Source organism: Quercus lobata, chromosome 8 (genome assembly GCF_001633185.2).
Source record: "Quercus lobata isolate SW786 chromosome 8, ValleyOak3.0 Primary Assembly, whole genome shotgun sequence".
In the NCBI taxonomy this organism is placed as follows: domain Eukaryota; kingdom Viridiplantae; phylum Streptophyta; class Magnoliopsida; order Fagales; family Fagaceae; genus Quercus; species Quercus lobata.
Window position 1 is genome coordinate 50,979,100 of NC_044911.1, and position 113,548 is coordinate 51,092,647.

Here is a 113,548-nt window from a genome sequence, read left to right on the forward strand (position 1 = left end):
GAGTATATCTGTTCCACTGGAATTGCCACAACTCCTATAAGCTGTGACCCCACAACATCACTGTCTTTAACCACAAAATGCACTTCAGCAGCTTGATGCGCTACAGGAACATAAAAATGTTGCTTCCAATCAGGGTTTTCGCTATTGCTAATCACAAAAGTCCTCCCAATTACAGCATTTGATACTGAGATTGAAACATAAGGATCACTAGTGATTTTATGATTTATATGGCCTTCAATTTTGTTGCTCACGTTCCCTGGCAATCTTGTAAACACATCCCCCAAAGTTTTATGGAACATGTCCATATTCGGAAGGTTACGTGCACGATAGACCCAAATATCCAAATTCCCATGTAAGAGCAACACCTTCAATGATCCTTTATTCTGTAGTGGCACAATCTGCAAGGACTGACTATGCTGAGACCCATTGAATGAGCTTGTGTGGCCATAAACAGAATGATTAGACAAATCAGACTGAGCTGAATAAGATGCCCCATAACTGCTCGAAAACGAGTTAGAATGGCTATAAAGTTCCCCCGGTTTATCATACCTTGCAATAGGAGGGGCACTTGTCAATGGTGACACTGTAGGCGCTTGGTGTGATGCAGGGGCAGTAGAGTGATTATCAGACAAGTGCATATTACTAATAAGATCATCCAGAGGTGGATATGCAGAAGGGCGAGAAGGGGTGGAATCATTGGCACTATAAACATCTGAAGATGATCCAGTTCCTATGGAACTGGAACTGTCCTGCTGGTGATAATTTGAGAAGCTATTGGCACGAAAAGGGACTTGAGGCTGGCTTTCGGGAGGTGGGTATGGACCGGATTGTTGATATGGGTAATGAGAGGGACCATATTGGAAACTACTATGGTGTTCAAGGGATGGTTGAGGAGCACTATGGGGAGCTGAAGCAACAGGATATGGATAGGGATAGATAGGTGGAGGATGGTGATAGTCCAAAGGGCCTGAATAGGAGGTTGGAGATGGTGATGGTGGTGGAGGTTGGTGATAGTCTAAAGGGCCTGAATAGGAGGTTGAAGATGGCGATGGTGGTGGAGGTTGGTGATAGTCTAAAGGGCCTGAATGGGAGGTTGAAGATGGTGATGGTGGTGGTGGTGGGTATGCATAAGGGTAAGGCTGTGAGGAATTGTGTTGGTAAGGATAAGCAGGAGTATGGTATGGATCAGGATTTGGTGGTGGTGGTGGTGGGTATGCAGAAGTAGGAGGAGGAGGAGGAGGGTATGCATAGGGATTGTGGTGTGGATATGAAGATGATGAACCATAATTATCCATCAACAAAAACTAAATTTTGTTTCTTTACAATGCCAATTGATGAATAATCGTTCTTGTTCTTGAATCTTAGTAACACAATATACTACAGAAGATATCAACTGGGTCAGAATCAAATTGAAATATTGTTGACAACAAACCGATCAAAGAGACAAAAGGAAAGGTAGAAAGAGACAATGGTATCCGCTTTTTGAGGATTATGATTGCAAAACGAGTTTATATTATTAAAAGATAAAAAAAAAACGTAGAATCAAAAATGGGATTTGACGAAAAATTCAACAACCAAAAAAGAAAAAGAAAATCCCCAAAAGCTCAAAAAAGAAGAGAAAGTCAAAAAATATAGATATGTTAAAGAAAGTGATAACTTAAGGAGGTTCGATTATCGAGGAAGAAGAAGAAGAAGAAAGAAGGAAGGACAGAGTTTCAGAGAGATGGGAAAGAAAACTGAAACTGAAACTGAAAAAACACTCTTTCCTCGTATTGGCAACGTGTGCAACGGCAACACGGAGAACCCGGTATATTTGGGTTTTTTTACCTGTCTTTTTTTTTTTTTAATTTTCTCTCTCTTCAATTCACAACTAAAAATTACCAGTTTAGCCGGTTGCGGTTTTAGTTTTCAATCCTACGTAGTACCATTTTTGTGAGGGAAGCTACCTAATAGTTTTCACATTTTCATTGGTACAGATAGATTTTGTTTTTGTTGTTTTTTTTTTTTTTTTAAAATATAAGATTAGGTATTAAAAAAATGATGATTTTGTTCGATGGATTTGATTGTGTATCAAACTTCCGACATAGAATTTAGAAATATTATGTCTATAATATTTTCATAATAAATTTTAAGTAACAAATTATTATTGGTTGTTACAGGTAAAAAAAAAGGTACTAATTTAAATAGTAAATTTAAATTCAAATCAATAATAATAGTTTTCTACAAATAATTTGTTATAAAAATTTTGTAGATTCTAATAGTTCTCTATGATTGATTGGTAGAAATATTTCTTAATGGCTGGTAAACGTTGCTTTCACAGCAAAAAGGTCAAATTCAATAAAAAAGAAAAGATCAACAGGTCATGAATGTTCGGGAATCTAGTATTAGCGTAAGGTTGCCCACTTGTCGTATGCATCAGAATTTGTGACAGTTTGATCGGTTAATCTCATTTGAGTATATTTGTTTATGTACAAATATTTTTTTTAATCTTGTATCTTTTTTGTAAATTAATGTTTGTCAATTTTTAATAAATAAAAAATTAAACCAGAAGGCTAATCCAAGATAAATGTTATCTTGATTCTTGCCTTCAATGCAAATTTATTGCTTTAAATCAATGCTTGGAAAATGTTGTTTATTTATTAAAAGCGAAAAGGTTTAAGGGATTGAAGTATTTATTTATCAAATTCCATGCTTGAATTCTTCTAAAAAAATAAAATTTTTTTTTCAATTCTTGAAAAATTGGCTCACACTCCATTGACCCTAGAAAATGTATTACCCAATTTCTTGACTTCCTTTTTTTGATATCTTCTCCCATAGTGTAGAAAACTTAGAAACATTGAAACTTAGAAATAGTCAACCCTTGAAAAGTATTCATCAGGAACTGATTCAGCTCCTTACTGGGACATTGAATCATTTTTCAATTAAACGCGTATTCCTATTGCACTAAATACATAACATGAACTTGGAATTTCAATACATAAATAAAAACTTTTCGTGAATTTCACAGAAGCACTCCTCCTTTCTTCTTCAAAATACTTCAAGGTCCCAACTTAAAAACCTGCACTAACTTCAAATTATTGCCAAGTTACTGCTATTGGACTTCTAACAGTATAAAATTCAGACATCCAAACTAAAGACCCGAAAGAGAAATTACTCGAAGATTTTGTTCTTCGCAATGCATTGAACCTCACATTGTAACTCAATTTCTCACCCAAATTTTCAAACTTCAAACACTTAGGCTCAACGGTCACTGATACTCCGTTAGGTTCATCCACTTGCACCACATAAGTACTCATTGGGGTCCCAACATTTGTCACTGTCCTCTTGTATGTCACACTAGTGTTCGAGGCATTTTGATCCAACAGCACAGCAAAAGAAGGGTAGTTTAAGTCACCAGGCTGAAGAAATGCATTGTTAGGACAAGTGAAATTCCCCCTTGATAGTAAAGCTATCTGAGTAGAGTTATAATTTAGGCTGCACAAATAATTTAGGTAGTCCTCAGATGTGATATCATAGATCAGACCTGGATCAGATGCACATTTTGGGTTAACATGGCCTGAGCCAAATGCGAAAGGTGTGGCAGCCTTAGAGCTATTAGAAGCAATATCTGCTATTGGAGCCCTTTTGCTGTTTAGTACATAAGCAGTGGTCATTAAAGCAGATTTGATAGCTGCAGGTGACCAATCTTTGTGTGTAGATTTAAGAAGTGCAGCTAAGCCACTAACATGAGGACAAGACATTGAGGTACCTGAAATTATATTGAACAGTATACTTCTTGTATCATTCTTGAGTAAGGATGGGATAGTCTTGGGTGGCCAAGCAGCCAATATGTTCACACCTGGTGCAGTTATATCCGGCTTGATCACATCCCGTCCAACCAAACTTGGTCCTCTAGATGAAAATGCTGCCATTACTGGTGCAATATTGCCATAAACTGTCCCTCTGAACGTAATTGAAGCTGTTGGATTTTTGTTCAAGCGCACATAGTTCTTGATGGCTTTTCCTGCAGAAGCTCCTAAAGAAGTGGCTGGCAAAGTGTGAGAGTCAGCAAGCAGCTCCTCGCCATAAATTTCAGCATTAAGCAATAGCATTCCAGCCCCTCCTGCATTTTTTACTTGCTCTTCCTTTTCCACCCGGCTGTTTATTCCTTGCTCACAAGCAACAATCTTTCCCTTCACAAGCTTTGGCACTAGGGAATCATTTATACAAAACTGTGCTAATTGCCCACCTGCAGTGCTTGCATATACAAGTGGTAGTTGCTTTGTCCGCTTGCCAGAATATAAAGATGACCCTTCAAAAGTTTTCCCATTCCCAAGCTTCACTGTTGTTGGAAAGCTTCTGTCAATATAGCTTGCAGCGACGGTCATGATCCACGGTGCAGCATTGCTAACGGACGAACTAAAAGGTCCTGAATTGCCTGCAGAACAAGAAACAAAAACCCCATTCTGGACTGCCCCAAATGTGGCTATTGCAATATTATCACTATAATATGGCTTGGAGAAACCTCCTAAAGAGAGTGACAGCACATCGACTCCATCAGCTACTGCACGATCTATGGCTGCCAATAGATCTGAATTAGTACAGCCTCTTCGCCAGCATGCTTTATATGCTGCAATTCTTGAAGTATAGCTCATACCACTAGCCAAACCCTTTGCCATGCCTAAAAAGTTTGCATTGTGCACAAGATTTCCAGCAGCAGTTGAGGCAGTGTGTGTCCCATGCCCATTGAAATCTCTAGGGGATCTGTAATCCATTGTCTCATTGATTCTTCCAACAATGGTCTCGTACCCTTTGTAAAAGGCCCTTGCACCTATTAGTTTCTTGTTGCAATTTGCAACTGAGAACTTTGTGCCTTCCTCACAAGTGCCTTTCCAACGAGAGGGCACTTGGGAAATGCTTGAGTCCTTGAAACTAACATGTTCTGGCCAGATTCCTGTATCCACAATGCCTATTATCACATCAGAAGCCAATGTGGGAGCATTCCAAAGTCCTTCGCCAAGATGTAGGCCAAGAAACTGAGGGGTATGAGTGATATGAAGACTTAGCATTTCATCAGGAGTGGCGGAGAGAAAGCCATTGAGTCTTTTCAAGGATTGGACCTGTTTTGTGGAAAGTTGGGCAGCAAAACCAGAAATGGAGGTTTTATAGATATAAAGAAGCTCAAGGGGTGACATATCTTCTTCCTCTTGAGATAAAATTTCATGCATCGAGTCCATCATCAATTCGTACCATGGTTTGGCATTGCCTAGAGTATGATCTGATGCAGTGATTTTGGTCTTGTCCATGTGAATTATGTATGTCTGTTTGTCCATTGAGGCAATTGAAGTTGTAGCCATGAATGCCAGAAAGAGCAAGGGTGTCCAAAGCACCATGATGACTGTGAAAGATCAAAAGAACATGGATTTGTAAGAGCATGTTTATTGGTAAGTTAATTATTTACTGTGTGCAAGAACTAATTCAGGAAAAAAAATAAAATAAAACATAGGACAAAATGCGATTCATGTAGTTGAATATATATATTCCAGGTAGATGAGTATTAGTTGAAAGCTTATTTATTGAAAATTTGACAAAGATACAATTAAGCTTGGAACATACTATATGCTTTAAAAAGCTGTAAATAAGTAAATAAATAAAGATACTAAAAGAAAAAAAAGTTAATCTAAACTCATATAGACTTGAATTAATATAATATATAAATGTTACACAAGGTCCAAAAGGAGATTGACCAGTGGAGGCTCTAAGGGAAATGATTCTCTCCATTTCATGATTTTGATTAAATATAAAATTCAAATGATATACATCATCTAAAATTTTAAATAACATAACACCATTTATATGGTTAAATATATTTATATATATATATATATGTTATTTTAAAAACCATAATCATGAAATAATGAGATGATCTTATTCTGGCCAACAAGTGACATTAACTACCTTCTCAAAAAAAGTGACATTAACTACATGCATAGGGGAAATCACACTAGTGACACTCATGTCCTAAAGAAAAAAAGTATTACAAATTTTATCATAAAAGGCTTACAAGTTGACAAAAGAACATCATAACAAATACACTTTTAACCTTTTGTTTTGTTTTGTATTTATTGGTTGATATATTAGTTTGTAAGATTAATGTAGTAAACTTTATAGAACCTCTAGCATCATTGGAGACAACAAGTAGGTGTGTGTTTGTCAGTGGGTTGGATTTGAGGGTTTTTTTTTTTTTTTTTTTTCAACCAAATATCCAATCTTTTCGAGTTGAGAAATTCTCAACCTAGCCTAACCCACCACATATGTTGAAATTAACCTAACTTGACTCACATGGGTCAAGTTGCTGAGTTAGTGCGTTATGCTTCTATGTTTCATGCCTTATAAAAAATTGAGTTTTTAAAAACTATATTAGTATTTTTTTTATAAACTATTAAAATTCACGTAATATGCCTAAATTATATTCCAAATTTTCAAATTCATCATAATGAATTCTCAAAATATTAAAATAAATCAAACTAAGAAAAAAAACTAAATAAAGATAATGAAATAAACTTATATATATATATATATATATATATATATATCTGTGTGTGTGTATATCCAACACAATTTGAGACTCAAAATAATATTTCAACCCATCAACCCACGAAAAACTAACTTGAGATGTCAAGTTAATTAGGTTGGATTAATTTTGTGGGGTTTGTGAGTAGGATGCGCATGTCTAACTTAAAGAAACAACCCCCCGGCAAAACATAAAGAAACAATAATAGACATCTGTCCACAAGACACCCATTAACACCCTTTTATGCAACTCGACCCCATTTTCCTTAAGAGTGGTGTTTATTACACACACTCTTGCACAGAAGCAAAACTTGTGCTAAAATCGTGAATTTTGTGTGTGTGTACGGATTGTGTATAGAAGTGTACGTGTGTAACAACAGTTACACATTGAGAGTAGAAACCAAAATCATAAAGAGAGCAAAGGTACACTACCTTCCTTGCTGAACCCCAAGACCAAGAGAATGAGAATGAGAATGAGAATAAAAATGTATAGGATGAGGAATGGAAAGAGGATCTTTTTATAGGTGAGTAAAGGTGATTTCACTTAAACAACTTGAGCTCATTATCATATAGGAATAGAAAGTATATCTTTCCCATTCAGGGAAAAAATATCTCTATCACCACCTTTTTTTACATTCATAAGTGCACACTTTCAATTGAAAGAGACAGAGAGGACAGGTAAGAAGCGTAATCAGCAATCCAATTTAGCAAGATTCATTGCCTAGGAAGGTAGCCACTAGCCATGACTATGGTGTAAACTAGTTGAATTAGGCCATAATTAGGAAGTTGATACAATGTTAAATATTTACATAGTTCTGTCAAAATATGGGGAATTCAACATAGATTTGTGTAAACATCACTTTTCAACATTGGACTAATTACTTGGAGCTCGTCTAGTTGTGCATTCAGAAAAGAGATTTAGAATTCTTTCTGTAAAAAAAAAAAAGACACTGTCTGGTTAGAGTTTTTTAAGTCTGACAAAACTCTTCTGTAGTCTTTTATGAAGCAAGAGTCGAAATTTGGAGTTTTAAGGTGGGGACTTTAGAACTAATGTTAAAGTTGTATTCAGTATTCACAATTTATTAAACTCTCAAAAACTCTAAACAAATTTTCAGTTAAAACTCTTTATCCCATAAACTCTACTACTAGAAACTCCATGTCTACAACTACAAGTGACAACAATATTATTGCAATACCACCAGAAACACTCATACTTTTTAACTTTGCTATTGTTTGATACAAAGATAACGTACTAAAATGAAGGGAAGGGGCTAGAAATAGAGTCCAAGCCTACTCCACCCACAAGACCACACCAGCTAGCTCTATTTTGGGGAGCCATATGATTCTAGGCATACATGGGTTGGCAGATTTTTTTTTGGAGAAACATGGGTTGGCAGATAATTATTAATAATGGCCTTTTTCTACTTTTTAGCCACTATCCATAGACATTCTTTTTCGTGTTTCATGCGCATCCGTAAGCTTTCATTCCAAGGGAAACTTTGCACGTTATGTTGGTGGATAAGCAAACACAAGCACAAACTCGAATCCTCATTTGTGGACAATTTTTCTGTGTGTTTCTGAGTGAGCTGTGCTGTGATCCAATGTTCATGTCATCACTTTTAGTGTCCATTTCAAGTCTGCCAGACTGCCACTTCTAGAGCCAGTTTAGTGGAACTCGATTTTCACGTAAAATATTTTATTTTAAAATACCATGTCATTCATGTGAGCGCTTATCTACTTGAAACTTGAGTTTACTAAACTTGATTTTCACTTGGAGTTGCAAACTTGAGTTCTAAAAATGGCTACATAACTAAATAATTTTGGTAATAGACTTTTCAGTAATTTTCTTTTATAGCAAAAACTGAATATTTGGCAAAAAATACCCATATATATTGGTGCTAATAAATGCTACATTTACCGCATAGCAATTGCAGACAGTGACACCATCTGAAGATTGTGGAACAATGTGTTTGTCATCTTAGGAATACATCAAATCCGAGTTTTAGATCCCATTTTCAATGCTTTGCATAAATTGCGAAATATGCCTAACTATTACATTAATGTTTGGCACACAGTGTAAACTACGCCATTAGACATTAGGGATTAGCCATTAGCTTGGCCAACCCGTTCTTTTCTTTTCTCTGTCTCTTACTCTGGTGGTCCAACTCTTTTATAAAATATTGTAGGCAGAAACCACATTTTAGTCCCTACATTTTCAGGCTATTTCTATTTTAGTCTCTATATTTTATTTTTATCACTTTTAATCCTTATCTTGAAAAACGCTTCCCGTTTTAGTCTCTGCCGTTACATCAAAAATAGAGAAAGTTAACGTGACAAACAGTAAGAATAAATAATACTAAATTAATGTTCCCGTTGCCTAAATTAATAATAAAAGATATTTTTTGACATTAAAAAATGTCATGTAACATCTAAATTAAAAACAGAATTAAAAACTAAAAATCATATAAATTAAGATTTAAGTGTGTCTTGAATAAGAACAAAAACACAAATCTAGATTTAAGAACACAAACTAAAAAAAAAAAAAACAAAACAAAACCACAGATTGACCACAGATCGCCAACAAACCCCAAAAAAAAACCCGGATCCGGAGAAGCCACCGAATTTTCAACCCGAAGAACACTCTCCGGCGACGGTGATTGACCCACAACAGCACCACTGAAATCCTCAAATGTAGTCACGCTCTCAGTCTCCTCCACCACTGAACCACAATCCTCAACTCCATTACCATCCTTCTTCACCTCCAATCCTCCACCATCATCGACCACTGTAATCTCACACTGATTCTGACTCTCCGATTTCACTCTAGCAAGCCCAATATCCCCAATCTTGGCTTTGAAAAAATGATCCAACAAAATATTACTAGGCTTAATATCCCCATGAATCACAGGGGTATCCAAACTGTGCAAATACTCAAGCCCCTTCGCTATATCAAGAAAGACATCGTATCGCCTCCTCCACTCCAAAAGCTCGACCCTTTTAGTTTTCAAAAGCGCGTTCTGAAGATTCCCATTCGGCATCAACTCATAAACAAGCAGCATACGGTGCCGTTTGCGGTGGGAAGAAAAACCCAGTACGGAAACTAGATAAGGAGACTGGAGCTTGGAAGCAAAGAAGAGCTTGTTGTGAAGTTTCATGCGGGAGACTTGAACCTCGGTCCTTACCCTCACATTCTACAAATACTTATATTTGTGAAGTGACCATAACATTAAAGATGTGCAGTGGTATAAATTAATTTTTTTTAATTTAGATACTAACATAACATTTTTTAATGTCAAAAAATATTTTTTATTATTAATTTAGGCCACATGGACATTAATTTAATATTATTTATTTTTGCCGTTTGCCACGTCAGGTTTCTCCATTTCTGATGCAATGGCAGGGACCAAGACAAGAAACACTTTTCAAGATAGGAATTAAAAGCAATAAAAATAAAATATAAGGACTATTGTAAGCGCTTTTCAGTCTCCATTGATTATTTTTCTTCCCTTCTGCTCTTTTGTAATTCTTTCTCTGAAGCTGTCAATGAGTATTGCGTAATGTGATGGGGTGTTTGGATTCTTGTCCATGAAGCAACTAGCAAGGTGGTCCTGCTCTCAGCCAAATCATAGTGCAAACGGGCACTTAGTAGTACATTATTATTGTACTTTCAAAGTATTATATAATTTTTGAATAGCCTAACCTGGCAACCCCATTTAAAACCCAAATGAGTGTTTGGATGTAGAGATCAATGTATTTGTTGAGATCATAGATAGTGGAGAGGTGGAGGTAGAGTTCGAACCATTGGAGTACCACAAAGGATATTATAACCACTGGACTATTACTTTAATCCGCCAATGTATTTCTATTACTTTATTCATACAACCAAAATCCCAAATCCATATATTCATAGGCAGAAGGGAAAAAATAATAATTCTAAAAGTTTTCATCTATGTGCCCAGGGGCAATGCCGATTAATTAGACCAACCAGAGAATCCCAAATTAATACCCAAATTAGTTTCAGGAATAATGTTAAAAACATTGTAAATCAAAAATAGTACCAATGCTATTGGACATTAGAGGTTCTAAGCCATCACAATGCCACCAAATGGAAAGCAGATTCTTTGTAGCTCAAATGACATCTTTAGGGGTTTTCATCAGAAATGTTTATAGTTCAAAACCCTCCTCCCCGTTGTAACTATTGAATTAAAAAAAAAAAAAAAAATTCAATGTTTGCTTGTTTCATCTCCAATAATTATTTCATTCATCTGATGAAATCCCATTACTTTCTTTCCTTGCCTTTTCTACCCAAAAAAAGGCAGAGTCATCAAATTTGTTCATAAAGAACCTTCCAAAAATGAGATAATCAATCTCCATGAACTGCCTGAGAAACAAAATTTACATGTCATATACACTCAAATAAAATTAACATGACCTTACTCGCAAAAAATTCATGATGGACTGAGGGCTAATTTGCAGCCCTAGGATCTTCTTCGTCCTCAGGTACAATCTTCTGAGTATGAAAGATTTGTTTTAAGCCAGATAAGCAGTAAACAAAACCCAGGACAATTAAAGCAACAAAGCAAGTAAGGTAAAACATGAACAACAATGTGGCTATTAAAGGGTGTTTCTCGTTTGAACTTTTCATGTCCTTCTTAGAAATCATAACCATACCAAGGAGTGCAAATACAAAGAAAAAATATATACAACAACTGAAAGCTGTCGTTAGGTAATTCTTCAGCTTCTGCGGCATCTTGCTATGCAATTAAACCAAGCTTATTATATGTACATACCAGGTTGTTGGCCCTTGAAATTGTTTAAACACCTAAAAAGTTTTGGATCTTGACGAAATTTACATCTCCATCTCCAACTTTAATTTGTGTTTTTGGGATTCAATTTGGTAGGGAGGAGGAAAAGAAAATGAGACTTTGGGGTTTGATTTCAATAAATAGGATTGAATTGTCAGAAATGATGTTACAATTGTTCATTGTGATGCTGTCAAAGACTCAAAGTAAGCCTAAAACAGAGGCAGTAACTACCAAAGTTGTTATTGCTTAAAGCAGCAGTCCGCATTCACATTGTCCACAATTGCTAGTTTGTTACAAATTGGAAAAAGTGGACCTTGACTTGGATGCTTTATTAAATTGATCAATTTAATAAAGATCAACTCTGGAGTTGTATTTGTAGGTGCATATCACTTGCAGATTATATATTTGACCATTTCTTATTATGAAGCTATCTCGGGGCCACATTATAAGGTAACTGACAGAGTAGTTTTGTAAGAGAGTTCCAAAATGAGGCAACGTATGCATGTCTTATCACATACCGGCTTGTACATGTATGGGAGTGGCAATGTGCATTTGTGCATTGTCAAGATAGGGATATTCCAGCTACATGGATAGACATAAATCCACATATTTAACGATTGCGTTAAAACCACTCAAACCTACCACAATCTATTTATTAAGCAGGTTGACACAATATGATCCACGTAATATGTTTAATAAGTATGTGTTTTTTTAGTTCGATAGTAGAGGGAGGGGAGATTTAAACTTTTGATGTCTCGGTTCAAAATACTAGAAGGTGCCAAACAGTTAAGCTTGTAGGCTCTTGGCTAAACATGTCTTATTAGGTTATCACATGCATAACCAGATCTTATTATATTGGGTTGACAAGAACACGATTGGAGGTGTTCATGGGTCGGAGTCAGATCAGATTTTGGGTAAGCCCACCAGGGCCACCACTCAACTTGACAACATTGGATGTTGAAGTTCTATGCCTGCCACCAACTGCCAATTCTGTTGAAATTGAATGCCATATGCCTTGTAATTCCTCTGGTTAGGTCAGACAAAGTCATTTCTCTTACGGTATGTGTCATCGTTGTCGTAGAGCTCAAGAGATTTGATTGAGATCTCACCAGTTCCGATGGAGATCTTGGTAGACCTGTTAAGATCTCCAATGGATTTGGCAGAGATCTCAACACATCTATGAAGAATAACAACAAAAGTTGAAGAAGGTGCCTTACAGTAAGGGGAGGAGGAGGAGAATGTCGGAGTTGTGGGTTAGATCAATCTAATTGGGTCTCAGACAAAGAAACTTGCCAATATTGGGTTTTCTTGACAAAGACCTTCCATCAACTGCCACACACTTGAAATTGAGCAAGTTTTGGATAGGTTGGTTTCAGGTTGAATGTATTTCTCGAGCTTGGATTTGAGTTTGGGTTGGGCAACCCTAGACACGATCAATACAACTCAATTAAAGTACTAATAGTATATAATCTAAACGTTCTTATTTCATTTCAATGAAGTTCAATCCAAATTTAGAAATACACAATGAAATGAGAGTTTTTTGTTCTTCCATATTTTGGGTAAAAGAGTTAGGAACTTTAAGGTTTCTTAGAAGAACTTGCCTATAACCATTGAAATTTATTTAATTACTCATTTATATATTTACAAATTGAATATTTTTTAATTAAAAATGACTTTATTTTATATGGATTATATTGGTTTGTGTCAAAATGTGTAAACTCATCTTGACGTGAGTAATCATTTTGGGTTGATTGCAACACAAAAATTACTCATTTAGTAATATTGTCAAAATGAGTCAAATGACTCTAATATATATTTATGCTAATCCTACAAAAAATCATATTACACATGTAGATTGTGTCAAACGCTTTGCCATTGAAATTTGACATTGCCGCTCTTAAAATTTTTACTAATCCCACAAATTTTACATCGCTATATATATATATTTATGCTAATTCTGCAAATTTTAACATCTGTATATTTATGCTAATTCCACTCTTAAAATCATATTACATCTGTATATTTATGCCAATCCCGAAAATTTTAACATTGCCACCCTTAAAATTTAATTTTGAAGTATTAGTGTATTACTATAAAATTTACTTTAGAATTGTGCCATTGAAATTTGAAGATATATCTTTTCTTTTTATTGACAATACTAGCTTGTAATCCTATGTATATGCATGAATACACTTAAAGATATACAATAAAATACATAATATAATTCCTATATATATATAATTTAAATACTATTGATAGTTATTTTTATATTTTTTTAACTCGTTAAAAAAATTTGTAAGGATATTATTATGTATAAAATGTAAATTGTCAATGTTTTTAAAAAAAAAAAAAATTATTGTGAAGCACTTTTTATTTTATTTTATTTTTCGATTCATTTATTCTAGACTCTTTAGTTTTTATACTTAATAACTCACTTGGAAGAATATATATGATGTGGTCCCACATCTATATATATAATATATAATAATAGGTAAAACTGAGAGAAAATCCAATTAGATTTCAAATTGGAATTCAGTTAGAATCTAATTTTATGCTATGTGTCCCATCTAATCTAAGTTTTAAATTTTTGTGCCAAGTGATTTAATTTAATGTAAAAATTGGATTTCAATTAGAGTTTAATTTTGCGACATGTGTCCTATCTAATTTAAATTTTTTAATTTTTGTACCAAATGAGTTAATTTAGTGTAAAAAATGAGGAGTCCAATATAAGTAAACCATATAAAACATAAATTTTGAATGATTTCATATTTATGAGCTTTTTTCTTTGTAGAACTAAAAACAATTCAAGTTTATAAGTCATACTATAGAGAAAGAGTTTCGGAGAAGGGGTTAGCCTTGACATGACTGAAGGGAAGGTGGCTGCTATCACATTTAATGTATCCCACCAAACCTCCTGACTGCATTTATATGGAGAAGACCCTTGAACAGTGCTGCCTTGGCTGCCGCAACTCATAAGAGGTTTGGGAAGGTATCTGATAGGATAAGCACTCAAGTAGTGGTTTGGACGATCAACAAATGGAGGGCCAAAATAATCTAAATGGAACTATATAATGTAAGAGACCCTTCAGGGAAAAGGGATCGGAAAATCGTTAGAGAAAACATTGTGGTAACAAGAACTGAAATTGCATCCCAGTTTAAAAGAAATATACATAAGGACCACTCTTCTCGAATTTTGCCGAGGAAGGTTTTCCTTGCACAGAGCTTGTTTTTCTTTACTTTCTTACTATCTTTGATTCACTATACGTGTTGTTTGATCCATTGAATCCTAGCTTTTAAGCCCACTCTACAAATTTATTATATTGGGCTCTTTGTTCCTTAATTCATTCATCTTTTGGGTTTAGGAATCAAAAGTGCCCTTACAATATATATATATATATATATATATAGAAAATCCAATTAGATTTTAAATTGAAATTCAATTAGAGTCTAATTTTACACCACGTGTCCCATTTAATCAAAACTTTAAAATTTTTGAACCAAGTTAGTTAGTTCAGTGTAAAAATTAGATTTCAATTAAAGTTTAATTTTATGGCACATGTTCCATCTAATCGAAATTTTTTAATTTTTGTGCCAAATGAGTTAATTTAGAGTAGAAAACAACGAGTCCACTATAAACAAATCATAAAAAACATAATCATATAGCTAACACTATATATAAAATTAGAGGAAGAGAGAGTTTGAATGATTTTATATTTATGAACCTTTTTTTTATAACTAAAAACAATTCATTTGGCACAAAATTTTTATATATATATATATATATATTAATAGGTAAAGTTTAGAGAAAATCCAATTAGATTATACAATTGAAGTCCAATTTTGTGCCATGTATCCTACATTATTTATTTTTAGAGAGTTTTATTTCTTAATTTTGGAATCAAATGTGAGACCGTATCATAAATATTCATTCAAGTGAGTTATTGTGTACAAAAACCAAAGAGTCTAGAATTAATAAACATAAAAATATTTAAAAAATGGACAATTTACATTTTCTACCTAATAACATTCTTACAAGACTTTTTAAACAGTTAAAAAAAAAGACTATCAATAATATTTAAATTATATATGTAAAATTATTATACTATGTATCTTAATGTATATCTTTTAAATATATTTGTGGGCGCTCGAGGATTGAGGATGAAGTTAAAGAGTTGGAGTGTTGGTGTTGGGATGCCACGGGCCATGGGCCCGAGGAGGAAGGGATGAATCATAGGACTCTGAGATGTTTTAGGGGGAGAAAAAAAGGGAAAAAAAGAGAGTGAAAAACGAGAAGAGCATCGAGAGAAAAAGAGAGTGAACAGTAACATATCCAATGTAAATGTGGCCTCCTCAGGCCAAGTTGTATTGAAAAAGTGGTTCATCCATTTAAGAGGATCTGCCTTCTTTTCCTTATTTTTGTCCTCAGGCAGAGTCGCTCTTTTGTTGTTTATTTCCCTCTTTTATAAATTCATTGTTTTGGGCCACGGTTGGACAGATCCAGCCACTATTCTAAGTGGGCTTGGGCAGCTAGTTTCTCTGGTCCTTACAATATTCATGCATATACATGGGGCTACAAGCTAGTTTGATTTTAAAATTAAGAAATAAAACTCTTTAAGAATAAATAATTTAGGACATATGGCGCAAAATTGGAACTCTAATTTAGAATTCTAATTTGAGTTTCTCTCAACTTCACTTATTATTATATATATAGATATATAGATTATGTCGTTCATATTTTCCAACTATTACCTTACTTGAGAGTTTAGTAAGAAGGAATGGAAAGATTAGCATTTTTTGATTTGCCATTGTGAGAGGAACACTCATTCTTTTAATGAAATTGGAGTGGAATGCCAATGTTGTCCATATTTTAAAAGAGATAAATAGAAGGTGAATGATACTAATACAATTACATATTTCTTCAAATTCCATTCATTTTTTTATGAACTCTCAGAAACATTAGATCGATTTTTTTTTTTATAAAACACTAGACTTATATCATGAGGAATCATCCAAACTATGCCCTATAAATTTTACAAAACTTGGATTTTCTTTTTTGATGAATGAGAAATTTTTTATCAAAAACAAACGAAACAAAACATTACAAAGCACAACAACTTAGGGTGAGTTTGGTTTAGCTTTTTATAAAAGTGCATAATGAAAAAGTTGAGTTTTCAAAAAGTACATAATGAAAAAGTACATTTTTAAAAAGCTGAGTGTTTGGTAAAAACTGTTAAAAAGTACTTTTTGAAAAAACTGAGTATTTGACTAGCACTTATAAAAGTGACAGTTTGAGGGATAAATTACCAAAAAGAACAATGTATATATAAGGAAGTTTATTTCATACTTTTTTTTTTTTTTTGGATGTGAGTTTGGTTCATACTTAAAAATCAACTACTTCATCATACTTAAATCAATTTTTCTCTTTCTAAAAAAATTATTTTTTTTCTCACCAATATTAGCTAATAATAACCTACCACTTAAAATTTATTGTGAAAATATTGTGATAAAAATTGATATTGATTTTAATTTTAACGTGCTATTAAAATTATGTTTTTCTCTTTCTAAAAAAATTATTTTTTTCTCACCAATATTAGCTAATAATAACCTACCACTTAAGATTTATTGTGAAAATATTGTGATAAAAATTGATACTGATTTTAATTTTAACATACTATTAAAATTATTTTTTTCTCTTTCTAAAAAAATTATTTTTTTCTCACCAATATTAGCTAATAATAACCGACCCCTTAAAATTTATTGTGAAAAAATTGTGATAATTTTTCATTATTCTTTTTTCCTTTTTTTCCCCTCTTTTTTTATCCTCCACACGGCATTTCTTTCTTCTTCTTTTTTTTCCTTTTTTTTTTTCCCACTAAATTTCTCCTCCACACATGTACACGTTCTCTTTTCTTTTTTATCCTTCTTTCCTCCTTTTTTTTATCTGCCATTCCTCCAAACTCCAGAACATTCAGAGCTCTCCTTCTTTGTCTCTTTTTTTTTTTTTTTTTCCCTTTTCTCTTAGCACTTCGTCTGTTGGTTCTTGGCGGAATCGATAGCATCCCACTCAGGTTCTGGCGACGTAGAATCCATCGGAGTGCGCGACGAAGATGAGGCGGTGGAGTTCGGAGATGGCGAGTGGCTGAGAGGGAAGGGCTTGGAGATCGAAAATGGGGTCGGAGTCGGAGTTAGAGTCGAAGGGTTTGATTGGGAGGGGTTCGTCGATTTGATTGAACCTAGAGCTCGGTGTTGTCGACGCATTTGGCTTCGATTTTGTCCTGTAATTCTATCATTTTGCTATATTTTGATGTTTTTTTATTTTGCATTTTGAGGAATCCTAATTTGCAAGGGATTGATTTTTTTTTTTTCCTTAGCTGATTTGGGAATTTGTTATAGATTTTTTTGTGTTTGGATTTGGAAATTTGTTGGGAGAGCAGAGAGATGATTTGGGAATTTGTTATAGATTTTTTTGTGTTTGGATTTGGAAATTTGTTGGGAATTTGTTATAGATTTTTTTGTGTTTGGATTTGGAAATTTGTTGGGAGAGCAGAGAGATGATTTGGGAATTTGTTATAGATTTTTTTGTGTTTGGATTTGGAAATTTGTTGGGAGAGCAGAGAGATGAGATGAGAACTGATGATTTATCAAGGCTAATTTGGTAATTTTCGAAAGAGCCCAACGGATCGAAATCAAAACGCGCATGAGCTTTTTGATTATGGACCTCCAGAGCTCCATAACTCAAACGTGCGTTCTCTTCACAAATATAAAACGCAACTTTTTCCAAAAAGTTGTGTTTTATACTTACCAAACACTATTTTTGGGCTGGCTTTTTTGAAAACGCGCGTTTTGGACTTCAAACGCTGAAACAAACGGGTACTTAAGCTTGTTGAAATAGACCTCTCAACATTAACAATTTATACCTCCCAACATTCCCAGGCCTTTGGTCTGGTTTCTCAAAAAAATAAAACATTAGCAATTTATAATCGAGCATTAATTCTCTTACACTTGTTGTTTGTGCACATTATTTATTTCATGTTTTAAATTTGGATATTAATAATAAAAAAATGGACATCACCTGTGATATTATGGACAATTAATGAGCGTGAGATAACAATTACAAATTACAATACCAACTAACAAAAAACAGAAAGTACTACCTTTACCTTTGAAAAACATAAACCTCCAAAGGCTACAAAAAGAATGTTTTGAATATAGTTTTTAACATTTTTACATCAAGCAAGACTGTGTCTAACATCAATAATTAATGATGTTACATAATATATACAATATATGAAGCTTTTATCGAAAATTTTGATTTTCGTTCCTATTGTGATATTTATGTATGAGTAGTGTGGTTAGTTAAAGAGTGAAGTCTCACGTTGAGTACTAATGAGAATGGTGAATGATTAATATAAAATAGTTATACTCAAACTCATAAGCTTAAATCTTTTGGGTCAAGTGGTGTCTTAGATGTTATATTAACTACTCAATTGAAGTTTATCAATATCAATTATTATAGTCATGAGATTTATACTTTTATCTCCATATAGTTGCACTAATGTATAAAATTGATCAACAAATAATTAAGAAAATAAAACAAAATAACTTAATTAATTCAGAGAAATTAATCATCAAGTGAAGTTTAGAACATAGTTCAAATTGCTATGCATATATTACATGTAGAGACTGGTAAGGAGCACATTAGACCATCTTCACCTTTTATCATTCGGACTCTTAACTCTTTCATTCTTTCCTGTAATTTACAGTATTTAGTATGAGTATCAACCTTGTGGACTATAAATGACAATAGGGCTCTTCACAGTGTGACGGGAGCTTTTCCATACAAGAGAACCTGAGACCATTATGCTTGACATTTTTGGATTTGCCCTCACAACAACCTTGAAGCTACGCTTCTGCAAGACGCGAGTGAAGGAGAGAGTCATGGGCTTAACAGTGATTTCAACTCCTTTGGGGGCTATAATGGTGGCATTGTATATGGATATGGCTTGACCAACATTGGTAACTCTTCTTCGGAAAACACCTGTTGTTGGCTCTTGCTTGTTTTTCAAGCTAAGTTGCATTGTGGGATAGTTGAGGGCATCATAGCCAAGTCCAGGAATGATTTTGGAACAGTTTATGTGTTGCGGAGCAACTAAGGTTGGCAAAGTGGATCCACTGTAGCCCTCTCTGCATAAGAATTGGATGTAACTCATTTCATCCATGTCATAGATTAAGCCAGGGTTCACAGCTCTAGTTGGGTTCATTTGACCAGCACCAAATGCAAATTCTCCATCCTCATTCACCCTCCGGCTTATAGGTTTTGCTTGACCAAGATTGCAAGGAAGTGTCAGCCATGAAGAAGTTAAGCATTAAGGAAAGTAATTACAAAAGAATTCTTCGGATTAATAGATGTCAATCGTCCCAGGAATGATGTTATGGGTATACAAATTTTACAACATAAGTATTTGTTTCGATTTTCAAACACAATACACAAAAATAATTAAAATTTTTATTTATTATGTTGTTGATATGAGTTTGTAAGGTTTTTTTTTTTTTTTTTTTGGTAATAAAATTCAGTGGCACAAAATTCATGGAGCATGCTTAAAAATAAACTGTTTTGTACTTTTGTTGGGAAAACAATAATTCATAATCTTTTCATAATTGTTGATATGATAAATTGTGATTGAGACATCACTTTCATACATTTGTAAACATGAAAAATTGTTATTGGAGCAACATTATTAATTTACAATGAGCTCATCATTAATGTTACTTTTATGAGTACAAATCACAACATGTTAGTTCAATAATTATGAAAAAGATTGAAACTTTTTACGTCATTATAATTTTCTTCAAAGATGAGTAGATGGTTGGGGAGGGGTAGAAAGGGTTCGAATCACAGATATGTGACACGATAAAAGATGTTATTACCATTAAGTTATCACTTGAATGCTACTGTATTCTTTGACTAAAACACACAAAAATAGTAAACATTATCCCAAAATACCTTGGTCTATTCTTTTTAGTTATTACCTGTGGTCAAGATGGCAGATTTGATTGCAGCTGGGCTCCAATCTGGGTGGAATGACTTAACATAGGCAGCCACTCCAGCAATGTGTGGACATGCCATGGAAGTCCCAGACATAATTGTAAAGTCTGAAAATTGGGTGTCACCTTTCAATCCGGTGAGAGACCTCATAGGTGTAAAAGCTGCCAAGATGTTTACACCGGGTGCTGCAATATCAGGCTGTACCACAGCACATAGGAAACAGAAACATTTATGTCAAAGCCAAGCAGAAAGGAATTGATAGAGGGTCTTTGATTTATACTTTTTGGATGAAACAATAAATTCTATACCTTGAGAATGTGCAATGATCCTGGATTTGGACCACGAGATGAAAATGCAGCCACAAATGGAGCAGGTGCTCTTTTTGTTGCATGGGTCCTGTATATCACTGCTGATGGTGTTCTACATTGAACAAGAAATTAAGTCAATTCCTTAATTTATCTATGTCAATTAAATATATCATGAATAATTACTTTGTGGACTTCAAGTAGTCATCAATGACTTCGCCTATGGTACCATCCACCATGGTTCCGGGTGCCATGAAAATTTCGGCAGCATCATAAATTCGATCACTTTCAATTATAGTGCCAACGCCACCAATTCCTTTAACAACAGAATCAGAACCCCTTCTTCCTAATTTGCAGTAAACAAGCTTTCCCTTAACCACGGCAGGGTCTAACGAGTCTTCCGTACAGAACCTGTTACATTACCAAAAGGTTCTAAGTATATAATTCTTTTTGTGAAATTTTCCACTTATATACTTTCGATTGATGAACAAATGAAAAGTACTTACAATGCACTCTCCTTGCTTTCAGAGTTAAGGGCCGCATCAGCCCCTCTAATAAGTGGGTATAATTCCTTTTTTGGATTGAATGTGCTGACCCCAAGCCCCTGCATAGAGTTGGATAATAAATTAGTACAAAAATAAATGTTGAATTCTTTGAAAATATAAGCGCTAATAGCTTTGTAGCTCAATTGGTTGGAATCCGCTAATGTTCCAACCAAAAACATTTTCAAACTTTGTTGAAGATCTATAGCTTACCCCAAATTTTTGAGGCTAAAATTTTTAAATATATTGTTTATCTGTAGTTTGTCTATGCAATAATATGTAAAATAAATAAAAATAGTTCTTATTTTTAACAGCTTTATGAGAAAAATAGTAATTACTTACTGTGATGTTCCTTCCATTTCCCAAATGAACTTCGCTCCTAAAATCCCTATCAATGCCACTAGCTGCCACGGTTAGGATCCAAGGTGCACTATTCGACACAGAAGCTGGATTTGGTCCATCATTTCCAGCCGATGCCACAGTGATAATACCTTTCTTCATGGCATGAAATGCACCGATTGATATAGAGTCAGTCGTGTAATTTACATTCCCTCCACCAATAGAAATTGATATAACATCCACACCATCATACGCAGCAGCATCAAAAGCAGCAAGTATATCCATATCCGAGCACCCAAAGCTGACCCAACAGACCTTGTACATGGCTACCCTAGCCGAAGGCACTGCACCACGTGCTGTACCATTGGCCAGCCCATAGAGGCTTGCATTTGGAACAACGTTTCCGGCTAAGGTTGACGATGTGTGGGTCCCATGGCCATCGACATCCACCGGAGAGAAGATGTCAGCCGGATCTGGGACACGATCGAGCTTGAAGTATTTGGCTCCTATGAGCTTGCTTCAAGTACCCAAAAGAAAGGTGGTCAGAGAGAAAGAACACCTAGGTTAGGCCATGCAATTAATGCAACTCCCACATCATAAAAATTACTATAAATGTCTAAGCATTAGAAAAACAGAATAATTAATATGTAACATATGTTTTGGTTTACGAAAGACATCAATTTAACTCATTGGGGGGAAAGAAAGTTGGACATTGGAAATATTTTTGAGTTTGGTATTCACTGCAGGGTCTAAATAAAGATAGCTTCTCTTTGAGCTTTAATTTATAGGAATTACACCTTTTAATTTATTATCTTTGTAGTTTTTAGAAATCAGAACCACGTGAATTGGTGTAGAGAATGGAAGAGGAGAAGTCAATGTTTGAACCACTAACTTGAGACATCACAAAAAATATCATTACTATTAGATTAACCACCACATAATTAAACTTGAGGATATCTTAAGTTAAAGTCCTTTTTGGGGACAAAATTACCAAAATATATAAACATTAAACACTAATGTCTATATCTCAAACAACGACTTATTACACTTTACTTTTTGATGTTTGGGATTATAACTCTACCTTTGTGTCTTTATTTATTTATTGGAGTTTCACTAAAACTTGACACCATTTACGGCACATTCATATTAAAGGTGATTTATAAATATTGAAGAAGGCCTAATTTGGTATTATTTTCAATAATCATTTTCCATCTTGAACATACAGGGAAAAAATGGTTCATGGTTTGGCATGCACTTCCAAAATTGTCATTGATTTTATTATTATTATTATTATTATTATTATTGAAAATGATATGCTTTTAGGAAATGTGATATCGTTTTCTATGTTTCAAAACATACATGGACATTAACAATTGAGAATGACCCAAATGGTAAGATTTAATGCTTCCTCAGGTTTTATTGTTTGTTTAGCACAAAAAAAGAAAGTGTCTCTGTTGAGCCAAATTCATTTTTAAAAATTCTAGATGCTGGTCTAAGAGAAAGAGCGATAAGATCATTTCTGAAACGATTTTCAAAAAAAGCTAATTGTTAACTGCTACCAAAATATGGATGCTAATTGCAACGCATTTTCATAAAAGGATAATTTTGATACTAAAAGTAATTTTAAGAGTTGATGCAGTAGTGACAGAAAAAAAAAATGCACCTTCACTTGAGACACATAAATCTAAATTGATGCATAAAACTTGTCTCAAAGGATGTTTTCACAAATTATTCTCAATTAATTTCTCGAAACACTCATTGCCATAAAAAGATAAAATCTTGTTTTTCTTGCATTTCAAGAAATGCGGCCCTATTTAATCATTGAAATTTTCTTGAAAAGGACTTCTCAAATTTCTAAGAATGAGTTTTGGAATTGGATTCTATTAACATTAGCAAAAATAAAAAATAAAATAAAATAAAATAAACCCCACATGAAAGAGACAGATGTCATTAGGTCATAAGATCATTTAGCATTCTACAAATACTCTAGAAAGTATCTTCTACAAAATGTGGGACACATATGTTCTATTCCTAAGGCTCTTTTTCTTTTTAAATTTTTTTATGAAGGAACTATTTTTTAGGAAAAAAGAAGAAGAAGAGGGTTAGCTTCATATTGCTAGGTGCATAAAAAAAGATTCAGGGAAAAAAATTGCATCAAAAGAATAAGGACAGAATTTTACTTGTTGCATCCGGAAAACTTAGCAAACTGGCCACAAGATCCTTTCCATTTTTTGGGTGGAGGACCAAGCCCATCATCCTTAAAGCTTTTAGATTGTGGAGTAATCCCTGTAGACGAGTTGCATCAGTTTTATATTTTATTTTTTAGTACAAAGTTTAACTTCAAACCGGTTTTGTGCAATCTTCTTTAACTTACCATGTAACAATTTATAAAACTATTCATGTGTATTATTTAAACAAGTCATATAACTTATTTTTTAAAACTGTGATTTTTCTTAAGCACTATCAACATATGTGTGTTAATATTATTTAAACAAGTTACATAACTAATTAAAAAATTCGTGTGATTAAATCTACACATAGATAATCTTTTCAATCGTCACATAGTAGGTTAGAGAGGAAGATAGTTACAAACCAGTTTTGAGCTAATTTTTTTTTCCTATTTCTAAATTTTAATTACAAAACTAAATCCATTAAGTTGAATTAAAAACAAATTCCAATAACCTGTATCAAGTAGACCGACAATTATGTCTCTTTCTGTTTCTAATTTTCTTTTTGCAGTTTGAGTTAACCCGGAAAAATCCCATGATCTTGTAGTATGTAGCTTGTGATACTGATTCGGGATCACAGAAAACACCTGGTCCATATCTATATATATAATTCACAACAAAAACTCAATTACTATAAATCAATATATCATATGAATAATTGAATCCAAATAAGTGGGGAACACATATAACAATAGCTTCACGTACTTGCCAACTTTTGGGCTTCATCTTCATATAATTTTGCGGCAAATGCATTGAAGCTGTTACAATAGCTATAGACCATGGAGTCCTTAGCATCAATTTGGCTGTTCCATACATATAAGTTATAAAAAAAAAAAAAAAAAAAAAAAAAAAAAAAAAAAAAAAAACCTTTTGGTTGTTCAACTGCATAAATATGCCTAATAGTAAATGTGTTTATATTATTTTTGAGTAAACAGTAATATTTATTAGAATATACATGAAAATAGTAATACTAGTGTTTTAAACCGAGTTTATGTTCCTAAATCGGATTTAGGAACATAAAAAATTTAATAACCTTTTTCATAGTAACTAACGTGACTTTTTATAATTGGTATATAATAAAAGTAAGTTAGTAGTAGAATAATGTGAACATGATATTGTTGCAATTACAAGTTGTTACCATAAGAAATTGCGAAAAATGATATTTACAGACAAAATCGACCTACCTTCCTTTCACAGAAGAGAGGAGATGGACGTGTGTTTTAGTTGCATTGTCTTTGTCCACTGGACGATCTCCCAAGTAAACAATGTAAAATTTCTGCACAACTTACATGATCATTGCCATGAGAGAGAGAGAGAGAGAGAGAGAGAGAGAGAGTTATTAGATAATATGGATCCAGACAAAGAATACACACCTTTTGCTCATCTCCAATTACACCAACAAGACCTATCAAGAATAAGAGAAGAGGAAGAGTGTGGAAACCTTTTTGTCTCAACATGTTTACAAATTTAGCTTTGTATCTAGCTAGATCTCCTGCGCTAGCTGTGTATTAATAGTAGTGCATCCTCTATAGTCTTAGAAGAAACAAAAAAAAGAAAAAAAAAAAAGCAGTTTGTGGATAAGAGTACGAGACTTGAACTTGACTTTTTCAGCTCCTATTGCTCAGCGTTTTGGTTAGGAAACCTTAAAAGAAAGATAACAGGAATTTCTGGTTCTCTTGTGCTGTTGTCAATGTCATAATATGGCCTAGGCTAGCTTGCTTCTTTTGGAGAAACTTTGCTGAACATTGCACTTCTGTTTCAGTCTGTTTCATAAATTTGTTACAAGAATGATCCATGGAAGGATTTATGGTTGGTCTATCATATGTGGGCCATGACATATTTAAGCCTATACCTATTCTGAAATTATTCATATTAATTAACCAACAGTATATAACAAATTGATATGAGCAGGTTGAGGTTGTCCATAAATATATTGTAACATTCCCCAAGTTTTTGCCTTGCCAAAATTTATTTCTTAAATATACTCAAAATAGAAATGATCTTCAACTTCTCTTGAGTGGAACCACCAATTTATGATCTGTAAGATGATTGGCATTGGTATAGCGGTATTTTGAAACAATTAACATCATGTTTCTTTGATTCAGGCTTAATGTGAAATTATAAAATTTTACAGATCTGAAACTTTTAAATAACCTCAAAATATCAGTGTCAAATTCAAAGGAGGATTTGTTTATGAACAAAGAAGAAACCACAACATAAAGGAACCCATTTTTCTTGAATTCCAATTCAAGCAAGTCAACCTATCAGTATCCAATAGTAAAAATAAGGTAGCTTAAACGCTTCTTGGAGGAGAATACTTGAGTTTTATTTTAAATTATACCCAGCTAATAAGAAGAAAAGAAGTAAGTGACTGATATCGATATATAGATTGTGTCAGCATTTATAAGCATTCTCTTCAAAATCTAATTAATTACCTTCCTCACACCTAATATAAACCAAAGAGAAGATGAAGGGGAAAAAAATCAGAGTTTAATCTATTTACTTGTTTTCATTCATCACGATGTTAAATGTGAGAGGGACATCAAGATAAAGTACACAATAATAATATGCTATGTTTTGTAGGATAGAGTCCTCTCATTTTCAAAAGTAAATAGAAAGAGTAACAGTTCAACTACATACACCAAAAATTTCACATAAGATTTTCACAAATTCTCTCACATAAAGTTATATCATTCACCTCATTTTCATCCACCACAACTCAAAGAAAAATTGGAATACGTAAAAATTCTCTAAATTTCTCATTTTCTATAGACTTATTAAGATCTAAATATCTATAGGAAATATAGACATGAACATGACACAGTACAACATAGGACAGAGTGACACAACAATGCTTAACAAATTAGGACACAACGTGGTAAGAATACCACAATTAATTAATTAGTTATAAGCAGTATATATATTTTATTTATTTATAGGCATACTTTGTGTTCATTTTATTTTTTTCAAAATATATAACTATAAGAATTTTATTTTTAAATGGAATTTTGAATTAAATAATTTTTTATTAGTAAGTTATACACACCAATAAATTTTGAACACATGATCATACTCTTTGATCTAGAACTTATTAGGAGAGGAGGCGTTAGTTAAGTTAGAAGTTTTCTTTTTTTAACCCTTTCCTTCTAACTCATTCAGGACATGCATGTAAAACTATCCCTAATGTGTCTGATACATAGGCATGTTAAAGGATTTAAAGTATGCATGCTTCTTACCTAAACACCTTTCCAATAAATCAAGATAATAATCTAAAATTGGCAGTTTAAGGCAAGATTTAGTAGAAAAATTTTCAAAATTTAAATCCATACAACTTTGAAAGCCTAAAATGGACACTATTACAAAATATGCTAACTTAGTTGCTGAATTTGGAAGCAAGGCCAATTTTCTGTAATTTGATCCAAACTACTATAAAAAGGCCCAAAGTTTCAAAAACAAATGTTGTTACAATTCACAACAGAAGACTTTCAAAAACCCAATCGACCTGTAAAAGTATTGAAGTGTAAAGCCCTGTTTAAACCCTAAAGAAATGTCCCTAAAATTCATTCATCCCGCCAAAAACCACCACCACTCTCAGTCTCCCTCATGCTCCTCATCCCCCTTCTCTCTCCCCAAAGCCCTAACCTTATCCCTAAGAAAAAGTAGAAACTCCAGTACTACCCACCTTTATCCCTTAATTGGACCAAGCTGAAGCCAATATGCTCTCAATTGCCATTCGATTTCCATTATAGTTACTCGAAGAACAATCTATATTTGAGGTCAATTGGACTCCAGGAGCCCAAGTACTTGCCTTTCATGCTAGGTTGTCGGACCGCTAATAGATCAATGTGTTTACCCTGGTCAAGGACTCAACTGAGGTTCGAACCCTCCTTCATCCATTGTAATTAAATGTTTAGTAGTTTGAAAGTTGAAACTCATCCCCAATATGAAATCTCATCATTCTTTCCTTGCCTTTTCTTAAAAAAAAATCTGTAAGAATTTGCTCACAGGCTTAAGTTTTTGACTTAAGTGATGTCCCTATAATATTAACCTTTTAATTTATAATGTCTCCCTAATGTGTTTCACTCCCCCAACACAATGCTATTAAGTGGGTAGCAGATTCATACATATTATGCATATCCCAATTCACAACTATCGTTAAATAAACCTTTCTTATTTGAGGTTCAAATCCCTCCATTGTAATTATTTAATTATAAAAAATAAATAAAAATGTTCAATGTTTATTGGTTTGAAACTCATCCCCAATATGAAATCCCAACATTTTATTTCCTTGCCTTTTCTTTCTTTTCTTTTTTCTTTAAAAAAAAAGGGCGTATATCATGATTTATCATGCAAATCATGATCTTACTAACAAAAATTCATGATGATGGCCTAATTTGTAGCTGTGGGTTCTTCTTCATCCTCAGGTTTGATCTCGAGTATGCAAGATTTTTCTTAAGCCAGACATCCAGTATACAAAAGCCGGGATAATTATAGCGACAAAGCAAACAATGTAAAATGCTTTCATTCTTACATTAGCAAGCAATTTTCAACTATCTTCTAAGCTTCGGTGAAGCTTAGGACATGGTTAAAAATTGCTATCTTACATAAGCTCACATGTACACGAGACTAGTAAAGAGCACACTAGACCACCTTCACCTTTTATATGTTATATATTCAGAGTCTTTAACTCTTTCTTGTTGTTTATATGAAAATAAATTTTAATAGTTGCTTATATCATGTGGAAAATATTTGACAAAAGGATAACATCTGTAAATTGTAGTTATTTACTACAAATAACTACCCCTCCTTGGTTTACTGGAAATAACTACTATCTATTGCCACAAATAGAAGATTTGGTTTTAGAAGAAAGCTTTCCAACCCCTATCAAGAGAGATCAATCTACGCTTTTAGGGATGTCCATATATACGAGCATGGATGTAGGCAAATCAATTCACACTTGTAGGGATGTCCATACTCTCCAGTAATTTAGGAGCAAGCTCTTGTAATCTAATTATTAGGCTTGTTAATTTAAGTTTGTACCTGTGTTCTTAAATTATTAAGTAAGTTGTAATAATTTATATTTCTTGCTTGATCATTTGTGCACTTGATTTTTCTCATTTTTATCATTAATTTGTGCATTTCTTAAAAAAATCATATTAAGTTAGGCTGTACTGAACCCATATTTTCTTTATCAATGTCAAATAATTGTTCTTGAGTGATTTCCAATCAAGAACAACACAAAATATGGTTTGTACTAAACACTTGTAATTCAAAGTATTTAGTATGAGAATCAACTTTGTGGACTATAAATGACAATAGGGCTCCTTACAATGTGACGGGAGCTCTTCCATACAAGTGAACCTGCAGAGACCATTGACACAGTTGGTTGTGCCTTCACAACCACCTTGAAGCTACGCTTCTGCAGGACTCTAGTGAAGGAGAGTTTCATGGGCTTAACAGTGATTTCAACTCCTTTGGGAGCTATAATGGTAGCATTGTAGATGGATATGGCTTGACCAACATTGGTAACTCTTCTTCGGAAAACACCTATTGTTGGCTCTTGCTTGTTTTTCAAGCTAAGTTGCAATGTGGGATAGTTGAGAGCATCAGAGCCAAGTCCAGGAACGATTTTGGAACAATTTATGGGTTGTGGACCAACAAGGACTCGTAATTTGGATCCACTGTAGCCCTCTCTGCATAAGAATTGGATGTAACTCATTTCATCCATGTCATAGACTAAGCCAGGGGTCACAGCTCTAGTTGGGTTCACTTGACCAGCACCAAAGGCAAATTCTCCATCTTCGTTCACCCTCCGGCTCATAGGTTTTGCTTGGTCAAGATTGCAAGTGTCAGCCATAAAGATGTTAAGCATTAAGGAAAGTAATTAGTGAGTAATTAATGAAGAATTCTTCAAATTAATAGAAGTCAATTTTCCTGCTAGTGATATTAGGGGTATACAAATTTAACAAGTTAAGCATTGTATCGATTTTTAAATGCAATACAAAAAAGTAATTAATAAATTTATGAATTATGTTGTTGATGTGACATGACCAATCACATTATTAAGTCAATTCGTAATTTTTTTTTTTAATTTTTAAATTGATAGTACAAAATCCATAGATTATGCTTAAAACAAAAAAGATTGCAAATGATACAACAGAACAATTTATAATTTTTTTCGTAATTGTTGTTATGACAAATTGTGATTGGGTCAACATCACTTTTACACAATGTTAACATGGTAAACTATGATTAGAGCAATATTGTTTTTCACATAAGCTCACTATTGATTTTACTTTTAGTAATACCAATTATAACATATCATCTCAATAATTATGAAAAAGATTGTGAAAATTTTTGTCATATTTTCTTTTTTGGAAATTGGTATATACCTGGGAGTAGGAGGTGAGGTTGGAGCCATAGACATGAAGCATGATAACAAATGTCATTACCTTGGTCTATTCTTTTGAATTATTACCTGTGGTTAAGATGGCAGATTTGATTGCAGCTGGACTCCAAGCTGGGTGGAATGACTTTACATAGGCAGCCACTCCAGCAATGTGAGGACATGCCATGGAAGTCCCAGACAAGATTGAAAATTCTGAAAATTGGGTGTCACCTTTCAATCCAGTGAGCGACCTCAGAGGTGTAAAAGCTGCCAAGATGTTAACACCAGGTGCTGCGATATCGGGCTGTACCATGGCACATAGGAAACAAAAACATTTATGTCCAAGCCAAGCAGAAAGGATAAAGGGTCTTTGATTTATACTTTTGGATGAAACAACAAAATCTATACCTTGAGAATGTGCAATGATCCAGGATTTGGACCACGAGATGAAAATAAAGGCACAAATGGTGCTGGTGCTTTTTTTGTTGCACGGGTCCTGTATATCACTGCTGATGGTGTTCTACATTGAACAAGAAATTAAGTCAATTACTTAATTACGACTCTGTCAAATAACCAAACATATCAGGAATTTCATCAGGGATTATGTTCTAAGTGTAACACAACTTTTCCCTATTGACTATCATTTTCATTTTTTTTTCTTTTGTCAAGAATTTTGAATTTGTCATCAGCAACATACGGTAAAGACATTATTATATAAATAAAATAAAAAATAAAAAAACCAAGAATTATTACTTTGTGGACTTTGTGTACTGATTGATGAATTCGCCTATGGTACCATTCACAATGGTTCCAGGTGCCATGAAAATTTTGGCAACATCAAAATCAATAAATTGATCACTTTCAATTATAGCGCCAACCCCACCAATTCCTTTAACAACAGAATCAGAACCAGCCTCAGCTAATTTGCAGTAAACAAGCCTTCCCTTAACCTTGATAGGGTCTAACGAGCCTTCCATACAGTACCTGTTACATTACAAAAAGGTTCTAAGTATAGAACTCTTTTTGTGAAATTTTCCGCTTATACACTTCTGCTCGATGAGCAAATGAAAAGAACTTACACTGCATCTTCCTTGGTTGAAGCGTTACGGGCCGCATCAGCCCCACTGATAAGCGGGTATAATTCCTTTCCTGGATTGAATGTGCTGATCCCATGCCCCTGCATGAAGTTGGATGATAAAATAGTACGGATATGGAACTAGGATTCTAACTTAGAGGAGAGGAAGCATAAACTAACAAAGTTAATGAAAATCATGGTATTTTTTATTTGTCCAAGGGTTTTTCCTTGTTATTGTTGGGGCAAAACAATTGAACCAGAATTTTTTGTGTTTTTCTTTGGAGTTTCATGGATCAATTTGTAAATTTTTTAGAAGAGGCAAGAATATACATTATGGGGGAAATTTTTTAATTCTCTAGGTATATATACTAGCCTTTTTTTAAAAAAAAAAAAAAAGGGAGGGGTGCCATATACGCCCCCAAACCCTTATCTAGGTCTATTCTTATTTCTAACGGAGTTTTTTAAAGTTCAAATCTTCCATCGTCCCTTGTAATTATTGAATTATAAAAATTTTAAAAAAAAGAAAGAAGAAGAAGCAAAACTTACTATTTCAAGAATAAATACAGTTATTTAGAATTAAATGAGATAAATAAATATGAGAGAGAGAGAATGTTGCCATACAAGTTTAGTTGATTAAAAAAAAAATTAAAAGGGCCTACCTTTGTATAGTTTTATTTTATATATGCTAATTTAATTAATATTATTAGATAAAGACTTATTTTTGAAGATATGAATTACATTTAATTTTGTTCAACAATGGTACTTTTTATTTTTTAGGTTAAGGGAAAATATGATAGAAGAAGACCAAAAATAACATTAATAGAAACAATAAAAAAATAACATGTCAATTAAATAAGTGACATAAAGTATGACTTCAAATATAATAAAATGGAGGAAAAAATATATGTGACCGACTCTAGCTAATATTTTGAGGATCTATAGTCGACCTCAAATTTTTGAGACTAAAGATTTGTTGTTATAATGGTAGGTTTTATTAGGACAAAATTTCTCTCCAAGTTAATTTGGAAAGAAATCATGCAAGCTTCCTTTATATTTTTTTATTGGATGTGAATTTTGACATATCTATCGTTAAATTGCATTTTATATTATTATATCCATCATGCTATATCATCAATCAAATGTTTAAATTTAAATTTTTGTAGTCTTAAATTATACATAAAAAATAAGTTTCTAGATCGAATAGTAATTAACATCCTATTTAAAAAAAAATTAACATGCATGTTAAAAATATAAAAAAGATATAATCTAATAACTAGACTTTCAAAATATATAGCTATGTCAATTTTTTAGTGAGAATTTTAAAGGGTTTCTCTTTAAACTATTTTGGAGAGAAATTTTGTCTTATTTTAAATATATTACTTACCGATGGTTTGTATATGCAATACATGGATTAAAGTAAAATAAATAAACAAAATATTATTATTAACAGCTTTATGAAAAAATAGTAATTACTTACTGTGATGTTCCTTCCATTTCCCAAATGAACTTTGCTCCTAAAATCCCTATCAATGCCACTAGCTGCCACGGTTAGGATCCAAGGTGCATGATTCGACACAGATAATAGAGATGGTCCATTATTTCCAGCAGATGCCACAGTGATAATACCCTTCTTCATGGCATGAAATGCACCAATTGATACAGAGCCAGTCGTGTAATTTGCAGACCCTCCAGCGATAGAAATTGATATAACATCCACACCATCGTACACAGCAGCATCAAAAGCAGCAAGTATGTCCATATCCGAGCACCCAAAGCTGACCCAACAGACCTTGTACACGGCTACTCTTGCCGAAGGCACTGCACCACGTGCTGTACCATTGGCCAGCCCATAGAGGCTTGCATTTGGAACAACGTTTCCGGCTAAGGTTGATGATGTGTGGGTCCCATGGCCTTCGACATCCACCGGAGATAAGATGTCAGCCGGATCAGGGTGGCCATCAAGCTTGAAGTATTTGGCTCCTATGAGCTTGCTTCAAGTAACCAAAAGAAAGGTTGCCAGAGAGAAAGAACACAGGTCATGAAAATTACTATAAGTTTGTGGTAAAATATTTTTGAGTTTGGTATTTACAAAATTTTGACTTAAAGATAGCTTCCTTGAGCTTTTTTTTTTTTTTTGAAAACATAGCTTCCTTGAGCTTTAATTTATAGGAATTACAAATTTTTACTTTTTGTAGTTCTAAAAATCACAACAACATTCAATAAAATGTGAATTGGTACTGGGAGAGAGGAATACGACATACAAATCACATATATGAGATATAATAAAATATATCATTAGCACTGGACTAACTATCACTTGAACTTAAAGATATCTTAAGTTGAAGTTCTTCTTTGGGAGAAAGTTACTAAAGAATAAACACTAATGTCTATGTCCCAGACTTCAACTTATTACACTTTATTTTTTGATGTCTTGGAATTATAATTTTACCCTTATGTCTCTATTTTTTTATTTGAGTTTCACTAAAACTTGACACAATTTATGGCACATTCATAATTTTTTTTTTTTTTTTTTTTTTTTTTTTTTGAGAATCAACATTCACATTCATAATAAAGGTGATTTGTTTCTATAAAAATAAATAAATAAATAAAGGTGATTTATCAATATTGAAGAAATGGTTTGTCATACGGGAAAAAATGGTTCATGGTTTCTCATGTACTTCCAAAATTGCCATTGATTTATTATTATTATTGAAAATGAAATGCTTTCAGGAAATGTGATATCGTTTTCCATGTTTCAAAAAATAGATGGGCATTGACAATCAAGAATGACCAGAATTGCAGGGTTTAATGCTTCCTCAGGTTTCCTTGTTTGTTTAGCACAAAAGAAAGTGTCTCTGTTGATCCAAATTTAGTTTAGAAATTCTAGATGTTCACCTAAGAGAGAGAGAGAGAGAGAGATAAGATCATTTATGAAGGAGCTATGTTTTAGGAAAAAAATGAAGAGAGTGAGCTTCATATTGCTAGGTGCATAAAAAAATATACTGAAAAAAAAAAACAAAAAAAAAACAAAAAAGTGCATCAAAAGAGGATCTGGCTTACCTCCAGTATTTTTTAAATTGGAATCTCATTTTATTTTAATGAGAAATTGCCACATCATTCATTAACTAAATAAAATGTGGAGATTAAAATCCACTACCACTTGCCATTGTATATTTAAAATAAAAGAACATGTTCAGTTAAAAAAGTACTGAAGATAAGCCAAACCTATTAAAAGAATAAGGACAGGATTTTACTTGTTGCATCCGGAGAAATTAGCAAAGTGGCCACAAGATCCTTTCCATTTTTTGGGTGGAGGACCAAACCCATCATCCTTAAAGCTTTTAGATTGTGGAGTAATTCCTGTTAGCGGTAGACCAATTGCATCAATCTTATATTTTATTTTTTAGGATAAAGTTTAGCTTCTAACCAGTTTAGAGTTATCTTCTCTAATTCATTATGCAATAATTTATAAAATTATTCATGTATATTATTTAAATAAGTCACATAACTCATTAAAAAAATCGCGTAATTTTAAACTACACAGATGATTTTTTCGATCGCCACATAGTAGATGTGAGGAAAATTGTTACAAACCGGTTTTGAGCTAAATTTTTTCCTTTTTTTTTTTAATTTTAAATACAAAACTAATACCATAAAGTTTAATGAAAAAGAAAATCCAAGAACCTGTATCAAGTAGACCGACAACTATGTCTCTTTCTGTTTTTAATTTTCTTTTTGCAATTTGAGGTAATCCGACAAAGTCCCATGATCTTGTAGTATGCAGCTTGTGATACTGATTCGGGATAACAGATAAAACCTGGTCCATACCTGTATAATTCACAACAAAAACTCAGTTACTATAAATCAATATATCATATAAATAACTGAATCCAAATAATTGGGGAACATATAACAATAGCTTCACGTACTTGCCAACTTTTGGGCTTCATCTTCAGATAATTTTGCGGCAAATGCATTGAAGCTGTAATGATAGCTATGGACCATGGACTCCTTAACATCATTTTCGCTGTTCCATGCATACATGTTATCAAGTCAAGAAACCTTTTGGTTGTTCAAACTGCATATATATGCCTAAAAAGTACATGTGTATATGTTCATTAATTTTAAGTCCAAGAACATAAAAAAGTTTCTTAACTTTTTTCATAATAACTATCGTTTTTGTAATTGGTTTATAGTAAAAGTGGGATCAGGTGGAATAATGTGAACGTAACATTGTTGCAATTTCAAGTTATCACCTTAAGAAATTATGAAAAATGTTATAGAAAAAGTTATTTATTTGAGTCAACCTACCTTCCTTTCACAGAAGAAAGGAGATGATTGTGTGTTTGAGTTGCATGGTCTTTGTCCACTGGATGATCTCCCAAGTAAATGATGTAAAATTTCTGTACAACTTAACATGATCATTGAAATGAGAGAGAGAGAGAGAGAGAGAGAGTTATTAGATAATATGGATCCAGACAAAGAATTCACACCTTTTGCTCATCTCCAATTACACCAACAAGACCTATCAAGAATAAGAGAAAACAAAGAGTGCTAGCGTGGAAACCTTTTTCTCTGAACATGTTTACAATATTAGCTTTGTATAATCTCATTCAAGGTGCTGTGTATTAAGAAAAAAGATCAAAGATCATACCCTTCTATGATACAACTTTGCCACAATAACTTTGACGTGGCATGTTGTGAGTAATTGAGAAGAAATTATGAATCCCTATGAAAGTAAACAAGCAACCAGTCACAATATCTATCACATAGAATAGTTATGAAAAATGGCACTATAAAGAGGTGGTTTTAGAATAGTTGGTGTATTAATAGTATTGCATTTCCTCTGTAGTGTTTTGACAAAGGAACTTGAATTTGAATTTTTCAGCTCCGATTGCACAGGGTTTTGGTTAGGAAACCTTAAAAGGAAGATAAAAGGTTCTCCTGTGCTGTAGCAGTCAATGTCATAAATATTTGGCAATTGATATGAGAAGGTTGAGGTGGCCCATGCATAAACCACTCAGTTGGGATTTTAGACATCATAAATATATTGTACCATATATTCCCCAATTTGTTGCATTGCCAAATTTTACTTTTAAATAAAGACTCTAATTGAAATGATATTCATAATTCAGCTTCTTTTGAGTGGAACCTACCAATTTGCGATCTGTGAGATGATTGGCATTGGTAATTTGGTATGGCGGAGTTTTAAACAATTTACCTCATGTTCTTTGATTTAATTATAAAATTTTACAGATCTGAACTTTTAAACAACCTCAAAATATTCTTGCTTGAGAAGAAAGAAGAAACCACAGCACAAGGAACATATTTTTCTTGAATTCCAATTCAAGCTAGTCAACCTATCAGTATCCAATAGTAAAAATAAGGTAGCTTAAAAGCTTCTTAAGGAGAATAGTTGAGTTTTATTTTAATACTAGCCGATGTCTATAAATTTATTTTATACTAGTATTTTATAAGAAACTATATTTTTTTTCTATATGAAATTATCTTTATGACAATGTTTAAGTAGGATAGATTCCTCTCATGTAAATTGAAAGAGTCTAAACAGTTCAGCTATGTACACCAAAAATTTCACATAAGATTTCAAAAATTCTATCACATAAAGTTATATCATTAATCTCATTTGAATCCACCACAACACCAAAAAAAAAAAAAATGGAATATGTGAAATTTTTCTTTATCTATGGACTTCATAAAATTTAAATATTTAAGAAATATGGACAGACACATATGACACAACACAACATAACATAGATGTACACAACAATGCTTAAAAAATTAAGGCATAACGTGATAACACTACGACAATTAAAAAATTGGCAGTTTAAATCAAGGTTTTGTAGATAATTTTATTTTTAAATTACACACACCAATCAGTTTTGAACACGTTAAAGGTTTTTAAAGTATTTTTGCTTCTTTCTTTACCCAAACACCTTTCAATAAATCAAGATAATAATCTAAAGTTGACAGTTTTAAGCCTAGTTAGTTTTTACGCGTAAGATACGCGTATTGATTACGTATGTCCGTAATCTATAAAAAGACTCACGTCTCCAGTCATATTGGCAATGATACGGAACTATACGCGTTAATTTGAGGATGAAAGTATAATAAATGTTTGTAACGGAACAGGTACATATCGACTTGTTTAGTACGGCTTGATTGAAGATACAGCTTGTTAAAAAGTAACTTTCCTAATGAAAACGGTTGGCTTTAGGCATCAAAAGTCAAACACGTATATAATGGCTTTGCTTGAAAGTTCTGTTGTGTTAAAAAAAAAAAAAAAAACACTTTTAGAAATGTATTCCAATCAAACTTTTAATATATTTCTTATTTGATTTTAAAAAAATGTTTAATCTATCTATTTTATTAAAGTTGTAAACCCAAAAATAAAAATAGAAGCTTACAAAATAACCATTGTTAGTTCTTAAAAAATGTTAAAATTATTACAAATACATATAAGACTGCCCTGAAATCCAAATACAGGGGAAACAAGAAAACTGAATACAGAGTGAGCAAGAAACTGAAAACAGACCATAACAGGTATGCAGAGAAATACAGACTAACAAGTATGCAGCGAAATACAGATCGTGACCATACATAACAGCAGCAACAAAACAAATAAATACTCAATTAAAGCCTTTAGCTATGTGATTGAGCAGCCACCAGCCTTTGATACTCCTGTAGAAAACCAATTGCGCCATCAAGAATAGACTTGGGATGAGTTTGTATATGTTCAAAATAATATTTGTTTTGAGCATTCCAAATTGCCCAAGTAGTCATTGCCCATTGCTCAACTCCTGCTGTGAAACTCTATCAATCAAACAGCGAAATAACATGAAAATGTCTTGAACATGATTTGAACATTTCTGAATTTTTCCTCTGCAAAGTGCCCATACATTCCTTGCAAACGGACACTCCCAAAGTAAATGAGCAGCAGACTCCAATTGCTGGCAGCAGAACTCACACCATGGATCAATATTAATCTTTCGGCAATGCAAGTTATCTTATCTCTAGTAGGCAAAATGTTTGAGCATGCTTTCCATACAAACATCCGAACTTTTGAAGGTACATTCAGACTCCACAACTGTCTCCAAACACCTCTGTCAGCCACCATCCCTGAATGTTCAACCTGATCCAACTCTCTCATCCTTTGTGCAACCTGGTATGCAGATTTAACAGAGAATTTTTGAGACCTGTTTTCCTTCCAAACCAGCCTATCTCGTGAATACAACCGTGTCAGTGGTAACTGCAAAATTTCCATACGTGTCTTATGAGCAAACAGGTCAAATATTTTCTCTCTATCCCATTGTCTTGTGGTACTATCAATCAGATCCTTCACCAATAAATTAGGCCGAGTATCTCCCAGAAAAACTGGTTTATGTGTCAACCATTTATGATTTGAAACTTCAATGTTGCTTCCATCCCCTACCTGCCATTTTGAACCTTCTTGATGACATCTCTAGCTGCCAAAAGACTTCTCCAATTGTATGAAGGATTGCTGCCAGTCTCCGCATCCATAAACGAGCAATTTGGAAAATATCTTGACTTGTACACCCGATAGAACAAAGAATGAACATTATGAATCAATCTCCAAGCTTGTTTAGCTAACATAGCTAAATTAAAAGCTTGAATATCTCTAAACCCCATACCACCCCTCTCTTTTCTAGCACAAAGTTTTTTCCAATTGATCAATGGATTTTCTTTTCATCTTTTGACTGACCCCACCAATATTTAGCTACTATTGAATTAATAGCATCACATAAGGCCCTTGGGATTTTAAAAATACTCATAGAGTAAGTGGGAATAGCTTGAGCAACAGTTTTAATTAGGATCTCTCTCCCTGCCTTAGAAATATATTTTTCCTTCCATCCCAACACTCTATTAGTAATTTTTCCCCGCAGCTCCTTAAATGTATTGACCTTAGATTTTCTTCCAACCATTGGCAAACCAAGATACTTCTCACAATCCTCCATAATTCTTGTACCCAATAAATAAATCATTGATCTTTGGTCATTTTTTAATTGAAATACTAGTATGACAGATCAAAGAGATGACCATTTTACCAAAATAATTAGAACCGTAAATTACTTCTCGAAATTTTTTATTGAAAGGCAGCCGTTCAGATGCCTCATTTTCTAACATCAAGTCAGACTTCCTCTAGTTTTGCCCTCGCATCTTGCCATGTTTCTCTTGGAGTAACCTGCGTTAGATGTCAAAATGAAATGCACTTCTAGGATGAATGGATTACAAAGGCTTCGAATCTGAACCATTTTACTAAACAACAGAAACATTTTCTTTCCCCTATATTTCCTTTTCTTATTCGCTGCTTTTGACTTAGTATCTGTGTCTTTTTTGTAGGAAGAGATGGTTTAACCCACAACATGCTGAATGATATCCATAATAATTGGAAACATGCCGAAGCAGTGCGGATAAAATGTTTAGGTGTTCCCACTGTGGACATGAAAATTGTGTGCACTCGGCTCGAGGTATTGTGATTTCTTCTAATGTAGCAGCTCTTCCTTTTCTTTAGCATGAGGTATCTTGCCTAAAAAGGTAATAACATTGAAGTTTAGCTTTTTATGAATCTGTTGCACTATAGTTTGCAGTACCTCATGTAGGTGGAGTAACGTTTACATCAGGATATCTCCTTGCATTTCTTTTCATTACAAAAGGAATTTTTTATCTCTAAATGGCCCTGAATTTTCATCCTGCCTTGGTAGAAGTGTTATATTCAAGTTTGATGTGTTACTTTCAGGATAAAACATTTGGAAAAATCATCCACAGACATGGTGGCCTACTTGTATTATATAGAGGCAGGTACTATCATCCCAAGAAAAGGCCTGTGATTCCATTGAGGCTGTGGAGACCCCACGAGCCTGTATATCTCAGGCTGATCAAGTCTTCAAGACTACAATTGATGGCCTAAGCATTGAGGAGACAAAGGAAATGAGAAAGAGAGGACTAGCTGTTCCCCCTTTAACAAAACTTGGTATATGCTACTTAAGACATTTTTTTAGTTTTGTAATTTACAACAATAGGTGTATGTTTGTTCTCCACTAACTCAGAAGCTCCAACTGCAGCCAAGAATGGTTATTATGGTAGTCTGGTGCCCATGGTCAGAGATGCTTTCCTCTCCTGTGAACTGGTTCGGATAGACTGCAAGGCTCTTGAGAAGAGTGATTACAAGAAAATAGGCTGCAAACTCAGGGTAAAATACTTGAATTCAATTTTGTCTACATGAGGTTTCCTATATTTACTAATATGACAGATACATTTATTTGATCTTTTTTTATAGGTAAATAAAAGTTTATTAGATGCACAGGAATAGTAAACACAAACTGTATGTGCAGCATTCCTTCATAGAATTGCAATCAAATGATTAAATAATCAACAAAATCCTAAAAATGAAGTAGATTGCAGATTGCCTAAGCCAGTGGCTAACTGATACAATGATCTTAGGAAACAGATTTCAACTCAATAACAGCTGTCTCCACACTGTTGAATATCTGAATATTCATCTCTTTTTATTAGTAACTTCTTATTCGTTTGTCACCCACCAAAAAGCTTCCCTATTTGTTAATTGCAAGAAAAGAAGTTTTTTTTTTTTTTTCCAGAAACATTGAACTTCTTACTGAAGATAAGCTCGTATTGTCTGTTAAATCTACATTCTCTATGAAACAACTAGTGACCAAATGACCAATATCTTTTTCTCTTTTTTTCTTTTTTTAAATTGTGTTGAAATGTATGCTTAATTTTCTCAATATCCTTTTTGTATATGGAGCTTGCTGTTGGACATCCACCTAGTTGGTTGTCATTAAGAAAAACTTGGGCACTTTTGATTTCCTATGGTTTCTATTCTTGCAGCAATTATTTTCGCAATGTCTTGTGATGGTTATACAGCAGCTGAAAAATATGGGCAAGATGGGACTCTCCTTTTGTGTGTTTCATAAATTAGTTGGTGTTTTAAATTTTAGTCTCTTGAGTTATTTAGTTGTCAGATATTTTCCAATGTTGATGCAGGACATGGTGCCTTGTATCCTGGTTACATTTGAGAAGGAGCAGATTGTGGTTTGGAGAGAAAAGGACTACAAGCCTGTAGAAGATGGATGCTTCCTTCCAGACCGTGAATCTTTTGATGATATGGATGGTAGTTCATCAGATGGTAGTTTGGTTTGTGGTGAAGAGGGTTGTGACAGTGTGGATGGCAACAGGGGCCAACAGGACTTCCACTCTGGTGATGATGAGGAGTAGTTCCTCTAGCACCAATTGGATGTTGTTCGTTACTGTTATGTTTGTATTCTCTATTCTTCGAAGGTCAAGTACAAGCAAAAGCGATAGGTACTTGTAGGATCATACTAAAAAGGGTATTGTCATGCACCCATTATTTGCCTATAGATCTTATAATGGAGGTCAAAAAGTCTAGGGACATATACTTAGTCACACACTTTGTTACAATTTATACATGTGTCAAGTGATGATTGGATTACTTTTCACCAAGTACTAGTAGTGGTCCCATGTGTAAGTGATGTAATTCAATAACAAGTTGACAAATTTGCAAATTGTGGCGAAGTGTGTGACCCTAGAAGAATTGGATGGAAGTTGTGTCTTATGTAATGGTTGAAGCAATCAACATGTGGGGTCCACTGGCTTGTAGTCTCCACCAACTGTGAATGATGCATAGATAATTCTCCCTTGTAAGCCTCTTCATGCCCACTTTTTGGTGCTCTTCCCTCTTCAATCCAATCCTAGTGTAGGAAAAGAACCAAAGAAAGATTGAGAATGAGGAGACTGTGTATTGAATCAGATAATCATGTCAGGCTATTTATTGTATAGATACCTTAGATGGGATTCACACAATTTTGACAGCAGAAAACCTAGTGCTATACATGCACTATCACTAAGCGTGGATGCAAATCTAATTATCTTTTTTATTCTCCCCCACACCGCCCCCCACCCCCCCTTCGGATCTTTTCCAACTTTATTTTATTTTATTCCCTGTGCATATGGCCTAAGCCATTTGTTGAAGATGTTGCATCTATATGTCAAACAAGCAATCCATGGATTACAGTGAAACCTGATAAACTGCGTACTAGCACTCTGCTTTGCAGCTGTTGATGTGCAATGCTAGTGAACTATGATAATTATGTTCCATACCTTGAGTCATAAATTTTTACAAAGATTTCATAATTGTTGAGATGACAAGTTGTTAATGGTAGATAAGAAAGTGATGTCTATGATGAGCTTGGATAAAAATTAGTAAAAGCAAATCAACCTAACAGATGTAATATTGTGTTGGTAGCATTTCTCAATTCTATTCAATTTGTAGCTGTGCAGTGTGTAGACATCATATTGTGTTGAGCTTGGATAAAAATTAGTAAAAGCAAACCAACCTAACAGATGTAATATTATGTTGGTAGCATTTCTCATTTTTGTTCAATGATGCTACCTCAGTTGCTGAATTTGGAAGCCAAGCCAATTTTCTGTAATTCGGTCCAAACTACTATAAAAGGCCCAAATTTTCAAAAACAAATGTTGTCACAATTCACAACCAAAGACATTCAAAAACCCAAACAAGCTATAAAAGTATTGATGTGTAAAACCTTGTTTAAACCCTAAAGAAATGTCCCTAAAATTCGTCCCTCCAGCCAAAAACCACCTCCACTCTTTGTCTACCTCCCGCTCCTCACACACCTTCTCTCTCCCCAAAGCCCTAACTTTATCCCTAAGAAAAAGCAAAAACTCCAGTACCACTCGCCTTTATCCCTTGATCGGATCGGGTTGAAGCCAATACGCTTCCAATTTCCATTTGATTTCCATTACAGTTACTCAAAGAACAACCTAAATTTGAGGTCAATTGGGCTCCAAGAGCCCAAGTACTCACCTTTCAAGCTAGGTTACCTGGACCACCAATGGACTAGCATGTGTGCCCTGGTCATGGACTCGACTAAGTTTCAAACCCTCCTTGCTCCATTGTAATTAAATGTTTAGTAGTTTGAAACTCACCCCAAATATGAAATCTCATCATTTTCATTCGTTGCCTTTTCTTTTAAAAAAAATGTGTAAGAATTTGCTCACAGGCTTAAGTGGTGTCCCAATATATTATATTAACATTTTAATTAAAGTCTCCCTAACACGTTTCACTCCCTCAACACAAAGCTATTCAAGGTGAGTTTGGTTCAACTTTTTGATATTGTGCTTTTTGAAAAGACAGTTTTAAAAAGTCCAGTATGAAACTGGATTTTTTAAAAAGTTGAGTGTTTGATAAAAACTATTAAAAATTGTTTTTTTTGAAAAAGTTAAGTGTTTAGCTAGCAATTTGAGTTATAAATTACCAAAAAAGATAATGTATATATAAGGGAGTAATCAACTACTTTTTTTATTTTTATATAAAATAGAAATTATACTCTAGTTTAGTTTAAGTGTATATGTATGTGAAGTTTTCTTCTAGAGACTTGAACCTCGGCACTTACCTCCCATACTCCAAGATTGTGTGATGGAATCAACTACTTAATAATAATAATAATAATAAATATATTATTGGTATTATTTTAATAATGTTTGTGTTTAGTTTTTTTCATGTCATAATTATTTGTTATTACTATTAATGACTTCTTATCAATATTAATTAAATCCAAAAAAATTTCATCATCATGGTGCACGAAATGATAATGTAAAAAGATAATAAAATATGTGTTACGGAAAGGATAACAAATGTTGTTATTTGTTGATTTATCAAAGGGTACAATTGAGTTTTTAAGAAAACATGTGGGCAATTTGGGAATTGATCCTACCATTTCAACGGTAATATTTAATAAAAGGCTATGGCTTTTTGCAATTGCTGGTGCTGGCTGTCTACACAATAATGCGCATATCCTTTGTATTTGAAATCGTAACTTTCTTTCAAAGCTCTTCTGCATAATGTTACCAAACACTCATTTTGAAATTCTAGCTTCAAAAAGCGCGCTTTGGCTCCTTAAATTGGAACCAAACATACAATCAATGGCTAGTAGATTCATACATATTATGCATATCCCAATCCACAACTATCGTTAAATTAACCTTTCTTATAACTCAACTGGTTGAAATCCCTCCATTGTAATTATTTAATTATAAAAAAATAAATAAAAATGTTCAATGTTTACTTGTTTGAAACTCATCCCCAATATGAAATCCCGTCATTTTATTTCCTTGCCTTTTCTTTCTTTTCTTTTCTTTTTTTTTTCTTTTTTAAAAAAGGCGTATATCATGATATATCATGCAAATCATGATCATACTAACAAAAGTTCATGATGAAGGCCAAATTTGCAGCCATGGGTTCTTCTTTTTCCTCAGTTTGATCTCGAGTATGAAGATTTGTCTTAAGCCAGACATGCAGTATACAAAAGCCAGGATAATTATAGCGACAAAGCAAGCAACGTAAAATGCTTTCATTCTTACATAAGCAAGCAATTTTTAACTGTCTTCTAAGCTTCAGTGAAGCTTAGGACATAGTTAAAAATTGCTAATCTTACATAAGCACACATGTACACGAGACTAGTAAAGAGCACACTAGACCACCTTCACCTTTTATGTGTTATATATTCAGAGTCTTTAACTCTTTCATTTTTTCTTCTTGTTTATATGAAAATAAATTTTAATAGTTACTTATGTCATGTGGAAAATACTGGCAGAAGGATAACATTTGTAAATTGTAGTTATTTACTACAAATAACCACCCCTCCTTGGTTTACTGGAAATAACTACTATCTATTACCACAAATTGAAGATTTGGTTTTAGAAGAAAGCTCTCCAACATCATCCAACAATGCAAACCTCTATCAAGAGAGATCAGTGTATGCTTGTAGCTAGGGATGTCCATACGAGCATGGATGTAGGCAAATCAATTCACCCTTGTAGAGATGTCCATACTCTCCTGTAATTTAGGAGCAGGCTCTTGTAATCTAATTATTAAATAGGCTTGTTAGTTTAAGTTTGTACTTGTGTTCTTAGGTAATCAAGTGACATTGTACTTGTAAGTTGAAATAATTTATATTTATTGCTTGATCATGTGTGCACTTGATTCTACTCATTTTTATAGTTAACTTGTGCATTTCTCAAAAAAATCATATTAAGTTAGGCCATACCGAACCCATATTCTCTTTATCAAAGTCGAATAAATGTTCTTGAGTGATTTACTCAAAATCTGGTTTGTACTCAAACACTTGTAATTCAAACTATTTAGTATATGAGCATCAATCTTGTGGACTATAAATGACAATAGGGCTCCTTACAGTGTGACGGGAGCTCTTCCATACAAGTGAACCTGCAGAGACCATTGATGTAGTTGGTTGTGCCTTCACAACAACCTTGAAGCTACGCTTCTGCAAGACGCTAGTGAAGGAGAGAGTCATGGGCTCAACAGTGATTTCAACTCCTTTGGGAGCTATAATGGTAGCATTGTAGATGGATATGGCTTGACCAACATTGGTAACGCTTCTTTGGAAAACACCTATTGTTGGCCCTCGCTTGTTTTTCAAGCTAAGTTGCATTGTGGGATAGTTGAGAGCATCAGAACCAAGTCCGTGAACGATTTTGAAACAGTTTATGGGTTTTGGACCAACGAGGACTGTTAAATTGGATCCATTGTAGCCCTCTCTGCATAAGAATTGGAGGTAACTCATTTCATCCATGTCATAGACTAAGCCAGGGTCCACAGCTCCAGTTGGGTTCACTTGACCAGCACCAAAGGCAAATTCTCCATCTTTGTTCACCCTCCGGCTCATAGGTTTTGCTTGGTCAAGATTGCAAGTGTCAGCCATGAAGATGTTAAGCATTAAGGAAAGTAATTAATGAGCAATTATTGAAGAATTCTTAAGATTGATAGAAGCCAATTTTTTTAAGAGTGATGTTACGGGTATACAAATTTTACAACATAAGCAGTTGTATTGATTTTTAAATGCAATTCAAAAAAGTAATTAAAAAATTTACGTATTATGTTGTTGATGTGACATGACCAATCACATTATTAGGTCGATTTGTAAGGGTTTTTTCTTTTTTTTAATCGATGGTACAAAATCCATGGATTATGCTTAAAATAAAACAGATTTACTAAGGACACAACACAATAGTTTATAATTTTTTCATAATTGTTGCCATGATAAATTGCGATTGAGTCAACATCACTTTCACACAATGTTAACATAACAAACTATGGTTGGAGCAACATTATTTTCACATAAACTCACCATTGATTTTACTTTTAGTAATACCAATCACAACATATCATCTCAATAATTATGAAAAAGATTGTGAAAATTTCTGTCCTATTTTATTTTTTGGAAATAGGTAGATACCCGGGAGTAGGAGGTGAGGTTGGACCGGGGAGTGGGATTGTGAAAATTTCTGTCCTATTCTTTTGAATTATTACCTGTGGTCAAGATGGCGGATTTGATTGCGGCTGGACTCCAAGCTGGGTGGAATGACTTTACATAGGCAGCCACTCCAGCAATGTGAGGACATGCCATGGAAGTCCCAGACATGAGAGTAAAATCTGAAAATTGGGTGTCACCTTTCAATCCAGTGAGCGACGTCAGAGGTGTAAAAGATGCTAAGATGTTAACACCGGGTGCTGCAATATCAGGCTGTACCATGGCACATAGGAAACAGAAACATTTATGTCAAAGCCAAGAAGAAAGGATAAGGGGTCTCTGATTTATACTTTCGGATGAAACAATAAAACCCATACCTTGAGAATGTGCAATGATCCTGGATTTGGACCACGAGATGAAAATAAAGGCACAAATGGAGCAGGTGCTCTTTTTGTTTCATGGGTCCTGTATATCACTGCTGATGGTGTTCTACATTGAACAAGAAATTAAGTCAATTACTTAATTTTCCCTATGAATATCATTTTCATTTTTTTTTCTTTCGTCCAGGATTTTGAATTCTTCATCAGCAACATATGGTAAAGGCATTATATAAAATAAATAAAAAAAACCAACCAAGAATTATTACTTTGTGGACTCTGTATACTTATTGACGAATTCGCCGATGGTATCATTCACAATGGTTCCGGATGCCATGAAAATTTTGGAAACTTCAAAATCAAGAAATTGATCACTTTCAATTATAGCGCCAACCCCACCAATTCCTTTAACAACAGATTCAGAACCAGCCGAAGCCTCATCTAATTTGCAGTAAACAAGCCTTCCCTTAACCTTGGCAGGGTCTAACGAGCCTTCCGTACAGTACCTGTTGCATTACCAAAAGGTTTTAAGTATATAATTCTTTTTGTGAAATTTTCCACTTATTATACACTTCTGCTCTTTGAGCAAATGAAAAGTACTTACGCTGCATCTTCCCTGGTTGAATTGCTTCCGGCCGCATCAGCCCCACTGATAAGTGGGTATAATACCTTTCCTGGATTGAATGTGCTGACCCCATACCCCTGCATGGAGTTGGATGATAAAAAAGTACAGATATGGAACTAGGATTCTAACTTAGGAGGCCAAAGCATAAACTAAAAAATTTAATGAAAATCATGGTATTTCATGTCCCCTAACTCTTATCTGGGTTTGTCCCTATTTTTAACGAAGATGTCTAAAGTTCAAATCTTCTATCCTCCATAATAACTATTGAATTAAAAAAATAAAAACAAATCTCGCTATTTCAAGAATAAATACAGTTATTTAGAATTAAGTAAGATATATAATAAATATAAGAGAGAGAGAGAGAGAGATAATCTTAATAATCTAATTAAGATTATTAGAGAAGGACTTATTTTTAAGATATGAATTATATTTAATTTTGTTCAACAATGGAACTTTTATTTTTCAAGTTAAGGGAACAAAAACAAAATAGGAGAAGACCACAAATAACATTAATATAAGTAATAAAAAATGACATGTCAATTAAAAAAGTGACATACTGTATAACTTCAAATATAATAAAATGGATGAAAATAATATATATAGCCGACCCTATCTAATATTTTAAGGATCTATAACTAACCCTAAAATTTTGAAACTAAGGTTTTGTTGTTGTAATGGTAGGTTTATTAGGACAAAGTTCATCTTCAAGTTAATTTGGAAAGAAATCTTGCAAACTCTCTTTTATATATTTTTATTGGATGTGAACTTTGAGAAATTTATTGTTAGATTGCATTTTCTTATTTATCTTCCATACTTACAAAATTTCAATTGTAATATCATCAATTAAATGTTTAAATTTTAAATTTTTGTAGTTTTAAATTATGCATAAAAAATATATATATGTTTACAGATCAAATAGTAATTGACATCTCTTTGAATAAAATTTGACATTCATGTTAAAATATAAAAAACATATAATCTAATAGCTAAATTTTCAAAATATGTAATTATGTTAATTTTTTAATGAGAGTTTGAAAGTTTCTCCAAAAACTAATTTGGAGCGAAACTTTCTCATATTCTAAATACATTACTTACCAATAGTTTGTCTATGCATTAATTTAAGATAATGTGTAAATTAAAGAAACAAAATATTATTATTAACAGCTTTATGAAAAAATAGTAATTACTTACTGTGATGTTCCTTCCATTTCCCAAATGAACATCGCCCCTAAAATCCCTATCAATGCCACTAGCCGCCACGGTTAGGATCCAAGGTGCATGATTCGACACAGATGATTCAGATGGTCCATTATTTCCAGCAGATGCCACAGTGATAATACCCTTCTTCATGGCATGAAATGCACCGATTGATACAGAGCCAGTCGTGTAATTTGCAGACCCTCCAGCTATAGAAATTGATATAACATCCACACCATCGTACACAGCAGCATCAAAAGCAGCAAGTATATCCATATCCGAGCACCCAAAGCTGACCCAACAGACCTTGTACACGGCTATCCTAGCCGAAGGCACTGCACCACGTGCTGTACCATTGGCCAGCCCATAGAGGCTTGCATTTGGAACAACGTTTCCGGCTAAGGTTGATGATGTGTGGGTCCCATGGCCTTTGACATCCACCGGAGATAAGATGTCAGCCGGATCAGGGTGGCCATCAAGCTTGAAGTATTTGGCTCCTATGAGCTTGCTTCAAGTACCCAAAAGAAAGGTTGCCAGAGAGAGAACACAGGTCATGAAAATTACTATAAGTTTGTGGTAAAATATTTTTGAGTTTGGTATTTACAAAATTTTGAGTTAAAGATAGCTTCCTTGAGCTTTAATTTATAGGAATTACAAAATTTTACTTATTGTAGTTCTAAAAATCACAACAACATTTAATAAAATGTGAATTGGTATAAATACTGGGAGAGGGGAAGACAACATACGAATCACTTATATGAGATATAACAAAATATATCATTAGCACTAGATTAACTATTACTTGAACTTAAAGATATCTTAAGTTGAAGTTCTTCTTTGGGAGAAAGTTACCAAAGAATAAACACTAATGTCTATGTCCCAGACTACAACTTATTAAACTTTATTTTTTGATGTATTAGAATTATAATTTTACCCTTATGTCTCTATTTTTTTATTTGAGTTTCACTAAAACTTGATACAATTTATGGCACATTCATAATAAATTTTTTTTGTATCGGGGAGTCCATCAAGCTTGAAGTATTTGGCTCCTATGAGCTTGCTTCAAGGTTGCCAGAGAAAGAACACAGGTCATGAAAATTACTGTAAGTTTGTGGTAAACGACTAAGAATTAGAAAAACAGAGTAACTAATATGTAACATATATTTTTGAGTTTGATATTTACTGGGGTCTAGTTAAAAATAGCTTCCTTGAACTTTAATTTATAGGAATTACAAAATTTTACTTATTGTAGTTTTTAGAAATCACAACAACATTCAATAAGAGGTGAATTGTTATAGATAGTGGGAGAAGAAATTAAGAGACAATATTTTGATATGAGACATAACAAAATATATTACTAGACTAATTATCGCTTCAACTTAAAGATATCTTAAGTTGGAGTCCTTTTTTGGGGACAAAGTTACCAAAAAATGAACACTAATGTCTATATCCGATCCCAAACTACAACTTATTACACTTTATTTTTTGATGTATTAAGATTATAATTCTACCCTATGTCTCTATTTTTATTTATTTATTTGAGATTCACTAAAACTTGACACAATTTACCACACATTCATAATAAAGGTGATTTATCAATATTGAAGAAGACTTAATTTGGTTTTTTTTTTTCACTAATCATTTTTCATCTTGAACATACGAGGAAAAAATGGTTCATGGTTTGGCATGCACTTGCAAAAATTTCTATTGATTTATTATTATTATTATTATTGAAAATGAAATGCTTTCAGGAAATGTGATATCGTTTTCCATGTTTTAAAAAATAGATGGACATTAACAATTGAGAATGACCCGAATGGCAAGATTTAATGCTTCATCAGATTTCCATGTTTGTTTTGCACAAAAGAAAGTTTCCCCGTTGATCCAAATTTATTTTAGAAATTCTAGATGTTGGCCTAAGAAAGAGGGAGAAGGATAAGATCATTTCTGAATCGATTTTCATAAAAACCTAATTGTTTTTTTTTTTAATACAAAAATTCAAAATCGCTTGAAGGTCCCACCAGGAGTCGAACCCAGGTCGCTGGATTCAAAGTCCAGAGTGCTAACCACTACATGGAACCTTGCTATAAAAACCAAACTGTTAAATGCTACCAAAATATCTATACTGGGGGGGACAAAATTTTGATTTTTGACACCATTTGGGATCCACTTATTTTACTAAAACTGAAAACTTTTTGCTAAAAGTATTGTAGATAAATGTAAAAGTTAGCTAAAATAGTATAATGTGGTCCATGAATAGTACCAAAAAGTATAGTGGGACCCATGAATAATAGCAAAAATAAGTTGAATAGTAAAATAAGTTGGCAAAAATAATCATTACCAAACTCACACTAAAAGTAAGTTTAAGGCTTGATGAAATAGTGATAAAATTATATATATATACACACACATACCTTCCCGTGAGATACATAAAATTGAAATTGATGATGCATAAAACGTGTGTCGTAGGATGTTGTCACAAATTATTCTCGATTAGTTGCAAATTCACGAAATGCGTGAGAAAATATAATATAATTATTTTATAAGTATATAATATAAAATTTGTAGTTTAAATAATATATGTGTTATTTAAAAGTATTTTCTATTTTTAGTGATATATATATATATATGTATATAAAAAACGTATTTATCATTTTAAGGTAATCTTCATTTTTATTACTCTTTTAGAACTCATATCTTTAATTTCTAATATCTATTTTGTTTATATTTTTTAGCCTAAAGCTAAAGAGCTCGGCCCAAATAGGAAAATTTTCATACTTTTCAACCCAAAAATTAAAGAAAAAAAAAAGAATTTAAACCAAAAAGGCAACCTACAAAAAGAATTAATTTAGGGTCCAATTAGTCCGAAATACACCAAATGGATTGAAGTGGGCCGAATGTACTGAAATGGACTTAAATGAACAGAACGGGACATAAATAGATTGAAGTGAACCGTGTGGACCAAAGTGTACTAAATAGAACCATAATGTACAGAATTAGACCATATGTACCGAATTAGGCTGAATAGACCGAATTAGACCAAATTATACTAAAGCAAACTAATTGGATCGAATAAACAGAAGTTAATCAAAATGTTACGTTGATATGGTTCAAAAATGAGAATAGCAATAAAAAATGTTACACTTCAGCTTTTAGGTATTATATAGATTTATAAGACTTATATGTAATACAATTTTTACTAACTACAATATCACTAAAAAATAATTATGAATTTGTTTAGTATATTGTTGATGTGAAACTAATCAATCATGTTACTTTGTAAACTTTTTAGTTAGTAAAGGATATTGTTTAAATGTTCTTTTACATTAAAATTTTAAATGAAAATATTCATAAGATGCATTATTTAAAAGAACTTATTGTTTGAAAAATGCTTAAATGTCTTCATGTACTAATAATTTGGACAAAATAATAAAATTAACTCATTTAGTTATTTACTAATAAATCTTACAGTTGAAATTGACCAAAATGGACCAAAATGCTATGTTGATGTAGCTCAACAAATACGTAACAGTAATAAATGTTACGCTTCAACTCTTAAATATTATATAGATTAATTTCGCAAAACAGTCATTGTCATACGAAATTTAAGGGTACGTTTGGTACACTGAATGTGGATTATAACAGGAATGGTAATCTTTATTACCAGGAATAAAAGGTGTTGTAATAGAATAACTAAACCTATTCATTAGTTTGGTTGTGAGTTGTAATATTAGAATAAAACTTATGATCTATTTTAGGAAATATCTCATTCATACAAATATATTTCCTAGAAAATAATATATTTTAAATTTTAGAGAGATGAGTTATTTTTTGATGATTTTTTATTTCCATAATTGTTAAGTGGATATGGAAAGTTTATTTATTTGGAAATATATTAATGTTAGAAATTATTACATCTACTAAGGAATAGCTATTACAACCCTTTTAGAGAGGAATAGTTATTCCTTATTTTAAAGAATAGCTATTCATAAGGAATGACTATTCTCTGTAATAAAAACATAACCAAACCATTGAATAGCTAAACCATAAGAATAACTATTACATTACAATGCTTATTACAGTCTACCAAACATGCCCTAAATCTTGTTTTTCTTGCATTTTAAGAGACCGAGGCCGTATTGCATCATTGAAATTTACTTGAAAAGGAGTTCTCAAATTTCTAAGAATTTGTTTTGAAATTGGATTCTATTATTAACATTACCAAAAAAATTTCAATGTCTGTGTAAATGAGGGATTCGACATTTCGACCTCCAAAACTAAACCTCACAAGAAAGAGAGACAGATGTCATTATGTCATAAGATTATTTGCATTCTACAAATATTCCAGAAAGTATATGTGGGACATATGTTCTATTTTCTAAGGATCTTTTTATTTTTAATTTATTATGAAGGAACTATGTTTTGGGGGGGTGGGGGGAATGAAGAGAGTGAGCTTCATATTGCTAGGTGCATAAAAAAATATACAGGAAAAAAAAAAAAAAAAAAAAGTGCATCAAAAGAATAAGGACATGATATTACTTGTTGCATCCGGAGAAATTAGCAAAGTGGCCACAAGATCCTTTCCATTTTTTGGGTGGAGGACCAAACCCATCATCCTTAAAACTTTTAGACTGTGGAGTAATTCCTGTTAGTGGTAGACCAATTGCATCAGTTTTATATTTTATTTTTTATGATAAAATTTAGCTTCAAATAGTTTAGAGTTATTTTCTCTAATCCACTATGTGACGATTAATAAAATTATTCATGTGTAATTAAATTATACATAAATGATTTATTTGATCGCCACGTAATAGAATAGAAGAAGATAATTACAAACCGGTTTTGAGATAAACTTTTTCCTTTTAAAAAAAAATTAAATACAAAACTAAAACCATAAAATTGAATTAAAAACAAAATCCAAGAACCTGTATCAAGTAGACCGACAATAATGTCTCTTTCTGTTACTAAATTTCTTTTTGCAATTTGAGGTAACCCAACGAAGTCCCATGATCTTGTAGTATCCAGCTTGTGATACTGATTCGGGATAACAGATAAAACCTGGTCCATACCTGTAAAATTCACAACAACAAAACTAAGTTACTATAAATCAATATATCATATAAATAATTGAATCCAAATAATTGGGGAACATATATATAACAATAGCTTCACGTACTTGCCAACTTTTGGGCTTCATCTCCAGATAATTTTGCGGCAAATGCATTGAAGTTGTAATGATAGCTATGGACCTTGGACTCCTTAACATCATCTTCGCTGTTCCATGCATATATGTTATCAAGTCAAGAAACCTTTTGGTTGTTCAAACTGCATATATATGCCTAAGAAGTACATGTGTATATGTTCATTAATTCTTAGTCCAACAACATAAAAAAGTTTCATTACCTTTTTCATAATAACTAACGTTTTGTAATTGGTGTGTAGTAAAAGTGGGAATAAGGATCAGTTGCAAATGGAATAATGCGAACGTAATATTGTTGCAATTACAACTTATCATCTTAAGAAATAATTATATATATATATATATATATATATATAAAAGCAGAGATTTCATGTAAGAAAGCATAAAGTTCTGCCTAGTGGTACATTCTATGCAAAGATAATTGAAATATTTTCAAGTATCACATTAAAGATAAAAATAAATTAAATATTGACTTTTTATTTTATTTGATTTAATATTTCAAGATTTTTCTAATTAAAAAATAAATATTCTTTGTATCCTATGATTTAATGTTTTAAGACTTTTTTTTCCTTACACATGCATACAAAACTCTTTGCATTTTAATTCACCATTTTCACCTCTTGCACTTCTACTCCTTTATATATACCCAACCATAGTCTTTCATGTCAAATACACACAAACCAAAAACGATATCATTTACTTGCAATCTTTCAATGACACCTACCTATTTCTAATATTGTTGTTTCATCTAATTCTAACTTATATGAGTTGGCTACAACCAAAGAAGGGGGGTTTGCATTTTATATTGAGTGACAACGGCAATCACAATTTTAATGTTAAGGTCGGACGTTGTGGATTTGTGGGTTTTGTAAATGATGTGATTGACTGTGAGTATTTGAGGTTTGTATTAATTTGTTTTAGAATTAAGGAGAAAGAAAAAGACATTCTATATCAACTTTTATTCTATAATATTCCTCCAAAATTGTTTTTTTTTTCAAATTTTATTTCTCATTACTACAATTGAATATTTATAATGAATATATGTGTGCAATTTATAATTGTTGTTTTTTATAATGAACTCATTACTAATAAAGTTCTATAACAATTATGTTATAATACAGATACAACATTCTCCAAAATCATTTTAAATAAAACATTACAACGTTATCCATACATTGCAAGGTAACTTACTAGTTAAGAAAAATGTTATAGAAAAAGTTGTTTATTAACTTTATTTACAAAAGAGTCAACCTACCTTCCTTTTACGGAGGAGAGGAGAAGATTGTGTGTTTGAGTTGCATGGTCTTTGTCCACTGGATGATCTCCCAAGTAAACGATGTAAAATTTCTGTACAACTTAACATGATCATTGAAATATGAGAGAGAGAGAGAGAGAGAGAGAGAGTTGTTAGATAATATGGATACAGACAAAGAATTCACACCTGTTGCTCATCTCCAATTACACCAACAAGACCTATCAAGAATAAGAGAAAACAAAGAGCGCTAACGTGGAAACCTTTTTCTTTGTACATGTTTACAATATTAGCTTTGTATAATCTCATTCAGGATGCTGTGTATTAAGAAAAAATCTAAGATCATACCCTTCTATATATGCTACAACTTTATCACAACTTTTACGTAGTATGGTATGAGTAGTTGAGAAATAGTTATGGTTCCATATAAAAATAAACAGATATCCGATCACAATCTATTTCCATAGAACAGTTATAAAAAATGGTGTGCTAAAGAGCATGATTTTAGAACAGTCAGTGTATTAATAGTATAGCATATCCTCTGTAGTGTTTTGACAAAGGAACTGGAATTTGACATTTTCAGCTCCGATTGCTCAGGGTTTTAGTTAGGAAACCTAAAAAGGAAAGATAACAGGTTTTCCTGTGCTGTAGTCGATGTCATAATATATATAGCAATTGATATGAGAAGGTTAAGGTGGCTCATAACCACTCACAGTTGAGATTTTAGATATCATAAATATATTGTAACCATATATTCCCCCATTTGTTGCATTGCCAAATTTTATTTTTTAAATAAAGACTCTAATCGAAAGGATATTCAGCTTCTTTTGAGTGGAACCTACTAATTTGTGATCTGTGAGATGATTGGCATTGGTAATTTGGTATGGCGGTATTTTAAACAATTTACCTAATGTTCTTTGATTTAATTATAAAATTTTACAGATCTGAACTTTTAAACAACCTCAAAATATTAGTTTCAAATTCAAAGGAGGACTTGCTTGAGAAGAAAGAAGAAACCACAACACAAGGAGAATAGTTGAGTTTTATTTTAAAACTAGCCGATGTCTATAAATTTATTTTAGAGTATTTTATAAGAAACTATATTTTTCTATATAAAATTATCTTTATGACAATGTTTAAGTAGGATAGATTCCTCCCATGTAAATTGAAAGAGTCTAAACAGTTCAGCCAAATACACCCAAAATTTCACATAATAAGATTTCAAAAATTCTATCACATAAAGTTATATCATTCACCTCATTTGAATCCACCCCAACATAAGAAAAATTGGAATATGTGAAATTTCTCTTTTTCTATAGACTTAATAAAATTTAAATACTTAAGAAATACATGTACACAGACATGACACAACACAACATAGAGCTATACAACAATGCTTAAAAAATTAGGGCATGACATGGTAGGAATTCGACAATTAATAATTAGTTAAAATTAGTAGATATATTTTTTATTTATAGGAACATTTTGTGTTTATTTTATTTCTTTCAAAATATATAATAATGATTAGAATATTTTTTCAAAAATGGAACTTTTAATTAAATAATTTTTTTGGTAAATTACACACACCAATCAATTTTAAACACGTGACCTTACCTCTCCTCCTCCCTTTCCTTCCAACACATTGAGGACACATTAAAGGTTTTAATGTATCCATGCATGCTTCTTTCTTACTTAAACACCTTTCAGTAAAAGGAAAATGTTAACCAATATCCTTAGTTTAGGAACTTTTTTTAGAAACAGTTTATTGGGAAAACAATAAAACAATAAATGTTGTTAATAGTTTTTTATATTTCCTATAAAAGTGGTGTCAAAACTTTCTTATTATAGTTTATTAACAATTGTCCTAAAATTGGCAATTTGAGTCAAGATTTTGTAGATAATTTTTTCAAAACTGAATTCCAGACAAACTTTGAAAGCCTAAAAATGAACCCTATCACAAAATGATGCCACGTCAGTTGCTGAATTTTGTATTATAAGAGCCCAAAGTTTCAAAAAAAAAAACAAACAAACAAACGTTCTTCACAAACTCACAACAACAAAAGACAACTCAAAAACCCAGACGAGGTGTAAAAGTGTTGGAAGTGTAAAACCTTGTTAAAACCCTAATAGAAATGTCCCTAATAATCCGCCTCTCCCGCCAAAAACAACCACCACCACCACCACCACTCTCACTCCACCTCACGCTCCTCACGCGCCTCCTCTCCACCACCACCACCACCACCACCTCGTCTTCCTCAAAACTCCACAGCCGCTACTCCTTCAAACCCCCAACTTCCCTTTCCCCAAAACCCCAAACCCCAAACCCTAACCCTATCCCCAAGAAAAAGCTGAAACCCCAGTACCGTCCGCCTTCCTCGCTCGATCGGACCGGGCTGAAGCCGATACGCTCCGAATTGCCATTCGATTTCCGGTACAGTTACACGGACAGCAGCCCAAACGTGAGGCCAATTGGGCTCCGGGAGCCCAAGTACTCGCCTTTCGGGCCGGGCCGCCTCGACCGCCAATGGACCGGCGTGTGCGCCCCGGCTGTGGACCCCAAGGCCCTTACCCTAGAGGCCGCGGAGGACCCGAAGCTGGAGGAGAAGAGGAAGATGATGAGAGAGAGAGTTCAGGGAATGCCACTCACTGAGTCTGAGAGGAAGATTCTGGTTGATAAGTGTCAGAGGCACAAGACCAAGAGGCAAATCAATCTCGGTACAAAGTGTTGATTTTCTTATTGATTTGATCATTTTGGGTATTGGGTGTTTGGTTTTTTAAGATTTTAGTTTATTTGGGGATGTGGGTATTTCTCCTTTTGTTTCCATTAATCTTGCTTTGTGGTTTTCAGGCTTATTTTGTTAATGTATAGCTTTTTAGAACCTCACATTTTCAAGTACTTTCCGCAAAAACCCAAATAAGCTGATACCAAGTGGAACAAATTTAAATTATTTTACAATTAGATATTCTGAGTAGGATTTTGCATTAGCTTTTTGAAGATTTTTGTTTCCAAATTGAAAGTCCTGGTTCAATAGAGAAGGAGCCAGAATAACTAGTTATTTGCAGAGTAAAAAGATTAAGGTTTAGGACAATTATATTTTTTTATCAAACTGCAGGAATGAGTATTCTAATTTAAATAAGTAATATGCCTAACAAAAAATTGCTTTTGAAAGGATTGTCATGTTTTACAATCAGCTTTTTCTGGTTTCCAACCACATTATTGTTTCTTTTAATTTGTTAGCAATAAAAGAAATGAGTGTGAAATCCATATTCTAATAGTGTAATTTTCCTAATTTCAGTAGAACATTTATGCTTAGGGAAGTACATCTATCAAGAGTAAGCAAAAAAAAAAAAAAAAAAAAAACGTATATCAAGATTTTATTTTAACTTGAAAGAGCTTGGAAGAAGATTATGGGAAAAAGACTAAACACATAATTTATTTCAGGCTAATTACCTTCAAATTTATAGAAGGACAAGGATGCAGTTCTGGTCAAATTTTCTCTCTATTCTTTTGGTGTTCTTTGCCATTGAGATGGCACTGTCTTACAGAAGCCACTAGGTAGGAATGGATCCTCAGGGTAATCTTTTAGTGCATTGAAACTGAAACATAGCTTCTCTAGTGAGTGAGTGCCTACCATGTAGCATATAAAAAATAAATAAAACATCATTGATCTTTGGTCATTTTTTAATTTGAAATACTAGTATGACAGATCAAAGAGATGACCATTTTACCAAAATAATTAGAACTGTAAATCACTTCTCGAAATTTTTTATTGAAAGGCAGCTGTTCAGATGCCTCATTTTATAACATCAAGTCAGACTTCCTCTAGTTCTGCCCTTGTGTCTTGCCAAGTTTTTCTTGGAGTAACCTGCGTTAGTTGTCAAAATGAAATGCATTTCTAGGATGAAAAGATTACAAAGGCTTCAAATCTGAACCATTTTACTAAACAAAAGAAACAGTTTCTTTCCCCTATATTTCCTTTTCCTATTCACTGCTTTTGACTTTGTATCTCTGTCTTTTTTGTAGGAAGAGATGGTTTAACCCACAACATGCTGAATGATATCCATAATAATTGGAAACATGCCGAAGCAGTGAGGATAAAATGTTTAGGTGTTCCCACTGTGGACATGAAAAATGTGTGCACTCAGCTTGAGGTATTGTGATTTCTTCTAATGTAGCAGCTCTTCCTTTTCTTTAGCATGAGGTATCTTGCCTAAAAAAGTAATAACGTTGAAGTTTAGCTTTTTATGAATCTGTTGCACTATAGTTTGCAGTACCTCATGTAGGTGGAGTAATGTTTACATCAGGATATCTCCTTGCATTTCTTTTCATTACAAAAGGAATTTTATATCTCTAAATGGCCCTGAATTTTCATCTCATCTTGGTAGAAGTGTTATATTCAAGTTTGATGTGCTACTTTCAGGATAAAACATTTGGAAAGATCATCCACAGACATGGTGGCCTACTTGTATTATATAGAGGCAGGTACTATCATCCCAAGAAAAGGCCTGTGATTCCGTTGATGCTGTGGAGACCCCACGAGCCTGTATATCCCAGGCTGATCAAGACTACTATTGATGGCCTAAGCATTGAGGAGACAAAGGAAATGAGAAAGAGAGGACTAGCTGTTCCCCCTTTAACAAAACTTGGTATATGCTACTTAGGAGTTAAGACTTTTTTTAGTTTTGTAGTTTACAACAATAGGTGTATGTTTGTTGTTCACTAACTCAGAAGCTCCAACTGCAGCCAAGAATGGTTATTATGGTAGTCTGGTGCCCATGGTCAGAGATGCTTTCCTCTCCTGTGAACTGGTTCGGATAGACTGCAAGGGTCTTGAGAAGAGTGATTACAAGAAAATAGGCTGCAAACTCAGGGTAAAAGACTGGAATTTTAAATTTTTCTGCATGAGGTTTCCTATATTTACTAATATGACAAATACATTTATTTGATCTTTTTTTTATAGGTAAGATGCACAGGAATAGAATACACAAACTGTATGTGCTGCATTCCTTCATAGAATTGCAATCAAATGATTAAATAATCAACAAAATCCTAAAAATGAAGTAGATTGCAGATTGCCTAAGCCAGTGGCTCACTGATACAATGATCTTAGGAAACTGATTTCAACTCAATAACAGCTGTCTCCACACTGTTGAATATGTGATTATTCCTCTCTTTTTATTAGTAACTTTCTTATTCATTTGTTACCCACCAAAAGGCTTCCCTATATGTTAATTGCGAGAAATTTTTTTTTTTTTTTTTTTTTCTGGAATTTGGATGAACTTTGAATTCTTTACTGAAGATAAGTTCGGATTGTCTGTTAAATCTACATTCACTCTGAAACAACTAGTGACCAAATGACCAATATCTTTTTCTTTTTTTCTTTTTTTAAAGTTCAAATGTATGTTTATTTTTCTCAATATCCTTTTTGTATATGGAGCTTGCTGTTGGACATCCACCTAGTTGGTTGTCATTAAGAAAAACTTGGGCACTTTTTACTTCCTATGGTTTCTCTTCTTGCAGCAATTATTTTCACAATGTCTTGTGATGGTTATACAGCAGCTGAAAAATATGGGCAAGATGGGACTCTCCTTTTGTGTTTCATAACTTAGTTGGCGTTTTAAATTTTAGTCTCTTGAGTTATTTAGTTTTAGATTTTTTCCAATGTTGATGCAGGACATGGTGCCTTGTATCCTGGTTACATTTGAGAAGGAGCAGATTGTGGTTTGGAGAGGAAAGGACTACAAGCCTATAGAAGATGGATACTTCCTTCCAGACCGTGAATCATTTGATGATCCAGATGATAGTTCATCGGATGGTAGTTTGGTTTGTGGTGAAGAGGGGCATGACAGTGTGGATGGCACCAGAGGCCAACAGGACTTCTACTCTGGTGATGATGAGGAGTAGTTCGTTTAGCACCAATTGGATGTTGTTCATCACTGTTATGTTTGTGTTCTCCATTCTTCAAAGATCAAGTACAAGCAAAAGCGATAGGTACTTGTAGGATCATACTAAAAAGGTTATTGTTATGCACCCATTAGTTGCCTGTAGATCTTATAATGAAGGTGAAAAAAGTCTAGGGACACGTACTTTGTCACACACTTTGTTACAACTTATACATATGTCAAGTGATGATTGGATTACTTTTCATCAAATACCATTTGTGGTCCAATGTGTAATTGATGTAATTCAATCACAAGTTGACAAATTTGCAAATCGTGACAAAGTGTGTGACCCTAGAAGAATTGGATGGAAGTTGTATCTTATGTAATGGTTGAAGCAATCAACATGTGGGGTCCACGGGTTTGTAGTCCCCACCAACTGTGAATGATGCTTAAGATAATGCTCCCTTGTAATGAGCCTTTTCATGCTCACTTTTGGGTGCTCTTCCCTCTCCAATCCTAGTGTAGGAAAAGAACCAAAGAATGATTGGGAATGAGGAGACTGTGTATTGAATCAGATAATCATGTCAGACTATTTATTGTATAGATCCCATATAGATGGGATTCACACAATTTTGATAGCAAAATACCTGGTGCAGCACATGCACCATCACTAAGCGTGGATGCAGATCTTATGATCATTTTTATTCCCCCCCTGAAATACAAATTGGATTAGTTTGCTGCTACCTGCCAGTTTTGGGTCAGAATATTTTGTATAGCTTTTATCTCTGGATCTTTTCCAACTTTATTTTATTTTATTCCCTGTGCATAAGCCATCTGTTGGAGATGTTGCATCTATATGTCAAACATGCAATCCATGGATTAAAGAGAAACCTGATCAAATGCATACTAGCACTCTGCTTTGCAGTTGTCATGTGCAGTGCCAGTGAACTATGATAATTATGTTCCATGCCTCTGATAATTTTCATAATATTTCATAATTATTGGGGTGACAAATTGTTAACGGTTGATAATAAAATGATGTATATGGTGAGCTTGGATAAAAACCAATAAAAACATATTTTCAATATTCTGTTCAATTTGTAGCTGTGTAGACGTCATATTTGATTTGTATCCTTATAACCCATTATGCGTAAACAAAGTTAATTTAACATGGAAAAATTTTGATGCCACAAACTAGTGCACAATTTTGTCCACAATTCACCCATGTGGTGAGTTGTGGTTGGTTGGTAAAGTTGTGCACTAATTTGTGGCACCAGAACTTCTCTTTAACATGTGACTGCATCTGTTTACAATTTGACATTATGTTTTCTTAGTAACCTGTGTGTACAAAAATTCGTTTGCTATTAACTATTTATGTTTACAATATGACATTTGAAACACAAGAGACCCTACATAAAGGTTCATTATTATCAAGTGTTGCTTTCACCCAACTGAGCTCCTCACAAGATGTTTTTTTCTTTTTCCAAATATAGTTGTCCCTTTCTATTTTCATTTAGATGAGGTGACTAGTCTAAAATGCACTGGGATTAGCTTCGGGAATCTTACACTTCACAATTCTTCTAGGGACGTGCACCTAATCACACTCTTTGTCACAATTTTTACATTTATCAATTTGTAATTAGACTATATAACATATACATGAAACCACCATTGTTAATTAGTGAGAATTAATCCAATTATCACTTCACACATGCACAAGTTGTGGTAAAGTGCGGTAAAATTTGTGTTGTATTATCAAGAAAGCTACTATAGACAACAAGATTTCTTCAATATTTTCAACTACTCTAGGGTGTCATCTATGATCTACTTTAATTTGGCCCATTACAACACAAACGAAATGAAGTGAAAATTTCGTTGAAATTTTTTGTGCCTAAAGATTTATTTTGATATCAAACAATTAGCATAAGACTAAAGTTAAGACAATTAAAACTTAAAATGGTCAAGAACATGGACCAACCAACTGTGCAATAAATACATGCGTCCCTAGGTTTTTTGTTGTCAAGATTAGCTACTCTTGTAGGATGAACTATGTCCGTGTAAAATTTTTTTTTGACTAATGTCCGTGTAAAATTAGTAGTTTAGTGTCAAACTTTCTAAATTATCAATTTGTTTTAAAAATAAGGGTCATTTTACAATACTCACTTTTTTTTTTTTGGTATGGTTTTCACTCAAATCTTGACCATTAATTTCAATGGTTTAATCCTGATTAAATATTTTTTTTTTTTTTGAGACGTTCCTGATTAAATATTTAAGTTAAATGGGTTTACCAATTACTAGTAGAGTAGGTTTATTTTTCCCTTTCTCTTCGCTGTCAAACATAGTGATTTGTCTTATTGATTAAGCACCCATTGGTATTTATTAGTGAAACTATTAACAAAAATGACATCAAGACCTATACCCATTTGGTTAGAGATTTTTAGTAACCTTGTTTAAGTTTTGTAAAAATATATGTAGGTTAAAAAGTGTTATGAAACTACATGTAGGAGTGTTTAAACATTGAAAACTATTATTTAAACACTCTTACCAAACATGCCAGAATAATTTAAGGGTGACAATGTACTTTTGAATCATTAAATACCAATAAAAAAAATAGTAAGTACCAAAAGTGTAGTTAATACAAGTAGCTGAACGGTGTGGGGACGAAGAATGCTACACAGGCTAGTAAATTCAAATTCCTTTTGTAATGGGCTCTTCTTCTTTTTTCTTTTATTTTCTTTCTTCTTATAATGGGCCTTCTTAAATTTGCTTTCAATCTTTGTTCCTCTTTAAATATAAATATCATTAATGACTCATATCAAAAAAGAAAATATATATATATATATCATTCATGACCAATGGTCCAATACACACACTTGTGGGCAGAAAAAAGCCAAGTGGAGCTTCTGAATTCCGCCCAACTAAACTGTAAAAGAGATGATTCCCTGTCCACACAATATGAATATCTAGTCACCTTCCTTGCCTACTTCAAGGCTAGTAAAATTTTGACCAAAAAAGTCACACTAAATTGATAAGAAAACATAATTTTTACTGCATTTAGATTTGCCATCTAGGCATCTATCCTATTATTTTCCCTATAAAATGAAGTTTATCCTAAATCATTTATTCTTATTGAGAAGTTAGTTTAAAATTCTATCTCATAATCTATACCCATAGAAAAATAATTACTTACTTATCTCAATCCATGTGCCCTCCAAATTGTTGTTTTAGGATAGTATTTTTCACTTCTATTTAATTCTTGAAAAAAAAAAAAAAAAAAAGAGTATATCTCTCATGCGATGATGATCACCACAATTTAGATTTGAGAATCAAATATGTACGTTTTTAGAACCCTTAAAACACAAGTTGTTTAACCTAGTAATTTAGCTAAGTGATTACTTAGGTAAATTATTCAAATTTAGGTTAACACAAGTAAATCATATCATGTAAATAATGCGGAAAATAAAGAATACAACGATATGATAACTCAGAAAAATCAAATCGATAAAAAATATGGGGATGATTTAACCTAACTATCCTCAAGGTAAAACGTATTTACTATGAAAGAATTGAAGTTTTACAATAGCAACTTAGACCACTAACATTCTATTACTACCTCGAGTAGAAAACTTACTACCACGACCACGTGACAGTTTCGAATCCACGAACTACTTCTTTCTTGAATTCACAGCAACCACAAGTACTCTCACTTGTGTTTTTCTTTAAGCTCTTTATGCAGTAACTAAAACGATCACCAAGCTCTCGACATCAATCTTGATCTTGATAACCTAAGTGTGTATAAAAGCAAACACCTCTAGATCTCACAAGAAATTCATACACAGCATAAACAACAACATGAAAACGTAATTAGGGTTTTTTCTTTTATACTTAAGGCAAAACATAAAACCCTACATGTCATATGGGCTTGGGTTGAGTTGGAAATGCTGCAGAAAAAAACTTTTTGCATGAGCTTCAATTGATCAAGCCTTGCAGAAATTGAACAGTAATTTTCTGCAATTACTCGATTCCAACTTTACAATAAATATATTTTGAGTAACCTAAATCTAAACTCTAAGTTTTGATCATGATTTACCAACACAGGGCCGACTCAATAGTTAATGCAATTGATGCAATCACCTAATACCACAAATAAAAAAAAAGCTTCCACTTGTAAAAAACATTATATATATAATATATTTATATTTTTTTTTAATTAAAAAAATTAAGAACTTTTATTGGTCAATAAAATACATTAAAAAAGTCTTATTATATCCTAAAATGCAAAAGATTAAAAAAACAAAAATAGTCAAACTTTCATTTAACAAAATTAAATTTTATGAGACAAATTTATTAACTCATTCTTGAAATATACTAAAATCAAAATTAATACCAGACAAATACATTAATAATACAACGTAATTATCTTGAAATATGCTAAAATAGAGATTATAAATTTCAAAAACAAAAGAAAAATCTCTCATCTCTCTATCTCTCTGCCTCTCCATCTATATTCTTGCCTTTCTTTTCTTCATCTTCATCTTGGGGTGTGTTTGTTTTGGGTGAAAATGATTTCAGGAAATCATTTTCCGTAAAATAGGCTGTTTGGTTGGTTTGAAAAATTGAATTTTCCGGAAATCATTTTCAGTTGACCGTAAAATAGTAGTGTTGATCACGGAAATTTATTTCCGTTCCTATTTTCACTTCAAATGATTTTCGGAACTGGGGACGCGCAAAGAGAGCTTGCGCAAAGGGAGAACGAGAGAGAGAAAGAACGCGAGATCGCACAAAGAGAGCTCGCGCGAAGCACTGTTCGCGCCGATCGCGATCTACGTTTCGCGAGATCACGCTGTCGATCGCGATCCGAGATCGCGATCTCGCAAAGCACCGTTCGCACCGATCGCGATCGACGCTTCGCAAGATCGCGTTGTCGATCGCGAGATCATGTGTCGATAGCGAGATTGCGCTGTCGATCGCGAGATCGCGCCATGTTCTTTTGGGTTTTGTCCGGGTTTTTCTGGGTTTTGCCTCTTCCTTCTTCTTTTCCAAACACCAGAAAATATTTTTCGAAAAATATTTTGAAATGCAACCAAACACATGAAAATATTTTCCTTTTCGAAAAATAGCATTTCCGGAAAATAGAATATTTTCCAAAAATAATTTTACGCGAACCAAACACAGTCTTGATTCTTGATCTTTTTCCGTAAACTCAGTCAGTCAGCTTGAAATTTTTCTTTGTCCTTCAATTCACAGCAATTTCAAAATTAAAAAGGGGAAGTGTACCGTTCTACCAGATGCAATCTTCTTCCCCTCTGAGCTCTCTCTGTCTTTCCGAAAATGTAGACTCAAAGTCTTCTATTTATTTAACTTAGTTTATTTTATTGCACAATTGTTTGATGGGAGTCCCATCATGGGAAACGTTTGATAGGACACGTTTTTTGATGGTTTCTCCAAAAAAAAAAAAACTTAGCCGGATGATAGCCAGGAATAGGAGTACAGGCTGGACTGCACAGGCGCACAGCAGCACAGGCTGCACAGTGCACAACTGTGCAGTGCAGCCCACAGTTACAACAAGACAACACGTTTTTTTTTTTTTTTTTTGGTGTGAACACGGTTTCTTACCTTATCTATTATTATAAATTATTATACCAAGTAATGATTTGATGTGTAATTAAGAAAAATAGAATTTAATTAAAAAATTCAATACATATATATATATAAAAATATATATATATATATATATAATTTGAATAATATTTAAATATAAATAAGGCTTACTTAAATTTTTTGCTTAAGGTCCTCAAAATTATTAAACTGGCTCTATGTCAACATTACATATTGAAATTCTAATACATTTAGATCTTAAATCTTTAGAACCTAACAAAATATACTTAAAATATGTAATAAGTTGAAGTAACTTCTAGTTTTTAAGAGGGAAAAATGGATATATTAATCATTCTCTTTTGTTTAAGTAGATGCAAAATGTTGATTACAAAGAACTCTTTTTGGATTTAAACATTATCGAATCTATCACCTTCTAGTCTTCTACACTAGGGATGGCAATTTAGATCCGACCCGTGGATACCCGGTTCGGTCCGACCCTAATGGGCCGGATTTTACCCGGTCCGATAAAGAATAGGGCCGGGTATGGGTTTTTAAAAAAAAAAACCCGAAGCGGGTCCAGGTCGAGTTCGGGTTTTATTAAAAAAACCCTAAACCCGACCCGAAACCCGACCCGGTTAAGACCCGGTTATATTATATATTAAAATTACTAGATTACCATTCTCTATATATATATATATATATATATAGTTAAACCCTAAAAATTTCATTTCTTCTCCTCAGTTCAGCCTCTCACGCCTCTCATCTCCTCAGCTCTCTCAATCACTGCCTCTCATCTCTTCATCTCTCAGTGATCTCACACGCACAGCCACAAGCCGTATGTATAGCGTGATGAACATCACGAACTCATCAGAAAAAAGCTAGCAGGACTCCCGTTTCTGACAGATGGAAGTACCGATGCCAGAATAGCTAAAGATCCTCGCCGTTCCGACAGATTTAAGAAGGGAAGGAGGCTGTTTCGTCCTCGCCGTTCCCGTTTCTTTCAAATCTCAACTTCGTTTCGTCATCGCCATCGCTGATCTCACAGTGTCTCCATTTTTTTTTTTTTTTCTGGGTTCAGTTCGCCTCAATCATGTAAATTTGTGTTTGTATTTGTGTTTGTGTTTATGATTTCTGAAAGGGAAAAATGAAAATCATAGATCTGAAAATTTTGTGGTGAAAATGTAGATCTGAAATTTGTGTCTCTGATTTCTTTGTTTGTGTTTGTGTTTGTGATTGAGTTTGGATCTGTGTTTGTGTTTGGATCTGAATTTTTTTTTTTTTTTTTTTGGTTGGGTCACGAATTGGGCCCAGTCCTTTAACGGGGCCCGGGAAAAAAACCCGCTTAGTTAACGGGCCGGGTCCGGGCCATGGGTCTTGGCCCGCGGGTCGGGTCTGGATATAGAAAAACCCGGCCCGAACCCGACCTGTTGCCATTCCTATTCTACACCACAATTCAAGCTTAGGGTTCAAGTCTTGGAGCCTAGTTTAATTTTGGCATCTTACCCTGTTATTGTTGTTGGGAAATTGATCTTTTACCCTTTAGAATCACATTCCATTCGATGAAAGAAGCTTGGAGGAAGAGGCTGAAATTTTGAAAATAAAGAAAGAGACACATTTACCTTCCCTTTCCCATCCAAAGGGCTATTCATTTATGTATATACATACAATCATCCCAAAATAAAATTCTATTCAATATTGGGGAGCTTTTTTAAAATCTAGCTTCTATTCATTTTATCGTATGAGATTTTTTTTTATTTAATTATATTTTTACAAAATGTTTGGGGGCTCTCCACGCACCAATCTCCTTAAGATATACACAACATGAGACACGTTGCACTTGCACATTCCAACCATGTGATACTTTATCTAGTTCTATGCCTCATCTTCTCTAATCATAGAATAAACAAATACAACTCAGAAGAGATTAGCTACCCACTCCATTCTCCAACTATGTGCTACTCATCTGGTATTTGTAATGCTTGATCTCTATAGTCACATAATAAACAAATGCAATTCAAAACGCAAACTCCAACATTCACAACAAGACATCTAAACATCATTTAAAAATAAAAATAAAAAAGTACAGTAAATAAGTATACGTTTGAATATCGCTTATTTTGCTGAAAACTTAAAACAATAAAAAAATAATAAAAAAGTTACTGTTCATATGTGAGTTACTGTTTATTTGCCTACTTACATTGTTTATGTCTCATGAATAGTGCAAGAGGCACTGGTCCTTTAAAAAAAAAAAAAAATGCAAAAAACGCAGATGCATTTGACGTAAATGCAAACCAAATGGACACTAAGACTCAAATGTATGTTATTTGTTTCATTTCATGATAACTACTTTTAACTATAGGGTAAAAAGACCCAAAATACCAATAAGTTCATTAAAATAGACCGTACTAAGCAACTTATGGTCACCATTTTTAATATATGTGAGATTCGATCTTATGTCTCTTGTTCGACGATAAAATACTATATTAGATGTTTTTTAGATACAATAGAATTTGAACTCAAGATGTTTGCTATATGATGATTATTCTTTATCATCAAATCAAGAAACTAATAATTTCTTTGTTTTGGTATGTGGGATTCAATCTTGGATCCTTTATTCAACAAAAAAAAACTTTACTAATCAAGTTCATTGAACCCACACAACTTTACTATTTTTAAAGAAAAAGAAAATAACTTTACTAATCAAGTTTGTTGAACCCACACAACTTTACTATTTTTAAAGAGAAAGAAAACTACAATACATTACACCAAAAGCATTTAATATTATTATTATTATTATCTGTATATATTAAGAGGATTCAGAAAGTTAGTTATTGTTTTTTTTTTTCCTGTCAAAAATACCCCTAAATTAATTAACCAACAACTTAAAAATGGGGTTAAAATAGTAAATTGGAAAAAGAAAGTTAGTTATTACTTTTTTTACTGTAAAAAATACCTCTACCTAAAACTTAAAAATGAGATTAAAATAGTAAATTGACAAAAATAATAAATTCCTACTTCTACATTGAAATGCCTTCCTATTTCTAATAAACTCTTACTTTTATGTTGATTTAAATTTCTACTTCTACTCACTAACTTCCTATAAAATAGGATTACTATTTTGTTAGTTTTAAAACTCCTCCAATCTACAAAATGCACCCCACGTATTCATTTTTTTTTTTAAAAACTTCATCACAATGTATTTGTTTCTTTGTCTTCCTTTTTTTTTTTTCAAATTTTTTTTTTTAAAAATTTCATTACACCCTTAGTTTTTTTTTTGGATTAGAAAAAGTAAAAATCCCAAATTATAATAAATGAAAATTATTAATCTTTACCTAAAAAATAGAAGAGCCTCTGAGAAAGCATTTATCTTTGTATGTGTGATAAAAATGAGATTAAGCTCATGTTTGTTTCAACCATGATGTTTTATAGAAAATAAGTAATTTAAAAAAAATCTATAAAAAAATATAATTTTCTTATGTCTAGTATCAATTTTAAATTAATTGAAAAATAATCTCTTAACTTTCTTTATCTAACTTCATCTAAGATAATGTTTTTTTCAAAAGAAAAAAGAAAAGTAAAAAAAATTAATCTATAAAAATAAGTCATACAGTACTTTTTATATTGACTAAAAATAATTTTTATTTAACTCATTTTTATAATGTTGCTAAATATTAAAAAACACAAAAAATTATGAATTTTTATCGTAATATATATATATATATATATATACACATAACTCTATCATTCACATTATTTATTATACACAAACCAATCATCTATCACTGTACCAATTATATTATAATAAAAAAAAAACCTGTAAAAGCTTTTTTTTAGGAACAACCTGTGAAAGCTTGTTGACAAAAAGCTAAATATAAAATATTAAAATGACAAAAGCAGATTCAGAAAATCGTGGGAAAAAAAGAAGAGAGAGAATTCAGAAATCCCCATCTACAGCACGTGGCAAACAAATAAAAAAAAGGAAATCCCACACCCCTGAAACTGTGCCACAGTCCACACACAGCGAAAAAAATAATAAAAAAAGAAAAAGAAAGTCTTCAAACAAACAAATCAATCAGAGAGACACAGTCCACCTTTAGCTTTAACCTGTCACTCCAATATCCCCCCATTTAGCGTTGTTGTCTTCTGCCTCTATATTCGGACTCTCTGTCTCTCTGAAACTCTTCAACAATGGCGGACCCTGATCTCTCCTCTCCTCTCCTCCCTTCCCAGCCCTCCGATCCCCCTCATCTAATCCTCACCATCCACGACTCCCTCTCTCACAACAACAACAACAACAACAACAACAGAGGGAGTTGTGTAAATCGCAATCGTCAAAACTCTCACCACAACAACGGCAACAGTATTATTAATAGTAGCACAAAAAACCCATATGAGTTTCTGGGGTCTAAGGGTCTGGAGGTATGTGGGTCATCCACAGTTGACCCATTCTTGAACAAGACTGGTCGGATCGAAGGGTTGTACGAGTGGTTGAAGTTGGTGGTTTGTTTGCCTGTTGCGGCGGTCAGGCTCGTCCTCTTTGGGGTTTGCTTGTTGATTGGCTTTGTGGCCACCAAAGTTGCTCTTTATGGTTGGAAAGATACGCAAAGTCCCATGCCCGTTTGGAGGTCTAGAATCATGTGGATCACCAGAATTTCAGCCAGATGTATTCTCTTCACTTTTGGGTATGTCATTTTTGGTTTTTTAGCTCCTTTTTGTTGTTTGGTTGATGAGAAACTGAAGGGAAATACAAGAAAGTTTTTGTCTTTTTTAATCGGGTTTTGGTGTGTGTGTGTGGAGATTATGTATTCTCTTTCTCTTTTGGGTATGTCACTATGTTTCTCAATTTTCATTCTTTATTTGCCTTCTTGGGTTTTCGTTAAGAAACTCAAGGAAAATACTGGAAAGTTATGGTTTTTTTTTTTTTTTTTGGTGGTGTTGTGTGTGTGTTACTTATTTTCTCATGTGAAGTTGATTTTTATATTTTTGGGTTCTTAAGAAGTGAATTTTCTTTTGGGTGTATGTGTGTGAAGGTATCATTGGATAAGAAGGAAAGGAAAACCTGCACCCAGGGAGACTGCTCCAATAGTTGTATCTAATCATGTATCATACATTGAACCTATCTTTTATTTCTATGAGTTATTCCCTACCATTGTGGCATCTGAGTCCCATGATTCCATACCTTTTGTTGGGACCATTATCAGAGCAATGCAGGTAATTTCATTTCTGCAATCACTGAAACTATTGTTTTTTAATGCTTGAGTTGTTTTCAATTTAGTTCCAATGAGTTGGATTTTATGTTCTCAGGTGATATATGTCAATAGGTTCTCACCGCCATCAAGGAAGCATGCCGTCAATGAAATAAAGGTAGAAAACTTCTATAATTTTAACTGTCTTATCTTTATTTTGATCTATATGACATTAATGATTGTCCATATCTTTCAATGTTTTATATGTTGATTTTTATGTCCCAAGATTGTTTAGTTCCTCTCTAGGATCACGTGCCTTCCCTTATGAAATGGTTGTGAAATTTATCACCCATTTTCATTCTAATTTTGCATAAATATGAAAAATTTTATTCAAAAATCATTTTAAACTTAGCAACAGAAGCAGTTGCATACCAAATCTGATTTCATAATCATTTTAGGTTTACTTTAGAAACTCAAAATCAAAAGATTTTTATCAATTTATAAGCTATTTGATACAGAAATGTGCTTTCGAGGATCTGAATACAGAGAAAGGCTTCTAGCGATAGATTTCCTCGAGTACTATTATTTCCTGAGGGAACCACAACTAATGGAAGGATCCTTATGTCATTCCAACTTGGTGCATTCATCCCTGGTTACCCAATCCAACCTGTAATTGTCCGTTATCCTCACGTGCACTTTGACCAATCATGGTATGACACTTTTCTTGTGTGCAATTTCATTTTGGTGCTGTCTCTAATGGTACCTTACAAGCCTTGTGTAATTTGGTATGCCATTTTGCATAGGGGGAATATCTCTTTGGCAAAGCTCATGTTTAGGATGTTCACGCAATTTCACAATTTTATGGAGGTATGTTGTCCCTGCTGGGTTTGAACTCTGGGTTACTACATTGTCTGGTTTTGCAAACTCTTGTATTGATTTGAATTAATCTGAGAAATTTTATTTGGACTGAACAGGTAGAATACCTTCCTGTTGTTTCCCCCCACACTAATCAAAAAGAAACTGCTGTTCATTTTGCTAAGAGGGTGAGTCTCTGCTTGTAATTGATTTGTTTCTGTCATGTTCTTGAACTTTCATATATTCTTAGTAGTTTTTCAGTTTGGTAGTTAACCTATTGTGCTGTCTTACTGGAAATTTTGAATCCTTGAACTTTTGCGCGAGTGTGCCCATCGGTTGACTTTTATGTGTTAATTTTTCAATACTTTAAATATATGTGTCTTTATGAGTGGGCTCACCGCTCACTGTGTTGCAAAGCATGTTAAATGTTGTGATTTTATGTGATTTAGCATTTTTAAAGTTTTTTTTTTTGGTTGATTCTTGTTCATATTGGTTCCTTTAACTTAACTTCACAAATTATTTTTTTCTCAGTTTGATTGCTCCCAACTTATTAGGAGAAGGATATCTTAGCTCATTCATTTTTTATGCTTTGTGCTTTCACAATTGAAGTGATAATACAAGAGTTAGACATCTCTTTGATATTTATCGAGTATTTTTCGTTAGCTCTGAGCTACCAAATGTAGCTAGAGACATGAAGTATATAAAGTACGATGGATGGCTTAAATTAGGATGTCAAAATGAATCATTAAAATGAATGTGTGTAACTTCTTTTCTAAGAGCACTATCAATTGTGGAGTTTGTGCAGATTTATAGGATGAGTTCCTCTGTATGTTTTTCTTTTTTCCATCATGCCATTAATTGTAGATTATTACTAACAATACACATATGGTTGTACAGACTAGTCATGCTCTTGCTACTGGGCTTAATGTTATACAAACCTCTCATTCCTATGGGGACTTAATGCTTCTTATGAAAGCAATTGAATCGAAACAGGTTTGCATTTTTTTGCTTAATATTTATGCTCATGTTAACCTATCTTGTATATAGGTATCTTTATCTTTGTGCTTGTTCTTTACCCAATTATGTTGGGAAAGTTGTTGATTTCCAATGAAATATTAAATATATTATTGCAAATGAACTTTAAATTAGAAATGTTGGGTTAACTCCAAAATAATTGACTTATTTTTTGGGATGTTTATAAATGAAGTGCAGAGAATACAATTATACATAATGACAATCGTATACATGTTAATAGAAAGTGATTCATTAAAACAATATACGTCGGAGATCTTCGTATTGATCTGAGTTGTGAAAGGAAATTTTGAATAATTTCAATAACTCAAGATGTAAGTAATGAGTATAAAATTCATACTCTGTTATCTACAAATAGTCAATAATGCATGACATGTGTTTAGTGTTGGGTATGCTTTACTTCATGTTTGACAGCTACTTTAAGCCTCCGTGATTTATTGCACTTGTTTTAGAGTTGCAGTGGCTCACGTGGAGGCATGCTCCCTAAGGTGATGAGATTGCAGCCATGTAAGTCAAACTAAGGGGATTAAGAAGACAAGATTTGCTAACCCAGTAAAATTCTGAGAAACAAGAAAACACGATACCTAATCTGTAATAGGTAGTGTCAATATGTTTCAATGAAAGAATTAATAATTAATTTTTGTTCAAAAGGTTCATTGTACATTGGCATACCACTAATGTAAAAAACTCAAATTTCAGAAAGTTTCAATCCTACTCCCTGGGATTTGACTGCCCAAATCCTTCTTTCATTCTGCTCTACTGGAGCCATGTCCTATAATTTGTTGACAATCATGTTGTTCACTGCTGTGACATTCTTTTTGACCTGTCCACTGGCCTTGTGATGCTTCCTGAATTGCTCCTTATTTGAGCTTATATTGGTCCCCACTACAGCCTTGTGAAATGAAGTTTGTGGTGGGTAGAGGGACAATGTAAAACTTGCATTGGAACTCTATGTAGTTTCATAGGACAGATCAATGGATTAATTACAACGTTTTCTCTTTATATATCCATAGATATCTATAGTATTCACATGTTTGTTGACATGGTTGTTGAATAGTTCTGCATTGCATATTAATTTTTTAATGGGTTTCACATCTACTGGTTTTATGATTATTCTGATTGAAGTTATTAATGTAACTCAACAATACTAGTATTTGGCTCTGATACGTTGCTATCATGCTATTTGCAGGAGAAGCCCTCAAATTATATGGTCGAAATGGCTAAGGTGCAATCAGTAAGTCCTTACACTGAAATTCTTCACTTTGAATAATTTCCTGTGTTATAAAATTTAGTATTCTAGATCCATATTCATCTACACTTCATCCTTTGTACATGGATGGTTTATTCTTTATAAAGGTTTCCCTTTTGTCTATATGGTCCAAAAAAAATTTCTTTTCCTCTTCTCTTCCCAATTACTAATCTCTTGAAGACAACTTTTGGGTTTCTTTGAACCCTCATGATTGTGCATGATAGTACCTAAAAGTTTGCCTACAGTTCTGATCATTTGTACCTAAAAGTTTCTCTTTTGTATGGTTGGTCAATGTCACCTCCCTTCCTTCTCCTCCCCATTACTAATGTCATGGAAGACGTCTTTTTTGTGTCTGTGAATTCTCATGATTGTGGCTGATGGAACATTAGCTCTGATCATCTGTTACTTTAAAGAAGTAAATGGTATAGAGGAGTGAGTTTCTTTGAAACTTAACCCTTCTTTGATAATTTTCTTCATGGCATGGACAGCCTCTCTAGTCTTTTACATTTTTTCTTTTTGCATCGAATGTTATAGACAATTGTATCATCATTATTTACTTCTAGTTTCTGCATGATTTGAAGGAAATTTAAAGTCCATTCCTCTCTTGTTCTGCAGTTGTTCCATATAAGCAGCTTGGAAGCTGTGGACTTCCTGGATAAATTTTTGTTAATGAATCCAAACCCAAGGTATTGTTGAAGCATTTTTTTTATATATATAAATAATAATAATAAATTTGCATAGTTTTTCTTTTTGGGTGAAAGATATTGATTTTTTTTTTTTTTTTGATAAGTAATAAAGATGTATATTAAAAAAACTACCTCATGCATAACGGCTTAAGGCATATCAAATATTACAGAAAGAGAAAAGAAAAAACAAAGAGAATACTAATTACAAAAGAGAGAACCAAGAAACATGGGGAGAGAATCACTAGAGGCAAGTCCCCAAGCCCTAGACCAGTCGAAAAGAGAGCCACTGAAAGAAGCAAGCAGCTGGTCATCAGTGCTTTCATGTCCTCAAACGTCCGCCAATTTCGCTCCCTCCAAATACACCACATTAAGATATTGAATCTTATGATTTTTATTTTTTATTTTTTGTGTCTTTAAGCTATTATGATGAATTCTTTGCACACCCATAAAACATAAAATTTAGCCCTCAGTAAATCCTTATAATAAGTGGGAACAAACTTGTTCTGTTTCCAAATCCAGGAATAAAACTATTCTGCTACCACTTTCACGAATTTTTCAGCCCCATTCAGGTCCAACTTAAGGTTAAATTTAGTGTTCCATGCAACATGTACGTGTCAGTCTGAGAGAATTCGTTAATGGGGTGGATAGTATGACAATTTCACTTTACTCCAAACCATAGGTAGGTTTGGTAATGGTTTGCAAAAGCAAGAGTCATTTGTAATCATCCCAACTACTGGGAGTTAATCTTACATCTACATTGCTTATTATGGTATACTACACAGTACTACATCTGTCCGATATTGTTGCCCTTGTTTAGAAAGTCTGAACTTTTTAGGGGAACATCATTTTTTGCATTGTCTTTTAGTTAAAAATGTACAAATTTCCAAAACTACCCTCATTAATTTAAATTCTAGCGAAACAATGTTATTAACTTGGGTAAGTTAGGAAATTTATTTATTGACTTTGCATTTGACAGGGTAATTCTTTCATTAGCATGCATTGTTAACTGTTATGAAATGTTACAACTCAGAAGATGCGTACTTACTGCTGTAATTAAGCACCAATCATGACATTTCAAATGCAAGAAAAATCTGATTTTCTATTTTCAGAAAACCCATTAGATTCTCATTATTTTATCCGGTTTGCAGTGGTTGTGTCAAATTCCATGACTTCTTGAAGGTTCTAAGACTCAAAGCTTGTACTCTTTCTGAAGAGGTTAGTTACCCAAATGATTTTCTCATTTTTGTAACATAGTAATGTTTCTTTTTTGGATAAGAACATAGTAATGTTTAGATCTAGACGAATGCCTTTATGTGGATTGATGCATTTAGTTCATGTTGTACTACAAATTTATTTTCTTTATCTCTTACAATTTGATTTCTAATACTGGTCAATCTTTCAATGGAGAGGGTCAATAAACTTCACAACTGTTCTGTTGGTCACTTATAAGAGAATTTTCAAAGGAGAGGATCAATAAATTTTGATATGCAACAGTAGCTAAGCCTTTGTTCCAAAATTTTGGAGTTATATATAGATCCTCAATATACTAATCAGGGTCAGCCATATTCTTTTCCTCTATACTATTCTATGTGAAATCGTACTTTTTGTTACCTTCTTAATAGACATGTCCATTTTTACTAATTCTAATAATGTTATTTTAGGTCTTCTTCTACCTTTTTTGTACCCTCAACTCAAATTGACTCACTTATTCAATGGTACATAAGTACTTTCCTCTGCACATGACCAAATCATCTCAAGCGACTCTCCCTTATCTTTTCGTCAATAGGGGCCACCCCTATCTTAAGCTAATTTCCTCATTTCGAATCGTGTCTATGTATTTCCATTTATCCATTTTAGCATCTCATTTCAGCGACACTCATTTTATGAACATGTTGCTTAACGTTCAGTACCAGATCAATCTGATATGTAAACAAAAAATTATCTGTGTAGTGCAGCACCTTAAGAGTAGCATTTGTATAATAAATCACCAGCTCATGTCATTTCCTTCAAGTTTAAGCAGTTAAATTTAATGATTCATATATATTTTAAAGCAAATAAATAAAAAAGTGCGCCTAGCTGTGCTTTGTGCTTCTTCAAAAAGCATTAGAAAACCATGCTTGAGACATGCTTCATTAAATGAGCTTTGCTTTGGCAAGCCAAGTGTCTAGACCTTGGGACTTTGAGCTTTAAGCATGTGTAAGTGTGTGCTTTTGTCAATACTGGTCCATGTACAACTCAACTCAACACAAGCCTTCAAGCATCCGATTGGGGTCAGCTAGAAGAACCCTTTTCCACAAATGTATCCTTACGTTAATAAAATTATTTCTATTTTCCATCTCCCTTGAATTAAGAAAATTATATTGGATTACAGATATTTTCATTCATTGATGTGGAGAAGAGTGGAACAATCACATTCAAGCAGGTAATCCTACCAACTCTCCCCAGCACTCTCTCTCTCTCTCTAAAAATTTGTTCACACATGCACAAAAAAATAAAAATTATCCTATTTTCATTTTCAGGGCTAGATTCAAAAGATTGAGATATATTACATAGTTACTTATTATCCCACTAGTGCATATATAATTAATTACTACAGCTGTCCCTGAGTTTAAACATGAGATGTATATTTTTCCCCTCATTTCATTTCTTGGCTCAAAATCTCTTGTATCTCAAAATTTTGCTCACTTGTGCTTCTTGTCATGGTGTTCAACTTTTATGTGATTCTCTTATCGGTTCCTTGCAGTTCTTATTTGGATCAGCACATGTCATGAAGCTGCCATTATTCAGGCAAGCTTGTGAATTAGCCTTTGCCGAATGCAAGTCTGGAGGAAATAATTACATATTAGAACATGAAGTATATTTCTCTTTCCCTCCTTTTGCTTTCTCATTTTCTCCCTTGTACATATGCTTAGTTGTATTCTGACTTGCACAGTCTCAATTTCTAAATGTTTTTGGATCAGTTGGAAAATTTGATCAGACCTGCAATCCCAGACTTGAATGCAGATGAGGTGAGTAATGCTTCCATCTATCCATATAATTGGCCTTTGTTTGGGTAATGGTACCCATGTCTTGTAAATATCTTTTAAGAGAAGTCTGTTGTCATTGTCTACATAAAAAAATTGCTCTGGCCATGTCATTCGTAAATTGTAACATGATCAAATCTTGGTCATTCTGGTTACTTGCAGGTCCGTGAGCTGTTTAATTTATTTGATTCTGATAGTGATGGGGAGATCAGCAAGGATGATTTTAGTACCTGTCTAAGAAAAAATCCTCTGCTGATAGCACTTTTCATACCTTGTTTGCTGCAAAAGGGATTTCCAGAAACTTGTGATAGGATACTGGAGGAGGTAGTTTGATAAATTGGGTTTCCATGCTTTTCTAGTTTAATGTTTTACTCCTTGATTGTAGGGTTTTGTTTATGGAGAGAGAGAGAGAGTTGAAGAGGAGGGCGGGGGTTTTACCATTAGTATAGTGGGGCTTTAATATTTTTAAGCATGCCCCTGTAAAATGCTCTTAAGGCAGTCAGTTTGGGTATTAATCTGTATTTTTATTTATTTTTTCCTGTTATCTACAACCTGAACTTGCATATTGTGTTTTAAAGTGATCTGCTTGGTTCACTACTTACTCATATCTCAGTTCTTATATCCCAATTTTCATCACTCAAACCTCTAACTTATATCTCATATTCTAATCCCCTATTTTCTCTTAACTCACTCCCCTTTTGTGTTTAGCATCAAAACTTGGCTTAGTTTTCAGTTAAAAAAGCAACTTTAACTCAAAAAAGTGGAGCCCACTAGTCTTAAGAACTCTGTGAAAGTAAGAAGAAAAGACAGGCACTGAAGAAGCTCCTTAGAAGAAAGAAAGACGGAGGCAGAAGAAGCTCGGAGGGACCTTAGGTGATAGTGACTCTCTCTCTCTTGAAACAAATGTTAAGCAGATTTCTTATGCCACAATATCAAAATAAACTAACTGCTTCTTACATTACAAAGTCTTTGTGCAAATTCTTTCTTCGGTTAAGCCAAAACCCACAGAGCTGACTTTACCAAAAACACACTCACAGCCCAGGCCAAATAAGAGACAAATTCGTAAAAGAACCCACTGCAGTTCTAGTATCAATAAATCATAAAAGCCCATAAATTACAACTATTAGTGAAACTAAAAATCCCATGCTAAATAAACCCATCAAAGACTAAGAATCCAGAAAAACTCACTGCTCTTCCATTCTCAATAACTTTTATAAACCCATTAATTATAACTTATTTATTCTGAAAATCATAGCTAAATAAAATAATGAAAGAAGAAGCTGGAGAGGATATAGGTGTGAAGAAGAAAGAAAGAAGAAGCTGAAGGGAAAACATGGCCCGGAGAAAAAAGAAAGAGAAAAGAAGAAAGATCAGTTGGTCTGACTTTGAGTTTAACAAGTCTGTGTAATAGGTCCTACACATCACATAATATGTTATCACCAAAATGTCACTTAACTCATAACTCAAAATCTAAAAAACATCAAAAAGTTGTTCTCATTTCTCATTATTTAGGGTCTGTTTGAGATCCGATTATTTTGTTGAAACTGAAAGTTTTTTTGTTGAAAGTACTGTAGATAAAAGGTAAAAGTTAGTTGAAATAGTACAATGAGACTTATGAATAATATTAAAAAATGCAGTGAGACCCATAAATAGTAGTAAAAATAAGCTAAATAGTAAAATAAGCTAGCAAAATTAAATCATGCCAAAAAACACACTTATTCTCAATATTTTTGAGTGAAGAGGATCAACCCAAACAATACTTGTGTTGGTGGGGCATATAATCTTTGAGTGATGAGTAATTGAAATTGAGATATGAGTGATGAAAACCACCAAACAAAAACTTCCTGTTCATGGGTTGTGTGGTCTTATACTTCAAACAATAATTTTTACGCCAAAAATTTGGTCAAATTTGGTAAGTTGAACAAGAACCAAGAGCTATTAACACTAGGCTTGTATTCCAATGCGATTACCTTATTACATAGAAAAACAGGAAGAACTGATTAAATGCCCTTTGTGTATGTGCATGCCCATGTGATTATCAGTTAGGAAGTAAAAAACTTATTTGTGGGATTCAGGGAGAGGGATGATGGTTTAAAAGTCGAAAGAAAAAGAGGGAAGTGTTAATCAACTTAATTCGCGGTAGATGATTAACAATGGACTGCTTGCAAAACTGGAAAGCTTGTCTTCTATTAGATAATCAGCAATGTTACATGTTAACTTCTGAGGTGACAACTGGTCTTCCTTGGACCCCTCAGAAAAACATTATTTAATGACCTCAAGCTTCTAGTCCTACCAAGTTCTTAATCAAGATATAGGCTGTAATATTATGACTGCTTCCCTGAGTTGAACAACATTTGAAAGTTATTTCCCTTAATCTGTCAACCTTCGCTAAGGACAGTGTTGATTAGTTTGCTTCTTCCAATCCTTCTGTATTAGTCAAACGCCAACGTTTACCAAAGAATTAGGTTAGGCTTTGTTTCTGTTAAAGATGTTGAATGATTCCAAGAGAGTGAAGAGAAAGCAAAAAAAAAGAATTTAACATTAGTTCAGCTGTCATTTGGGAAGTTCTAAGTTGAAGGGATTTTGACTACATTGAGTCCATTGTTCATGTCCTTCAAGAGTGCAGTATTATAAGATTTTTCTGATTCTGTCTAAGCGTACATTCCACCCAATTTGGGTCCTTTTCTTTTATAATAATGGAGATGGAGCCTCTTTATAAAAGTGGTAGGACTATATTGTAACGGGCCCAAAGGCCTAGGCCTTGAGTTGGCCTATGTGTTTGTTAATATGATAGAAGCAACGTACTTATTGTCCTTGTACATAGACATGAGCACACATATTATTAATACCCAAAAAAAAAAAAAAAAAAAAACCATTCCATCAAAACATAAAGAGAGATAATTTAAAGAGAAAAACCTGTAGACGCGAAGGGCCTGTTTGGTCATAGAGTTCAAAAATTGTTGTTTGAAAAGATGTGAAAATTATAGTTTAAAAAGTGTTGTTGAAATACGTGTTTTTAGTATTTATAAAACAAAAAAATGTGTTTGGTATCATAGTTTAAATAACATGTTTCAGTGTTCAAAAAACATAAAAATGTGTTTAGTATGTGTGTTTGATTTAAAAAAAAAATTAAAAAAACTGACACCTTTGACCGAAATAAACATTTTTTTATTCAAAAAATATTTTTTTAATGCCGCTAGGACTGTATGGGTGAGATTGAGGAGACAATACAGCTTTTGATGTCTGACCAGGTGGGCCATACAATGTTCAAGATAATTACACAATTGCCATTGAAACACTAGTTTTTGCTGTTTAAAAACAGGCCGGAGATGATTTCAAAAATATCATTTTAAACACTGATTTTTGAACACTATTTTCCAAACAATCCTTGAACAGGAATGGCTTACCAAACGCCTTTTTTTTTTGTTTTTGGACACTAGTGTTCAGTGTTTAAACATTGAACACTAATATTTAAACTGACAAACCAAACACGCTCTAAGCAGTTATCTATGGCAGAGTTGTTTATGAAAGTCTATTTCGGTCTACTTCAGCCCATTTCTGTCTAATTTGGTCCACTTCAAACTACTTCAGTCTACTTTGATCTATTCAGTCCATTTTAGTCCATTTGGTCTTCGCGAAACTTAATCTGTTAATCATCATTTTCTTTTCCCTGGCCATTATTTTTTATATGGGGATTTGGAATTTATTTTCCATTCAGGAATCATTGCAATCAACCTGAAATTTGTTTCAGAAGGGTAATAGAGAATAGTTCTATTATTATTTCATCAATCCTTTGAATGGCAGAACAAATGATCAATATTCATATAAGTGATTAAGGCCGACTGAAATATGGTTCATGCTTAAAGATATTAAAGATGGATCATCACTTGAAAACCTGGGTCCAGCAAGAGTTGGTGAGCTAATTTAAGATTCTCAAGGAAATTGGGTGAAAGATTTCTCTAGAACAATTGTGCAATTAGAATTGCAACAAATAGAAAGCATTCTGCCAAAAAAACAAATAAGTTGCGTGTTCAAGTTTGAGAATCAACTTCTCTAAAAAATCACTAGGTGTCAAGTCCCCCGATTGTAACTATCAAAAAAATAAAAATAAAAATCGTTCACTTCTCTTAGATTTTATAGAAATAATAGTTTTGTACATTACCTATATAAAAAAAAAAAAAAGTTTTGTACATTAAATACGATAATGCCTAGATATAAGTCATCCAAGTGGTGTGGAAAAGGTTGTCGGCTCTCAATGGCCTATCCAAATGTTGACCAATGAAAATGAAATACTCACCGTCGGCAAATCTCTCTGTATTTCTTTTTGGCTTGGTATCCGCGTGGAATTTGTTTTTGAGTAGCGCACTGGACCTGGGCAATCCAAACTTTCAAATTGATAATTACATCTATCTTTCTTTTCTTTCTTTTTTTCCACTATTGAGTGTCTGTGCTTGCACAGGATACACACAAAATGGAGACAACAATCCTATGAATAAGGTTCGGCTCAAAAAGATAATGCTATGTCTATGGTCAATAGAGGTTTGCTTTCTCTATGATAGTTGATAGAGATAGAATCCACTGTGTCTGTCAGCATCATTTCATCTTTAATTGGAAAATTTCAGCAATTGTATTTGTAGCTAAGAGCCAAATTATCACATTAGGCAATATGAGTATCACTGTTTATCCTGAGAATGACCCCATTTTGAGTTTTTTTTGTTTTTTTTGTTTTTTTTGTTTTGCTCATTGCGCTCCATGCAAGTCATTACTGTGAATTGCGTTAATGTATGGTAAAACAAATGAAGCCAAATATGGGCAGATTATTGTGCACTTAGCACTAGACTATGTCATATTTTGATTATCTAGAGGTTAACAATTTATCTATCTAAAAATTACTTGCACATTTGCGATCTAGTGTCATATTTTGATGAATGTGAGCTCATGTATTTTACTCCAACCAAACCGGACGTATTCAATTAAAAAGTCTCCCAATTTTGAATTATATTATATACCCAAGAATAAGTATATAGAAAGAGGGAAAAATCTCTTATGTGCCTGGCACATGAGATACCAACTCATATAAGGAGATGTCCAATATTGCTATCCAAAACTTTTGACTACTACACTTTTTATGTTTGTATTGTACAAGTAAAGTAAGCCTCTTATTCTCAACAAAAAAGTAAGTTTATATGGGCTCTAATTAGTTCAATTGGTAAAATCTTTTGTTATCGAATAAGAAATATATAGTTCAATTTCTGCATATATTGAAAATAACCAAAAATCAAATAGTGTCATGGTTTTTAGTGTTTTGTTCTGATAATAAAAAGTAATAATTAGAAACGGACATGACATAGACTAAAATAATCTCTTAAAAAAAAAAAGAAAAAAAAAAAAGAGTTAAGTAAGCCTCTATACTTGGTAAGCAAACTTCGTGGAGACCAACCTTTTTATGGTTAGTTGGAACAAAATATTAGGTCTCACAGTTTAGTCATGTCGCGGAGCATCATGATTTTTGCATTCACGAGTCGCAGGTAGAGAATGCAGTAAATCGTGTGACATTGATGAAGGCAGCAGCATATGCCTCATTATTGTGCTCCAACTGGATAAAGAAAGGCATTGAATTCCAGTTATCCTATCCTAAGTGCAGAATCCGAGGATAAATAGACCTTTTAGGCTTTAAGGTAGCGTCTGGTTCCGATAATCTAGTGCCATATGTCTTTGACATCAGTTTTTTGGAAATTGATGATGTCTGAGAACCATTTTCTTTTTGAAGAGAACCATTTTCTTTTCTTTTTTAGTTGAGTGACCAATCATGATTATGCATTCTATTGACTATCTACCTAAAATTTTTGGTAAATATATTTATTAACCTATTACTTTTTCCTTTTTTTTTTTGAAAAACAAATTAGTACATATTATTAAGGGAGGCTATTTAAATTGGCCTAAATTACCATTAAAAGGTCTAGTGAAACATCTTCTATCCAGACGGACAAAGAGGATAAAAATATTGCTCTTTTAGCAAGCGAATAAGCAACCTTATTACATTGTCGTTGGACATGTGCAACATTAAAACATGAGAAGTGTGAAGCAAGAGAAAAAAAAATCTTTTCAAATGTGCCCAAAAGGCGCCAAAGACCTACTGCTACTGTTCAAGAACTTGATTAAGACTTCAGAATCACCTTCGAGGAAGATGTTATCAAATCCCAGTTCTAGAGTGAACTCCACTACCCGCCGTGCTGCTAGAGTTTCCACTTCAATGACTATGGATGGCAGCGGAATAATCTCAGATAGTGAAGCCATCACCATTCCATCATGGTTTCGTATAACTACGCCCAAACCAGCTCTATTTTCTTGTTCAAAAATTTCTCCATCGAAATTGATCTTGTAACCATGTAAAGGTGGGGGAGTCCACGATGCTGCTGCTTGTTTCGGGGCTGTTGATGCCAAGGTGGGACTAGGTAAACACCCTAGTGTGATTTCATGAGCTCTGTCCAGCAACTGCTCCAGCAGGATAGAAGGTTTCCCTAGTTTGAGATTGTTTCGTCGATTCCACAGCGCCCAAGCCACCGTTGAGAACAACTTCGGGTCCCTGTTTTCTGCACAAACAACAAACATTATATCCAAAAAACTGGTGCTTTGTTTGATGGTGCCGTGACTCCATAAAGGGATGTTTCGCCAGAAATTCTCCAATTTTGGGTGACGATAAAAGGCATGAGCTGTGTCTTCAGGGTACAGCTTGCACATCTCACACAAATCACTAATAACCACTTGGCATTTAACCAAATTTGTCTTGGTGGGCAGCGAATTCTTACAAGCACGCCAGATCAAATTTTTACTTTTCCAGGGACTTTTAAGCTCCAAATCTCCTTCCACAGAGGCTACAAGATGGTGGCATTAGAGGAACAAGGTTCACTAGCCAAGCATAGATTCTACAGAAATTTATACCTGGTTTGAACCGTGTATTCTCCATTCGGGCTAAAAGGCCAGATTAAAACATCATCATGAAGGAGTCTCCCAGTGTGTTTTGCCAAAAGAGCATCTTTGAACCATGAGAGGTCCTTAAAACCTATACCACCATATGACTTTGGCTTACACAGATCCTGCCACTTCACCTAGTGTATCTTCCTAGCATCCCCACGATGTCCCCAAATTTTTTTTTGGATCAATGCTTTAATCTCATGACAAAGACTGACTAGTAACTTAAAACAAGACATCGTATAGGTAGGGAGTGCTTATATGTTAGTTTGGGCTCATTCCAGCATATAGAGACTCCCTTAATATCCCCATTGCTTATTGCCTTTTTTATGAAACCATGAAGTCCCTCTATACACGAGGAACAAGTATGGGGAGAGTGGATCGCCTTGTCGCAGGCCCTTGCTTGCCTTGATATCTCCATGAGGCTCTCCATTAATTAGAAAGGAATAAGAGGCAGAAGTAATACAATCCATCATAAGATTCACCCACCGGTTATCAAAACCCATCTTCCTCATCACTTTCTTTATAAATTCCGATTCAACCCTATCGTATGCCTTACTCATGTCAAGTTTTAGAGCCATGTACCCTGTCTTAGCTGCACAATGATCTCTCTTGTAGTGTAAAGTTTCAAATGCTACCATGATATTATTCGAGATCAAATGATCAGAATGGAATGCACTTTGGTGTTCTAAGATAAGCTGAGGCGTTATTTTCTTCATCCTATTTGCCAAGACTTTAGAAAAAACCTTGTATAGTACATTACTTAGATTGATCGATCTAAATTGCGACACAAACTCTGGGTTCTTCACTTTAGGGATTAAAGTAACAAAAGAGTGGCCAAGGGTAGCAGGTAAAGAACCCGAATATAAATAGTGCAAAACAAATTGTGTAACATCATTACCAAGTAAAATCCAAAAATTTTTAATAAGAGAGGCATACCATCGGGTCTGGGAGCCATTAATGGGGCCATTTGTTTCAAAGCTACCTCCACCGCCATGGCAGTAAAATCTCCAGTTAGATTTGCATTCATCTCGGCTGTGACCACCTCGGGAATAACGTCAACTACCTCTTCCAAGTGCTCAGGTCTGCTTGTAGTGAAAAAGTCAGTATAGTAATCCACAATAGTGTCATTTATTTGTTGTTGGTGAGTACACCAATTCCCGTTAGCATCATGCAGTCTAGTTATGTAGTTTCTTCGTAGTTTTTGAGAAGCTTTACCATGAAAAAACTTTGTATTTTTGTCTCCATCTTTTAACCACATAATCTTGGATCTTTGTTGCCACATAGTAGCTTCCTTATCTAGCAGCAAATTTATTTCCTCTTTCAACAATTTCGTAAGCCTTGAGTCACCTCCACCGATTGCTATATTCTCTGCCTTGGTCAATTGTTTTCTTTTCCTCTCAATCTCACGCTTCACATTACCAAAAGCCTGCCTACTCCATCATGTATGTGCTTTACCACAGTGATCAATCTTGGTAATAATTTTAGTATCCCACGGCTCATCCACATTTTTCCTCCAAACAGTTTGTATTGTATTAGTGCAACCTTTATCCGTCATCCACATTTGCTCAAACTGAAAACGTTTTTGAAAACTAAACTCCATACCCTCTAGTACAATCCACAAAGCTTTATGATCCGATGTAGTGACATTCAAGTGATGAATTTTTGTCCCCGGGAACATCGAAAACCAATCTTTAGTAACTACAACTCTGTCAAGTCTCTCCCATACTGTATAATCCGCATAATGTTTGTGCCGTGTAAAAGGTGAGCCTACAAATCCCATATCCATGAATCCACATTCATCGAGAACATCTCTAAAGATTTGCATCTGATTATGTGGTCTGACTTGTCCGCCTGTTTTCTTGGATTGGCATGTAATTTCATTAAAATCACCTGCACAAATCTGAGGAGAGTTACTAAGATTTTTTAGATTATGAAGCTTTGTCTATGATTCATGCCTAAACCATGTATCTGGTTCCCCATAGAAAGCTATAAATCTCCATTCATTCTCTTTATTCTTATTGATCGTGGAATCAATATGGTTTGGAGAGAATGTTTCAATTGACAGGTCAAAATATTCCTTCCAAAAAATTACCAATCCCCCCGCCTTGTTTCTCCGTGGAACTTCGAGCATATTCTTGAAATCTATCCGTCTTTGAACTTGAACTATCCTATCTTTATCTGTCCATGTTTCAACTATAAACACAACAAAGGGATCTTTTACCCACACAATTTTGCAAGCTGATATTCTGTACATAGGTTCTCAAGCCTACGACAGTTCCAAACTAATAGACACATTGCTTCAGGCAAGGCTGTTTAACAGCCTCTGCCAATATCGTTGTAAATTCATCTTCACCATGGAAAACCACTTGCTTTTTGTTTGGTAATTCATGGTGAAATTCTGTATTATTCAAGCTTCTCTTCTGACTTCCCAAATTTTGCATCTATGCAATGGATGAACCCGTGGCAGCCCTTGTAACTCTCTTCCAGGTTGGTTGAGTATTGTTGTTGGGAGTACAGCCCGGTTTGGATTGGTCACTTATAGTTACGGGTGGAGAGATATGTGGGGATGATGAGGGAGGAAGTTGTGTGGGAGAGTAATTATTAATGTGTGATGTGTCTCCATTCGTGTGTATCAAAGGAATTTTAGGTGATGAGTCTTTGATAGGAGAGTCCTTACCCATGTGTACCGTAGGAGTTTTAGGCAAATCAAATTTCTTCAGTTCTTGGTCTATTTCGTCAATACACTAGCAGAGATCTTTCGTGATGTTCCCATTATGGAAAGACTCCAAATCTGGACTTGGACTGCTCACGCCAGTCATGGACTTCTCAACTTGGGAAGTAAAATTTGAATTTGAAAAATTTCCAGGAATTGCGCTTGTAATGGATATAGTGGACTTCCTACATGGGAAGTATTATTTGGAGATAAAATCCCCTAGACTTTGCACTTACTATATCGGGGTGTGTTGGCTGTTAAGACATATGTGATTCATGTTAGGAACATATGTCAGTATTTATGTAGTTGGTTAATCCTTTGACAAAACGCACTTTACTTGTAATTGGGTAGATCTAGGATGTGTTTAATACTTCAAGAAATATATTTTTCAATTCTAGTATTAAAGCCATGAAGATTGGACCAAGAAACAAGTAAAGAAAGACTATTCATTAAAGTTGGACAGATAGTTCGATAGCTGCTTGACAAATAGCTATCTATCGAGATTTAATGAATGAAGCTTGACAGATTCTTGATCGATCGAGGTATCTATTGAGGTTACGGAAATTCAGATTTCTAGATCTAATTTTCGGCCCAAGCTTATGTATTTGTGTAGAGTTTCTTTTCTCATAACTCTAGACATATATAAGGCTTGTTTTAGAGGCTGTCACATAAGAGAATACAAGGAGAACATATGCAAAAAGTAACTGATGCCTTATTCTTTCTGAAAGAAGCTATTGCGTCTTTTACGCCTTAGGGTTTTGTAACCAAGTACTTCTTGATCTTCATTGTTAATGAAGTGAAGAACTTTGCAGCCAACAATCTTCTTCAAGTCGGTGAGTGAGTCACGTACTGGGAGCCGTGCATCATTGGTTAGTCACGTACTGAGATCCGTGTAAAGAGGGTGGCATTCATATATTGAAGAGTTCAGAAGTTCTGAAGCGGTAGAAGGTTCCTGCTGTAAGTTCATCTATGGGGACTGTAGAGTCTAGGGACAAAAGTTTTGTACTAGATCTGAAACTTCTCTTTTTTATAATGGATTTCTTTTTGGGAAGGTTTCCCCCCAGGTTTTTTTACTGTGAAACTAGTTTGTTTCATTGGTTTTCCTGGGTTATCATATCTTGTTTTATTTATTTTTCTGCTGCATAATTTTGACATGATATTGATGTTTATTTGTTTTTACAAGTTTTATTCATAATAAATCTAATTAACAACTTGGATTTAAAATTTGTTAATTCTATTAACTGGGATCTAAATTTCCCAACATTGGCAGATTTGGTTTCAACACCTTGCTGGCCGCCGTTGCCTGAGTCTCAGCGACTGCCTGAGGAGAGTGGCCTTTCCTCACATAGAAACCTAGTACTGTAATCATATTCCTCTGAGCTTTACTGAAAACTGGTTCCTAAATCCATGAACCATAAGTTTGTTGCTCCACCGTTAATGTTCCTTCACTGTCGAGCCATACATCATAGTTCCTGTCGCTGTGTGTCAAATAGCCACACCAATAATAGAGATTTGGGAGCCTCTCATATTTTAAAAACACCCTCTGTTCCTTGTTCTTGCCCAAGGAAATAATTCTTCCACATTGTAAAGGTTGAGTAATATCCATGATTACCCTCACTCACATAAAGCCAATACCCTTGCAATCCACTCCATCTGGTGCACTACAAACCGAACCAATGGTTTCACATATTCCTTCAGCCACTCTTTAGTTCCTAAGCCTTATTGGAATCCCATGCACTTGGACCCAAAACGGCATAAGATTAAAAGGTAGTTCCTCCACATCCATATCCTTTTCATAGCATTGCAAAACCATAAGGTGTTTGTCAAAGCTCCAAGGTTGGTTTGCCAAAATAGTATCAACGTCTTCTTTGTTATCAAAAGTGAATAAAACTATATGATTTCCTTGATTCTTTACTTTGAATCCATTTTTGATCCCCACAAAGGCTTAAAAGTCAAAGCAATCGCATCAATATTGAAGGCTCTTGTAATTAGAATTCTCGCAGCTATGATATATTCTGGAGTTGCCAACTCCTGAACCAATTCGAACTTCAGCCCTTCATCATCAGACAGGGAAAGACCTGTCCAATGACTCGTGAGGTCATCCATGGTGAATCCTAAAAAAAAATTGTAAAAAAACCCAACAAACCTTAGAGTAACCTTGTTACCCTATGGGACAGAAGCACCTATTGAAAGGGACAGTCATTCTACAGCATAGAAGAAGATGGGGGAACCCTTCTTTCATTAGCGACAAAGAAACCTAGTTTAACCTATTACTTATATGTATTGAAATATATATATATATATATATTACTTAGTTTCTAACTTTCATTTCTCTTATTTTTTTTCTTGGAACCCAATAATTATTGAAGTAAAAATGAAAGTAGCCAGGAAAAAAATAGTGATGTTAGACATATTATAATATTTTACAAACTGATGTATTACACTATTACTAATCACAAAAATGGTAACTTAAACAGTTATTTATAATGAATTTGAATCCACCATTCAACCAAAAAAAAAAAAACTTTCCTAACTTTCATCTCTCTCGGTTTTTCTTGGAACCAACAATTATTGAAGTAAAAATGTTAGTTGTGGAAAACTTTAAGGGTCCGTTTGGGAGTTTATAAAAGAATGGAATGGAATGATCATTAAAGGAATGGAATGGAATGAATTTAGTAGGGAAAGGAATGGAATGGAATGGAATTTAAAAATCTTGTTTGAATGTTATAAAATAAAGGAATGGAATGGAAAGTAAGTAACACTGTTTGGAAGTGACATTAGAAGGAATGGAATGGAATCATTTTATAATAACATTACTATTATACCCCTCATTTTAAAGAACATAAAAAATAATCAATGAAAACCTATAATTGCTAAAAAACAAGTTATGTATATTTCTATGTGTAAAGCAATTCATGCATCACATATTTATTCTTAACAAAATAAATATTGTCTAACAATGCAAACAAATATCTTTTTTTTTTAAAAAAAATTCCGGTAATGAGTCTTGCCAAAACAAAACAAAATAATATAATCTATTCCAAAACTAAGGTTCGCCAAAAAAATCCCACACTTTTTTAATTTTTAGGTCTAGACATCAGTGTCAGTAAGACACATTTGCGCTCATGATCTGGGCAACCAAAGAACATCTCCTTATATGTTGGATTTTCCATAAAAAATATGTAGGCTTCAGTCTTTGATATTGGATCTAAGTCTAATCAAGGATGTCAATACCGTACCGGAGGTCGTACCGGTTTGGCCACTGGTACGATATATTTCGAATACCGGTCAATACCGGTGTACCGTTTCGAGTTTATCGCTATTTTTTATATTTATAAATAAATATATTTATATATATATATATATATATATGTATGTGTCTGTGTATATATATATTATAATAAATATAAAAGTTTACCATAAAACATTTCCTCAATTTAGAACTAATTATTCATGGTTTTAGACTTTAGTATCAATTAAAAGGAAAAAAAATAAAAAAATAAAATAGAAAGCTTAAAAGTTACCATTGCATACTAAGAAAACAAATAATACTAATAAGTTAATGCAAATAAATTACCATTCTGTCCTAACAAAAATTCAAAAATTACAAAACTTAAAAAAAAAAAAAAAATTCTATGCCAGTCGGTACGCTCGGTACCGGCCGGTATTACCCGAAATTGGCAGGTATTTTTTCCGGTACGAAACAGGGAGGTCGAGCGTACCGGATTGCTGGCCGGTACGGTATATTCCGGCCGTACCGGCTGGTACGGTATGGAATCGATAACCTTGAGTCCAATACGCCCAAGACTGCATGAACTTCTGCTCCATATGACTTTGAAAAGCACTTTGCCATAACCTCAGTCGCCCTATCAATTGCCTTTGATACATTATCAAATGACTGGGAAATTACATTCCCGAGTTCATCATCTTTTGCCAGTCGTCTTTTCTTACTTTTAGAAGACATTGCATCTTGTGATGACACTTGAAAACGTGCAACATTAATTTCTGGTGACCTCTGATCATCTTCCACTTCAAAGTTCTCCAAAAAAATTTCATTTTGAGATATCAAATTATCAATCTCATCAATAGTGGTCGATGCAGCATACTTAGCACGTTTATCCTTTGCAGTTTCAACATGATCACCTTTTGCTCTATCTTTAGCCCAAAGGTGTGCCATCTTAGAGTAGTTAGGTATAGGTGTTGTCATCCACTTCTTGGCTGCAGGTTTAGACTGTTACAAACCAAGAAAAATGGTTAAACAACAGATATAATTATGTAACACAAAATTAAACTCACAAAAAATGGTATATTGGGATGAGACTGTAAAAGTAATTGACGTGGGAAAAAAAAAAACAGTAGATTTGTAGGTTGCCCTTCTTTTCTACCTTAATTGTGTTTATTTTCTCTTGGTTTTTTTTTTTTTTCAAAAATAAAAAATAAAAGGATAAGAGAAGGATGTAATTGAAATTCTTATAATTCTTCTCCTATGTATCTGACTCCTTTGTTTCAAGCAGAAGTGTTGCAAATCAAATCAAATGGGTAATAGCAAATGGTGGAAAGTGAGAAACACATAATAACTATGGTAAAATTGGTGTTAGGAAATTTTTTTTATAGGAGCATTTATATTTGTTCGTGCAAAAATTAATATCTATTTTAATATAAAAACCTATTTTTTCTATTACATACTCACTTTTCAAAACATCTCACATTAAATTATTTATTTTACACAACTTTTCATTAAAATATCAAATTTTCTTTTTTTTTTTTAATTATTTACCTTTCTTTATACATAACAATTACCATCCACTCTCTTATTTCATCTTTGAGATATGTGAAAAAATAAATAAAAAATTAAATGCAAAATAAATAGCGTCAGTTTAAATTTACATGATTTTAGAGTATTTACATCAGCTTATGCAAAATTTTCTATTTATTTTAGTATAAAAACCTACATTTTCTATTTTACATACTCACTTTTCAAAACACCTCACATAAGATTATCTATTTTACACTACATTTCATTAAAATATCAAATTTTCTTGATTTTTGAAATTGTTTCTCTTTCTTCACACACACAACAACAACCACCAATTGTCTTCCTTCATTCTTGTGATATGTAAAGAAAGAATAAAAATCTAAATGCAAAACAAATATTATCAGCATAAATTTGCACAATTCCTTTATCCTTGCTCTCTTTGCATAATTGATGTGTTATATTCCAAACACCATTGTACTTTTATTAATTTTCACAATTATTTTTATAACAATTGATTTGTTATATTGTGAATAATATAAATAAAACTAATATTAATAGTGAAACTATGTGAAAATGAGGTTACTAACCACAACCTATTCTATCTACAATTATACATTATAAATATATTTATTTATTTTTGTGTGTTTCTTTCATTACTTTTTCTTATTCATGTATTTCACATAATATGAATGTTCTATAATTGAGTTGAATATCGACCTTACATCTTCATTGGGTAAAGTTACTGATTTTACCTGGTTTTGGATCAGTTGGAAAATTTGATCAGACCTGCAATCAGGGGCGGAGCCAGGGGGGAGGGGGGCAATTGCCCCACGGCCAGCCCCAAAAAAACACTTAGTACTTAGCTAATACTTATTAAAAACCCTTGCCTACTTTTTCTTTAGATGGAAATAGCAATTTAGATCAAAGTAATACATTAGCTTGGACTCTCTTCCTTAACCTGGGAGGAATTTCATCTAACCAAAAGTTCAACTCACTCACACTTAATGATAATTTAGCCAACTAAAACTCCACTCTATTTCTTTGGTCTTGAAATAAAGCATAACTCTACTTTCTAAATGAACCAATAAGCAACTATGAGTCCTCCACTAGCATGCCCTACACATAAGTTTTAGTGAGTCCTTACCCTACCTTAGCAAAAAGGCCCTGATCAATCCTTTAAAAAATGCACTCTTGCATACCAACGCAGAAATCAAAGTGCACAGCTTGGAAAGTCACAATCCATCATGAACCTTGTTAGAGCCCCTCTATACTTAGCTATTATAATATTTGAATTTTTTAAATCTTTTTCTTTTGTGAAGGTTTCTTGTTCATATAGTTAATTATATATTAAAATTTTAAAAATAGTTAATTTCTATTATGGTTTAGAAACTAAATATATATACAACATATTAGGGAAACAAAACATTATTGTTTGCTTTAAGATAATCTAAAAATGATAATATGATCTCAATTTTTTTGTAATAATTTACTCAATTTTATAAAAATTTGTGTATAAATAATAAAAAGTAACAAAAATTTACTAGATAAATAGAATATGATGAATAATTGAATATGCTTTCTTTTTGTGAAGGTGTTTACATACTTACATTAAAATATCACTTAGTATCCAAATGAATAATTTTCAAATTTCAAAATTAGTTTCCAACATTATATATTCACACGATGTGCATATATCATATACATATTTTACCCATCCTCAACTCAAATTCTGGCTCCGCCAATGCCTGCATTAATCCCAGACTTGAATGCGGATGAGGTGAGTAATACTTCCATCTATCCATATAATTGGCCTTTGTTTGGGTAATGGTACCCATGTCTCGTAAATATCTTTTAAGAGAAGTCTGTTGTCATTGTCTACATAAAAAAATTGTTCTGGCTATGTCATTCGTAAATTGTAACATGATCAAATCTTGGTCATTCTGGTTACTTGCAGGTCCGTGAGCTGTTTAATTTATTTGATTCTGATAGTGATGGGGAGATCAGCAAGGATGATTTTAATACCTGTCTAAGAAAAAATCCTCTGCTGATAGCACTTTTCATACCTTGTTTGCTGCAAAAGGGATTGCCAGAAACTTGAGATAGGATGCTGGAGGAGGTAGTGTGATAAATTGGGTTTCCATGCTTTTCTAGTTTAATGTTTTACTCCTTGATTGTAGGGTTTTGTTTATGAAGAGAGAGAGTTGAAGGGGGGGGGGGGGGGGTTACCATTGGTATAGTGGGGCTTTAATATTTTTAAGCATGCCCCTGTAAAATGCTCATAAGGCAGTCAGTTTGGGTATTAATCTGTATTTTTATTTATTTTTTCCTGTTATCTACAACCTGATCTTATATGAATAGTATGAGAAACTTGCATATTGTGCTTTAAAGTGATCCACTTGGTTCACTACTTACTCATATCACGGTTCTTATATCTCAATTTTCATCGCTCAAACCTCTAACTTATATCTCATATTCTAATTCCCTATTTTCTCTTAACTCACTCCCCTTTGTGTTTAGTATCAAAACTTGGCCTAGTTTTCAGTTAAAAAAAGCAACTTTAACTCAAAAAAAGTGGAGCCCACTAGTCTTAAGAACTCTTGTGAAAGTAAGAAAAGACAGGCACTGAAGAAGCTCCTTTAATTGAAGAAAGAAAGACAGAGGCAGAAGAATCTCGGATGGACCTAAATGATAGTGACTCTCTCTCTCTTGAAACAAATGTTAAGCAAATTTCTTATGCCACAATATCAAAATAAACTTTATCTGCTTCTTACATTACAAAGTCTATGTGCAAATTCTTTCTTCACAGTTAGCCAAAATCCACAAAGCTGACTTTACCAAAAACACACTCACAGCCCAGGCCAAATAAGAGAGAAATTCGTAAAAGATTACAAGAACCCAGAATGACCCACTGCAGTTCTAGTACCATTAACCATAAAAGCCCATAAATTACAACTACTAGTGAAACTAAAAATCTCATGCCAAATAGACCCATCAAAGACTATAAGAATCCAGAAAAACTCACTGCTCTTCCATTCTCAATAAATTTTATAAACCCATTAATTATAACTTATTTATTCTGAAAATCATAGCTAAATAAAATAAAGAAAGAAAAGAAAGAAGAAGAAGCTGGAGAAGATATAGGCGTGAAGAAGAAAGAAAGAAGAAGCTGAAGGGAAAACATGGCCCGGAGAAAAAAGAAAGAGAAAAGAAGAAAGAGCAGTTGGTGTTACACATAAGATCATTTGTTATTACCGAAATGTCACTTAGCTCATAACTTAAAATCTAAAAAATATCACAAAGTTGTTCTCATTTCTCATCATTTAGGATTTGTTTGAGATCCGTTTATTTTGTTAAAATTGAAAACTTTTTACTAAAAATACTATATATAAAATGTAAAAACTAGTTGAAATAGTACAATGAGATCCATAAATAGCAACAAAAAGTGTAGTGAGATCCATGAATAATAGCAAAAATAAGTTAAATAGTAAAATAAGCTAGCAAAATTAAGCTATGCCAATGCACACTTATTCTCAATATTTTTGAGTGAAGAGAATCAACCCAAACAATACTTGCGTCAGTAGGGCATACAATCTTTGAGTAATGAGTAATTGAAATTGAGATATGAGGGATGAAAACCACCAAACAAAAACTTCATGTTCATGGGCTGTGTGGTCTTATACTTCAAACAAGAATTTTTACGCCAAAAATTAAGTCAAATTTGGTAAGTTGAACAAGAACCAAGAGCTATTAACACTAGGCTTGTATTCCAATGCGATTACCTTATTACATAGAAAAACAGGAAGAACTGATTAAATGCCCTTTGTGTATGTGCATGCTCATGTGATTATCAGTTTGGAAGTAAAAAACTTATTTGTGGGATTCAGAGAGAGGGATGATGGTGTAAAAGTCGAAAGAAAAAGAGGGAAGTGTTAATCAACTTAATTCGCAGTAGATGATTAACAATGGACTGCTTGCAAAACTGGAAAGCTTGTCTTCTATTAGATAATCAGTAATGTTACATGCTAACTTCTGAGGTGACAACTGGTCTTCCTTGGACCCCTCAAAAAAACATTATTCAATGACCAGGTTCTTAATCAAGATATAGAAGCTGTAATATTATGACTGCTTCCCTGAGTTGAACAACATTTGAAAGTTATTTCCCTTAATCTGTCAACCTTCGCTAAGGACAGTGTTGATTAGTCTGCTTCTTCCAATCCTTCTGTATTAGTCAAACGCCAACGTTTACCAAAGAATTAAGTTAGGCTTTGTTTCTGTTAAAGATGTTGAATGATTCAAAGAGAGAGGAGAAAGCCAAAAAAAAAAAGAATTTAACATTGGTTCAGCTGACATTTGGGAAGTTCAAGTTGAAGGTATTTTGACTACATGGAGTCTATTGTTCATGTCCTTCAAGAGTGCAGTATTATAAGATTTTTCTGATCCTGTCTAAGCGTACATTCCACCCAATTTGGGTCTTTTTCTTTTATAATAATGGAGATGGAGCCTCTTTATAAAAGTGGTAGGACTATATTGTAACGGGACCTAAAGCCTAGGCCTTGAGCTGGCCTATGTGTTTGCTCATATGATAGAAGCAATGTACTTATTGTCCTTCTACACAGACATCGGCACACACATAATTAATACCCAACCAAAAAAAAAAAAAAACCATTTCATCAAAACATAAACAGAGATAATTTAAAGAGAAAAACCTGTAGACGTTAAGCAGTTATCTGTGGCAGAGTTGTTCGTGAAAGTCCATTTTGGTCTAATTCGGTCCATTTCGGTCTACTTCAATCCATTTCGGTCGTTTCAGTCTACTTTGGTCTATTCGGTCCATTTTGGTCCATTCGGTCCTTGCAAAACTTAATCATCATTTTCTTTTCCCTGGCCAATATTTTTTTATATGGGAATTTGGAATTTATTTTCCATTCAGGAATCATTGCAATCTTCCTGAAATTTGTTTCAAAAGGATAATAGAGAATAGTTCTATTATTATTTCATCAAACCTTTGAATGGCAGAACAAATTATCAATATTCATATATGTGATTAAGGCCGAATGAAAGATGGTTCATGCTTAATGTTAATAAAGATAGATCATCACTTGAAAAACTGGGTCCAGCAAGAGTTGGTGAGCTAATTTAAGATTCTCAAGGAAATTGGGTGAAAGATTTTTCGAGGACAATTATGCAATTAGAATTGCTGCAAATGAATTAACCTCTCTAAAGAATCATGAGGTGTCAAGTCCCCCATTGTAACTATCCAAAAAAAAATCATGGGACGAGAGTTTGAGACTGCCTAGGGTCTATTTGGTTTTTTGAAAACAATTACTCATCACTCCTCACTCAATTTTTATCACTCGACACTCATCACTCATCACATAAAATACCCCAATTTTCTATACCCCACCCGTTTGGCACATATTTTTCAGCTTCTCATCACTCAATTTTTTCTACTTTTTGTGGGACCCATACTTGAGCACTTGGTCAGAGACTACCCGCCTCACCCTCATTCCCCACCATTTTCTTCACTTCTCATTTCCCCTTCACCCCTTCAACCCTGTTACTCTCCCAAAATGCAAACCTAAACCCATGTGAGTATATTGTCAAATTAATGTATTTTTTATTTTTTTTACTAAAAAACTCCAAGGTTGCACCTAGTGTGACTATTCTGAGCTTGATGAAGGTTGCGCCTGGTGTGATTTTTTATAGATTCTCTCTCTCTCTCTCTCTCTCTCTCTCTCTCTCTCTCTCTCTCTTTGGATCAATGAGCAACAAAGCCGAATTGAGATTTTGAATGAAAATTTTGAAAAAGCCAACAAGTGATGAGCAATGCCATTGATGAGCGACAAAGCCGGATCGACGAGCGACGAGTGACGCCATTGATGTGAAATATGAGACTGAAAGAGAGAGAAAAACAGAGTAGTGGGTTAGAGATTTTGGAGATTGTTTGAATTGAAAAGTTTGTTTCTTGATTTTGGAGATTAATGGGTCTGAGACTGAGATGATGGTGCCAATGGTGGAGTCAAGAAGGATGGAGAAGATGGTGGGTCTGAGCTCCGATCAGTGGTGGTATGAAGATGGTGGTATAGTTTACCACAAAAAAAGAAAAAAAGAAAAAAAAAAGATGGTGGGTCTGAGCTCCGATTGGTGGTGGTATGGAGATGGTGGTATAGTTTACGAAAAAAAAGATGGTGGTATGAAGATGGAGGAGTGATCTAGTTCCCATTGATGAAGAGAGCCATTGCAAGTAGTATCAAAAGGTGGGATGGTGTGACTTTGCACTGACAGTGGGTCTCATGCATGTGTCTTTAATTACGAAAATGCCATGGAAATTGAGTTTCGGAAATTGAAAACACCTAAAATTTGTTTTCAATTTTCATAACTCATCACTTAAAAATCAAAGAATTGAATGATAGAAACAAAAACTGAAAATACATCCAAACACACTACTCAGCTGTGGGACCCACCAATTTTGAGTTATGGGCGATGAAAACAGAATTATGTGTGATGGAAACTGAAAATCCAAACAGCCCTAATGTCCATCATTCACTTCAAGGTTTTGTACATTAAATACGATAATGCCTAGATATAAGTCATCCATGTATTCCATCAAAAAAAAAAAGTCATCCATGTGGTGTGGAAAAGGTTGTCGGCTCTCAATAGCTTATCCAAATGTTGACCAATGAAAATGAAATACGGTTCTAACTAGGCACCGTCGGCAAATCTCTTGGTATTTCTTTTCGGCTTAGTATCCGCGTGGAAGCGCACTGGAACTGGGCAATCCAAACTTTCAAATTGATAATTACATCGATCTTTATTTTCTTTCTTTTTTTTCCACTATTGAGTGCCTGTGCTTGCACAGGATACACAGAAAATGGAGACAACAATCCCATGAATAAGGTTCGGCTCAAAAAGATAATGCTATGTTTATGGTCAATAGTGGTTTGCTTTCTCTATGATAGTTGATAGAGATAGAATTTTCGTACGACACTTATCCCATTGTCACTATCATCGGACTCAGTGTACTGTGTCTGTCAGCATCATTTCATCTTTAATTGGAAACTTTCAGCTATTGTTTGGAAACTTTCAGCTATTGTATTTGTAGCTAAGAGCCAAATTATCACATTAGGCAATATGAGTATCACTGTTTATCCTAGGAATGACCCATTTTGAGTTTTTTATTTTGCTCATTGCGCTCCATGCAAGTCATCACTGTGAATTGCGTTAATGTATGGTAAAATAAATGAAGCCAAATATGGGCAGATTATGGTGCACTAGACTATGTCATATTTTGATTATCTAGAGGTTAACAATTTATCTATCTAAAAATTGCTTGCACATGTGCTCTAGTGTCATATTTTGATGAATGTGAGCTCATGTATTTTACTCCAACCAAACAGGAGGTATTCAATTAAAAAGTCTCCCAAGTTTGAATTATATTATATACCAGGAATAAGTATATAGAAGGAGATATCCAATATTGCTGTCCAAAACTTTTGACTACTAAACTTCTTATGTTTGTATTGTACAAGTTAAGTAAGCCTCTTCTTCTCAACAAAAAAGTTAAGTCTATAAGAACTCCGATTAGCTCAATTGGTAAAAAATTTTGTTATCAAATAATAAATCTATGGTTCAATTTCTACATATACTGAAAACAACCAAAAACCAATTAGTGTCATGATTATTAGTGTTTTTCTCTGATAATAAAGAATAATCATTAAAAATGGATATGGCATCATAGGTTGAAACTACCTCTAAAAAATAAAAAAAAAAATAAAAAAAAAAAAAAAGAAGAAGAATAAGAAGTTAAGTAAGCCTCTATTACTTGGTAGGCAAACTTCATGGAGACCAACCTTTTTATGGTTAGTTGGAACAAAAATTAGGTCTCACAGTTTAGTCATGTCGCGGAGCATTATGATTTTTGCATTCATGAGTCGTAGGTAGAGAATGCAGTAAATCGTGTGACATTGATGAAGGCAGCAGCATATGCCTCATTATTGTGCTCCAACTGGATAAAGAAAAGGCATTGAATTCCAGTTATCCTATCCTAAGTGCAGAATCCGAGGATATATAGACCTTTTTGGCTTTAAGGTAGCGTCTGGTTCCGATAATCTAGAACCATATATCTTTGACATCAGTTTTTTGGAAATTGATGATGTCTGAGAACCATTTTCTTTTCTTTTTTAGTTGAGTGACCAACCATGATTATGCTTTCTATTGACTGTCTACACCTAAAATTTTTGGTAATTATTTATTAACCTATTACTATTTTTTTTTTTTTTTGAGAAACAAATTGCTACCTATTATTAAGGGACTATTTAAATCAACCTGAATTACAATTAAAAGGTTTGGTGGAACATCTTCCATCCAGACGGACAAAGGGGATGAAAAGATTGCTCTTCTAGCGAATGAGCAACCTTATTATATTGTCGTTGGACATGTGCAACATTAAAACATGAGAAGTGTGAAGCAAGAAAAAGAATATTGTTTATGATGTGCCCAAAAGGCGCTAAAGACCTGCTGCTACTGTTCAAGAGCTTGATTAAGACTTCAAAATCACCCTCGAGGAAGATGTTATCAAATCCCAATTCTAGAGCGAACTCCACTGCCCGCCATGCTGCTAGAGTTTCCACTTCAATGACTGTTGATGGCAGCGAAATAATCTCAGACAGTGAAGCCATCGCCATTCCATCATGGTTTTGTATAACTACTCCCAAACTAGCTATGTTTTCTTGTTCAAAAATTGCTCCGTCGAAATTGATCTTGTAACCATGTAAAGTTGGGGGAGTCCACGGTGTTGCTGCCTGTTTTGGGACTGTTGATGCTGAGGTGGAACCAGGTAAGCACCTGCTTGCTCACTCCCAAGTGCAGGAGATCGTAGCAATATAATTCTCGGAGCACTGAGGTCGAACCACAAGGAGCAGGGTAAATTCAAAGATAATATAATTAAATAACAATTTGGGTGAAGAAGAAAAATATTTTAGTATAAGAACCTACATTTTCTATTTTACATACTCACTTTTCAAAACACCTCACATAAGATTATCTATTTTACACTACATTTTATTAAAATATCAAATTTTCTTGATTTTTTAAATTGTTTCTCTTTCTTCACACACACAAAAACAACCAACAATTGTCTTCCTTCATTATTGTGATACATAAAAAAAGAATAAAAATCTAAATGCAAAATAAATAGTATCAATATAAATTTGCACAATTCCTTTATCCTTGCTCTCTTTGCATAATTGATGTGTTATATTCAAAACACCATTGTACTTTTATTAATTTCACAATTATTTTTATAACAATTGATTTGTTATATTGTGACTAATATTAATAGTGAATCTATGTGAAAATGAGGTTACTAATCACAATCTATTCTATCTACAATTGTACATTTTATATATATATATATATATATATATATTTATTTTGTGTGTTTCTTATATCACTTTTTTCTTATTCGCGTATTTCACATAATATGAATGTTCTATAATTGAGTTGAATATCGACCATACATCTTCATTGGGTAAAGCTACCGATTTTAACATGGTATGACATTGTGATTGTGATTGCAAGAATAGATACATCATGAAATGATAACAGATATGACAATGTGAACTTTGTGCAATCTAATGCAAGCCACATGAGTCATTTCAGGCTGCCCCCCACAGGAACAGCCCATAATGTGAATAAATACAATAACTTTCGGCCAGCAAAAATTTACAAAAGATTTTACAGTTACCAATACCGTAAATTGTTAATTAATAATAAGGGTAAGTTTGGTACACTGAATGTGAATTACAACAAGAATGGTAATCTTTATTACCAGTAATAAAAGGTGTTGTAATGGAATAACTAAACTTATTCATTAGTTTGGTTGTAAGTTGTAACATTAGAATAAAATTTATGATCTATTTTAGGAAATATCTCATTCATACAAATATATTTCCAAGAAAATAATATATTTTAAATTTCAGAGAGATGAGTTATTTTTTGATGATTTTTTATTTCCATAATTGTTAGGTGAATATGAAAATTTTATTTATTTGGAAATATATTAATATTATAAATTATTGTATCTACTAAGGAATAGTTATTACAACCTTTTTAAAGAATAACTATTTATAAGGAATGACTATTTCCTGTAATAAAAACATAACCAAATTATTGAATAGCTAAATCATAGAAATAACTATTACATTACAGTGCCTATTATAGTCTACCAAATGTGCCCTAAGTGATAAAATGATGTTACCAATACCCATAACGGGACACAATAAAAACTTAATTATCAAACTCATTTGTCATGAAAAATATTTTTGAAAAATATTGTGTATTACTCGAATAAATATAATCCAAAACATAATATTGCATCATTCTTTACGTGGCAATTCCTATGTGTTGATGGGATGGTATGCTAGACAACCCTTTTTCAACAGGCTTATCTATCTTTCTGCTTGCATGTACATGTTTATATTAGAGAGAATTTTCAATCAGAACTTTATAAAATTAAGAAATAAAAAATCAAGAAAGTCTCTAAACACAATTTTTTTATTTTTTATTATTTTTTATATACGTTGTGTTGATGTGGTAAATTGTTCGTGATAGATAAAAAAAAAAAAAAAAAAAAATGATGTCAAAGGTGAACAACCAAAAAAAACTTATCAACTCAATTATTGTGAAAAATGTTATGGATTTTTATGTTTGAAAAACTACTCAAAATTTTTTCACTCATGAGTAAGTCATAACAGGTTAGGGTTTTTTTTTTTTTTTTTTTTTTTTTTTTTTTTTTTAAAGATAAAAATTTTAGAACAATATTGTTTGGTGGAATAAACATAAGATGAGTTCTATTTATTGATAACTCCAAGCTTGGGGAAAGTTTATTTTCACCTCAAAAAAGAATGTATAATCTTTTAAATAAATTTTTTTTTTTTCAAAATGTAACTGTGGGGCCCAATAATTTATGGGTCAGGCCCACTTGCTCATGGGGAGTCCAAAGGCCCAAGCCGAAAAAAGGTTATGGCCCGAGCTCAAAACTATAAGGTAAAAAACGGCCCGGAGATGCAGCCGAGGACAGTTTCGTCCTCGGCAGACCCAAAGCTCCATTGAGGGGAGGGGTATAAAAGAGATAAAAGAACAAATGTGAAAGGAGATCTAAAATATCTTGGGAGAGTTATCCTTACTACCCTTCCCAGATAAGACTCTGCACCTAACAGAGCCGTATTCTTCAGCTTTATCAACCATCCCCAACAATTCTGGGATTAGACTGATGGGACAAATATCAGTCTTGTAAAGGTTAACCCTACACGTGGACGAAGGACAGCGGACGCAAGCTAGTATAAAAGAAAAAGTAAGTGAACCTAGAAGGGGGCTCTGATTTGACCTCTAAAAAAAAAAAGGACTCCATGGGGGAAAACATCAGGAGAACACCTGCACATCACAGAAAAACCCACCGTCGGGTAATCGGGGTAAGACCTTAATGATCCTCGGATCAAGTCCGAGGAGTCCAACCCCATAGGATGCGACACTGTAGGGCTTAAATGTTCAAACCCAACTCCTCTTTCTATATGAATTCCTCTAAAATCAAGACCGGAACATCGCCCCGTGCCCAACGGCTAGCTTTTCAAGCCCACTCTCTACAAATCATATTGTAAGGGATCTTTCATGTGCGAGCCCAACATCATTATTGGGCCGCAAAAGAATCGTGTCCTTACAGTAACTATATTTTTACATAATGGTCAAAATAAATTAAATAAATTGATGAAAATAAACTCATTCAAATGCACACTTAACTAATGAGATAATTGATTTGCTAATTTGCTTTGACTAAAGAGGAGGCAGTTGATTAATTTCATCCTCTAGTATCAACTCATTCGAATAATTTATTGTCATTGGTTTATTGGGCTTAATAATTAGGTTGGGTAGAAGTATAGCTATACATTTAAAAAAATTAAGCTTTAAAAGAGATACATAATAAAATTAGATAAGCTAAATAAATACCCTAATTTTTTTCTCAACACTTCAAATAAGCACATAAACAACAAACAAACCCCTAGGGTCGAATTAAGATCCTTTAAGTTCTATGGCAATTTCACCGTAAAGTTATTAAAAAGCTTTTTTATGGGGTCAGAATGACATTGAAGAGCATAAGAGCATCCACAGCAGTGAAGCTAAAAATTTAGCTTTTTAGCTTCACCAAAAGTTACTTTTTTTTTTTTTTTTTTTTTTTGAGAAAATAGATTGATACTTTATTGAAATTAGCTTGCCAAATTGGCTACATCTTGTTGAACAACTGTGTATAGTGGATCGGGGACTCCCTCCATCCAAACTACATAGCTTGAGACATTAATAGAATGTCTTGCTAGACTATGTGCTAATCTATTGCCATCTCTTCTACAATGAGAGTATAGCAATTTGCATAACGACTAGAGAAAACCATGGCACCATGCAGTAACGGCTCCACTAAAGCTATAGAGTGTCCTCCTCCTTTAAGTGAGTTCATAATCAGCTCTGAGTCACCTTCAAGTACAGCCTCTGTTATGCCAATTTCCTCTCCAAACTCCAGCGCCCGAGCAACTGCTACTGCATCAATCTCAATGGGCTGCATAGCAGGTGCAACGGTTTGAGCAAGAGAGGCCATAACAGCCCCTGTGTGATCACGAATAACCACCCCAATCCCGTTCTTATTTTCCTGCTTGAAGATTGCACCATCGAAATTTATTTTGAAACTTCTCGCATCAGGTGGTTTCCAGTTCGTTCTCTGTCGAGGTAAGGTCGCTGGTTTGTCTGGGATTGTAGCCATGAATTCCTCCAATTTTTCCTTCGCCTGTGCTTCAATCAGGTTTGATGGGCAGCAAGGCTTGTTGAGCCGAACCTGATTCCTCTGGTTCCATAAGCTCCACGTCACCATCGCAAAACGCTCCGGATTGCCATGATTTTTAAATATCCACGATAATAGCTCCTTAAAGTTTACTGGGCTTATGTTTTGGTAGCCATTCCACTTTGATGACGTCCAGGCAACCCTGTTCTTGCTGCAAGACCACAATGCATGTAATGTGGTTTAATCCTCCATCATACAACGCTCGCACCTGCCGTTCTCCATAATGTGGCGTCGCTTCAAGTTAGCTTTTGTTGGGACTACCTCACGACATGCTCTCCACAGAAATTTTTTTATCTTATTTGGAACACACAAATCCCAAATGCTGCGCCAGAAATTTCTGTCCTCTGCCAGTGCATCCGTCGCCCCTGAAACTTCATCTTCATACTTTAAAAATCTGTAACCAGATTTGTAGCTGTACTTCCCTGTTTGAGTCCATGGCCAAAACAGTTTGTCTTCAGTAGGGAATCTTGAGAGCGGGATTGATTTAATGATGGCAGCTTCCTCCGGAACAAAAAGGCCATTGATAACATCATCATCCCAAGTCCTTGAATCTTCCTTGATGAGTTTGTCAACTGTGGCTTCCTCCCAACCTTCAAGAACGGGTGATAAAATTCTAGCCGGTGATAAAAGTTATTTTATCTATTTTACCTACACACATGCTGCAGCAGTGGATCTATTTTAACTTTCAACACAATAAAATAATATATCTCCTACAATAAAATAATATATCTACTACAATAAACAACAATCATAACCATCCGCAACCGCTACCGCTATCACTACCGCCGCCGCCGTCGCCATCGACTCTTCCACCGCCACCGCAATCACTACCGCTGCCACTATCGCCGCCACCGCTGCTGCCATTACTACCGCCACCGACTCTTCCACCGCCGCCAACTCTTCTGCCGCCGCCACATGATAGAATAATATATTTTCTACAATAAACAACAATCACAGCCACTACCACCACCACTGTCACTACCACCACCGCCACCATCAAAAAAATTATTTTTTTCACACCAATATAATAATAACCTATCACTTAAAATTTATTGCAAAAATATTGTGGTAACATTTCTTAATTTTAATTTCTTATTATTCTTTATTTTATTTTTCCCATTATTTTCATCCAAATACACTTTTTTTTTTCTCCTCCACACACGTATACTCCTCTTTATCTTCACTCTATCTTCACTTGCATTTATATTTTTCTACTTCAGCTTTGTCTTTCTTTCTCTTTCACTCTATCTTCACCGCCGCCCCCACAACAACCACATCGGAAAACACAAGCCCACTGCCACAAACACAAACACAAGCCCACTGCCGACAACAGATCGGAAAACATAAACACAAACCCACATCAGCACTGGGCATGAGATAGCAAAGAGAGGGTGGAGCTCGAAGGTTCGGCCTTTGAGGTGGAGATCTAGAGAGAGAAAATGCAAGATAGAGACCCACGTCGGCGCTGGGCATGAGATAGCAAAGAGAGAGGGGGTGGAGTTGTGGAGAACGCAAAGAGTGGTCGGCGTTGGGCTGGGGCTTCGGTCGGCGTTGGGCTGGGGCTTGGTCTGCGGCAACAGGCAAAAACGAAGTGTGAGGACTGAGTAGAGAAGGACTGAGTAGAGAAGGATTGAGTAGAGAGGAGCAACGGACTGAGTAGAGAGGCACGGGCAGCAAAGAGTCGATGAGGAAGAAAAAAAAAAGAGAAGGAAAGAGGAAGAAAGAAGAGAAGCCGGAGAGAGAGTGAAAAAGAAAGAAAGAGAAAATATTTTTTTAATGGAAGAGGAGAGAGAAATTCAATAAAATAATATATATATATATATATATATATATTTTTTAGCTCTCATGAACAGTGCACATCTATCTATAGATGTGCACTGTAGCAATGGAGCTAAAAATTATAGATTTAGCTCCACTGCTGTGAGCATGATTTTGGGGTTTGAGGAGCTAAAATATAGCAATATAGTACCACTGTTGTGAGTGCTCTAATGAAGCCAATAGGTCGGAATGACAACAGGAAGTTTATATGTAAACCTACCTTGTTGTATCGAATGATTGATCTCGCACCTACAATTCATCATCTGCTTGTCACCAAAAAAATCGATTTTAGAAGTTCTCCTCAAAAGGTGGACCAGATAGTCAAGTACGGTCACTCGTATTAATTGCACCCCCAACAACTTCACTTCGCATTGAATGGGATGTGGCCTACTCCCTCAGAGGGAATTCCCATAGCTCGTATGAGCATGCGTCCCAATTTGGCAAACCGAGCAATGATGCACTTGAGCTAAGAAACATGGGGGGATTCATAGGTATAAATACCCAATCTTCCCCACCACTGAAGTATGCAACTTAAAGGGCTAAACACAAAAAAATTACTATTAGGACTTCAGTACAAGACATCACAGTTGTTATAATTGTGTGTGGTAGGTACTTGTACAAAGTTAGTTAGAACAAGCATCAAAGTATTGTACATTGTTATAGTGTTGAGCTGTAATATGTGTACTTTGTGGTTAGTTAGTTAGTTACTACTAACAGTAATACAGTAACTAGTATAAGACTAAGATGATTGTAATAAGAAGAATTAAAAAATAAAAATAAGAATGCATTTGCTTAATTCTTATTGAGACTAGCTTGGAGGTTGATTCCCTTGAAGAATCATTGGAGGAATAGTTCCCTCGAAGAACTACCATATTGAGTGAGTAAGAGAATTAGAGAGTTGAATTACTGAGGATTCTACCATTTGGTATAAGAGCCGGTTCAACTATGGTGCAGGAAACTAAATATTCTCTTTTGAGTGACTCTGTTTTGCTAGAACAATAGAGATTGGATGATCATGCTTCTACCATGGAAATTATTTCAAGAAGATTGGAACAACTGGATAGCAATTTCAGAGGAAGATTGGAACAACTGGATAACAATTTTAGAGGAATGCAAGCTATGATTGAAGAAAGATTACCAGCAATGCAGCAACAAGTTAAACAACGAGAAGGTACAGTTTATCATCAAGAAAATCATCTTCTTGAAAATGAGGTGCTGCAACAGCCAATACATCATCCACGACTTGAGGTAGGTGCTCTAATTCCTAGGTCCATCAAGTTAGAATTTCCTAGATTTAGTGGAGGTGATCCTTTTGCTTGGATCTTTAGAGCAATGCAATTTTTTCGTTACTATGAAATACCTGAGGAAGAAAAAATCTTGAATGCTTCTTATCATCTTGATAATGAGGCATTAGTTTGGTTTCAAGATTGTGAAAGATCTTTGGATTCTTGGGAGACTTTTGTTAGGGCCATTCAAGTTAGATTTGGACCTTCATCATATGATGATCCCATGGAAACTCTGACCAAATTGAGGCACACTACAATTGTGTTTGCCTACAAGAGCCAATTTGAAATAAGCTATAGAATCAAAAATCTACCCGAGTCTCACAAGATCAATTGTTTTCTGAGTGGTTTAAGGATGAGGTTAGATTAGCAGTGAGAATGCAAAATCCAAGAACTTTAAGTGCTGCTTTTGGGTTAGCTAAAATTCAAGAAGAGTATTTGTCCACTTGTAAGATGTATAAGCCATTTTTTGAGTCTGGCAGGGTTAATTGGCAAGAACAAGCACTAAACAAGTATAACAATAAGGTTGAGACTAAAATAAGGGTCCCTAGTCAAAAGATTACTCCAAGTCAGATGGAAGAAAGAAGAAAAAAGGGTATTTGTTACTATTGTGATGAGAAATGGCAGCCAAGGCACAATTGTAAAGGTCTTAAATTGTTCATGATAGAAGAAGTGCAAGAGGTCCATGAAGTTGAAGTTGTGGAAGTGGAGGATAATACATAATTTCAATTAAATCAAGCTGATATCACTTTATATGCTCTGTTGGGCAACCCTTCACCTGGGACTATGAGGGTTTTGGGTCAAATTAATGGGCGTTGGGTTGTCATACTTTTGGATACTAGAAGTTCTCATAATTTTCTTGATTTTGTGTTGGTTAGAACTTTGCAATTGGCTATGGACACTACAAGGATTTTGGAGGTTAGGGTGGCTAATGGAGATTTGATTAGAACTAAAGGTGAATGTAAGGATTTGTTGATCAAAATGCAAGGCAAAGATTTCTTGGTGGATCTGTGTGTATTAACATTGGGGGGGTTATGATGTGGTTTTAAGCACCCAATGGCTAAGTACACTTGGTCTCATCAGTTGGGACTTCAAAGAATTGGAGATGGAATTCATGTATCAAGGTATGAAGGTGTGGTTGCAAGGTATCAAGTCCACAAGTTCAGTAATACAAGATGGAGAGCAGTTTCTTAAACAATCAGATCAGAAAGGGTTGTTTCTGCAAATTGTGTCATAACAGCCATAAGTACCATCTACATAGCAACTTTTTCCACTAGAGGTGCAGCCTTTGCTGGAGGAATTTGCTATAGTTTTTGAGGAACCAAAATGCTTTCCACCATGTAGAGGACATACGCACCAGATTGTTCTCAAGCCAGGAACCCAACCAATATGTCAAAGGCCATACAGGTACCCTTTTTATCAGAATTCAGAAATTGAGAATATTGTTAAAGACTTGCTTAAATCTGGTTCTATTATAAATAGCCAAAGTTCATTTGCATCTCCTGTTTTATTAGTAAGGAAAGCATATGGTAGTTGGCGAATGTGTGTGGACTATAGAGCTCTCAATAAAGATACAGTGAAGGATAAGTTTCCACTTTCGGTGGTGGATGAGCTACTGGATGAACCGAGTGGTGCTTGCGTATTTTCTAAGTTGGACTTGAGATTTGGTTATCATCAAATTCGAATAAAGGAAGAGGATATTGAGAAAACAACCTTTAGAACCCATGAAGGCCATTACGAGTTCTTAGTTATGCCCTTTAGGTTGACTAATGCTCCTTCCACATTTCAATCTCTCATGAATGATGTGTTCAAACCATTTCTTAGGAAATTTGTATTGGTGTTTTTTGATGATATACTAGTATATAGTCCTGATCTGAGTTCCCGTGTATTGCATCTCAAAATTGTCTTACAAGCCTTACTAGACAATAAGCTTTTTGCCAAAAGAAGCAAATGTGCTTTTGCATGTTCTAAAGTTGAGTACTTAGAGCATATTATTTCTGGAAAAAGGGTGCAAGCAGATTCTAAGAAGACAACAGCTATGTTAGATTGGCCAATTCCTAAGACTGTGAAGTCCTCGAAGGGTTTCCTTGGTCTAACTGGATATTATAGAAAATTTATTAGAAATTATGGTATTCTTGCTGCCCCACTTACTGATTTACTCAAGAAGGATGCATTTGAGTGGAATGAAAAGGCTAACTTGGCATTCCATAATCTTAAAGAGGTTGTTTCTTATCCTCCAGTCCTTGCCTTACCAGATTTTTCTCAACCTTTCTTGGTGGAATGTGATGCCTCAAGCTATGGTATTGGAGCTGTGTTAATACAAGCAAGTCGACCAATTGCTTTCCATAGTCAAGCCTTGAAAGGCAAGAGCATTCATTTGTCCACTTATGAAAATGAGTTACTTGCTTTGGCTACAGTAGTGAAGAAGTGGAGACCATACCTATTGGGAAAACCATTTATGATTAAAACCAACCATCAGAGTTTGAAACAATTGTTGGAGCAAAGAATTGGAACTCCTATGCAACAGAAATGGATCACTAAGTTACTGGGTTACTCTTTTGCTATTGACTATAAGAAAGGGAAGGAAAATGTTGTAGTTGATGCCTTGTCTAGAAAAACTGGGAGTGAGGAACTTGCTGAACAACAGGAACTTTCAGAAGTAGTTAGCAGTTTGTTTTGTATTGACTTTCAGGGTGATACCAACAGCAATTTATTTCTCATTTCCTTTCCTAATCCTACTTGGATCGAAGAGCTTAAGGCTAGTTATCAAGGAAATGCAGAGGTACAACAGATTTTGCAATCCATTGTTGGTAGTTCTGAAGTTACTGGCACGTTTAGTTTACAGAATGGCTTGTTGCTTTACAAGGGCAGAATTTATCTGGGAAGAAACTACAGTTTGAAGTCTAAAGTGTTGAGCATGGTGCATGATAGTCCTTTAGGGCACTTGGGCTATTTGAAAACATTTCATAGAGCCAAAAGGGATTGGTTTTGGTGGGGAATGAAACATGATTTAAAGGACTATATTAAAATTTGTGATATATGTTAGAGAATCAAGCATGAAACCAGTAACCCAGCTGGTTTTTACAACCCTTGGCTATTCCTTATACACCCTGGACCTCTATCAGTATGGATTTTGTTGAGGGATTACCTAAATCTCAAAAACATGATGTTGTGCTTGTAGTGGTAGACAAACTTACTAAGTTTGTTCATTTCATACCTTTGTCCCATCCCTATATAGCAGCCAAGGTTGCTTCTTTATTCATGCAACACATATTCAAATTACATGGGATGCCTACCTCCATAATTAGTGATGGGGATCATATCTTTACTTCTAAGTTCTGGGAGGAATTATTTAGATTGCAAGGGGTTGAATTGGCCATGTCATCTGCCTATCACCCTCAATCTGATGGTCAGACAAAGGTGGTCAATAAAAGCCTTGAGCAGTGTCTAAGAGCCTTTGTAAGAGACAAACCAAAGCAATGGGTGGAGTGGTTACCTCTAGCTGAGTTTTGGCTTAATACCAACTATCATACAGCTACTAAACTAACTCCCTTTGAAGCTCTTTATGGGTTTCAACCACCCAAACTTTTGAATTACATTCCTAGTCTTACGAAGGCAGCTGTTGTTGAGGAGTATTTACAAACTAGACAGCAGATTTTGAGTCTTCTCAAGACTAATTCGGTTGCTGCTCAAGACAGAATGAAACTCCAGGTTAATAATCATAGAGTGGAGAGACACTTTGAGGTGGGGGATTGGGTTTTCCGAAGGCTGTAGCCCTTCAAACAACAGTCCATTCGATTAAGGAAGGTTGGGAAATTGGCACCTAAGTTTTTTGGACTTTTCCAAGTTTTGTAGAAGATTGGCCATGTTGCTTATATGTTTGACTTACCCCCAACTTCAGGCATTCACCCAATTTTTCACGTATCATGCTTAAAGGCCAAGCTTGGTCAGCACATCAATCCTATTCCTACATTGCCACCAGTGGATTCCTAAGGTTACTTATCTCCTGAACCAATTGCAATTTTACAGCAAAGACCAGTTCAGTTAAGGAAGCACAGGTAGGCTACTGAAGTTCTAGTGCACTGGGAAGGCTCTTCACAAGATGATGCTACTTGGGAGCTACTACACAAGCTACAGCAACACTACCCTCACCTTGTGGGCAAGGTTCTTTAAAAGGGGAGAGTAATGTTAGGACTTTAGTACAAGACATCATTGCTGTTATAATTGTGTGCAGTTGGTACTTGTACAAAGTTAGTTAGAACAAGCATCAAAGTATTGTACATTGTTAGTTGGAGTGTTGAGTTGTAAT

General features: G+C 33.9%; 8 protein-coding genes and 1 pseudogene across 11 annotated transcripts in view; 3 read left to right on the forward strand and 6 right to left on the reverse strand.

Moving 5' to 3' along the window:
• LOC115957659 (phospholipase D gamma 1-like) overlaps window positions 1-1,780 on the reverse strand; it is a 33,815-nt gene extending 32,035 nt beyond the window's left edge. Inside the window, exons 1-2 of one of the 2 annotated variants that reach the window (XM_031075962.1) lie at window positions 550-1,780; window positions 9-435 (exon numbers count right to left, since the gene is read on the reverse strand). In XM_031075962.1, the coding sequence (XP_030931822.1) occupies window positions 9-435; window positions 550-1,295 (1,173 nt within the window). In that variant the 5' untranslated portion in view covers window positions 1,296-1,780. Of the gene's footprint in view, window positions 1-8 lie in introns of both variants that reach the window. The other variant, XM_031075959.1, reaches the window with a different exon arrangement.
• Window positions 1,781-2,850: 1,070 nt separating this feature from the next.
• Window positions 2,851-7,024, reverse strand: LOC115957712 (subtilisin-like protease SBT1.1). Its single transcript, XM_031076025.1, has 2 exons — window positions 6,985-7,024; window positions 2,851-5,377 (listed from the first exon to the last, which is right to left on the reverse strand). The coding sequence occupies exon 2, from the start codon at window positions 5,370-5,372 to the stop codon at window positions 3,075-3,077; it is 2,298 nt and encodes a 765-aa protein (XP_030931885.1). The 5' UTR covers window positions 5,373-5,377; window positions 6,985-7,024; the 3' UTR covers window positions 2,851-3,074.
• An 11,913-nt stretch (window positions 7,025-18,937) lies between these two features.
• Window positions 18,938-25,333, reverse strand: LOC115954969 (subtilisin-like protease SBT4.14). Its single transcript, XM_031072983.1, has 11 exons — window positions 25,191-25,333; window positions 25,002-25,093; window positions 24,523-24,620; window positions 24,272-24,415; window positions 23,770-23,875; window positions 21,593-22,106; window positions 21,215-21,312; window positions 20,895-21,119; window positions 20,712-20,823; window positions 20,388-20,601; window positions 18,938-19,677 (listed from the first exon to the last, which is right to left on the reverse strand). Exons 1-11 carry the CDS (start codon window positions 25,272-25,274, stop codon window positions 19,136-19,138), a joined length of 2,229 nt encoding a protein of 742 aa, XP_030928843.1. The 5' UTR covers window positions 25,275-25,333; the 3' UTR covers window positions 18,938-19,135.
• Window positions 25,334-29,002: 3,669 nt separating this feature from the next.
• Window positions 29,003-36,052, reverse strand: LOC115957735 (subtilisin-like protease SBT4.14). The gene is made up of 11 exons (XM_031076050.1): window positions 35,774-36,052; window positions 35,592-35,683; window positions 35,210-35,307; window positions 34,965-35,108; window positions 34,535-34,640; window positions 32,758-33,271; window positions 31,285-31,382; window positions 30,959-31,189; window positions 30,614-30,725; window positions 30,296-30,509; window positions 29,003-29,646 (listed from the first exon to the last, which is right to left on the reverse strand). Exons 1-11 carry the CDS (start codon window positions 35,891-35,893, stop codon window positions 29,108-29,110), a joined length of 2,268 nt encoding a protein of 755 aa, XP_030931910.1. The 5' UTR covers window positions 35,894-36,052; the 3' UTR covers window positions 29,003-29,107.
• A 3,372-nt stretch (window positions 36,053-39,424) lies between these two features.
• Window positions 39,425-41,552, forward strand: LOC115957029 (annotated as a pseudogene).
• A 3,924-nt stretch (window positions 41,553-45,476) lies between these two features.
• LOC115957770 (subtilisin-like protease SBT4.14) lies at window positions 45,477-55,614 on the reverse strand. Its single transcript, XM_031076092.1, has 11 exons — window positions 55,489-55,614; window positions 55,303-55,394; window positions 54,024-54,121; window positions 53,773-53,916; window positions 53,387-53,492; window positions 48,842-49,355; window positions 47,630-47,727; window positions 47,295-47,531; window positions 47,026-47,137; window positions 46,708-46,921; window positions 45,477-46,071 (listed from the first exon to the last, which is right to left on the reverse strand). Exons 1-11 carry the CDS (start codon window positions 55,606-55,608, stop codon window positions 45,533-45,535), a joined length of 2,274 nt encoding a protein of 757 aa, XP_030931952.1. The 5' UTR covers window positions 55,609-55,614; the 3' UTR covers window positions 45,477-45,532.
• Window positions 55,615-57,340: 1,726 nt separating this feature from the next.
• Window positions 57,341-61,850, forward strand: LOC115957771 (CRS2-associated factor 1, mitochondrial). Of its 2 annotated transcripts, XM_031076094.1 has the most exons (6): window positions 57,341-58,014; window positions 59,324-59,451; window positions 59,721-59,946; window positions 60,044-60,171; window positions 60,261-60,291; window positions 60,974-61,053. In XM_031076094.1, coding segments are annotated over exons 1-6 (1,098 nt in total). In that variant the 5' UTR covers window positions 57,341-57,431; the 3' UTR covers window positions 60,976-61,053. The 2 variants fall into 2 exon arrangements, with proteins under 2 accessions (XP_030931954.1, XP_030931953.1); XM_031076093.1 differs by lacking the exon at window positions 60,261-60,291 and having other exon boundaries at window positions 60,974-61,850.
• An 8,958-nt stretch (window positions 61,851-70,808) lies between these two features.
• On the forward strand, window positions 70,809-79,416 carry LOC115955877 (lysophospholipid acyltransferase LPEAT2). Of its 2 annotated transcripts, none has more exons than XM_031074269.1 (14): window positions 70,809-71,462; window positions 71,811-71,991; window positions 72,085-72,144; window positions 72,513-72,676; window positions 72,770-72,833; window positions 72,941-73,009; window positions 73,719-73,814; window positions 75,043-75,087; window positions 75,718-75,788; window positions 76,937-77,003; window positions 78,160-78,210; window positions 78,532-78,642; window positions 78,721-78,796; window positions 78,974-79,049. In XM_031074269.1, the coding sequence occupies exons 1-13, from the start codon at window positions 70,969-70,971 to the stop codon at window positions 78,793-78,795; spliced, it is 1,548 nt and encodes a 515-aa protein (XP_030930129.1). In that variant the 5' UTR covers window positions 70,809-70,968; the 3' UTR covers window position 78,796; window positions 78,974-79,049. The 2 variants fall into 2 exon arrangements, with proteins under 2 accessions (XP_030930129.1, XP_030930128.1); XM_031074268.1 differs by having other exon boundaries at window positions 70,813-71,462; window positions 78,749-78,796; window positions 78,974-79,416.
• A 26,215-nt stretch (window positions 79,417-105,631) lies between these two features.
• LOC115957030 lies at window positions 105,632-107,002 on the reverse strand. Its single transcript, XM_031075273.1, has 3 exons — window positions 106,894-107,002; window positions 106,347-106,728; window positions 105,632-106,289 (listed from the first exon to the last, which is right to left on the reverse strand). Exons 1-3 carry the CDS (start codon window positions 107,000-107,002, stop codon window positions 105,632-105,634), a joined length of 1,149 nt encoding a protein of 382 aa, XP_030931133.1.
• Window positions 107,003-113,548: the final 6,546 nt, after the last annotated feature.

What these genes read in the sequence shown, in the direction of transcription:
- LOC115957712 (XM_031076025.1), bottom strand. Translation starts at nt 5,372, where the DNA reads ATGGTGCTTTGGACACCCTTGCTCTTTCTGGCATTCATGGCTACAACT.
- LOC115954969 (XM_031072983.1), bottom strand. Translation starts at nt 25,274, where the DNA reads ATGTTGAGACAAAAAGGTTTCCACACTCTTCCTCTTCTCTTATTCTTG. An exon ending in CTCTCTTCTGTGAAAGGAAG is followed by an intron (nt 24,621 to 25,001) that starts GTAGGTCGATTT and finishes TGTATGGAACAG; the next exon opens with CCAAATTGATGCTAAGGACT. An exon ending in AAGTTTTCCGGATGCAACAA is followed by an intron (nt 22,107 to 23,769) that starts GTAAAATTCTGT and finishes GGGTACTTGAAG; the next exon opens with CAAGCTCATAGGAGCCAAAT.
- LOC115957735 (XM_031076050.1), bottom strand. Translation starts at nt 35,893, where the DNA reads ATGAGATTATACAAAGCTAATATTGTAAACATGTTCAGAGAAAAAGGT. An exon ending in TAATTGGAGATGAGCAAAAG is followed by an intron (nt 35,684 to 35,773) that starts GTGTGAATTCTT and finishes TAAGTTGTACAG; the next exon opens with AAATTTTACATCATTTACTT. An exon ending in GATCATTGCACATTCTCAAG is followed by an intron (nt 30,510 to 30,613) that starts GTATAGATTTTG and finishes GCCATGGTACAG; the next exon opens with CCCGATATCGCAGCACCTGG.
- LOC115957770 (XM_031076092.1), bottom strand. Translation starts at nt 55,608, where the DNA reads ATGAGATTATACAAAGCTAATATTGTAAACATGTACAAAGAAAAAGGT. An exon ending in GAAATGGAAGGAACATCACA is followed by an intron (nt 47,728 to 48,841) that starts GTAAGTAATTAC and finishes AACTCCATGCAG; the next exon opens with GGGTATGGGGTCAGCACATT. An exon ending in AAGTATACAGAGTCCACAAA is followed by an intron (nt 47,138 to 47,294) that starts GTAATAATTCTT and finishes TGTTCAATGTAG; the next exon opens with AACACCATCAGCAGTGATAT.
- LOC115957771 (XM_031076093.1), top strand. Translation starts at nt 57,432, where the DNA reads ATGTCCCTAATAATCCGCCTCTCCCGCCAAAAACAACCACCACCACCA. An exon ending in CAAGAGGCAAATCAATCTCG is followed by an intron (nt 58,015 to 59,323) that starts GTACAAAGTGTT and finishes TCTTTTTTGTAG; the next exon opens with GAAGAGATGGTTTAACCCAC. An exon ending in TCCCCCTTTAACAAAACTTG is followed by an intron (nt 59,947 to 60,043) that starts GTATATGCTACT and finishes CTCCAACTGCAG; the next exon opens with CCAAGAATGGTTATTATGGT.
- LOC115955877 (XM_031074268.1), top strand. Translation starts at nt 70,969, where the DNA reads ATGGCGGACCCTGATCTCTCCTCTCCTCTCCTCCCTTCCCAGCCCTCC. An exon ending in TGTATTCTCTTCACTTTTGG is followed by an intron (nt 71,463 to 71,810) that starts GTATGTCATTTT and finishes ATGTGTGTGAAG; the next exon opens with GTATCATTGGATAAGAAGGA. An exon ending in ATGCCGTCAATGAAATAAAG is followed by an intron (nt 72,145 to 72,512) that starts GTAGAAAACTTC and finishes ATCTGAATACAG; the next exon opens with AGAAAGGCTTCTAGCGATAG.
- LOC115957030 (XM_031075273.1), bottom strand. Translation starts at nt 107,002, where the DNA reads ATGGCAGCAGCGGTGGCGGCGATAGTGGCAGCGGTAGTGATTGCGGTG. An exon ending in AGCGGTAGCGGTTGCGGATG is followed by an intron (nt 106,729 to 106,893) that starts GTTATGATTGTT and finishes CCGTTCTTGAAG; the next exon opens with GTTGGGAGGAAGCCACAGTT. An exon ending in CACATTATGGAGAACGGCAG is followed by an intron (nt 106,290 to 106,346) that starts GTGCGAGCGTTG and finishes GTGGTCTTGCAG; the next exon opens with CAAGAACAGGGTTGCCTGGA.